The 104,509-nt window shown below is 32.0% G+C and overlaps 7 protein-coding genes and 1 non-coding gene across 13 annotated transcripts; 4 read left to right on the forward strand and 4 right to left on the reverse strand.

The window, feature by feature from the left end:
- Positions 1-818: 818 nt before the first annotated feature.
- Positions 819-11,368, forward strand: LOC123715825 (angiotensin-converting enzyme-like). Of its 3 annotated transcripts, none has more exons than XM_045671265.1 (13): positions 819-850; positions 3,869-4,090; positions 4,350-4,605; positions 5,072-5,215; positions 5,496-5,687; positions 6,445-6,542; positions 6,932-7,104; positions 7,721-7,845; positions 8,078-8,205; positions 8,882-9,096; positions 10,020-10,160; positions 10,499-10,674; positions 11,279-11,368. In XM_045671265.1, the coding sequence occupies exons 2-13, from the start codon at positions 3,869-3,871 to the stop codon at positions 11,302-11,304; spliced, it is 1,896 nt and encodes a 631-aa protein (XP_045527221.1). In that variant the 5' UTR covers positions 819-850; the 3' UTR covers positions 11,305-11,368. The 3 variants fall into 3 exon arrangements, with proteins under 3 accessions (XP_045527221.1, XP_045527148.1, XP_045527305.1); XM_045671192.1 differs by lacking the exon at positions 819-850 and adding an exon at positions 2,017-2,061; XM_045671349.1 differs by lacking the exon at positions 819-850 and adding an exon at positions 3,515-3,536.
- Positions 11,369-15,985: 4,617 nt separating this feature from the next.
- On the forward strand, positions 15,986-94,798 carry LOC123715982 (angiotensin-converting enzyme). The gene is made up of 12 exons (XM_045671395.1): positions 15,986-16,681; positions 24,803-24,961; positions 25,353-25,593; positions 25,924-26,006; positions 26,246-26,452; positions 26,684-26,853; positions 27,092-27,216; positions 33,012-33,255; positions 35,182-35,280; positions 85,802-85,942; positions 93,801-93,989; positions 94,529-94,798. The coding sequence occupies exons 1-12, from the start codon at positions 16,064-16,066 to the stop codon at positions 94,659-94,661; spliced, it is 2,409 nt and encodes an 802-aa protein (XP_045527351.1). The 5' UTR covers positions 15,986-16,063; the 3' UTR covers positions 94,662-94,798.
- On the reverse strand, positions 27,655-29,621 carry LOC123715998. Its single transcript, XM_045671451.1, has 3 exons — positions 29,496-29,621; positions 28,221-28,382; positions 27,655-27,991 (listed from the first exon to the last, which is right to left on the reverse strand). The coding sequence occupies exons 1-3, from the start codon at positions 29,554-29,556 to the stop codon at positions 27,774-27,776; spliced, it is 441 nt and encodes a 146-aa protein (XP_045527407.1). The 5' UTR covers positions 29,557-29,621; the 3' UTR covers positions 27,655-27,773.
- LOC123715984 (proline-rich protein 4-like) lies at positions 35,966-37,530 on the reverse strand. Its single transcript, XM_045671409.1, has 2 exons — positions 37,496-37,530; positions 35,966-37,344 (listed from the first exon to the last, which is right to left on the reverse strand). The coding sequence occupies exons 1-2, from the start codon at positions 37,505-37,507 to the stop codon at positions 36,046-36,048; spliced, it is 1,311 nt and encodes a 436-aa protein (XP_045527365.1). The 5' UTR covers positions 37,508-37,530; the 3' UTR covers positions 35,966-36,045.
- On the reverse strand, positions 49,143-50,748 carry LOC123715995 (skin secretory protein xP2-like). The gene is made up of 2 exons (XM_045671436.1): positions 50,706-50,748; positions 49,143-50,466 (listed from the first exon to the last, which is right to left on the reverse strand). Exons 1-2 carry the CDS (start codon positions 50,715-50,717, stop codon positions 49,414-49,416), a joined length of 1,065 nt encoding a protein of 354 aa, XP_045527392.1. The 5' UTR covers positions 50,718-50,748; the 3' UTR covers positions 49,143-49,413.
- LOC123715989 (proline-rich protein 4-like) lies at positions 61,391-64,893 on the reverse strand. Its single transcript, XM_045671424.1, has 2 exons — positions 64,819-64,893; positions 61,391-62,771 (listed from the first exon to the last, which is right to left on the reverse strand). The coding sequence occupies exons 1-2, from the start codon at positions 64,876-64,878 to the stop codon at positions 61,635-61,637; spliced, it is 1,197 nt and encodes a 398-aa protein (XP_045527380.1). The 5' UTR covers positions 64,879-64,893; the 3' UTR covers positions 61,391-61,634.
- A 1,745-nt stretch (positions 94,799-96,543) lies between the features above and the next one.
- On the forward strand, positions 96,544-103,463 carry LOC123715957 (uncharacterized protein PB18E9.04c). Of its 4 annotated transcripts, none has more exons than XM_045671367.1 (8): positions 96,544-96,655; positions 99,339-99,517; positions 99,956-100,082; positions 100,337-100,448; positions 100,526-100,643; positions 100,886-102,564; positions 102,817-102,939; positions 103,036-103,463. In XM_045671367.1, exons 2-8 carry the CDS (start codon positions 99,396-99,398, stop codon positions 103,308-103,310), a joined length of 2,556 nt encoding a protein of 851 aa, XP_045527323.1. In that variant the 5' UTR covers positions 96,544-96,655; positions 99,339-99,395; the 3' UTR covers positions 103,311-103,463. The 4 variants fall into 4 exon arrangements, with proteins under 4 accessions (XP_045527323.1, XP_045527314.1, XP_045527331.1 ...); XM_045671358.1 differs by lacking the exon at positions 96,544-96,655 and adding an exon at positions 99,132-99,205; XM_045671375.1 differs by lacking the exon at positions 96,544-96,655 and adding an exon at positions 99,133-99,195.
- Positions 102,722-102,795, forward strand: Trnai-aau. The gene has a single exon. It is a non-coding gene; the product is annotated as a tRNA-Ile (tRNA).
- Positions 103,464-104,509: the final 1,046 nt, after the last annotated feature.

Consider the following 104,509-nt stretch of genomic DNA (forward strand, 5'->3'; position numbering starts at 1 on the left):
GCAACAAGGCCAAGTGGTTTCAACGTGCGACTGTCATCCCTAATGTCGCAGGCTGTGCAACAATGTTCTTTCTATGTGCGCATATTTTAACACACGCTCGTGTGATAAAGGAAAACCATGATGAAGAATCTGACATGCCTTAGACACATAGAAGGCAACGCCGTGTGTCAATAAGGCTGCTCGCCTACTTGACTATTAAGAACTATAATAGGATGAGGGTAGGGAGAAAACGAGAGGCACGGGCGGTGATTGCCGTGTTTTCGACACTTTAAAGACATAAATTGTATCTTGTGTGATGTATAATTTTGAATTATTTTGGAAATATGTGTGTTGAGGGGTATGTTTTTTCGAACATATCTGAAATGTTTTCTTCCTTTTTAGCTTTGGGAAACGCCCTCAAATTAGATGTTCATTATTGAATGATAAATTAACAAATTTGTTTATGTGGTAAACGTTACCACATATTGTTTGGTAGGATAAACCAAATTCCTTTTGGCGCCCACATTTAAGTTAATGATAAGATTTAGTTTAATATATTTTAGTTTTGTATTTTTCTAGTTTAATTGTTTGAGGTTCCTTTTATAAATATCCTAATATGTGCTAATTTGTTTTATTTAATGTTAAAAACCCATAACAGAACAAAACAGAAACCTGAGGCTCAGACCTAAAAGTTATTGTTATATTTACTAAAACTATGACGAATTATGTTTATTCTTAATAATACTATAAGCACAACACTATTCCGTGCATTAACACAGGATAAAGTTAACAAGACATTATCTTTCGATAACAAGGATTTGTTTATTGATTCTTGGTCAGATAAACTTGAGATTCGGGCGTATCAACATCGGTAAGTGTACAAATAGAATTCAATAGATTAAAGACGTCAACTAAACTGGCACATGAATATTTTGTTCTATAAATTTTTTAAATGTTTCTATACACGTTAAATAAATTTAAAATTCGTTTTGTGATGGTAAAGAACTTGATGACTGACCTTTTTACTGGATCTGAATTAACTGAAGATTTATTAACCTATAGTGTACCAATGTGTATAATTTTATTAATTATTACATGTTTTTATTACACGCTATTTTCAAAGATTTTTATAAATAAAACAATTATAAAAATGTTATGTTTTAATCTGTACACTTACAACTGTTAACAGTAAGTAAATAATAATAAAGAAATACGTAATGTTTCATAGATTCGTACTTCGTTTGTTTGTTTTGAAAATGCATCTTTTGGTAATAATATTTACCAAAAAACTGTTACCGCTTAACGATTTCATGCAATACAACACAGTTGTGTTTGTAGTTACAGGGGCGAATAAAAATTAATCGATTCCAACTCGTTCTCAAATAAAATGTCCAGCATTTTGTAAATATATATTGGAAATAAATATATATGTAAATCATAACTCAGCGAAAAAATATAAAATCAGTCCAATGCTTTTTAAGTGAACTTGTTACAAACATAGAAGAATACAAACCTTTCCTCTTTATAATACATATTAGTATTGAATATGAAGTTTATATGAATCGTTTATTTAAGGAATCATTACAATATTTATATATGTAAGTATGTTTATATTCTTCAAATATATATGTATATGGTCCTACAATTTGAGTTTCGCATAATCGCGTGCAAATCGCCGTCATCCAAATCAAAGTTTAAATCGTATTAAAAATATTAATAGCAAATGATATTTAAACTATATAGCTCTTACCTTAAATGCAATTCGTTTCCTGATTTCTATAGATATAATTAAATCCCTCTCTCTCTACCAACAGTTTTCCTCTTAAAAAAAATCTTATTTGCCTTGGAAATTGATTTAAAGATGTGTCCGTTCGCAATATCGTCATTCTAATTAGTTTCGGCTCCGAAATACTAACAAAAGGTTTCAAAACTCAAACGAGCATGTCAAACAGGACAACACACTAATTCATTTGCATATATACAAATGCCTACAGTTATCAGTTTATGTCTTGAAATGGTTGTGGTTGTATTGCCAAAATGCCCTGTGGATATTGTTCGCAAACTGCAAGAAAGGTTCTACTTGTAAGTTATCAAAACCATAAATAAAAATAAATAAATAAAATAAAATAATGTAAAATATTTGAAAGTGGAATTTTAGTAAAGACAAAATGTCAGAATGCAAACTATAATCTATATACCGATAAATATATTCTTGATAAAAGATGATTTCTGTCAGTAAAGATATACTTTAACTCTTGTTAAATCTGTTAATTCGATAAAGGGAGTACTTACACGTCTAACAAATATTTAAAATATTTGTAATTATTTTGTGTTTCCCTACTTTAATTTTTTACTCAAAAAGATTACCAGCTCCAATTCAGCCAAACAGGTGTTTCCTGTGCTTTATTAGGTTTTTTTTAAATACGTTGTCTCTTCACTGAGCTTTCATGAATCATTATGATCTAGCCATAATAAGACTATTAATATCTAGCTTAAGTCTCACATAATTTTATATTAAAGATATTTAACATCTCCAATCCAATCTCTTACTCACAGTATCTATGAATGGGAAGACAGTTTGATCTTGTATTTTTTCACATACCACTGCGTAAGACTAAAACTAACATGCATTAGCTTGTTAAGTAATCTGGCATCAATTTCGTGCTAAGTTTCTTTAGATATGCAGCAGTGTTTGCCTAGTGGCTTCAGCGTACGACTCTGCATCTTCCCGACTTTCTTTATATGTGCGCACTTAACATTTGTAAGAACGGTGAAGGAAAACAGCTTGCCTAAAACCCAAAAAGTTGACGGCGTGCTTCAGGCACAGAAGGCTAAGAGTGACAAATGATCATAAAAGACCGAAATAGGTTGTAGTGGCACTGATTTTTTTCTTTTTTTTTCTTTAGATATATACTTATCTACCATTAGAGATACGGTGACGATTTGAAGGTAAAAAATACCAGTGGCATTAAAGTGTTTGTCTAGTTTTTATATCTGCGTATCAAATGAACATGGTGGTTTTTGGCATGCCGCGTTTCTTTGTACGAGAATGTTTTAAAAGCGCACAAAACAGTACATTATTATACAGCCGGGGTTCGAATGTACGATCTATCGAAAATCGACCTCAGGAATGGGAGTCGCATGGTCAAACCACTAGGCCAACTAATAAACTTCAGCTTAATCTGAAGATTCGGATTAAAATTATTACTTAGGTACGCTAGGTCTCAACTAGAATTTGAGTACAAATTATACCTGAAACAGCGATATCACGACTTTTCGTTACCAATGCTACGGTACTTTCGTTTATAATGCTTTCTGAAAACCTATAAAATGAAATGGATTTCTAGGTTTCAATTTAATATCATTACAAAAAGTATATGCAGATAGAGTTAGATCAGTAATCTTAAAGCTACCTTGACATAGATTAGAGTTTTTTACGGTTGAAGAAACACTTATAAAGTAAACAAAACAATAAATTCAATCAAATCAGTTTGAACGTTTGGTAAATTCAAATAATTTATGTCAAATTCACAATTTTTAAAACCATCATCACACAGGTAAGTGACTGGAATAATAAATGTCCATTTTTCCAACCTTCTGTGCGTGTGTTTGTAATCAAACTTCTCCTAAAGGGCTGGAGCTATTTGGATGTCAATGTTTGTGTGTGTTTAAGTGGTTTTTTCTTTCTTTTATAAATATAAACGAAATATAAAAATTAGGGCTATTAGGGGTCATATTTTTATATATAGCCTATCAACCACGACGTGTGTACAAAACAACGTTGTGTAACAATCTCGAAAGACCTTAATGTAAAAGGTGCACTACAATTACCGTGCTTCCATTTAATGAAGAATTATTTAGACTTTTATATTTACTACTTTATAAACAGATGATGTTCAAAATCATCGTGGAGCTAGCCCTCGTGGGGGCGATCGCCTCGGTGTTCGTCGTCGCAGCACAAGGCCGTGCTCAAGAAAGAGCCGCTGAGGAAGCATCAGGGCGGGAATATATGAGATCCCTCGATGAAATCATGGGAAAGGCAAAGAATCGCCTATCATTAGCCTCGTGGGCTTATGATTCCAATATCACGCAATATAATGAGGATAAATTGGTAAGTGGAAACTGTAGGTAATATTATTTAAGCAGTAGGAGTACCTTAGTTCAATTTACACCAAAACAATAATTGGTCTGATTTAGCAGAATATAAAAAATATTTATTAAGAAAGAAAATTATCAATTCAATAGATAACAACGTTTTTATTCTGAAGCACGAATTGTCTTTATATCCTCCAATTCTATGCATTAAATCTCGACTCTGAGCACTCGACTAGTCACACTATACATTTTATTATTTTTTTCCTTACTTCTAGTTACAAGTTTCGTTAGAAATTGCCGAAGAAGAAAAAGAATATTGGAAGGAAACTATGACATACGCGTGGCACGAGTTCTATGACGACGATTTGAAGCGTATGTTTAAAAAGTATTCTGTTTTGGGAACTTCTGCATTGCCAGAAGATCTAAACCAGAGACTAATTCAAGCCATTAGTAGTATGAAGTCGACCTACGCAAAAGCAACCATCTGTGATTTTAAAGACCAGTCCAAATGTGATTTGACTATCGAGCCAGGTATATTGTTGTTTATAAAAATAAAAAAGCAAAATTTTGCCAACGTTCAAGTAAAAACTATTCTGTATTTATCCATCCTAGAAACTTGTTTATTGTCTTGGTTAAAACTCGTGATTCGTTCTTTCAATTTCTCGTTTTAATCAATACACAATTTAAAATTGTAATTATAGTTTTTGAACATTATATATTTTGATTATTCATTTAGTAAGCCTAAATAAAAATAATACTTTATTTTTAGAAGGTATATATATTGTTGTAAGTAGGTTTTATAAAAACAAATTCAATTGATTATTTTGTATACCTGGTGCGTTCAATTGATTATTTTGTATATATGGTGCGAGAAATTTAAAATTTTGTCGACACGATCATTGTGTCACAAATATTTATACACTTGAAACCGGGCGTAAGTTCTGGATGTACTAACCAGCTGACAACAATATGTTAAATTAACTATTTTTAATTTCAGGTGTAACTGATATATTTAGTAGCAGCGAAAACGCAGAAGAACTAAAGCATGCTTGGTTGGAATGGCATAAAGCAGCTGGAGCTGCATCTAAATCAAACTTTACGGAATATGTCAACATGTACAATGAAGCAGCTAAATTAAATGGTATGTATCATATACTTTTACAATAACAATTTTGATACATTAATAGTGCAAATGTAGCTAGATTTATTATCTTTATACATTTTGTTTATTACCAAACATTCTAGGTTTATTTTTTGACCTTATAAAAATTTCTCAGCTCCAATGTGTAAGTGAACAGGGGCAGTAGAATTCTTAATCTAATTATGAGATTTCGTGAAGGCACTTATCAAAACGATCCAGCTTCGACAATATAATACAGCTCATTCAAAGATTAAAACTCGCTATTTCACTCACATTATAGGTTTTGACAACGTCGCTCAATGGTGGCTCAGCGAGTACGAAACTGATGACATCGAGGAACAGTTGGCAAATTTATGGACGCAGGTCAAACCGCTGTATCAGCAGATTCACGCATACGTTAGAAGACATTTGCGACTCAAATATGGGAATGATGTTGTGTCTGCTAAGGGTCCTATTCCAGCTCATCTTCTAGGTAAACATAAAACAATATTACTTTTGCTCCAGTCGAGGTCTGAAAAACAAAAGACGAATTGAAATCGCTTTCGGTTTGATTGTGTTTGGTTAACGATATATCTAGTCCAAGCACATATAAATGATAAAAAAAATATTTATAAGGGTACACCACATGATATATTTTCATTTTCTATAGTATAAGCAACAATATATCTATTCTAAAATACAAGACATTTACGGTAAACATAAAGTTTATAAATAAAATAAAACTAAACAAAAAAATAAAAATTGTCGCTACAACCCTTTTAGGTCTGGGCCTCAGATTTCTGTATCTGTTCCATGATCATTTGTCAATCTAATATACAAATAAGTGATCAGCCCACTTTGCCTGACACACACCGCGGCCGTCGATTGGGTTTAAGGCAAGCCGGTTCCCTCACGATATTTTCCTTCACTGTTCGAGTGAATGTAAAACGCGCATAAACATTGAGTCCATTAGTGAACAGTCGGGTATCGAACCTGCGACGTCAGGAATGATAGTCGCACGCTGAAGCCGCTGGCGTTTTCCTCATAAAAGTAACTAAACTAAAAAATCGCCTAGATTGATTTTATCCATTGAATATATGATTACATCCATGGAAAGCCCGTTATTCCAGTCACAGTCAAAAGAAGCGGGCCACAGTGTCAAATTTCGTTTTACCTACATTACAAAGCATACCATAGAGATATCTACCTCACATACGCGATAAAATTATAAGAGTGTTTTATATTTCTAGGAAACATCTGGGCTCAGACATGGGGCGGAGTCGAAAAATTCACAAAACCATTTCCAAACAAGCCCGATGTAGATGTAACTGACGCGTTGGTTAAGCAGGTATTTCTGAAGTACCTAACAAATAGATAATAGTTTTTTAATAATATTAGATAACCCGTAATATTTTGAAATAAGGTTTACACTAAATAGGGGTCTCAAGAGGTAAAGCCCGTAGGGTTATTTAAAGAGTTTTATTTAAAATATTTTAATATTTAACAAAAATAGGTAACTTAGTTATTCAAATTATCGATCTTTCTAAGAAAATAAACTTTATATGAACGCGTGTGATAATTTGTCAATTATGCTTGTTTTTACTAAGTAATTGTACGGGTTCAATCGAACTAAGTCAAACTAAAATACAGTTTTAAACACATGTAATTAATATGAAAATTTAAAGTAGTATATCTAATAAGTGGAAATGGAATAATAAATTAAAATGACCTTTTCAGAACTACACACCCTTAAAGTTCTTCGAAATGTCTGAAGATTTTTTCAAATCACTCAATTTAAGCGGAATGCCCGAGTTGTTTTGGGAGAGGTCTATCATTGAGAAACCAGAAGATGGGCGAGACCTTGTATGCCACGCCTCAGCGTGGGACTTCTTCGATGGAGAAGATTTCAGGCAAGTCCAACATTATGAATACCTACAACCTTTTAGATCTGAGCATCAGATTTATGTATCAGTTCCGCAATCTAATAGGCAAGTAGGTGATCAACCTTCCGTGTCTGACACACACCATGACTTTTTGACAAAGGCATTTTGATTTACTCTGTGTTCTTTATTATCCGTATAAGCAAGTGTTAAATGCGTTCTTAGATAAAGTTTATCACAGCAGGGGATCGAACCAACGACCTCCGGGATGAGAGTCGCTCGCTGGCTAGGCCAACACTGCTCTTACATTAAGATAAAGCGATTATCTAAGTAGTTTAAGATTTAATGAGTATATTTATAGATCTAATCGAAAGCTCTACTAAAGCTCTTTTCACAACTTTCACCTTCCAAAATGGTTAAATACTTTGTTATTATATGTTATAATATGTTAATCTAACATTACAGTTAACTTAAATTACGACATTTTGTGTCGTTTGTAACATTAATTAGGAAATAAATAAAAAATAACTAAATTACAGATTTATTTATCACTAGTTTACGTGTTGCAATAATTTATTACATTACAAAGTTTGTGTTACGGTTTTAGGGTTGTTCATAAATGTTTGTCTTTTAATGATAATTTTAGGATCAAGCAATGCACAACAATCACTAACGCTTTCTTTAAGACGACTCATCACGAAATGGGACACATACAGTATTACCTACAATATAAAGACCAGCCAATCATTTATCGAGCGGGAGCTAACCCAGGTTTGTTATTATTTATCAGAATGACTATACTTTTAACACGTGTATCATACATTGTTTTGAAGTAAGTTTTATTAGTATCTCTTTTTGTACAAGTTTCACCAATCTGTGCTTGACTTGATTAATTTCGTATATAAATAAAATTGTTTGGTGCTCAACCCGGTTTGAAACGACCTGTTGTGTGTCCGTGGGCTAACATTTACACAATATAATAAATAATTATCATCGTTTTAAGGTTTTCACGAGGCAGTTGGTGACGTCATTTCTTTATCAGTATCAACTCCAAAACATCTAAAATTAGTTGGTTTGCTCGAAGATGGACCAGATGACAACGAGTCTAACATCAATCAATTATATAAAATGGTACTTATAACAATTATATTAAATTCCATTAGTACAGGTTAAAATATTTTAAAGTTGTAAAAGAAGAAGTCATCAAACGTATTTATAGATTTTCATCATCACCAAATCTGAAAACTTCTATGCTCCTTAACGCAATAATATTAACCGTCCTACAAAACTTATCAGCGTGTTACCATGCAAAATAAGAATTAAATATGATTAATTATAATAAATTTTAAGACTACACAATTGTTAATACATCACAATTTTTTTATATAATGATGTGATGTTATCTTAATGGTTTATCCTAGTTAATGTCTTCAACAGCTCAAAAGCTTTCAAATATTTATTCCTATATTATAATATAGATATGTTCAAGATCATCTTCGTAGGCGTAGAAGGTGTAGATATAGATATAGATTAAACCTTGTTTTCGATTTTAATTTTCGTTAAACAAAGTATTCAGAAACTATTTTTAGGTAATATACAAAATAAATATATGTATCAAAGTAATTTATCAAACAAAACGAATCTTGCAATTTGATTAGATTTCTACTAAATCGGACAAAACTCTCAACCTCTTATCATCATTTTGTCAAGGTATTAAAGTGTTACCGACCTCCTGGATTTCATTTTTGTAATACTTTGTTACACTTACAACAGACTTATTTTCTTATTATAAAACATAAAATTCCAGGGTTTAGATAAAATTGTGTTCTTACCGTTCGCCTATCTCTTGGACCTGTACCGGTACGGAGTATTCCGCGGCACAACTTCACCACAGGAATATAATTGTCACTTCTGGCAACTGAGGGAGTCCATCCAGGGTATAGAACCTCCAGCACCGAGGAGTGAAAGTGACTTCGATCCTGCCGCGAAGTACCACGTATCCGCTGATGTTGAATATATGCGGTAACTTGTTAAACATTAAATAATCATGGAAATTAAATGCAAAAAATAGTCCCATTTATAAAGATAGATGCCTAATTATCTATAATAATAAAAATGAATAGGAAAATCTGCTGAAATAAAAATAAATCAATGCCGCTACAACCTTTTTAGGTCTGGATTCCTGGACCTCAGATTTCTGTATCTGTTTCACGATAATTTGTTAATATAATAAGCAAGTAGGTAGACATCCATCTGTGCCTGAAGCACGCCGTCGACTTTTTGGGTCTAAGGCAAGCTGGTTTCCGCGACATGTTTTGCTTCTCCGTTCGAGCGAATGTTAAATGCGCACATAGAAAGAAAGTACATTGGTGCACAGCTGGGGCTCGAACCTACGACCTTAGGGATGAGAGTCTGAGTAAAATATGTTAATAACTGCAAAACTCGGAGAAACGTAAAAACCAGTTTTTATTCCGGAAAAGCAAGCAGTCTCTTTGGTGTATCATAGAAAAATGTTCCATTTATTGGTATGAAGCTACTAAAACGGTAGGCTAAGTGAAAAAGCATATAAAGGCGAAACGAAGCTCGCGGGGGTAGCTAACGATAAATAAAATGGAAATTTCAAGGGTTGCGGAGTTGTGTCAGCGTTGTTTGAATGTGAATGAGATGTCTTATAAGGTAGATTCTGTAATAATGTATTATAATATTAATAGATTTTACGTTACCCAAGCATTAAACTTCTAGACATAATACTTTAATTATATAATTTTAATAGGTTAGCTAACTGCCTGCAATACCGCTGATAATGATCGAGGAATCGGGTTCATTGCCTAGTGAAACAAAATTGATTTCGTTCCTAATTTATATGCTTAAAAAATCTCGGCACAACTAATGATCTTACACATAAATGGTGAAATTATCATTTCTATTATTTCATTAATTTGCAGCTACTACATCTCGTACATAATACAGTTTCAATTCCATCGCTCTCTATGTCAGTTGGCTGGACAATACTCTCCAGGTGATTCCAGCAAGCTGCTCTTCAACTGTGATATATACAAGAGTCCTGCGGCTGGTAACGCTTTGAAGTATATCAAATTCTCTAAGCGTTTAGAATTAGTAGTAATACTTCCAACAAATACACAATTAAAATAATTTTACTCATAAGTTTCAAATGTTTTGATTAATATTATTACAGACTATTGAAAACTTTAGTAGCATGTCTTCCTTCGGAACATACGATCATGTTAAATGTGAAATTAGAAGAAAAATAAGAAATAAACATTTTATTAATTAACTGTAATTTTCTAAAACTCTTCGCATGTTTACACTTAATATACAAAAGGAATGTCTAAACAAGTGCTTAAATCGCCACAAATTTTCTCTGTGTATTCCTTTTAGTACTCTAAAGCCCATTTGTTGATAGAAACATGCTGAAACTCGGGTCCTCTCGACCATGGCCTGATGCAATGGAGGCTCTAACGGGTCAGCGAAACATGGACGCAAGCGGAGTCATGGAATACTTCCAGCCTCTTTATGACTGGCTGAAGGCGGAGAACGAAAGGACCGGGGAACACATTGGTTGGGAACCTAGTACTGTTCGTAAGTATTTCCTTATAATAATAATACGGCTGGAGTGAACTCAAGTCCGTACGGCACTCGTAACTATGGTTACCATTCATGGAAATAACACCGTTACCATGGTAACATATTTTGCGCCACTCGGTGTGCTGCTTGCAAAAAGTTAACACAGACACAAATTTAAATTCATAAACCGCCTTGTTAATTAAACTTTCGTGTTGATTTTACTGAATAACAAACATACTTCAGAATAATTGCCGAATCTTCATTATTTATTTTATCGATATTTTATTGTGAGGTTATGATGTGTAATGCCAAATCTCCGTTCTACGCCCTTGATTTGAGACGTGGCAGTACTTGTAAAATTAGAAGCAATTAATATATATTTCTCGTTTGATGTTTGTAAGTGTTTATTGTGTTACCTATATGAATAAACTATTTTGACTTGATTGATTGATTGATTAGAAATTCTTAACACATATTAACGGAACTCCAAATGCTCCGAAATTGAATAGAAATATGCGTGTAGACTTTTATTTCTTATTAAAATCAAGTTATCCAGCAAATAAGTATCGCATAATGTACATACATATTTTACTAAAATTAAGATTTTTTTAATTTTCAGAATATTGTGGTTCAGAACAAAGATAATACAGGAATCAGAAATAAGGAATGAAGGCTTGCTAAAGTAAACTATTTAAAAAGGACATATTGACGCGACGTTGGCAAAGCGAAATACAATAAATTTATGAGATTTATTCTACGTTTTCATTATCTCCATTCCTAAGTCCAAAAATTTTAGGAAAGTAGCCTAGTAGTATCACAATTGTCTATCTCTATTTCACTTATTCCTCTAGTTACTTACTGCACAAACATCCCTTTTTTATGTCCTAAAATTACAAAAAGTTTTTTTTTTAAAAGTTGTATTATATTCGTTCATTATATAATGTTCGTTATTGAATCGTAACGGTGACATAACAACGTTTTAAATCAATTCTAAATTCCGATTTCAATGGCGGGAAGTCGCACAATAAAGCGTTACGGATGCAGCCGTGACCTAGCAAATATAAAACTGGAAAACTTTACTTATTCTGTTGAACTAAAATATAGACTACAACAATTTAATCTACATCTAGCATAAGAGCCCAAAATTGCAAGTCAAGAGGTATTTTTTGGTCAATCTAGGAGGAATTGCTTTGCTTCATAATTTCAGATAGATATTACATGTATATATATATATATATATATATATATATATATATATATATATATATATATTTTTTGTATTCTCTGTTTGGTTTTGTATTAATTGGACTCTTTAGAATGTAAGGAATTTACATCAATTCGTACTGTTTTGTAGTTTATCAGGCACCAAGACAATTAGTGATTTTTTTGTCTTTCCACTCATAATTTATACGACAATTAAATAAAAGTAACTATCAATGAATAATGATACGAACGCATACACGCATATGGCAATTTCAATAAAATATATTTTTAGTTTCATCTCTAACAAAGAACTATCATTAGCGTAGTAAACGAGAAGTATAGCGCCATACTTTTTGTCGATAGCCAAAACCGCAATGCTTATAAGGAAGTAGATATAATAAAAAGATAATTATCTAATCTCCTTTTTTAGGTCTGTGTCTTATAGAAAATTTTTCGATTTAAAAATTCGATTTTAATTCGATTACAAATAACTGAAATATATATGTGTATATCGCATTCGATCTGGATGATCGAGGTGTGTTTGACTCCAAAAAAATACCCATACTGAATCTTCATACTTTTTATATTTTATATTTACATATAAATAAACTTATTAATATTTAATGCACATCTCATACAAGGGCAATAAAAATATTGTTATTAATCAGTGCATTTTGTAGATGTAAAATTTATAACCGTATAAGTCACCTAACAGTCTTTTAGTAACGATAAACTGTCCCGCAACATATTACATATTAAATTTAAAACAAAAAAATACTTATGATACACCTTTTAAAATACGTTAAACATAATGGAAATTAAAGGCCCGTATTCAATACTTCAATCAACCGTAACACAACTTAAATCTAGTTCCAAACTTCAAACCACGTCACGAGTATGAAGATTTACAGCGCTCAAGACGAGTTTGTGGTGGAGGTATGAATTATAATATGGATGTAACGTTACTTTTCTATATATTTAGTCTGGTAATAAAAACTCTACAATAATAACACAAATAAAAAAATGTAGTTAATACTGCGCTGCGTGTCAATAAAATCACCTCTATTCATTATGCGCACGAGTAGCCACGACTTGTAGCTGCAATGGTTATCTCAAGGTAAGAAATAATGAACACAGTGACGAATGATGATGTTTTGTGATCTTTTTTATTCTACGTTTTTAAAGATTTTCTCAAAATTATGATCAATCATGATTCCATCATGATTTACAGGTTAAGTGTTTAATTAATTAATTATTTAAAACTTTTAAGTATATACACATACAAAAGAAATACATGTAGAATCGTCAACCTCCTTCGGGTTCTTTAAAGACATAATTAAATTTGAATGAACACCAATTTTGATTTTTAATTCGACATTTCTTGAACATTTTTAATTAATTTGATTTATACTTACATAAAACTATTTTTTTAATTCAATGTCAAATATGTTATATGTATGTTGTTGTTGTTAGTAATCTATACCGACATGGAAACAGAAAACATATAACTGGCCACGTAAATAACATGGATTTTCAAGATTAATGCCACAAACAATTACTGACTGAAATTATTTTAAACGTATTTTATTAATAAATATAATAATTCCGATCGAAGCATTTGTTTTATACGATATTCATTTTTCTTCCATCCTCTTTGACGATTTTTGCAGCACGCATTCTGTCAATGTTATGTCAAACCCCATGAAAAAAGTTTGAATTTTAAAAGCGCTATGCATTGAAAGAAGAACTTTGCTATCGTACCAAAAGTCATGATTACTTAATATTGTGGTTAATTATTCTTAAATTTTCTTTACTTTTTCGCGCTATTTTCTTATTTTTTTTCTTTCATAAGAACTTTCTCCTTAAAAACTTAAAAACAAACAATGAATGTTGTATATCATAAAGCATTTTTAGTTAATTATACCAATTCGAAATCAATATTCATAGTTAGGACAGGACTGGATACATTTATGAAATAATAATAATTTAATATATACTTTGTCTTATAATGTTGAGGGCAATGCAAAAAAAATTACATGTCCGATTGCCTCGTATAAATACACTTTCACTCTCATGCTTTATTCTACCGCTTCATTAGACTTTCTTGTAGTTTCTATATGCAATTGATTTTATGAATTACGCTCAATTTATTATTGGGTTTTGTGCGTGCTGTGCTGAGATATTTTTATGTTTGCACTGTATATTCCTATGACTGGTTGACTTGAATTGTGTGCCTTTTTTCTATTTATTTAAATTAAGAATCGAGTTTTATCGAGGTTTGAAAATCAAAATTCATTTTTATTGTTAAATTGTTTATCAACAGCCTCCGTTGTTTGTGTAATTTTATCTAATACTTGCATTAGTATAGTAAATAATCACAAATAAAAGTTCAAAGAAAGTTAAAAATAAACATATATTATTTACGTTCTGAATCCAATTTCTAACAAACAATAGTGAGCACAACTCGAATAGTAAAAAAGGTTATTATAGTATTTTGTATGCGTCGTATAACTACGCCTTTAATGATATACTTCTATGTAGAATTATCATACAACATGGCTGTTCTCACGGTAACTAGGACAAAAGGAAAATTGCCTACCGATGTCAAGATGTTACGCACCTTATGGGGATTTTTTACGTTCTGTTTGACTTTGAAAATAATGTAAAAGATTTAACCAATAACATGAACTTACTTTCATAACAGACTACAAACATTACAAAGAATTTTAAAATATTTTGAAAAGAATAAGATAGAATTATATATGCTGTGGGATTATTAATAAATTTATATGTTGTCAAATTACTAATATCATACAAAAATCAATGGGGTTACAATATTTGATGTCTAAGCAAGTAGGTGATGACAGGCACAGAATGCCTAACGATTTTTGTGGGTCTAAGGCATTCGGGTTTCATCATGATGTATTACATCACAGACCTAGCGAGTGTTGAATGCGCACTTAGACAATCCTTTGATGAACAGCCGGCGCACGCTGAAGCTACTAGGCTAACACTGTTATTATACTAATTTAGTAGTACACAGATAGATATGTTAAACCGTGAAGGCTTCATATCGAAAAGGCTTGCTTGTATATATTCCCCCATCACTAAATTGTATAATTATAAAAACGACCTATATAAGTTCAACTAAGAAAATAAACTCGCGCTTCTTGCATGTGAATAATGGTAACCATGGCAACTATCAGGATTTCTTTAGTATACGTTGTAATAAGGTCAACGAAGTTTTGTTAGCAGTGTAAAGACACTCCAGTATAATCTCTTGAGATAAGAGAACTTTCATTTTCTTATCTACCTTGCGCTAAAAGCTATACTTATATCTTACAACTTATGCCTTATACCAAGTAAAATAATAAGTTATTTAATACGTACAAAAGTAGTCATATCTTTTGGACAAAAAAAAATGCTCCAAAAAATAATAATAAAGATGAGTTATGTAACTTACATAAAGGTATTAACGCAAATTCCAAAAGTATGTTACTAATTGTAAAACAATGTAGGGATATACATCTTACAAAATTCTCGTAAACTCATTACACTTTCATTTATTTTTAAAGTGTGCTCTTTGGAAAGCTCTATTAGTGGAAGGTGGGTCACTTATGTAATGTTCATTAGCTAATTGTCAGTTTTAGTATATACTTTAAAAATATATTGTTTTATTATGACAATAAGTAGACTTACACTTTTAAGTGTGTAACCTGTGAAGTGCATAACGTCACACTACTTCTGCATATGTAAAGAGTAGCTTATTGTTCCAACGTTCGACTTTCAACCCTTGGTCGAGCACTTGTGCCACTATGGATTTTTATAGTCAGCCAGATACGTAATTCCCTAAAGGACAAAGACACAACAATACGTGTGCTCTACTGTGGTATTACTTCATATAAACATAAGATTCGCTCGTTCTTTTATATGATTTATGTATAAATATTTTTATCTATATTTGTATTGACAATTACAATTTCGAATTAACAACCAACTTCCAAGAACTGCGAATTATTACCTACCTATACAAGGTCTAACTTCGTACTTGGTCAGACGTACAGAACAAAGCTAATTCACACGGCCTGAGTACCCGGCGTCAACCAACAGTTGTCGACGCGAACGCAACCAGCAACCACGCATCACTAACCAACGTGATAACAGGGAATATTTAGTCTGATAAGGTCGCAACTAGCTTGAAATGGCTTGTGTTCAAACAAGAAAGATTCTAAGCCTTTGGCTAAGATTTGCAATTTTTCCATTCGTTGCTTTTGCTGATCCACAATTGGACTTACCGCCTTTATCCAGTACCCAGAGGAATCCTTACGGTTTCGGAATATCCACCACGCAGTCTAACATAGGGAGTAACTTTGACAGAAATAGGAACTTTCAATTCAGCACTGCTCGGCCTCAAAGCGCAACGGGATATCCGTCCACCACTTTAAGCGGGATCACTCCAGTGATAAGTAATAATGGATATCCTAGCGTCAACTATGGTAGCGGTCCTAGCTCAACTCTTCGGCCATTTGACGAGAGAAATAGGGATGACCGGATAGATATCAACAGTGATCCCAACTTCCGTCGGAATGAACCTAATTTCGTGCGTAACGACCCTAATTTCGTTGGGACAAATCCATTCGACATTAACAGGAATCTCAACACAAATAGCATAGATAATAGGATAAGCCAAGTGAGTCTCCATCAAATCAAAGACTTCCTGAAACAGGCTGATGAACAAGCATCAAAGGAGTGCACGAACAATGTTGCAGCGCAGTGGAATTTCGAGACTGATGTCAATGATGCAACTCAACATGCTGCAGTAAGTACTAACTTTAGTTAATGTTTAAAGAACTTTATTTCTCTCTTACTTTATTTTATTTACATGAGAAACTTAATATTATGTTATAGCGAGATACACGTTCCAATTTTAGACCACTAGATTCACTCTGACATGCATTTTTAATGCCCCCTTGAATCTGTTAAACACGCTAATATTGCGAATTTTAGATGGCAACTGATTAAACAGTTGCACACCCTCGTACCCAATCGACCTCTTCAAATAATTTGTGCGCGGCTTCGGCGCAGCTAACAGCAGTTAAAAGACATCTACCTAATAGTTACGTGAAATATTATTATACTGTACATTGTAGAGGTTTGACCAGTCGGCTGAGTCCTCACAACCTACGAGGGGTAAAACACAATTATATTATAGGTATACTAATTTGTAATTTGTGCTCCGGCGGGGAATCGAACCCTATCCGGGTACGACTACGCGCCAAGGTCCCTTTGTCACACCGTATTATACGAAGCCTTCTAGATTTTAATTCTAAAGATTATTTCTTAAAGTTTTTTGTTTTAAATCAAGGATAAATTCACGAAGAGTAAACGCAAATTACAGTCGGTTATTCAGATAGCTATCAGATAAACAATGAATGTATGAATTATCGTAAAAATAACTGAACTCGTGAGAAATCATACATTTAAATATATTTAGTTTTTGCTTATGGATTTACTTGATAACAAATCTTCATTGAATGAAATATTGCTAATAAAGTAAACGAATAACAGTTCACCTTAACGTATTTTAAATAATTGTCAAAATGCCATAAATAACGTGTTTTCTCTGTTTAAATACGAACACTAAAGCAATATAACGTATTTTTTCAAAGTATAGGAAACGTTTAAGATGAAAAGATATGTAACGAAGACGTAACATTAATAAGTAACAATCACAATATGCTCTATTGTCTGATGTGAAAATAATTTTCCGCTAATGAATGCAAGTACCCGGAACAACGTGATTATCGATTTGAAAATCTATGAATTTCCCCACTATCTCCCTATTTAGCTTTCGTTCAAAATGTTTGTTGGATCAATAAACATTTGATTAGTTTTAAAACGGCTTTCTATAGATTATTGAGTAATATATTTTTATAGTACAATTATTAAACCGTTACATTAAAATTTTCTTCCAACGGGTTATTATTATTATTTAAAATAGTCACATATTTTAGATTTTTTAAATATATTGCACATTGCTACATTTTCTAGAAAAATAAATCAAAAAAAGATAACCTAAAAAAAATAAAAATATGTTGTATACAAAGAATTTTTAGGACAAAGTCGCTAACGAAGTGTAATTGTCTAACACCGGAAATAGGCTTGATAGATGAACATAAACACAATAATTAATTAAAATATACAATAAGAATCTTTTGCGTCTTCATACTTAAGTTTTCATAGGCTTTAGTAACTTTTGTTTGACTTGATATTATCATTTGTCTCGCAGCAAAATATTAATCAATCAAATAGGTACCTAATTCTGCGCATTGCTCATTCATTCTGCGCTCTGTTAGTTAAGTCAAAGCTAAGGTCAGATACATGAAACAATTATCATATATGACGATCCGATTTACTAGTTCCCATGGATTATCTAAATTATGATCAATAAATGCTATGATATATAATTATTTATGACTAATTAAATAATAAATAAGTATATCTTTAAATTCAATTCTTACAATCATAATACTAAAGATTTCTAGGAATCGCCACCACTTAGAATGATGATTCCAATCACTTTATGAAAATATATTCCGCTTTAAAAAAATGTAACAAAATTAAGACAAACACAAAGATGTTGTGATTTTAAAAAGTGAACATATCATTATTTTATAAATATGTTTTACATATATTAACACTTTGACATTTTAAATCTTATAGTTTAAATTATATAAAATAATAATTTTGGGTGGGTTATTCAACTTTTATAATAATTAAATAAATTGAAATTCTTTTAGCTCTTTAAAATGTTATATGATTTGCTGCTATTAATTAAATAAACAAAAACTGGATTAATGAAAGTCAATACATATAAAATCATTTTTGTAAGAAGTTGCATATTTATTTAATTAACAAAATTGAAGAAATCAGGCTTTGTAGTCTAAAAATATGAAGAAAATGTAATGTTTTTCTGTAAACGAAATTTTAACATTAGTTTTACCATTATTGTCTACGACAACAATAGATAATAATGACAGGATGTCCTGATACTAATCAATACGTCTCGTTACGTTACAAAGCCCGAAAAGTTCATAAAAGTTTGAAACCTACCAATTCTTAAAAGGCCGGCAACGCACTTACGAGCCCTCTGGCATTGACAGTGTCTATGGGCGGCGGTATCACTTAACATCAGGTGAGCCTTCTGCCCGTTGGCCCGTTGTTTTATAAAAAAATAGCAGTTTAAATTCTCATACCTCAAAAATATACATAGTCAGTCCGTGTCTGTAATTAAAGCATTTGTTATTTGCTATTTAGTGCAGATATAATATAGGTCTGTTCGCGCTAAATCGGTGTCAAACAAGGAAGGATTACAATTGTCGATTTGACTTTGACACACGAACCGGAGATGGTAGGTGGTGTCCCAGCGTAATGGCGCAAGGGAATTAAACTTTAACCGCTGTCTCGTGCTCACTAAATATACCGCATACCGTATAGCATTTACTTTTTTTTTGATTCATCATTGAAGGATTCAGTGTTTGGAGTGAGATACGCCACCGTTGATGGTAAGTGCTAGTTTTATTCTTATCGATTATTGGATTCCTTTTTTTATTATACTGACACGCGACAGCAGAACCAGCGCATATTAATTCACTGAGGGAAGGGAGCATCCTGGATATAGCTTCCGGATACCCAGGCCTACACAAGGTCTTTTATATGTGCTTCAAGCGCTCATCTTTTACTAAAGGAATTTGGAACTAAACGGAAGCACAAACATACGTTGTTCGATTCTTCAATAATCACTTCGTATTTTGTGAATCTTTGTGAGTAAATTTGTTAGGCTGAATCTAGTATATTAATTTATTGTAGTAAGTTACTAAGGAAATGTCATTTTTTGTCGCATAGAAACACAAAGGGTACAATGGACGATAAAATACATATTTTCGTGATTTTGCCTTGGTACGTTTCTCACGGTCATGACAGTGAGGTTAAAATTTTTTGCTTTACATAACTAGGTATTTGTTTTGTCTAGGAATTTGATGCTAAGTAAATATTTCAAAAGTTTATATCGATCTGAAAATCACATTTCTGCGTTTATGGAAGATGTTTAACGAAGCATGGCACACAGGCATAAAATTTTTGTGATTATATTTTTGATATTTTAATATTTTTTAAGTTAAAAAAAGGTTGCTAGTAGCGTGCGCCTCTTTAACCGGCTGTGTGTTCGAGTTACGGCTGTGAACTTATGCATAATTGACGCTCGCTAGCACTTGGAAGGAAAACATCGTAACGAAAGCGGCATGCTAGATAGACCCTAAACTCGACGGTGTGTGTTGGTTTATCATCTACTTACTTATTAAGAAAGATAATTACGAAACAGATACACCAATCTGAGGCCAAAGTAGTTGAAGCGCTACATTTATCTAAACGCTTAACTAAACGTGAATTTATTACATTATTTACTTCACTCGACGTTTTGAGTGCTTTTAGTAAAGTCTACATCAAGTTGACACATACTAATTTCATAAATAAAGCCCTGAAGATAATAAAACAATATGGCCATGAAATTATACTTAAAAGCAAAGAATTGTATAATACTTGGTTTTACAGGCATTTCACACTGCCTACTCTATTTATCTATACGCTAATTGATGAATGTTCACGTTCCTGACCTTACCTTGCCAGAATAGAAAAACCTTAAATCTATAGTGTTACGGTTTAGATTCACAATTAATCTTGTAAACGAGTTGCATAAAGAAAGAACTGTGCTGAAAGGTTTTGGTTAACATCTAAATTTTTACGCTACGTAAACTTGAACTCATTATGAATGAGCAAGTTGGTCGTGTACTTTAGTAACTTTGACCTCATTTTTTATTAATCTAAGATTTAACATATTTTACTAGTTATTTAGTCAACTGTTGATTATTTTGAAAATACACACAAGTATTTACATATTATCGATTTGAACATCCCTTAAAGTAATATATTAACATAATTCATGTCCATAATAAGCAAGTCATACGGATTTTGAACTTAGTGCTTGATTGAAATCCGCAAGTGAGTTTAAAAATTGACCTTTTTTACGTCATATTGTTTAATTTTATTAAATACCCAAACCTCCCCTATGGATAAACAGCTTGACAGTCGGCGTCCCAGCTATTACGTGACCCGATTTTTGCAGCAGCAAACACATTTTTTTATGGTAGCAACCATAAAAAATTAATACGTGTTCATTATACAATCTTCAACACCGTACCTAAGATAGAAAGATAGAACGTATCATACATTTAGGGTTACTAAATTCCTTAATTGTCAAAGACGTTGCTATTTCTCATTGATTTATCATGTTTCTTTAAAGTTAATACTAACTTTAGATACAGAACAGTTTAGAACAGTATTCTGTCTTGTTTTAAATCTAAAATTCGGTTTCTAGAATCACACGCTAGGCTGTTAACAGCTCGCGTGGGATAAGATAATATATTTTTTGTATCAATATAATCGCAGGAAATTCTTTTAAGCACTTAAGTCCACTGTGTGTATTTTTCCTAATTTGTCAGTTCGTCACGTTATGCTTGCGAAATCGACACTGTGCGAACGTCCTCCAACACAATAGAGCTACGATGCTGTGTGAAATAATAGTCTTTGTGGCATGTCATTGAAAAATCTCAATTACCTATGTTAGATAATTTATTGAGGAAGTCTTTTAACATGTCACGATACGTTGACAGAAGCTGTGGCCTGGGATACGTTTTTGATTATCACCAGCCTCAGTAGACAATAAATAGTGAGATAGACTTTATGTATCCTGCGTATTCAAAAAAGGATTCTTAGGGTTATGATGATGAACCTTCCTCGTTATGTGGACTATTCAACACAAAAACAAGTTTTCAACTCGGCCCAGAAGTTTGGACCAAGTTCTGCCAAACAAACCTACTTCAGTTGTTTATTAATAGTACTTAGAAATAAAATAGTATAAATATTTAAACGTTAATATAGTTTAGGTATATTATTAATACAAACATAAATGTATCTATAAATAAATAAATTAAAATTAACTCAATTGGTGTTGCATATACGTTACATAAATATTGCTTACTTGTAATCTGTAACTACTATTATTCAATGAAGTTAATTGAACATAAATATTCAAGAACTACGTATAAACCGTGGGAATTTAATAAAGCTTTGATAAAACATCTCTATTTTTAATTAGGGTATGATTTCCATGAGATATATCTTATTTTAACCGTTACTATATAAAGTATCATGGGTTTAATTAGTTCCTTTTTTAAATTAGTTATTTAAAATAAACTTTCCTTTGATTTAAATTTATTTTATGACAGTGTTTTCATTTTTAACGAATGTGGAATTAATCTGTAGCTCATGCGAGGAGGAAGACAAATGGCAGTCTTACATTATAAAAATATGAATACATTTGCCTTAAAAATATAACCGAGTTTATAATACAAAAAATATTAAGCCTTTGACTGAGACAATGAAGTGTATATATTGTTTATTTATATAAAAAGAGATAGGAATATACTATAAGGCTATTTTTGGAAGTCGCCCTGAAGTCCACGATGAGATGAACTTTGCCTGAACATAACTTTAAAAAAATCCTTTTTTTTAAGTCCGTAAATAGACGCTACTGAGCATGTTTCACGTCCTATTGCGCTTTTTATCTCATTTATTTTATTGCTTGCTCTCTAGAGTTGATATTGTAATATCACTGAGAACAAAATACCATCTACTTGTGAGACATCGTTATGTCACAAATAATTACAGCAGTAAATTAAAGTCATTGTAATTAGTTGGTTGTTTTGAACTTGGCCGTGTCGACTTGGAACAATTGAGATTTTCCGCGATTATCATCTCGGCAAAGCTTTAAGGTCACACCGTTAATAAATTAAGGATTAATTTGTCCAAATATACAGCCACATAAAAGGTAAACACACTTCAATAGAGAAAACTTTATCCTAGGATAGACTTTTTAATCCTTGTTCATATTTTTGTACGGATCGGAGTCCTGGTCAATTGACCGAAAAAGATAGAGCAATTTGAGATTTGATGTTCGACAAGAATGTTGCGAATACTATGGACTACAAGAAGAACCAATAAGTCCGTTCTCAACCAATTTAATATCACCACAAGATTGTCTACTATCATTGCTAACGGGCGCTTGGCTATTTTGGCCATATTTCCAGTAGAAAATAGAATAGTCTTGACAAACTGGTAATGGTAAGAAGGAGTGATGACGGGAGAAGTTAGGACCGAATAGAATTAAGACAATCATTGGTTTCAACGTCCTTAATGACTTGAGACAAGCTGAGGATAGAGCAGTGTGGAGGCAGCAACTCTACGTATCGGTTAGGGCTTTTCAAGACAGTCACGACCGTAATGAAGACTACGATGAAGAAGAAATGCATATTAATGTTATATGGGAGAAACAAAGAAATTATTATTATTATTATCTTAAAATAAAGTCCAGGATAGTGTCTAATTGTCTGCATATACGAGATTAACCCAAACCCTAGGTTTTCATTAATTGAAACCAATAGATGGCATTCCTGAAGTGGGACTGATATATAACTGTTGTTAATATAATCGTAAAAAATATTTTTTATTCTTTAGTAATATTTGTTTGTTCGATTATCATTGAAGTGATTTAACTTGTGTATTATATTTAAATTTTCACGCCTAATATCTTTGATATATAAAATATACATAGGATATAAATATTTTTTTTATAATATGCAATTTTCCATGTCATATCATTGTTTTTGTGATCATAAACCGTATCATGAATCATGTGACGTGACAAATCGCCATCATCAACTTTATCACGGTATCTGAGTCACATTTAATAGATATAATTATTATGAGAACAATCGCTGTTTTTACATACAAATGATTTATTCTGGACTTTTAAGATTCACCGTCTATGACTAAGATAGTGCAGTTGCTATCGACGTTAAATATAAACATGATTTTCCACATAAGCAAAAAATTCCGCGTCTTTTCGCTGTGGTTGTTTACACTTCAGTTCAGAATAAATGGAATGTAGTAACACACCTAAAATATATATAATATTTATATATACATATACACTAGAATATTTTTAATGTGTACTAACTCTGTATATTTTTTTTGAATCTCGCTGTTGTCCTTAAGGATGTTTACAGGTCAGCTCGGGCTGCCATGGTGAGGGTAGCTCGGCCTTAAAATGACTGTTTCCGCGACTATCGCAAGAACGTCTTATGTGAGACTTGAACCTCGGCTTGGGCTGTCAATCGCCTGAAGGGCTGGACGGAAGCGAAGTGAAGGTTACAGGACCTGTAAATTAAAACACAAATAATTAATATATTTACTTCGATGAAACCTGACGAAAGGGTAATAGGCACCAGCAGCATGCCGCAAGTTTAGAACAAAACTCTAACATATAATTTGCAAATATGTGATTTAAAATGATAGACGCCAAAGCGGCAACACTAGCAAAACGAACTCGACTAAAGTTCCTGCAACCTTAACTATTACGTGGTCTGAGCACTTTCAATTGTTTAACACCATCGTCACTTGAAACCTCTTTGATGTTATGCAAATCCGCAACCTCCAACGCCTTAAAAGGGTAGACTTAATGGTGCACAGCACGTACGTGTACAAATAAAATAGAACGGCCGTGATTTGATAGTGTATTATGATGACAAAAACAGCGGTACGAATTAAATCATTCCTATTAACCTTCGTTTTAATTACGGTTAACGCGTGTAATGGAGTTCATTATTGATTTTAGATTTTAAGTGTATTTTTAGACCCGGAATATCTTAAGATTAAATGTTGGGTAAATAGTCATTTTGAAAACGGATACCTTTTTTCTAGATATATACTAAACTGACCATACCTTTTTTTATAAATCCTTATGTATAAATTTATTGACTTTCAGCTTGACGCACAACAAAGGTACACGTTATTCCAACGTGGCCTATGGGAAGTTGCTCAACAGCTTCCCCGAGTTGGAATCAGAGACTTCTCCACCTTCAGGCAGCTCCGACTTCTCTCTATCATCGGCCCAGCTGCTCTACCACCAGACCAGCTAGACAGGGTGCGTTTTACGTTAAAGTTTAACCAAAATTAATTTTTATTTTGTAAGTTTAGAGTTAAATATCCTTACAGCAAACCGTTAAAAATAGAGGAAGCCGTTTTTATACTAATATTACTTTGTCTTGTGTCTTAACATATCGCCTGATACAAATTGCATAGCAAAATGTCACTAAAGGGCTTGTTCTCAAGGAGATTTAGATATTATAGTATGAAAACTGTCATACACATATCTAAACGGATGTGTGTGCTTTCATCAATGCCTGCCTACTTTAATGCCTTTTTTTAAATCTAACAGGCAATACAAACTAACAAAATAATGCGTCAAACAAGGATGCGTAAAATATTTGAACAAAGCAAGCAACAATACACACTAGCTGTATTTTATCTTACAGTACAACCGTATAATAAACGACATGTTGGCGGTTTACAACACAGCTGAGATCTGCGCTTACAATGAGCCCTTCAAGTGTGGACTTCACTTGAATCCCGACTTGCAGTTCATCATGTCGCACTCTAGAGATTGGGATGAGCTGCAACATGCCTGGACCGAGTGGAGAAGGAACACGGGAAGGCGGATTAGAGATTTGTATGAACAGCTTGTAGATTTGACCAATCAGGCTGCGAGATTAAATAGTAAGTTCAATTAGTACGTTGTTCATTAATTACAATTTTAGCTCACCACCACGTATTCACATGTATTTCTAGCAGAAAGTATTTTAATTTTATTTGAAAATCCTCTTTATATACAGATACAAATAATCTAATTTATTTCTATTAAAAATTTTTATTTCCTTACTACGTTCTTTATTTATTATTAACTTTATTCTTTATTATCTATATCTATGATGATACATGTATTATTTATATATCTTAATTCGCTTTTCATTAAATCTTGTTAGTACATATTTCTGATGATCTACCAGAGCTGTTCAATAGGAATATAATAATTCTGTATGTTTTCAGACTTCACTGATGCATCGGCTTACTGGATGTTCCCCTACGACTCATTTAATATGAGACAAGAAGTAGATGAAGTTTGGGAACAGGTTCGTTAGTTCACTTACCTTTGGTATTCTAAGGAGAAATACTTAAAAATATTGCTTAGAAAACCCATGTATCTCCAATCAAATCAAAGACTTTTAGACCTTCTTGTTACCTTGTTGTCTTGACTTGAAGCTTTAAGTGTCAACAATTTTTTTTTAAAGCTAAACTATATCCTACGTTTAAGAAACCTTATACGATGGTTTATATTAATTAATTAATATAAAGTCAATTTTCATTCCAGGTTAAGCCTCTATACGAGTTACTCCATGCCTACGTGCGCAGGCGCCTGCGTGAAGCATATGGCCCTGAAAGAATATCTCGTTCAGCTCCAATCCCCGCTCATGTGCTTGGAGACATGTGGGGACAAAGTTGGAGTGGAATTGCCCAATTAACTCTGCCCTATCCGGGAAAGAAACAGATTGACGTCACACCGGAAATGATTCGACAGGTAAAAAACATTTTTTTTGTATAAAAATTGTAGCGATTTTTTAATTACTTCTAATTAAGTTTTCTATTCGTATGAATGTATCGAGTATCGTTAGGATATTAATTTTGTAAATTAAGAAAAAAACCAGTTCAATCTATTTACTACTCAATAATTTTATTATTATGTTATAGCGAGTATACCATAAACATCTAGTTTTATCTCTTATATGCGTCACTTAATTATTATTCTTAGGGCTTCACACCGTTAACAACATTCCAACTAGCTGAGGAGTTCTTCGTTTCAATGAACATGTCAGCTCTACCTCCTGACTTCTGGGCTCTAAGTGTACTTGAACAACCAGCTGATAGACAAATACATTGCCAGCCTTCTGCCTGGGACTTTTGTAATCGACACGATTACCGGTATTTATTTATTTTAAATTTGCAATACTGAATAATAAATACCTAATTTAAGAACTTAATTGAATTGTTTGCTGATTCAATTATCACATAAGTAGTTTTAATAATAATAAACATAAGTCTTAATATACATTTGAACAGACATTTGTTGAACAGAGTATATTAATACTTTATTAAATTATTCTATATATAGTTCTCTCTTAACATTCATTTATTAATTATAATATATAATTTTCTTCAGAATCAAAATGTGCACACACCCAGATATGAAGGATCTCATCACCGCTCATCATGAAATGGCGCACATAGAATATTTCTTGTCCTACAGAAACCTTCCAAAAGTGTTCAGAGATGGCGCTAACCCGGGTAAGCTTATTAATCACATTTTTATATGCCAATTTATCCGAAATACACTACTATAATACCGAATAACAATATCTAACTACATTCCAAAATCGTACTCTTACACGATTCAGTAAGAGTAAAACTTAGTGAAACAACCATAAATTAATTAAAAACACTCCGTTGAGAAATTTGGAATTGGTCTCACACTATCTTTTATTTTCCACAGTACTGTGTTTATTTGTACTTGTACTCCTTCTGGTTTTAGACGAAAGGCCATGCAATGCAATTTAGTGTGAATTCTTATTTAATTTTCTAGTACAAACACAAAATACGAACAAGGTAAATAGTTTTCCATTAGAACCTAATTTACATATTTTTAATTACCTACTCTGCTTACGGAACACCAATAATTATTATTCTAAGTACATATTTTCTACTATTTCTATTATATACTATACTATAGCTATTTTATATATACTACAATATCTACTCAATTCGGCAGTTGTTCGAATTAATTATTTCTTATATTATCATTGAATTTACTAAGTAATTGAATAAATAATTTTTGCTAAACATATTTAAATACAGTTTCGAATAATATTTACAATACCGAATAAGGTAACTGCTGAAAACAACGCCATCTCTTGGCTTCGTGGCGCATTGTTACACAAATCTGTATTACAAGAGCAGTATGTTACAAACAATTCTCCAGTTCCCGTTTGTTTCTTGCAGCCATTCATTTTGAACTCGTCTTTCAAGTAACCACATTTGCGGACAACTCGAAGCTTTCCAAATACTGTAAAATAATATGGACATCCAAAAATCAATGAAAAAAATGCCACTTATTCAATTTCATTATTATTAAACAAATATTTTTTTAGTAAAGTACACACAAGGCAATCAGAGGCTATACACATATAGGTGTAAAAATCGTTGTCGTCTGTCATTCAATTTAGAAAGACTCTTAGTATATTCTACTACTATTAGACCGAGAAGAACCATTATGAAAAACAATTTAAACTTACTTTCCATTTTGATAATCCTGCAAAACGTGGACTCGACAGGCGCTATGTGATCCAACGGATCTTTCAGGGAACAATTCACAACGCCTAGGCTAAAATGATCGAAGCCCTCTCCACAGCGAGGATCGAAGGCACTATTGCAGTCATAACATAACACAGATGAGGCTGAAAAAATATGAGACAATGATTTATTTGTGTAACTTTTACTAACTATATTGCTATTAGTTTTTCATAAGGCGCATTTAAAATTTATTTGCCTTGTGATTTTTGTAAATAACTATTGCTACTGTTAACCTATGTTTAATGAGGACCAAAACCGCACCAAATAGCTTTAAATCCATTTGATTATTACAAATGATGGCGATCATACTTTAATTGTATACAAATTTACTAGTGACAAATAATTTTTTTTTAATAAAAGCAAATATACTCTATTGTAGTGGTCCCACAGAGAGGGAGATGTCCTCAGTGCACCATCATTGCCATTTGCTAGCATATTATATTTTAAAAAAATATTCTGACAATCTATGCTGAAATGAGTACATGTTTCACATAACCTTAAGATGCCTAGTAATAATTCAAGTCGGTTCTTGCCTTTGTTCAGTAGGTTTTTAAAATACAATCCATAAAATAAATATTACATGTAGGTAAAGATAGTTTCTCTCAAGTTCACCGCTAATCCAATTCGAAAGGATAGTAAGGTTTCTTTGGCTATGACCTACTTTATTGGGACAAGATCAAGCAATACTATTCACTGAAATGCGGATTTCGAGAGACATTTAAAGAAATTCATTGTACTCAAAAATATAAAAATAACATATGAAATAAATCAAAGCCTTGTTTACTTCAATTTGCACGTGCAAATAACAATGCCTATACATAGGTTGATCCAGCTACTACGATAGTTATACTCGCTTTTACGCTTTGTGTTTGTATGAAAAGTTTTAATTAGAATTAGAAACTCACTAAAGGCGTTTGAACTTATATAATATATAGGCATGGATTATGCAAAATTATTATAGAATGTATTGGACGTGTAGAACTAAGATTTGTAATTGTTTTAATTGGTATTGAAAATAACCGTGGATAAAATAAACTTTGTACAAATATTTGATGGAATGGAATTACTTTCAACTACTTAGTTAACGTGAAGTAGGTAAGCTTTTCTTTAATCTAGGAAAGATCATATCATAAGTCAAAGAATAAAAATGTGTATTGCAATTCGAAATTCAAACACCTTCTAACAAATTTAAAATGAGAACACAATAAAGAACTTACCACACTTGACACTCCATAAGAAAGATATGGAAAATGTAAAAAGGTTTGATATGAGTTTCATATTGACTATTAAAATAACACAAGTTATGAGAGCACACGTTAGAAAGCAGTTTTTTCACTATCTACATTACGTCAGTGCTAGGAAATTATAATTGAATTAAACTTGTTACTGTGTCCACTTAAGGCGATATAGCGAAACTGTATTTATAATAAACTGATAGCTCGGGTTATTATTTAACGATTATACAAGTCTGGAAAATAAAAAATGGTACAAAGAGGTTCTATTCCTACCCGATCTACTTCTACTAAGTAAACTTATATTTTTGATTTTCTAATTAAAATGGTTAACTTGGATTGGAATGGATTTTTTGGATTCATTATAGTTATTATAGGGATTAAAGTTCAAGATAATATCACTACTCTACGTCACAAAATATATCTTAACGTCAGCAAGCCAGTTGCCTTTTCCACTGGCCCTCAAATAACATTACTGTGAAATTTCCATTCATAATTCTTAACCCATCTTGGTGGCAGTTATGTCATGTATCAGAAACATTAAATGCCTACGTTCTTAAAATAGCTGTTCATAGCATAGCATGCAGTGTACTTAAACTGAAACTTGCCCTAGGCTGTTCATAACACTACAAAGCGCCCTCTACTAGTATACGTTGTACTGCCCAGGGGCGACTCATTGATGCCATATAACATCCCTTAGATATTAAAAAAAATATGTCATATTTTAATATACGATTTATTGATTATAGAATATGTAGTATTGTTTATAAATAGCAAATGTTAATTGAACCCGTTGTGGGTTCGAATCGAAAGGATTGAAAGACTTTTCTTACGTTAGGCATAGGCACTTTACGACAGATCTCTAAGAGGTATAATTATTTATTTTATGCATTTGTTATTAACAGGCTAAGCTAATTACGAAGTTATCCGTTTGGTATCCCGGCTTTTACCTCAAACACACTGACATGTATTATATATAAAGCACTTGTGTGTTTGTTCTCCTTTGTTATTTATATTTGTGCTTGTATTTTAATATTTATTGTCGATAGAACAAAGAATAGTGTACAACTGTGTTTTGTTATTTACGTATTGCTTTTTAACCAGTCTCCGGATGTCCGATAACACTGTCCTATTAGAACTTTTGTCTACTTACAATTGATATCTGTTCAATAATAATAAAATTGTTATTTTATTCTGAGTTACTTAGGATTTTCGCCTTTAATTTATTGTATTTGCTCTCCCATTTCATACGTTTTTGTGAATAGTCTGCTCGATCGTGAGTTTTGTAATTAATGCATTTTATTATTAAACCTAGTATTCATTGTAATGCATGAAGCTTTAAAACTTTGTTATTTTAGATCAGTAATTGTTAAATTTTATATTATCACTGGTATTTTTTCAATAACATTACGTAAGAAGCCGTTCTTAAGTGGCTTGATTTTATTTGTCCCACCTTGTTAATAAATAAAGCTCTATTTTTTAGTTCGTAATAAAATATGTATGTCAGTACTCTAACGTTTACTGTAACATTTCTAAACAATGGACATCGCCGATATTGTAAGATTTATATTTAGTTAGAATAACGTTTCCCATATTACGAAATTAAGAGCGAGCGTGTCTAGAAACTGTAAACTGTTCACGTCTACTCGTATTACAATCACACAATAATTGTGGTAGGTGATATAATATCCTAATAATTGTTTTTAGTACAAAAAGCACTTAATTAACTTAAAGTTATTTAAGAAGTATGGGTTTGAAAAACACTATGAAAAATAGTAGAGAGGTTATACCTTTGTACATGAAAACTTTTTCTTAACAAATTACTCCATGGCATCTGCAAATGTTGTTTCTTTTAATGGAATATTTCAACCATTCACCTATATCATTGGTGTAGATTTATGAGAAGAAATGCGGTCGATCACGTGACACGGGTCGGCATTTGTTTCTTAATAATAAATATAGACTATACTGTATTACAGTAATTCAAGGTGGCATTCTAATGGTGAATTGAAAATGGTATGGCCTTTTTGTGATTATTCGTTACGAAAGTACAATGTTTAGCTTGTATTAGTATACATTTCGTTACCTTTTTAACATTTTTGTCCTTGGTTTGTTAATTATAATGTTACACTCATTAATAATGTTGACAAACGTTATTACGAGTCACACGCGCCGATGCGAATTCACGGAAATTATACTGTTACGATATAATTTACGTAACGTACGCGCATCTTAACTGCGCTCATTTAAAAAGTGTGCACATTGATGTAAATTATATAGAAGTGCCTGTATAAAATGGTTTAAAAATAAATAAATATTCCGGTGTTAGGTCTAGAAATATTTTCGATTATATTATTTATTATAGTTTTTTTTCACACAAGAAAACAATTAACACGAACTCAGGTATTAAATTTAACATCCAGTGGCCTTTGATATGATCTCTTTCAGACCTCTTATCAATCCTATTACCTTTTACTGTCTATGATAAATCAAAAATTTTCAAGATCGATAAGAATATTTTGTATATAACGGAAGGTTAAAACAAGAATTAAAGGTTATAATTTAAATTAAGATATAATGCAACACTATTAAATACTACAAACGAAAAATTTGTCATATCTAGACAAATGTATGTCTTTAATACAATTTTTAATTTGAATTGCGACTCCATAGAACGAGGTCAAGTTCACTGGTTAGGCCAATTCGAAATCATCTTTCTACGCCGCATTATTTTTGCGTTCAGAAACCATCTGTTGAACAAAGCTTCTTTGTTTTTATTTTTCGCTTTCACAAAATTTTAAATTCAGATTATTTAGTAACAACGCCGTTTAATGTTACCATGCTTTTAAAAAACTATCAAAAACAGATTAAGTACTAATCCCGGTACAATATAATAGGCTTGTAAATTAAATTCTTCTTCATTTAATTCTGTTTATGGAAATTTCCTTTTACGAAAATGCTCTATTTTCCTAAAAGATATGGAGTGGTAAAAAAAAATAATCTAATTATTATGTATTACTCTAGAAGGAAGTTCGTACAAAACTACAGCGGGCAGTGGGTTGTTTCCGGCAAGTGCCGCGTCAGTTTATCAATCGGGTCCAATCCACTTCCGTACTTTCTCTCGATCGCTTCTTCTTGTACATACATAATTTAAACGAACTTGTATACAGATTTTTATAAAACACAGGGTAGACCCTATAATTAATCGAGTTAAACCGCGTTTGTAACTTATTTTATTTATGTATAATGGTATTTACCATAGTAGCTGTAAATCTCTTTATTGAGTTAAAGTAACCATTTAAAAATTATTTAATAAGCCCGAACATTTTTATTTTAGAACCGTTTTATAAAAGTCTATATTCATCTTAAATTATATTCTAACATTACACACTAATACAGTATTTTCTATTTTGAAGCGTCATATCTAGTTATGGTTAATAACGAACGGTAGAACGCTTCATACCAGAATTAAAACAGGGATTATAAAACTTATTATTTCAGGTTTCCACGAGGCCATTGGTGAAACAATAGCTCTATCGGTATCCTCACCTCGGCACCTTCAGACTTTGGGTCTGGTCCAGCGGTCTATTGATGACACAGCTCACGACACCAACTACTTATTTACCCAAGCTATGGATAAACTGGCTTTCCTTCCTTTCGCCCTTGTCATGGATCGTTGGAGATGGGACGTATTTACAGGAGACGTCAGAAAGGAGCAATACAATTGTCATTGGTGGAGATTGAGGTAATCAATCTTGTGATACAACCATTTTGATTGTCATGTACAGGTTTCTCATTTGTTAAATTTAGGATTATCGGACTGTGATGTCTTAAGTGAAGTTTATGATTTTTTTCATTGTTACATCGTCTATTAGATATGTTAAAAAGCCATGCGGTAGCTTTAACTATAACTTTAGCTTATATTAAACTATATATGCGTTTATATCAACTCAAAAATTAAATTAAATTTTATAAAAAACACTCAGAATAATTGTGTCTTTGTTTCGTCCAAACTTTTCATTAAAAAACATTTAAAGAAATAAATGAAGAATTTACTAATATATATATATATTCAATAGTAAAAGATCAGAAAAATCCCTACGAAATTTCCATAAATTTTCCGCAATTGTTGCGTTATCGAATAGTGTCCGAATCGTTAACTAAGTATAACGGAATAATTAATGGAATCAATCATACCAAACTTACGTGCATGGCTAATTACCCACAAGTAGTGCGCGTCTAGACTGTTGTATTAGATAACGTTAATTAACTATAACGTAACGTAATTGCTATCGTACGCACCGTGTATAAAGTTATTTTAAAAGTATGGGTAATTACGTACAGATCTGTAACACCTTACTTCATGATCATAATAATCAGAATATCCTATTAAAATTAATTTTGAAAATGCTAGTCAAAATTCAGACTTTACTATAGCAATAATAAAAAATTGCGTACTTCATCACCTTGATGGCTAAAAGTCCTCCGCAGTCCGCTTTACAAGACACATTATTCTGCAAACTAGCGAATGTGGAATCGACTCCAGATGGGAATCTTCCTTAGGGCCGACCTCGACCTTCGACCTCCAATTGTTAAAAGGGCATACTCATCCCTCAAGGGCTGGCAACACATTTACCAATATGGGTATATATTGGGTGTTCCTTAAGATTTTTTTGACCTCCTTTAAAAAAATACAGCATTATTGCATGCTGTGTGGCACACATCAGTAAAAGAAAATGAGACGGTAGGAGGAAATAAGGCCACCAAAATATTTTATTATAGATATAACAATATAGAGAACAACCAAATTAAGCCAAAGAAGGCACCTTCTGTGCCACATGCCTTGTGGTTTTAAAGTGACGGTCAGAAGCATTCATGTAGATTGTATGACATGAAAAAGAAAATTTAAATCATTGTCGACTTCAAATAAATCAGAGCAAGTTTACAATTGATGTTTGGTTATTCAGAATAAACCGATTTGTAAATTCAACAAGTAAACCTGAAAATTAATACAATAATAATAGGTTTTTGTTTGGAAAACTTGAGCGCTCCGTAGGAGCCTCGAAAATGCAGCTATCTTCTAGTTAATCATCTGGAATCATCTGGTTGATAATTACGAATGAATAGAATTAAAATAGAAAGTGTCTCGTCAAGTAACAAATGAAGTTATTGATTTTATAATTTTTATGTAATTACAGTGGTGATTTAATATTCACAAAAACTGAATTATTAATGTTACAGATCTGTTACTTATTATTCATTACTGGTGTGCAAGTGATGTTTTCTACGCTTTTACGCGTAAGATACATATATTTAAAGCACTGCACGGCACAAACATAGATATAACGTCGGTATGTATAAACAATGGGTTTTCATTTGGAAAATCGACTATGGTCTGAAAAAAAATAACTTTATCTCCGTAAGAACTTTTCACATAAAAAACACAATATACATTGAGTCATTAAAACATTGACACCCTTGATTGGGTTTTGATTGACACAATGAGGGTTGAAAACATTCCATTTTATTAAAACAATAGGAAACTTTTATCCTTGTGCCGTAATAATATGACATTCTTAGTATTTAAGATTTATTTGTAAATTTCTAGGTAGACTGCTTTAATCAAAATTTACATAAGCATCGTATGAAAAATATTATCCGCTTCTTCCAGGGAACAATATCAAGGTGTGAAACCACCTGTTCTTCGTTCAGAGCTTGACTTCGATCCCGGTTCCAAATACCACATTCCAGCCAACATTCCGTACATAAGGTAAGACATAATCCTTACGTACACGAGAAACATTACTTCCTTATGGCTGCTTTAGTGTGCCGTACACGTAATCTAAAACAGTGTAGACGAAATTTCTAAAGTGACAAGGCAAAAGCAAAATTCTGCATCAGGAAGTATTAAAAAATGTCAGCGTTCCTGTCGGATCAATTGAGCAACCGGTTTGTGCCGTCACGCAGATGTATTTTTTAAGCTACTCTTATGTGGATTAACCACAGTCTTATATATGTTACGTAAACTTTTACATAACTTTACCTATCTAGAGCGCTTGTTTCAAAATCACTTCGCAATGAATAATTGTCTATGAACAACATACTATTATTAATATTGAAATATCCGTCTTAAGATACAACGCAACTTTGCGGCTGTTAATTTGACGATGATTTTAAATTCCACACATATTTAAATGTTTGTACAAATTATTTATCGTCTGCTTTTATTACTACAACTGTCATATATTTTATTTAGATTAGTGAGTAATAGACAGTAATATTTGTCTGTAATTAATATCTTCAACAATTGCTAATAATTAAGTGAATATTATTAAATTTAAATAACCTTGGTTTCGAATAAAAGCAATTTTTTATTTGTCATTATTTAATTTATAATGTAACAGTTCTTTAATACTTTCGGTTTTATTTACAACACAGTCATGTCGATAACATAAACATAGGAAATAAAATACTTAGTCGACAACTAAACACAAATCAACATTTAAAGCTAAAAAACAAAGAAGAGATCAGACTATTAATGATGGTATTCGTGACCATTCTCGTAACCTCCTAAGCTGTGGCCTTCCAGCCCTTCAAGACCACCTTCATGGCCATCGTAACCTTCAAGACCACCTTCTTGGCCACCGTAACCTTCAATGCCGCCACTCAATCCTCCTTCATGAAAGCCACCACTTAAGCCTTCATGGCCTCCATAGCTACCGCCGATGCTGCCACCGCCGTAACCACCGCCATGGTGCTCTTCGTGGTGCACAATTGGTACCGGGATCTTAACTGGGTAGGGTACATGCTTTTCAACTGGGTACGGTACATGTTTCTCGATATGGACTGGCACTGGCCTGTCAACTGGCACCTTCACTGGAATAGGCACTTTCTTTTCAACCGGGTAGGGGATGACTTTTTCGACTGGGTAAGGAGCTGGTACGTGAACCTTGACTGGATAAGGCACTGGTTTCTCTACGTGCACTGGTACTGGGCGGTCTACATGTACTTTCACTGGGTAGGGTACAGGTTTCTCCACGGGGTAGGGAACAGGCTTTTCGACTGGTACTGGCACAGGCTTTTCAACTGGTACGGGCCTTGGGTGGTCAACGTGTACGTGTACAGGGTAATGGACTATCTTCTCTACTGGGTAGGGTACGTTCACTTTGACTGGAACCTTAACCGGGAATGGTACATGTTTCTCTACTGGGTAGGGTTGGGGTACGTGAACTTTGACAGGTACGGGGACATGTTTTTCCACTGGGTAAGGAACGTGCTCGTAAACTTTGACTGGCACTGGTCTGTCAACGTGGACCTTCACTGGAACAGCTACTTCCTTTTCCACGGGATATGGCTTTGAAATGTACTCGGGTACTTTGATAAACTCTTTTACCGGGTAGTGAACCGTTTTGTATACGGGGTATGGATGAGGCACAGGCACTTTGACTGGGTATGGGACGTGCTTTTCCACTGGTACAGGGATGTGTTTCTCAACAGGGTATGGTACTGCGACATTTTTCACAATTGTCACAGTCTTTTCATGTTCTTCATGACCATGCCCGATGCCTCCTTCGAAACCTCCTAGAGATCCTCCAAGGCCGCCATGGCTTCCATAACCACTACTGTAAGACCCGCCGTAACCATCGCCGTAACCACCGCCGTAACCGCCGCCGTAACCACCGCCGTAGCCATGGTCGCCATATAAGTCTGATAAACCTCTTTTGTCTTGTTTTTTGCTGTCTTCAACATTGCTGGATTCAGCCTTTGTGTCCTTCTCCGCCTTCTCCTCTGCCGTGGCCAGGCTAACAGCCACGGCCAAGATTAAGGAAGACCTCTGCAAATAACAATAACTATTACTTTCTTATACCTGAGCTATTTTAATCCAATAATTTTAAAAAGCAGAATTGATAAAAAAATAAAATGTTTTGGATTCATTTTATTAATTATAACAATTAAAAGTGTAACTTATTATCATTTAAACTAACCAGTAGCCACATATTCGCTTTGCTTGATTCAGCGAAGGCTGCGCAGGAGTGTAGTGTGTGAGTCTCGACTCTTGGTTTTATACCGAGTGCTAGTTATTTCGTAGATCAATGAAGTAAACACTTTCGCTTGTATCTAAACAACGCGGTGTATGTGTGCGTGTGAGGATTTATATGATGCTGAATATCGAGTTATAAAAAAAAACTATGAAACAAAACTCAAATTAAATATAATGAAACCTAAGATTTAAGCGACTGAATTTAAATTTATTATTGATAAAAAGTCCTTAAGCTCGTCTTAACAACATAGGTCGTAGCATAACAATTTGTATAAAAATAAAGTAATTCAACCACAACCGCCATATGATATCAATAACGCGTTTGTAATATTACAATCTTAATCCATATTAAAGATTCATCAATAACGAAATACAAGTATAAATAAGCTTGTTTGTTCGAGAAAAGCTAACTTTGTTGGGTCCAGAGATGTATGGTCAGGCCATACAATAGAGTTTGAACGAAACACATTAACTCGATTTTAAGTGTTCATATTAAATTAAAGGAAAAAAAGTTGACTTTACAGTCTAAAGTAACCACATAAACTGCTTCAATTCTATATGTTTAAATTACAATTTGTTGTTTTTGCTACAAATGTGTCATATATCAATGGGTATACAATTCTTAGTCGTCTCATAGTTAATCAGATTTGTGTAATCTGTGTAATCGAAAAAATATTGTTTTACCGAATTGACATAGGAACTCAAGGTTATTCTTTGGTTCGCCATTCGTTACCAACTGAATCCCCGAAAGGTATATGAATATTATTACAATATTAAGTGCTGTTTAAATATATATAAACTTAGTGATAACGTTACATATATATGATTATTTAAGTAATTTTTATTGTTCTATTATGTTAGTTTAAACGTTACAGTTCACATCAAACATTATATAATATCGATATATACACTAAAGTATCTTCGATTCAGTCGTAGATATATTGTTAGATAATCATAATTTACCAGATCCGATTTACACATCACCAATGCAATAATAAACCACATGTATTCAAACAAGATATTACACAGTAGAGCAGTCTGCTAGATCCTTAGTAAAATTATTATCTACCGTATTTATATAGAGAATGATTTTAAAAATAGCTTTTTTGATTAAGTTACTTAAGTAAAGGTTATTGTTATGATTATGATAAGTTAAGGTTATGATTTTAATCTTCAAGTTATATATTTCATATTGAATACCTTGAGATTAAATCAAATACTCAGTTAACAGGCATATTTTAGTATAACGAGAAGAAACAGTCCTTTTTCATAATATCGTGATTTAAAATTCATATAAAGATTTTGTAATGTAATTAAAACCGTTGATTATGTGATCAAGAAAACTACTCAAGGCGAGGAATTTGGTAATTCGCTAATTCATATTCATATTTTCGTCGATCTTGATAAAACCGTGGTGTTTTCTATAGCTTTTTATATGAAATGTGAAATTTCTATAGATTTGTTTAAAGATGAATAACTTTTTGTTTGAGGCTAAAGATTTGGCTATAAAACAATACAGTGTTGCGGATTAAAAAATGTGGTGTGCATATCTGTGATTAAATCAGAGATGCTTTTCGGTTCTGAATCAAACTGGAAAAACCACTTAATTGCACGTTTATGTCAATTATCCCATAAAGATTTTTCTATAAGAAAAGCTGAAGTATTCTTGTAAATTAAAAAAAAACCACACCACTGCCAAATTGCTACGACTGGTACATTATTTTAAAACCTTAGTGGGAAGTAGTAGAAAGACTGATATAATCGATTTGAATAAAATTACGAATCGGCAAAGCTTCGATTGTATTAAAGCTTAATTTCCCAGACATTAACGATTACATCACGATTGTAGAATTTCCTAACAAAGGCTCTATATTCTTGGTTATGGTCTAACGTGAATCACAATAGTTCCTATGCGTTTCTACTAGACATTAATAAAAATAATTAATGTATTGCTTAATTTGAAATACCTTGTTCACGCTTTCCTTATCCTTGCTTCTGATAAAAATGTTGTAAAAGAAAATTCACACTTATGTTATTTTATATTAAAAAACTGTAACAAAATCCTAAAGATTGGATAAATTTATATAAAAAAAAATTATACAGCTAAAGCTGCGTTTCATTAATTTTTATTTTCAACTTATAATACTGGCGACGTTTCGCGTTTATTTGAGAAAAAGGACTTATAAAGTTAATATCTCTGAAAGACATTACTTTTTGACAATTGTTTGTGGCTTTTAAGGGGTAAAATTATCAAACTTTGTTTAATTTAAAAACCGTTATATATTTTACTTGGAACTGTGATGGTGAAGTGGCGTTTGTCTCTGACCCTGAGTTCATGGTTTAAATTGCACCTGGACTTTTCTTTCTTAGCACAAACACTAGTTCGTATGGTAAAGGAAAATATTCTGGGGAAACGATCATAACCTTGGCTATTAAGAGAAAAAAATGATCTCGAAAAAGATACAAAAATCTTCGGCTACAATATTATATTATATTTATTGGTTTACGTCAACAAACATTTCTATGAGCTTTTTGATAAACATAATATCTACTAAATCTTAACTCATTGTATAGATTGCGGTCTTATCGCGATAATTTCAATTTGAGTTGCCCACACAATTGACAATGTTGCAAGCCTTTCTACGATTCTAACATTAAACGCGTAAAGTTTGTATGAAAATATTTTATATCATTTATATACAAATATTTCTCTCAGAAATTTTTGAAACTCTTTTGCTACTTAGTATTTACTACATAATAACTTTTTATTAAAAAAGTCGATATTAGTTCAATAGTAGTGTCAATATACATACAAATATCGTTGAAGCTTTATCGTAAATATACGTACAAACCATAAATCATAATACAGGCTGTTAAGTATTATTTATTGCGTGGAGTTCATTCAATATCTGATATCGAAACAAAATTCGTACGTCGTCTTCCAGTCCAGCTTTTTAAGGAACTTTCTGCCTCGCACTACCTCTTTGTGGAAGCAGCTATAAGTAAAAGCCTTCAAGGTATGATCATGCCCTATCATTAAACGTAACAGCCGTGTGACACCTATAAGTGACCCTATAAACCAAAAAAACAATAGAATATATGATTTTTTTTGCAGAATTTTTTCACTTGACACAGTGTTTAAGTTTAAATGAAAAACTTATCTTATGATCACGAATATTAATTTTCGTGCCAAACTGTATTAAATTATTAATTCGTGTTTAGAATGATTGTACAACTACGGAACTAGATTATAAAATTATGTCATGTTTGACAATTAACATCACCAGTCACCCGTGACCATGTATGTAATTAATCGAATCAATGATACACATCTATATTAAATGACTTCTGATGGATGCTTATATTACTTGGAGAGGTCTAGAAGTTCGATTCTGGTCTAAACATTAATTCTCGTATTAGCAGAATATTGTCTTACCTAGGTATTAGATTCAGAACTGAAGTGATTTAACCTAATTAAATAATAATTATATTTATTCGTTATTAACGATAAAAATAGAATTCTTAAATCTAAATAGTATATCTGTAAAATAAAAATTCAAAATGTATTTCTGTTTAAGACTTCGGAGCTTTATTCATGTACAAGTACGCATGCGCGTTTACGTTCCTTGGACGACTGTATGAACCATACCTACTTATCTTTTAGGCCTTAACACAGAGTTAATTAAACAGATTTTTTGTAAATAATAGATAGTTTCTGTAAGAATGTTGTAAAATACTTTATTTTAATTATCTTTGATTGCTACCAAATATCCTTTTAACGCCAGTATGATTTAGCAGCGCTCGCGTAATCCCGGAAACCGCGTCTCGCTACCGTCTAACTTACAAGTTTTATGTTACACTGTCAGATATATTATTGACTTGTTAAAAACTTTTTGCCAAAGAATCGTTATTTTAATTATATGGAAGCATAGAAATAAAATTTTCTTAGTGTTATTGCTTTATTTATTTGTATACGTTAAGATTAATATTTAACGCGTACCATTCATAATTAATTTACTTTCATGCTTGAATCGTTTTATATGAAATAAGATACACTTAAACACAAATAAAACGCGTTTAATTAATATCATAGTTACAGGTTCTGAGGAGTGAATTTTACTAAACGTATGTTTAAAAATAAATTAATATATTTTCTTCCAATTGTAGAACTCACTACAACATAAGAATTATCTTATAACGAGTTCTAAAAGATTTGTACAGTTAGATCAGATTTTGGAAAATACTTGTAAAATAATCAAAACTTTCAAATTCTGGTATGCAATAGTAATTTAAGCAGTGCCGCCAAAAAAATTCATACAAATATTGGAACTGGCAGTAAAATTTTGAGTTTTTTGTGGTGTATGAAATGTATATGAATAAATGATATTTTTCATCCCGGTGCTTAGAAATGAATTGCACCAATTTTCACTTGAAATTATATGTTTATGGTCTATATTGGATATTTACACGGTTAAGTGGTATGACACCTATAATATTTTTACGTTAATTAACTAAAATATTTTTTTATCGGTAGAAATTCTATATATATTCGAAGCTCTTGTAAGAATCTTTTACTTCAAAAAATACTAATGTAAAAGAAAAAAATCTTGCATCACAAAATATCTCATCAATCAAATTCATAACCAAGTTACTTAATGTAAATCAGGCAATAAAAAACTATCCTATTAATAACAAATTGAACAATTAAATCGAACATGAAAGGATTATGAAAGAGCCTCGTTTATTCTAATAACTGCATACATATTTTAACTACTGCATACGTATATAATAATTTATTCTATTATAATCTGTTAATGTCATAATTATGTTATGTTTACTATTACGGTATTCATAAAACAGTATAATGAGGGATAATTTAAATGGAGCTTGAACTATTGGCTTGGATTTTCATCACTTCTTAAAGGTATTGAATAATATAATACATATGCATTCAATACATGCGTCGCACTATGTATTTAAGTTTACGACGGTCACGTAAACCGGATAAATTTGAGCCATAAGCAAACGCCTTCGATGACGTTCTTAGAATAAAGAAAACTATATTTAACAAACATGTACATAGAAAATCCATTGGTGTATAGCCAGGTTTCGAACTTCCTGTCCTCATAGTTTAGCATAGGGTGCCTATGAATATATAATTTCGTATTGCACCAGAAAGCAAAAATGTACCTAGTTTTATAGCGGAATATGGAAATAATTTTGGGCGTGAACGATATTTTGAGCACTATATATTAAATATAAATATTTTTTACTATAAAACCATTACTAATTGTCACAGTTTTTCTAAAACAAAAAAAAAATTACAAGATCCCAGAACTCTTTCCTATTTTACTCACGTTTACACAATGTTTGTTTAATTTCCATTACCTTAAAATTAGGCTATTGTTTTCTCGGCCTTTTTGTCTTATATAATATACATATATAATATATAAACGCTAATATGAAGAAGGTTTGCGACTGAGCGGAATTTTTTACTGATTCTAACTATTGTATTGGGTTAAAACGCATATTTAATTTTTTTATTTCTATTTTCCAGGTAAGTTCTTGATAAACACCAATTTTCGGTAAGTTGTCCTATATAGTTTAAATCCTAAATCAACCATTAAAACCGGTTAGTGCGTCTGAATAGCACAGTGCTGCCATTCTTTAAGCGGATTATCTGGTAACTACAACCATATGATTACTTCACAATGCACATATGAAGCCTTTCGCTTAATAACATACGTCAACAAACTTACAATTCCAAATCCAACCACTAGATGGCAGTAATTCGTTAAAATGAAAGGTCATCATTTTTGCACATGCAGTTTCGATGAAGTCTAACTAGGACAAATTCATAAAAGAAATTAATATATATTTAAATAAATTATAATTACTGGAATTAAAACTATTTAAATACCTTTTAATTTAACTTAGCTCTTATAACTAACGCATTAATAAAGTATTAATAGAGCAGTTTGTTGGTGTTAGCTGAAACAATATCGATAATATGAATGTTTAAATTAGTGGGAACAAGCTTTTAATTTCTCCAGATTTAAAAAAAAAACTTGTTTTCTCCTCATATATTTTCGAATAAGTCCGACACTCAGTATCAGATGAGCCTCCTGCCAGTTTGCCCCTATTGTATAAAAAAAGTTTGATATACCAGAAACAATTCACTTGCCTTCTTAAAAAGTAGTTCTATGTGCATTAAAAAGTTTAATACAAGGGTCAGTCAAGGCTAATCTCAAAAAATGGTGAAACAGGAAATTATCGCCGGATATTGTAAAATTATATCAGCGCAAATATGAACCGGAACCATTAATACGGTGAGACTGTAAGATTTTCACGAGTAAGAATATATTTCGAAATGGTTAATTAAAACTTAATATTGATGTATCGAATATCCTGGCTTACCAGATCCGGACTAGCTATTAGTCTAAAAGACGAAGCGTCACGTTTTGCAGGGCCCTAAAAATTATATTACAGCTGTACGATATAAATGTTGTTCTATCGCAAACATTTGATTCTAAAAAAAATATGCGTTTTGATGCCACTCAAGTTCCAAATCTAGTGAGCATATTAATGTATTAATTAGCGTATTAATGTGGCAAAATTACTAAAAACATTGTTACAATTATTACATGTTGATAACCCTATTTTACTTGACTCACCTATGGTCTAATTTAGCCTAATCTAAAAAGTGAATGGTAAATAATTATATCATTATAATAATCAAACATGGAATACTTTGGACTTTGGAATTCAAGATCTCTCTGTGCATGTATCTTAGCCCTTACACTCAGGGTCCTTGAGCCTAAACGGGCCCTCCACTTATTAAATCCAGCGCTGACGGTGACCACAGTAATTATTGCCTAGCATGATTGGTTTTAAATCACCCAGGGTATTGATGTCTTTACCAAATGACAAACTCGGTACAATTATATTGTGCAACTTGTCCTAAATAAGCATGCCTTTTAAAAATAATAATACTTTATAAATTGCGTTTTATTAAAAGGCCAAGAAAATATATGAACAAAATGAACACGTTATAATACATTGTCAACTTTGGAGGACATTCGATAAATAGTAGTCTAAGATGAGATTTGATCGTAACTTTAAATATTATAAGCGGTATCAAAGCGAGCTGTGCCCGCAGATTCTTCTTTAATAAAACTCAGTAAATAAAAAGCAGAAATGTATTTATCCTTTGCAATTGTTAGCACAAGGATAATGATTTGCATTCAAATGAAAGATTTTATAAAAAAAGAAATCTTATAAATAAGTCAACCAAGGCTTACGATTAAATAGTTTCTTTATATATAACATATAAAATATTTCACGTAGGACATAGGAGGATACATATAACATTTTATATATATTTCTTGAATTTCCTTTCAGCATGATTTGCATTTGCATTTCAGCGATATAAATACTTTGATGATCAAGTGTGAAGTAAATATTGAGTTTATCCAATCGTAAAAATTATTCAACCACAAAGAATATCTTAATTACATAGGAACCCATTAAAAGTAATTTCCCGCGGTAACAAGGAACTGATGCAATTTCGCCACATTTACTTAGCAAAAAGTTATAAGCTTTTCTCGTAACAATGACACGTTACATACATCGATGTGCTAATATAACACTTTGTAACACTATATTAGTAATATATCGTTATCTGAACATTTAGTTATACACACCCTCACTTTCAGACCATCAAACAACACAGCCGAATTATGTATAAACTTAGTTAAATGACATTAATACTTTTTACTGATTTTTTCCTTTCATAAATGTTTAAACCTTTTTGTATATGTATTCCTTGGCTACACCTTTAGTGTAGTAAATAAATAATTATTGCGCGATATTTACCTTTTAACTATTTAAGTACGGAGACTCAGAGACAAGCCTTGGATTACTAATCAGAGTAGAGTCTTCACGCAACTTAACTTCAGTATATAAAAAAAAACTGAAATATGAATATTTAAAAATTATACAAAATGGGGTTGAACCTTTTTTTAGGATACGGATATGTGAAAATAAAACTATAAATATAGTCTGTCAAATTACGTTTAAAAGCTTTACAATTAAATCAAGATTGTTACTAATACAAATGGAACATTAGGAAATATTGTGCGTACGGCTATAACAATGGCTGAATCGTGACCTTCAACTATTGCAATCACGCAGGTCATTGACTTCAAGTAAAATATTTATGAACAACATATATAGGGTACAACTTTATGAAGATAAATATTATTGTTAGTTTCTATTGTTATAACACTAGAATATAATTTGTATTTACAATTTTCTTAACCTACAAAGTAATATTAAAAATAACTAAAATTCTTAAAAATAAAATTCATACAAATTTAAAAGTTTGTTCCCTGTGGCAGTGTTAACGCTGGCAGTATTTCCTCGCTGTATTGCGATACGTCATAGGTAATAATTATATTCGATGAGCGAGGAAAGCACCAGCTCTTAGGTCACCGGCGCCAACTGAAATCTTTAATAAGCGCACGTGCACTTATACCCCATGGCCCAAGAGTCTCTACTCCAAAGGGAACAAAATCGAAGTTGATGGAAATACTCTTAAATCTCTGCGGCAGACCCACCTTCTTTGTTTGTCCGAAGGAAGTGAGACGGGGCAAACGTGTCCACACAAGTAGCATCTCATTCTAAAGCCCGTCCCATTTTCCACGGATCAACGACATGTCATCCGGCTGCTTGCCATCGTCTCTTGCGCTGCCTGTTGGCTCCAAAATTGCTGGGACATTGACGGAGGCAAGAGAGCGGCGTATAATGTCGTTGAGCGTGGCGTGGCGAGAAAGACGACCTGCACTCTTTTGGCAATGTAGGCCATACTGTCAAAGGTTACTTACTTCAAAGCCACAGGGACACTTATGGGGACTACATATGGGCACTCCTAAGCGGAGGCTGATGGCAATGCGAAGTGATTCAGGGTCCAAAAGGATGCGAGTGTTTGACGAAGCATAAGTATTAGGCCAATGACTGGCTTCCCTAGACCCCACAGCCACCAACCTTGCGGGGCCTGTTATTGAAACGAGACCATATAACTTTTTGAATTCAAGATAAATTATAAATCGTCAATCTACTGCCTTAATGTCAAAATTGCTCTAGTATTCGTTACCACTTTATTTCACGCCTCAAGTATAATTACGCACATAACATGACCTAATGAACAAATTACTATATACGTTTATATATTTAAAGAACCGTTAAGCTCGTTTAACCATAATTAATTTAAAAATATACATAATTAAATGAAAATATAACATTTTATAGCCAATATTAAAGGTGATGCAATTTTTAAAATGGTAAGTATCGCAAATTACGTAAAACATTACCGCCGTACAGTTGCACAGTGTAGTTGACGTTTTGTAATAAGAAAGCTCTACTTTATGATAATTCCAGAGTTAGAGAGATAATCGTTTTATTGATTTATAGTTAGTCACGTTGTTACCTAAAATATCGCCTAGGGCCATATACTTAAATCCACACAGACTACTTCTCGGGAATACGAAGAATTGTAATTACATATATATTTCTAGACTAGGCCTATATACACGAATACATAACCTGATTAGTTTAAGCCCGATGACGTAATTTATATGCTATATTGTTATTTTTATACAGTATCATAATATTTTTAAGAGTTTTTTTTAAACTTCCTTAATGTATAAAGTTACTTAAAGTTCGTATTAATATGTGATATGAAATCATTTAACAAAGTATTCTAACGTCCAAACATCAAAACCGTTAGGCCACAACTATTAAGTTGTCACGTTCATTTGTTTGAAAATAATAAAACAAGCGCTATTTATGAAAAAGACTTTGGTATTCTAAATTTAAAGTTAAATTATAATTACATACATTCCAAATTATTTTCACCGAAAGTTTTGCAACATTGTGAGAGTATATTAAACATCTAAAGTAATAAAATGTTATTTAATACACCGAGCACGTTATATGTATTGTACCAGATTCTAAACACATTGTTACATGTTACATAACACTATTTGTACATATTACATTTTAAGAACATTATTATAATAAGATAAAGTAATTGCTCGGACAATGTACACTTTCTTATTAACTTACATTTTTGTTGCAAGGCTAACTTTCAAAATTCTAATGAAACTAATTATGAAAGGTGCTAATGAGTTATATGAATTATTTTAAATAAATTAATAAGCAGCTAAGTAGTGATAACTTATTATTGATTCATTTTTTCATCAACGTTCACATCAATAATTCTATAGTATATAATTATACTGTAAATTAAATCAAACCTTAAAGATGACATATTATAGTCAGATAAAGTATAGTAACAGGCAAAACACTTGACTATTAGATAAAAAACAAATGACCACGAAAGAAATACAGATATCTGAGAGCCAGTTATAAAATTATCTCAATTGAAAAAAGAAAAAAAATGTTTAGCAAATTATTTACGTTATCTATATAAATTATTCTTTTTAATTCATACAAAAAAATACACTTTCTTTAAATCTTTTAGATAATTATACTATACGTTCAATAATTAAACTAAATATTCCTATCTCCGACATAGATCAAGTGAAATTTTCACGTTTTAAATCATAGTCTCGAAATAGTTGAATATAATTTTAAACAATTAACATTCATAATTATTAATTAAAAGTTAAACTCTTTATGAAATTGAAAGTGTTTGGTAATAATTTTATATTTTTTACAGAATGTATTGTATATCAATAATACAATCAAAAAGTATCTTAGGTGCATATTTGTGTGTAAAAAATTTACGTCAAATCAGGGAGGGTAAAAGATAATGAACCGAGACACGTTAATAATATGTTGCTATAGGTTAAAGCCTCATCAATTCACCTTTCCGTATAATGTCATAACACTAATCAGTAATGTTTCGATTAGCCAGCTTCACTGACAACTTTCATTAAGGCGATCAAAGATAAAGCGAAATGTCATGTACCAACTGATGTTCGCCACATAAAGTTTTATGTTCGCGATTTAAAATAAATAGTTGCTCTTTATCTCATCTGAATTCATCAAATATAAAGACCAACGAAACCAAAAAGCTGAGATTTAGGTTGTTTTCCATTTTTAATAAGTGAAAATTATTAAATACCAGTATAAGAAATAATTTATTGTATGTTATTAGTGAATTGTGAAAACAGCGGGTTCTAACGAAATAATTGCGAACCATAGATGTATGTTATTAGAAAACCAACATCAAGGTTCTTCAAATGTTATTAATTTATTTTGAGAAATATATTTAAGTTATGACTTATGAAATTTGACTTATATAGATTTACTTCTGTCAGTTACGCAAAACAGTGTATGCGTTTATTGTCAAATGTTTCGACACCATTTAACTAGCGGCGATCCGAGTGGCTTGCGATGCGATACTAATCTAGGCCGTATTATGTCGTATTTCGCAAATACTTACGGTCTACGGATCGAATAATAACATACTGCACGTAATTATGCAAAATAACAGAGGAATCAATGAAAGCATTCGTTAATTTTTGGCATGGCCAAGTTTATTACTTATAAAATACAGATAACTTTTCTATAAATGGTAACATTTTTTCGTTTATAAAGTAACAGGTACATCAACTCAAAATTATACAACGCAACAACTGATCAGGTTTCATACAAAAAGTAAAATAACAAAAAAAACTATTAAGCAAGTCGTATCAGTGCAAAACAGTCTAGCTTCAGAGTAGTATGTGTAGAGATCGATTTGACATACTCTCTGACAGCTCACTGGCTTAACCATAATATTTGTGCTAGTCTTACATTTACATATCACAATAGAGCCTCCTCTTCCTGCAGCCATTAATAGCTTTCATGATGACCGTACTCGTGACCGTGGCCGACGAAAACAGGTACCTTAACGGGGTAGGGCACTGGCTTCTCAACATGAACGGGAACGTGTTTCTCAATGTGTACTGGGTAAGGCCTGTCTACCAAGACTTTGTAGGGCACTGGGACGTGTTTCTCAACTGGCACGGGAATGTGTTTCTCCACTGGGTATGGCGCTGGAACGTGGACTTTCACGGGGTAGGGTACTGGTTTTTCAACGTGAACTGGTACAGGGCGGTCGACTGGGACCTTGACGGGGTAAGGCACTGGTTTCTCAACGGGGTAGGGTACAGGTTTTTCTACTGGGTAAGGCACAGGTTTAGAGATGTGTACAGGGTAAGGCCTGTCAACGTGGACCTTGTATGGTACGTGGACCTCCTTGATAACGGGGTAGGGTGCGGGTACATGAACTGGTACCTTTACTGGGTAGGGGACCCTCTTTTCAACTGGGTAAGGAGCGGGTACATGAACCTTTACTGGGACTGGTACTTGCTTTTCCACTGGGTAGGGTTGAGGAACGTACACTTTGACTGGGACTGGTCTGTCAACAGGGACATGAACTGGGTACGGCACTTTTTTCTCTACTGGGTAAGGCTGAGGAACGTGCACAGGCACTTTGACTAGTTCCTTAACGGTGTATGGGACATGCTTAACAACGGGGTAAGGTTGGGGCACTGGCACCTTGACAGGCACAGGAACGTGTTTCTCGACTGGGTATGGGATGTGTTTTTCAACTGGGTAAGGAACAGGAACGTTCTTTACTACAGTAACGGTTTTGTGAACTTCCTCGTGTCCACCGTAACCACCGTAACCGCCGTAACCACCGTCAAAACCGCCTCCATAGCTTCCTCCAAAGCCACCATCGTATCCTCCGTGCCCGTATCCGAGACCTATGAGACCACGTTTTTCATGTTTTTTGTCGTCAGCTGCCACCTTGTTGTCGGTTACTGCCACTTCTTTTTCTGCTGTCTTGGCTTCTTCGGCGTGAGAGAGAGCCAGGACAGCCACCAGACTGGCGGCCACGAGCTGAAACCAAAGTTTTAAAATTAGAACATATTCAAAGTACTTTTTACTCTCAATAACAGTTTGTATCTTGCGTCTTTCATAAAACTAATTGTAGGATATATATCTATGATATTTATGTTCAATTGCTTTATGTAAATGTATCATTTCCTTATTGACCAACAAAATGGCAAATCCAGAAAATTTTATGAAAAACGATCACATGAGCACTAGCACAAGCACAATTCAAATTAGACACACACCATGAGCTTCATGATGCTACGTTTGTTGGTTGCACTGAAGTCAACGAAGTCCTGAATGCGAATGATGCGTGTTGGATCTCAGCTCTGATATATATATGAGCGGTATGAGTGGCGGAGCGAAGAAAAAAGGCATAGCACTGTAGTCCTACAGTACTTTCGCTTTCGAGGGGTATCGCAAGGCGCAAATTCAAAATGCTCTATATTCAACTTACAAAGTTTAACCGGTTTGAGATAATGCAGACAGTTCCTGAAGCTTTGGTAATATCAGATATGAAATCAATAACCAAGAGATTATTGATTTTGTAATACAATTACTGATTAAAAATACCTATAGCTCAAAGTTAAATATGGTCACATTTTAAGATCAACTCCTTCTCTTATTTTAATAAATTTATACGTTCTGACCTAATTTAATTTTCACCACAAATACTATCACATAGTATTCTAAACTTTAACAAAATAATCTACAAAATTAAGGTGTTTTTTGTAACTATTATAAATTCAACTTCAATTAATCTGCTCTGTTCCTATTTGGTTAATCACTAAATAAAATTAAGAATATAATAGTATGTTAATGACATTAAACTTAAAGATCCATAAGCCTAATTTTATTTTCGACATCCGTTCCCACATAAATAATTCTACTACTTACAAATCAGTAAGTAAAAATCTACACTATCCACTATCCACAGTAAAACCTCGGTCAATATATCAAAGTTCTAAAACACTTCGTAAAAGTGATAATAACCTTATATTCTAGTCCATTAAGAAATATAGTTCAATATAAATCTACTTAAATACGAATATAAAAAATCTTTATCCAGAAATAAAACAGTGATTTATAATTTTATTTGAGTTTTACTCTGATCGTCGACACTGCATAATCAAAATTTCTAAACTTAAATAACTACGTATTTACCATAAATAATAAGCATTTGTATTCAAATTGTCTTTTATTTAAAATCTGAAGACAATCTTAATCGTTTAAATGTTTATTTGTGTCTTTTGAAAGTAAGCCCTTCACTGAAATAGATAGTGCCGTGGACTAATTATCCAATAGTTGTGTATATTATACAGCGTTAAAGGAATTTCCGTCAGTCATAGTTAGGTGAGTGATTTCGTTTCACTGTTCCAAAAGTATATAAAATATCTGTTATCCTATATTACTATTACTTTCAGAAATAATAAAACAATATACTGATGAGGAAAAGGAAGGGTTTTGCAGCTCAAAGTATTACCTCCTAATTATAAACAAACAAGCTTTTCTTTTTAATATTGTTTCAGATAAAAAGTACAATTAACAAAAAAATAAAGTAATCACAAATGGCACGTTGTTTATCAATTACAAACTCAATCAAACAAGCCATCAATGATACAGAATTCGTATTTAGATAGATACAATATTTTCCCACAAATGCTTAAATATGTTAGTATGAATTAAAGTTCATATTTCGTGAATTTGTAAGTCCGGAGCGTAAAGATATACCTGTACTTAGAATTTCGTAAATGGTTCATTTTTGTCCGACTGTCATGTTTCTAACATTCCAAGGTCCCTTTTGTTCTTTGATATTGGTTCATTACTGCATTTGACATTATTACTTTCACGAGCCGTTTAGGCAGTGTTCAGGTTTATAAGGGATTTCTTGCATAAGCAAGCATTATATTGTCATATGTGTTCAAGTTTTTCAAGGGAAAAATTTGTGCCCACCAAATTTGTACGTTTACACACCACGTGAACAAACTTGAGCATAAAACTTAAAACATTGACCGAACCGAGTAACTAATTATATACATCTTATTTTCTTGTTCACATGATACAATCAGTTTCATCAACATATTGCTGCTTACATGATACACGAGATTAATAAAAATCCATTTATCAAATTGTAACAGAAAATGCTGTCAAATTATTTTATTGCTACTTCTTTGTCTTTGTAAAACCAGTGTTTATTGGTAGAATTAATTTCAAATAATTTTAAATCGCGAATTTCACGATTTTATAATGCAATTCATTTTTAATACATTTCTTTCGTCAAATGTGCAATAACGTTATGTAATTAATTGTATCGATAACTATTAATAACGTACATAAATGCCTTCGTACGCATCCGAAATCCAAACCCACACTACCAACACTTTACTAATAATTTTATATAATTATATTAATATTTTCTTATTTTCATAGGTAGAATAACCGAAATATCAACAGGATAATATTTTTTGCAGTAGTCAAAAGTAAAAAAAAAAACTTTTTTAAGTTATTTCATCTCGTTAAAATCAAGGTAATGAATAAGACAGAAGACTATCCACTATTGTGATAAGTCTATTGATTGAGGCAGATAACGGCAGTGAAACATAGCTGTTGTCTGAGTTGTCTAGAAGGACTTAGTATGAAGGAATACTTAGTATGACATCCAACATTTGGTTATTGCCCTTAGTTTGATATAATACTGTTATATATAATATCCATTAGTGAAAACATAAATTTTATTAAACTTCAAAAATATCTATGAATTTACATTTCTTACGATTGAGAGGAATGATTTTAGTAGATTGTTTTGTATTTGTATTGTAGATTGAACAGTTGTATGTATTCTGCGAATTTTCTCTTCTCCTCTCATATAGTAGAGCCTGGCCAAAGGCCAGCCAAATTGTCTTAGATTTGTGCACAACCCCAGTTTGGTTGATAATTACATTTACCTTCCCCTTTTTTACCAACGCCTTATTAGTTTGACTAATATATTTAAAGTACATACGTACAACAGACAGACACAAGACATAGATTAAATTTTCTACCAAAAACAAATCGCTGGATTTTAAATAAATGTGTTTTCGTATTAAAACTCTACGCTCTAAATGTTCTTGGTGTGTTATTATCATGACACAGAAACGTTGTGTAATAATAATTACTATTTACTTTCAATTAATATTTTTCTTTATTACGACAAAACGGCACTTTCCTAAATTAATAAGTGCAAAAAAACGCTTCGAAATCTCAACTCTATATAATTTATATTGAATTGTGTGACAGACCATTTGCTTTTTAAATAATTATCTTTCAAATGAACGTTAGGTAAAGTCTATTGAAAATGTCACTAGTCTAACATTGAAACACTCACTCAACACTCTGAAATAATTGTCATACATTTTATACCTTAAAAAAAAAGTTGTGACTATTAAATTCGTTATAGACGAAATATCCATCCGTGTAGAAACATTCTGAAACTTAAGATATACGAAAACGGATACGAAGATTACGAAATCTTACTTTGATATTAAATAGCTATGTATTTCATGTACCTAAAAATAGCCTTCACACATTAATAATTTGAATGTATAATTTACCAAAATGAAGAAACTAAAGACTAAAGAAATATGTTCTTTATTGTAATATAAACTTTTTATTTTTATTACTGGTGTGGTATTGAGAGGCGAAATAATAAATGGGACAAAGTCTATAACAGTTAGAATTCCCTAAAATAATTGTTAAAAATACCGTTGCGTTGTGAATTTTAGTTGTCATTGTTTGTTAACTTTGTTTTGTCCAGAATTAGATTCTTTTGTATTACCCCAAAAGTCGGAATAGACTATTCTAATATATTGAGATTTGTATGTTGTCATGACTAAATGTAAAACCTTCTGGACCCATGAAAAACATGCCTATATTTTGCCAGGATAAATGGTATCATTTCTTATAAATTGTCGTTCAAAAATCTTCAAGATTTAACCTTGACTTTCAAGGTAATTTTCGATTGAAAAATTCTAATTATTTTAGTCACAAAAGATATTTCTTAACAATAATTTTATTGCATTGAAAAAATGCGTGCAAATTATGCAATGTCGTCTGTGTAAGTAGACCGTATGTGGAGCAAAACGGCCTAACATCCCTCCGGTTGGGATAAGTCAAGAACGTCTAGCGAGAGATATTAATTTCTGAAATTAATACATGCGCACATACATTTTCATGCTTACCAATAATATTGCGTAAGAGAGGTTAATTATCTTTAAATAGCAGAAAGTAAAGGGTGGAAAAAAGACAATGAATTTTGTTACCGCTGATAGAATACGAGTACATGGTAATTCTAATCAGTTGGAGAAACTTATATAAATTGTTTTTATACGATTAAATACATTCATTCATTACAATAAAGTGTAAAATTTTTATATAATGGGTTTTGTTCTGACCCCGACAATGAAAGCGTTGTTTGTCAAATAAATAAAATACCTGAGTATGTAGAAATGTAATGTTACCACCGAGTGCTTTATTAATATGGTTTGTCTTTTTAGAAATATAATAAAACTACAAAATTCTCTAGTAGAAATATATATACTAATATAATCTATGATTAAAAAACTAAATTTAACCAATGTTTAAAAATCGCTTTAAACTTATAGAATGGCCCTCTAATTATTGCAACGAATACAATCTATCAGATCACTGTAATAAAATAAGATTACATTGTGAAAATGTATTCAACGCGTTTCGAGTTCATTATTTTTAGTTTATTGGTTTCTGATAATTGCTTTTATTTGTTTGAATTGTTTCATTTAAAATAGGAAACAGATCGAGAATAATGAGAAAGGGTGACCTTGGCTATATCCTAAATTCATCATGAAAGAAATCTGAAAGTTTGTTTATCCTGAGCAGCGTAATATATTTGCTAAAACCGTTTAATGTCTGATTTAAATAGGACAAAGCTGTTACATTTATTATTTTAAAAATATTTGTGCTTTCCAACGCAAAAGCACACGGTGACTAATAAAAGAGTATAGTATCTAATTATGTCAATAGTTATAACACCTCCGAGGCCTTCACACGTATCTATTTATTCAACGTTTGATAATTTATATTTGAGATTAACAAATTATTATGAATATCATGTATATCATATCAAGTTTTTCTGAAAACCTCTTTCTACCTCTAGCATCTTAATGTTATTTTCTGAATGCTTTCAACACAAGAAAATAATGTTATCGTCTTTAAACGTCACTTAAACATATATAAATGTTCAAGGACGTGACATGGTCTAAAAAGAACAAGCCAAGAAACTGTCTGGTTTCCTAATTTCCTTCCATTTGCACACATTAACTGTAACCAAAGCTAGTTCTATCCCAGAGCTTTCCATACTGGGTTCAAGTAATCTTTAACATTATATTATGCCTTAGCGGCAATGAAAAATGTGTAAATATTGTGGTACAATGTTATTGGTTTAATTTCAGTTGCTAAATACATAATGTAACAAAATATGTTCCACATTGACGAATTACCTCCTTTCTCATGTAAACACTGTGCGGCCTTGATACATAAAAATACTCACGGTAGTTTATGCAATAGTTACTTATATCATTCGTAAATTAATATGGCCTTAACTGTGTTGGTCTACTCCATATATGTAAGAAAAATAAAAATGTAGCTTTTAGTGAATGGAAAAAAAAACAAATAACACCAAAGCGTATTTATTTTATTTCATTATATTTTAAATTATGGTTTGTCTGAAAATGCAGACGAAGACAAACAAAGTAATCAAATTATAAACTCAACATAGTCTTAATAAGTCACAGATGTTTTTATTATACTTATAACTGCCTCTGTGCGCGTTACCGGCGTACCGGCAAATAACCCAGAGTACTTGCGTTTGATTTTTGTTTCAAAATGTTTCTGTATGCTAAAGGCTGACTGCCCACCCAAATGCAAACAAATATATAGATACGTCTGCTCCGTTACCTGATAATGTGAAAGGATTTTATATTGTTTTCAATACTTTTTGACTGACAACATGTTTATACATTACTACTGAAACATATAATTAAAGGCAATGCTCCTCCTCTAAACCTCTAAGGTTGTGCGATCAACACCCGCAATTAACACAAATTTAGGTTAAATTCAGTTGGGTTTATAACAATCAGAGTCGAGATATTGCTTAGTATGATTCCTAAAATAAAGTATGAATGTAACAGAGTTTGAGATAAATAAGTATGTACATCTACTTTAAAAGTGGCAGGCCATGACCCATACTATAGCGGTACTGAATTATTATTAAGTTTAAATATTATACATAGACATTAATATTAGAACGATTCTCAACGAAGATTACAAATTAAAAATTACAACATTATTTGGCAGCAATACGTGAGAAATACGTAATTTAGCGAATGCGTTCCACATGTTACGAGGTGTTTATTTCGGTAATAGCAAAAGATTACTACAAATGGACGTTTCGACGCATGGTGTGAATACAAATTAATTGGGGTATTAATTCCGCTTATTGTTAAATAAAACAAAAATCTTGGCGATTAACTAGAGTGGTGGAGAGTTTATTGCCAGTTCTTCTCTTCCGTTCTACGCCCTTGATTTAAGATGTAAATGTAAAATTAGAAGCATTTCAAATACATTTCTTTTTTAACGTTCATAAGTGTACAGCAACTCACACTCCTATATGAATAAATGATTTTGAATTTTACATCTAGCAAATTTTATATCAAGAAAAGTAAGCTATTATGTTAAGTTTGATGGCTAAGTTGATTTTGATACTTTCATGATATAAATACACCAATTGTATAGAATAGAAGGTATTTTATCATTATCCAACTTGGACATGGTCATTTTTTATTTCTAAAGACAATTAAAAAAAATATACCTTATACTTGTGTTATAAGGTTTTTAATTTTGACAGTGAAACATCCAATTTGAAATCGACATTTGCCACTTGGAGTTGCTGGGTTTGATTCCTGTTGAAATAGATTGTACGGTGGGCTAAACGACTTCTTAATTTAGAAATTAAAACAGAAGTATTTTGATGTAAAGCAAACAACATAACCGTTAATCACGATGAAACATAAAGTTAACGTTAACAACATTAACAATTCATTGACGGAAATTATTGAATGAAAAACATAACGATGTCCTAAAGGTCAAGCAATGTAATTTAATGTACTTCAAGGGTCATTCACCTGTGCTCACCTCTTTATAGGAGGACAAGCCGTACGTGGCTCAATGCAACTTCACCTATAGTATAGAAACTTAGAAAACTGTCGAGATTATATAGGGTGTCACGATCTTTAAATATCCAAGGGCTGGATAAAAAAAAACTGTTTCCGCATACGTGCCTTGTGGTGACCACTCGAATTGTTATGGAAATATTCACGTGATAAGCGTAAGATATAGTACCTACTTCCTTCAAAGTTTTACATTGCGACAGCAAGTGACAATTGTGTGATGTGTGGTTTGCTCAGAAGCAATCGCAAATACCTCAATATAGAAGTTATATTGTAATTATAGTACAGTTTTTATTGTAGTGCAGCCCAGTGGCTAGACGCGCATCTCTAAAACAGATCATGCGTTCGTATCCCAGTGGCGCACAAATGGTGAATGAAAACATCGTGAGGAAAACAGCTTAACAACAACCATTGAGCATGTGTCCGACTATTATAGTAGTTATCTTAGTTAGTTAGTTATAAACCAATATTGACTCACGAAGGCTGATGAAGGCACCTCATTGTCTAAACAAAAACATAATAAAATAGACAGGAATATCCAAGCTTGATCCAAGACCAGATTTAACAAATCATTTGTACCCTTTTTTGCGACACAGCGTAAAGTTTTGGAAGTATTCTCGTTAATAATCTAATAAACTTCGTCTAAAGAATTTCAGTGATGAAGTAAGATTTTTTACATCAAGGACATATTGCACATTTTTCATTAACGAAATTTGCATACATTATAAATATTTATATATTTTTCTATATCGTATCGTAATTAACATATCTGAATTTTAGAGAATTGGAATGGAATTTAATCATTAATATATTTATACTAACTAAAATATAACTGAGTAAAACAATATTTAACAACTGGAAAGAAGAATTAACACCATTTAAACGTTTACAATTAGATATGTTATTATTAACACTAACAGTCTGGAATTGTCAAGTAGTTATTGAATTTTATCTTGTAAATCTCTCTCTATCAGTAGCGGCAAAGCTCAGTTGTCAGTGTCATATTTAATGTATACATATTTAATTTCTTTTCAAGTGCGTAATGCAATGGTTATCGCAATATTGATTACAATGTAATTCATCATGTTCTCAGCAACGTATGATGATATTGTGAAAGGTTTATTGCACGAATTGAGTCGTTAATGATTTATTTATTTTTAATCGTTTTGCAAACATGACAGTTAATTGAAATTTTTGTAATGTAATTTTTCTTGTCTATATGACGCCCGTAAGCTAATTACAACACATATCGGTATATCCAATCCTAAACAATATTTTTTTACTAAGCAACATGTCATGGTTATTAACCATACCGGTTTTCCCATCAAATTTATTTCACTAAAAAGTTTATTAATTAATATTTTTATCGGTTTATCAATTGATAAATAATATTGGGTTATGAATTAATATATCAACCCTTTGGGTATATTTGATCAAATAATAATTTGATCGTACTTAATTACTTGAAAGTACTTAATTTTAAAAAAATAATAGTATGTGTCCAATTGGAAGCTAGAAAAGTTATTTTACCGCCAGTTTAAGTTTTCCATTATCTATAGTTCAATAATCAGACATTTCATGGCAACACCGTTCTTTACATATAAATGATTATTTATCTATCATTAGACATAAATTAATAGATGACTTTGAGTATGGCCATTACAACTAAATGTTTCCTTTCTATTGTTAAATTCAAATAAAGGCCCTCTACACTTCGTAACGAAAACTAATAGCACTAATAACAACTTTTATTACGTGATAACAATTCACACATAACAATGATACTCATGTTTCTATAGATGGCGTGGATCAAATATGCTTAGTTTTTGATAAATATATAATGCAAGTAAAAAGTTAGATTATGCTTTCAATATAAACGTTCTTCTGCTTACTTTTTGTATTTCCAATAGCAAAAAAATCTATTGTTAACATAGTTAAAATGATATATGTGTTTTAGTAAAAACAGTCACTTTATGATTTTATTATTCTATATTCAAACGACAACCTGTTTTGCTTATTATTAGTTTCAAAACCGAACCGTAATTACTACGGGCCGTAGTTTATCTAAAAGATAATCCAATAGACCATTCTTTATAAAAGTTCTACTAATTGTAGAATTATATATAAATATACAATGATTTATGTACATTGAAAACGAGTCAGTAGAGTATATTTAAAACACCTTTCATGGACCCTTCGCGTGTAAATATTAATTAAATTAAACGAAATATACATTTTAGTATCGAAATATGAAATAAACAAATAATTATATATCAGTCAATATCTGTGTCTATTTCAACCCGGGTATGATAAATCGATTAAGTGCGTTGATGTCTATTATATGAAAGTCTATGCGTAGCGCTTTTGAAAATAAAATATAACCGTACCGAAAATTCAAAGTTGCAGATTTGACTATTGAAAATATACTAAACAACTACACTCTCTATAAATAAGAGATAGTAAATGTATTATAATAACTGCTTAACGCGTTTTTTTGGAGTTAAAATAAGTTTTAAGGAAACATTTTTGGATAAATATGTTTCGATTATGACGTTTAGAAACTTTTAACAATTTAACATCTACAATCCGTATGAATGACTAAGTGTGGAATTTAAATTATAAACAATGTTTTGATAACGATTAATTTTAGTATCATAAAAATACTTTAAAGGAACTCATTAATATTAATTTTATAACCTTCATGCGGAAAATATTTCATCATACTAACTTGCTTTGTTATGAAATACCGATAATTTTATTAAATATGCCTTTTATGTTTTTCTAGAACGATTATATATCAATGTACTTAATCGTCAGGTTCGTAATAACTTTGCCAGTAATGTATTACAAAACGAATTTCTTTATGCAATCAAAAAAACAAGTTATATTATTATTAAACTTTTTTGGAACTAAATTTTACGATAGTAAAATCTTATTTTAGAATTATATCATATAATTATAAGACATTTACCTAATTAAAAGGTTTAAATGTACATAATTATTGAAAATAGAATGATATTTCTCACAAAACACATAACTTAAGTTCATTTGTTCATAATATATCTGTGTGAGAGTCCTTACCAACAATGAAACAATACTGCTTTGTTCGCAAAGTCTATGTGCCTTCATTACCAACACGCAGTCTGTCCATTTTTGTAGCATAATACTGGATTTTTTAAAATTACTCAATCCTATTCTTATATAATTAAATATAAAAAAACTGTGAAGGTAAAATTACGGGTTAAATGTTACATCTTTACGTTTTCTATTAATATTTAATTAGAATATTTACAATTCTAATAACTTCAACGATCAATTTGAAACAAATTATAGACATTACTTATAAAAATAATATGTTGCAATACAATTAAATAAACATTTAATGAACTACTAAGCTCATCGGTTACTTCATAAGCTAAAGTTTGACCTTAACCGACATCTTACGTAAACCATAATATTTGTAGTGACTCGACACTTAAGGCAAATACAGTGACTAGTCATTTCTGTTTACCTACTTTCGATTGACTTTAAATTAGAAACATAATAACTGTTTAACACTTATACCTTTGTATCGATTGTTATCTAACGTATATTGTAATATTTATCCATTCGTGAACCTCGAAGGTTCATTCAATATCAACATTATTTGACCTTCCAAACACTTCCTATAGGAAAATAAAACCATTTACTATTTTATATTTTTTTATTTATTTCGTATTTTACAGTCAACTTAACCTAGAAATGGTAACCTTTACATCACAACGTACGCGTACTCCTATGCAATCACGTAGTACACTTATTTTACATGACATCTCAGAGAATGACAGTATAAATATACAAGAGGATAGTTTGCTGGTGTCCCGGCCGTAATTTGGCGAGATATAAATAGCTCTGGTGAGATTATGAATTGTTTAAAAACTAAATAAAAATATTCTAGTGTTCATAGTATGAGCCTCCAAGACTGTGTCCGCCGTAGCTACCACCGTAGCTACCGCTGTAACCTCCTCCATAGCTACCTCCGTAACCGCTGCCATGACCGCTGTCGTGGCCAACGTAGACGGGGACCTTTACTGGGACTGGGACTGGCCTCTCAACCTCAACGGGCACTGGTCTGTCAACATGGACGGGGTAGGGCCTGTCAACGGGGACCTTCACGGGGTAGGGTACATGCTTTTCAACCTCAACTGGAACGTGCTTGTACACGGGGTAGGGCTCTGGTACTGGAACTTTGACTGGTACTGGGTAAGGTTTGTCCACTTGAACTGGGTAGGGCCTGTCAACTGGTACGTGAACGGGGTAAGGTACTGGTTTCTCAACGGGGTAGGCGACTGGAACTGGTTTTTCTACTGGGTATGGGGCAGGTACGTGAACAGGGTAGGGCCTGTCGACTGGGACCTTTACGGGTACGCCAACATGTTTGATTACTGGGTAAGGTTGAGGAACGTGTACTTTAACTTCGACGGGGTATGGCACGTGTTTCTCCACGGGGTAGGGTTGTGGCACTGGCACCTTAACGGGGTAAGGCACGTGCTTTTCAACTGGGTAGGGCTGGGGCACTAATACTTTGACGGGGTAGGGCCTGTCGACTGGAACGTGTACTGGGTAAGGTACTCTCTTCTCTACTGGGTAAGGAGCTGGTACATGCACTGGCACTTTAACGTATTCCTTAACGTGAACTGGAACGTGTTTGACGACTTCGTAAGGCTGGGGCACTGGCACCTTAACTGGGTAGGGCACGTGTTTTTCTACGGGGTATGGGACAGGGCGGTCGACGTGTACGGGATATGGGACTCCCTTGACCAGGGTAACTGTCCTGGTGATGTCAGTGTGACCACCAAGATCGATGTTTCCGTATCCGTGAGATAGACCTCCCTGGTCGATGAGGTTGTAGGCACCACCGATTCCGTGACCGCTGCCGATATAACCGACATCCAACCCGCTTATACCGTAACCGTAACCCAAGTTAAGGAGACCACGTTTGTCTAATTTCTTTTCTAATGGTTCAGCCTTCTGCTCCGTCGACTTCTCGCTGGCAGCAACTGCTGCTACCAGCAAGAGAGCTGTATAAATCTGCAAAAAAAAATTACGATGATAATACAATGTACACTAGCTCTTAAAATTAATGAGTATTATATAAATTAGTTAAGTTCCACGATGAAGTATCATAGTTACTCAGCGTAATATATTTTACGAGTGAAATTATAAAAAAGAACTATGTCGTATTAGGAAAAATTTGCTATTAATCGTAATTAATTGTTAAGCAAGAATTGCATTGTCCTATATAAAGTATGTAATGTGCATAATTACGCACTACGTGTGCATAACGGTTACGGTAAGACTTTGTAACTAACACATCGACTAGTGAAGTCTCCGTAAATAGCAAGCGTACGCAATACTCGTCCAATCAATCATCCAGTTATTATTTAACATAAAAAGTCTACTAAAAATTAAATAGAAAAACACTGTTCTCTTGAAATTTGAAATCAATTTTATAATTTAATTAATGAGTCTTTCGCTCAAATATTATAAACAAATATTATTCATCCACAAATATCATGACAAAATTTTACAATTTAATTTTTTTAGATTTGATAAACTTAATTTCATAACAAAGTGTATCGACTTATTCCATTTTATTCACATAATTCAAAAGTTATTGCAGTTTTTATGGGTCTTTCTGACATATACTTTGAAGAAATGAATTTTTATTATACGCTTTGTACCTCCGAAATCAAAAACCCAAATTGCCACAAATGACATATTCCAACATTTCCATATAAAGAGAGATGTAAAAATGTAAGCCAATAAAAATTACTTATCAGGCTTGATGGTTTTTATTACAACGATGCGACATGCAATTTAAAAACAGACTTTTATAAAAATGCTTTCGAATTTTCCTAGAACGTCTTTCAGGCTTGGTCACTCGTGTAGTTTTATTTTATATCAAGATGTTTTTTCTTTTGCAGGCATTTTTCATAAATTATTTAAAACATATGCGATATTTCTTATATATTTGAGGAAATGCCAAATTTGTATAATGGGTAGTTTGAATAGTTATTGTGAGTCGCTAATCACTGAGTACATCGAACGAGGCCATTGGGTTGCTCGTGGGATAGTGTTGGTTCTTTATGGCTATTTTGCAATGTCTACTACAAACCTATTTCTTGTTACAGAGTACAATAATTTAATCTGTATGTACTTTACACTAATTTGCGTATCTTTGTATGTCAATCGAATTGAAAAAAGGACGACTCGTAGCATTAGTAAACAAGTCGCTAAGTGACGTCTACATACGGGAAATTTAAATGATAGCTAAACATATAAATTGTAAAATATTCACAACGTTTTTATAAGTGAAGGATTACAAGATTATTACTTGGCCATACTAAAATATTATAGGGTTTGTTTTTATTAAGATAACTAAATCTGGTTATTAATTTCGTGTTGTTATTCTATGGATCAATCTTCTATGGATTCTATCGAAGCTGTCAACCTCAAAGTAATGCATGAATCAAAACTATTACGCATTATGAATTTCCTCTTATGTAATTAACTGGATTCTAGCTCAGATGTAATTTAACACTAGAGAACCTACTTTCTTCCTGGTTTAAAACCTGTATTGATAGATAATACTAATACATATTTATTATGATGTAGTCATCGAACGATATAATTGCTTTAGTTATGCCTATCAGAATTTTTTTTAACTTTAACAATTAAATCAAGATTTTTATAAATAGGTAAATCCAGTGGGTTAAAAGTCGTAATGATTTGATTACGACATATACATTTAAGAAACAGATTTAAGTTTTTAATGAAATTTATTTTATATTTCTAAACCGAAAAACTAACCGTACTGTTACTATATTATATTGCATTAATTTCAAAATTATTAAAACTTGTCATTTAGAAATATTTTTTCAACCTTTGGTTTAATATTTAGATATTGAAAACAAAATATGATTTAAAAAATAAAATATTTTAACCAAAACACCAATTAATTCGAAGCGGCGACTTCAAAAAAGTGTATCACATTAATCACTAGACACAACACTTCGCGAAATCTAACGCTTTTTTGAAGTCAACACTTCACTTCACTTGCACTTCACCAACTCACCGTTGTTTTCATAATGCCTCTTGCACGGTGGTTGAAGTCGGGATTCGGACTGGATACCATTCGGTTTGTGTCTTGAGTTTTTATAGTTGAATATTTGGAAGAACTTTCGCCATTGCCCCTCTAAAGACTGGGTTTGCTTTGGTCGGCGTGAGTCCTTCGTATACGATAAGCCGTCAGGCGGGACAAACGTTCTCGCATTGGAATTTTTACCTATACGGATAGTGCGATTCTTGAACGATTTTCATGAATCGAAATTAATACCTAATTAATTAGATAAAATATCTCGGGCTTAATTTTTGTGAAGTTTTCGAGTACCAAGTAGGTGTTAATAGCAATGGGAAAATTTTCCTTTGTCCCTTTTCTTAATATTAAAATAATTATATTTGGTATTAAAATAATTATATTTGGACAAATAGTTTAGTAAAACACTTATATTTAATTATGTATGTTAGTTCTATAGTTGTTGCGTTTATTCTTTCAAGGTTAGAGAATGTTATATATAATTTAAATACGTAATTTATATAATTATTTCTTGAACTGGATCTAATTTTATAATAATTTCATTTGTTCCATAATTTATAACTTACCTTGACATTATTACTTATAATATTATTTATTTCATAAAACTTAAATTACTGCTAATCTTATATTGGTTAAAAAAACTTTAAATCATTGTATGGTGTTCTATTAATATAATTTTATTTTTCATCACTTCCTTCTAGATATTTTTAGTTCATATCAGTTTAATGTAATAAAAAAGATAGTTATCTTTTTTATATAAAATGTAGCCAAAATGAAAACAAAGGAACGTAAAGGTTGATTTCAATTCTCAACAAGTGAGTCATTTCCGCATCTGAAAACTTCACCGCTTTGTTGAAAATATTAATACATACAGCTCAAAAACATTTTATTTGAGGTCACAATTTAATCTAAATATCTCGTGTAAATCGTATCAAAATCCCATTACCAAACCTGAAAATCATCGTATTATCTTTCGTATTAAGGTTCGCTTGTGTCTTTATTCAAGTCTTCCTGGTTCTCTATAAGGTGTGTAAATATTCCATTAATTGGCATTACAAAATCTCGTGTAATTGCAAAGAATTTCTCGATGGCCGAGTTCTATATTGGAAAGGCACTCTCGATGCGACAGGCTACCGGTTTCGCGGCCTTGAACCCATCACAAGCCCTATGGGTGTAGTGAACGCGGTAATTCATATGACATGTTAGTGATTTCCCATTTTTAATTTACGTGAGGCGGAAAATTCTCTGTGAAGAAGGCTATCAAGTTCAATTAGTTGTGGATAGTTTTTATAAAGCAATTATTATTTTTAAGAAAAATGAAATATTATCGATAAAGTCACACTTTATTATATTATTTTAAAAAATAGAAATTGTGTACAATATTATTATTCTTAATATTCGCTTTCCGGTCAGGCTAAAATCTCTACACACACCACACACACACACACCTATATATTTTTTCTCTAGAAAATTCCACGATGTCGCGGGTCAAAAAAATATTGCAGTATAGTAATTTTATTGTAAAGTTAATAAAATTAATATTGATAATATATTCTGACTGTTGACACCTTGTTAAATATAATTTGTGTGCAATAATAAAAATACGCGGAAAATCAGTAAATTGCCACAGAGCACATAAACACCACCCTTACTTATAAAATTTTACTTATGAACCTATTTTCTTCCCAACTTTACAGGAATTGGAGAAAAAGTACTTTAGTTAAAAGAATTCATCTTATTTAGTTTTTATGAATAAGGGTGAAAGGTTATATAAAATGAGATTTTTATATTAATTAAAAAACAACAGTTGATATTAATTAACTAAGAAAAAATATATCTGTAGTCAAGTAAAACACATTTTATTCTAAAGACACTTTAGTAACCGTATGACGAAAATAATAAAATCTTCTTAAAGTCTTCAATTCATCAAATTCGAATTGACAGTATACGGAAGATGACTTAAATAAATACATTTAGGCCATTAATAACACTTAGAAGTACATCTTTCATGAAAATAAGTTCACGAACTTTAGTACGACGCATAACAATAGTAGCCGTGAACTTTATGTCGACTTATGACCTAGTATCTATTTCACGTAATAGGTATAATTTTTTTTGCACTAATATTTAATAGAGCTGAGATTACATAAAGCCAATTTGTAGTTTTACGTAAACTTATAAAACTAAATGTTTTAATGATACTCGCGTCAAAAACACACGATGCGAATATTACTTAGCCAATTGACCCAAGGCGTACGTATGAAACCATTAAATAAATAAAGACATTGGTACTTATTTTACTTAGTATATGGTATTAACGCGCTCAAAGCTTAATACGCAAAAACACAGGAAATTATAACATAATACCTGTAAAGTGATACAGCAGTTTCGCATACATTTTGCAATCCGGCGTACTTACGATATTGTGTTACGAATGTTCAATTTGTTCAAAGTTCTTGTTATTATGTTTATCGTTCACTGAACAAAATATATAAAAAAAATCAGTTAACTCCTGTTTTTGGAGAGGTTATGTTTATGTCACCGGAATATAACAAAATCGTTTTCACAACAACAACAAATGTCTAACAAAAACTAATAGTCTAATAGTTTTCCGTCCATGTCGCAAAGTTTTGCCGGGGGTTGATCAGACGAGCTTTGGGTTGAAAATCGCGATTTTACTTATAACTCTGATCGTTTAGTAGGTTTAATATTAAGGAGATACGGGCTGACTTTTATTGTTGAATCGGTTTTAATACATAGTTTTAAAGTTAGCTAACAGTAAACTTATTAAATAAAAATTATTATTAATTAAACCAGAATTTTTATTATTACCTTATAAGTCCAACGTCAAGGTTTCAAATTACAGTAGTACTGTCACTATAAGTGATTTGAACTTGATCCGAATATGTGATAAAAAATTAGACTTTCTGATGTAAAAAACCGGTTCCGTTATCGCAGCCTTCTAATTCTCCGACAAGTTTTTCTGTACATTATTTAAATATACACGTTTATTTGCTCAATTCCTAGATTCATTTGAACTTGAAATTCGTTTATAATTGAATGTCTTAGCCAGATATTAGACACAGTCATTTGTTTCTTTTTTGTTCCTACTAATACATTAAAATTAGTATCTAACAGAACCAAGTATTTATGTATTTTTTTATTTATTCATAAGTAGTAATATTAAATAATGAAAAAATATTATACGGCAAAAGGTTATATTCTAACTAAATAAAAAAACGTTACTATTTTATAATACGATTTCATTACTACAGATGTTATGTTTGTAATTGCCTAACACGACAGTATATTTTCATAACACAATATACATCTTTTCGTAAAGTAATACTCAGACAAGATAAAAATAGGTTAATATGCCGTTAATATTTTTCATTCCAGTCTCTAGAAAAATGTATTGAAACTTAAAATGCTTCAGTTATGATTTCTTAATAAATATTATCTTTAAAGGTTGTGTCAGCTGGTATATTATACAGAGAAGGTGTAAAGAAACTTATACTTTATTGCACACAATATTAATTAATTTGGCAATTAAAATCACAGGCTGTAATTCTAAATAGCACATGAACGATCGCCATTGTGTAAGTTGAAAAAGATGAGATAGTAAATATTCTATAAAATATCATGTGTTGGGTTACACTAATAACGAAATCGAATTCAGAGATTGCGGCACGGAAAGATGTGTCTGATTTATGTGCAGTTACTGGTAGCTAGGTCAAGAACAAATATTGGACTGAGACAAGATTATCTAATACGCTTATGAAATTTTATTTGCTACTATATCACTTTTTATGATCTTACTAAACGGTTCGAATTGCTGCACTTTATATGTAGATTAAACGTTTTTTAATAGACGCTCAGTTATACATTTATTTTGATACTTATTATATATATCCTAATCATAGTATTACATTTCATGATATATATGTAAATAAATAATTATTTTAGTTTAGATTCTTTAGATTATTAACTATCTATTATGTGTTGATGCTTCATTTTTTTTTGTTTGTTAGTCTGTGGAAAAGACGCTAGTTTGGCTTGTCATTTAAATTTTTAATTTGAAGCGTTTTCTGTTATGTTATGAAATTAGGATAACAGTGATTGTTTTCAAATAAAATAGCAAACTCTAAATGTAGTTTCATACATATTTCTTATAACTTCATGCTACTGTGACTATGCTTTGAGAATCCAGAAGGACGAGAATTTAAAAAAAAATCCAAATATATAACTGTAGATGTGTATGAAAAACTATTACATTTGAAGTAACTTTGCAAACCTATTGTAAAAGTCATGATTGATGACATTATCAGGAACCAAAAACAATCAACTACGCTTCTGCTAATCTGCTTAAATTATTATAACGCCACTATAATCAAATACTGGTTTAGGCTTTAAAAAAATGTATACAATATGAGTTACAGCATGCTTACCACATATGTACTTCGCTGCATTTGTGTGTCAATGTTGTAATATCTTTTGTGTTTTTATTTAAAGTATTATGTTAAAATGTTGCTATTTAATTGCATAAAAAAATAACTTAGTGATATTTTTAAACATGTTTACGAAGTGGACACTTGTTGCAAGATCATTTTAAAAAAGCTTCCTTATTCCAAAGTGGGACACGTTATTGTTGCTTAATAGTGAAAACTTGTACATTGCTTTCAGACAGAGGCTAAAGTTGATACGCAATTAAGTAAAAATAGGTTGTAAATATAGTTTTCATTAGCCGGGTTCAGTGAAAAGTATCACTACTAAAAGTTGTAAGCTTTAGTAATTGTTATTTTCTTTTTTTTAATTTATTTGATTACTGACATCTGATATCATGACGGTATCACATATAAAAGGAATACACGTTAAATTAGGGTGTGTGCTAAAATTTTTACACAAATAATTACTGTTAAAACAGATGTTAAGAAAAACAGACTATTATACACTACTGATAACTTATACAGACTAAAGAGCAATCATATTTATTCTAATGTCGAAGGTAAGATTGTAATGAATGTTGAGCGAATTTTTAACTCGTTCACTCCAAAAATCGACCATACAGTAAGAAAAATCATGCAACAGGTGAGGTATGTAGTAAGAAATGAACAATTTTTTTTGGCTTAAAAAAGTGGGTTTATCTACTAGTTTGAACTCGCCGATACAGAAGATTTGCTCTAGCCTGTATTAAACACAAAGATACATAAACAAAGCTAAGGAATAAATATTAGCGTAAGATGCAGTCAAGATTTTAACTAATTATAACGGTAAGTATAACTCTCATTTGTGGAGCTGAGTTTCATTATCGAACGTCAAGACAGATTACAAAATACCATCCGTATCACCTCGAAGTCAATCCTTCCACAACTGAGCGTGTCTTAAGGCAGTTTTTGCTGCGCACCACCACTATGTGCAACCAGCTGCCGACTGATGTATTTCTGAACCAATTCGACTTAGGTTCCTTCAATGAAAGAGCGTACCAAATCTTGAAAGCCCAGCCTTCTAGCAATGTGAGTGTCCTTACGGTATCACTCAGGTAAGCCTCCTGCCCGATTGCACCTGTTACATTTAGAAAAAACAATACAGTTTTAACATACGGAAGTCATATCTACTCTACCCAAAAACTCTACTCTTTTAACCTTAAACTACTGTTCTACTGGGTTTGCGTCTATTTAAAAACTTGTTGTTTTAAAAAAATAAGATTTGTTGTGAAACATATCTCATTTAAAAATACGGATTATATAAAAGTAATGCAATGCTCTTTAGGTTACTTCATATAAAACATTGTGTTGCATTGAATTCTTTAAACTTTGTCCTCCACCTTTCTGCTCCATTATTAAAGTGCTATAATTTAAGAGAATATCAAATATATCATACGAAGGTCTTTAATAAAACAATATCAATACGCAACTTTTGGCTTGATTCACACGGCCGCAATACGAAAAGTATCTCATATTGTTACACAAACAATTCAATCTCATATCATCAAGTGACATAATTTCAGATTTTTATACGGCATAAAATAATAATGTGCAATGCTTTCGTCAAGATATCGTATTACGGTAATTGTCTGCTTACGTCGAATAAGTCGGTTTGTTATAAAATTTGTTTACTACTCATGAATTAAATATGAACGAGGCATTTTCGAGCTTTTAGTATTATCGGCGTTTCTAAAGCTTTTCACACCAACATCTATGGCTACAATTTTATGACGAAAACTCGATTCTTTGTATTGTGGCCAGCCAACTAGGTACTGTTTGCGATGGCTCATTCTAGTCCATTTTTCTGTTAGAGAAAATCGAACTTACATTAATAACTCAATCTAGCCATAATGTCAATATACAGTCAGTCCACCTAGTATATATTTGCGTATCCTAGAAGAAGAATAATAATCCCGTGTCGCTACAACCCTAGATGGGTCTTGGCCTCAGATTGCATGTGATCACTTTTCTGTATTACATGCCATATTTTTTTAGGTTTGAGACATGCTGATTTTCTCACGATGTTGGCCGTCACCGTAGAAGCAAGTACAAATTGCGCACATAGAATGAAAATTCCATTGGTGCACCGTGATTTGAACTTACAACCTCCAATGGGGGTCGCTCACTTAAGCTATTACGCCAACACCGCTCAACCTATATTCATTAGAGCTTTTTATACTTATATTCATTAAAGCTAATCTGTGGTTTTTATTGAATTGTATTAAGAATTATATTATAAGCATTAGTCATGGTTGCAATTACGCCAAGTGAAGGCAGCCGAGGTCGGCGGATATTACGCCTGAAAATCAATTAAATATATGCCTTTTTAAATTCATACAAAACTTACAGTGAGATATTAAATAATTAATATTTTTGGAAGGGTTCTGAACGATCGATTTTTGTTTGTAAAAACAATTCTGTTTCTACCTATGTTTGATGAAATTATTATTCGTGAGACACGATTGTAATCAAACAAAAACATATATATTTAAAATAGCCAACTAGAGTTTTGAAATAATAAAATCTGTCCGTTGGAAGCTTAACAGATACTTCGTTTATTTTTCAATCCTTAGAACATTATAGAATTAGTATAGTAAACTATGTTTAAAAGAACCTATTGTCAAAAGTCATTGTTTTTCTTAAGTTAATAAGCAACATACAGACAAATAAAGCATTGTCAAAGTAAAATGTTCGTATGCATGATTGTCTATAAACATCACAATAAGCTTTAAGCTTATTCATAATAAAAATACTTATTTAGTAATAAGCACTGTTTTTTCCATCTCAGAGACATCAATTTGACAGAAAGAGATGAAAGATAGGAATCAAACTGATTTAGTTTTTATAAAGCCTTTACTGTAAAACTCTACAAATACGGTTTAAGAAAAATAAACTAAGTCAAGTTTAGTTTTATCAGACCCGTTAAGTACATAGGAAATTATAAAAACATCATGAACAATTACTTATGCATCAATTACTCATACATTCATTATGGAAAACAAAATACATATTGATATATGTAATATGTTTGATAATAAGAAAAGTACATATAGGGCAGTTAAATAATTAGCGTAAAAGGGATATTTTCAAGGCGATATTTTATTTCCGCATACGTCAATGTACTTAATTTTAATTATTCATAATATGAACTACATTCTTACGAATGAACTATTCATATCATAGATATTTTAGATTTAAGCAATAAATAGACATTAAAATTATGATAGCTTAGCTATTAAAATGTGACTAATGGTTTTCAATTCGAAACTAACCTACATAGTAATAATAATCATTATTAGAAATTAAAAATATAAATTTTAAACAGATTTAAAAAGTTTGGTCCCTGTAGCAGTATACTGCTATTACATAATTAACATAATTATAATTGATTGACGATAATATAAATGAACCTGTAACCAAGCAGGATTTTTTAAAGAATTTCATAAACAAAGGCTGTAACAGTGTAAAATATGTGATACTCATAAAACACTGTTATTACACTTAATTTATTTAGAGCAGTGCCCTTACCATTAGCTTGAGTACCTACTTTCACTCTTCCACTATGGACTTTAGCTTTTTATTTTTATTTACTAAATATTGGTACAAATCCAATGTTTTGGTTGAACATTGGTTCAACCACACTGTAGAACACCAATGCTATTTTATACGATTTGCTCTTCAATAAAAGCCTCAATAGGCGAGCAGTGTTGGCCTAGTGGCTTCAGCGTGTGACTCTCATCCCTCAGATCGTAGGTTCGATCCCCGGCTGTGCACCAATGGATTTTCTTTCTATGTGCGCATTTAACATTAGCTTGAACGGTGAAGGAAAACATCGTGAGGAAACCAGCTGGCCTTAGACCCAAAAAGTCGACGGTGTGTGTCAGGCACAGAAGGCAGATCACCTACTTGCCTATTCAATTCCCAAATGATCATGAAACAGATACAGAAATCTGAAGCCCAGACCTAAAAAAGGTTGTAGCGCTATGGATTTTTTTTTAAAGCCTCAATAATCACATCTATTCAAATGTTTTCAAACATTATTTTGCAAGAAAGATTGATGATATTTTGTAACCAATCTGGGTCGATAGATTTGGACTAGGTCAACGGAAGGGTTATAATTATTATGGGAACTGTATGATGTGAATTTAATCTTAAGATTAATCTCAAGCAGGACAGTAAAAGTGAAGGACATCAGACCGGACGCTATTGCGAGACTGTGCACCGTGCGAATGACTAAACCATGCTAGTACATGTTTACTAGTTTTAATAACCTTTAATAATTGATTTCCTATTAAATAAACGCTGTTACTATTAGTTTAATTAAGTATTCATAATACTCAAATACATATAGTGATAACACGCAGTAAATAAGATGTTCAGAAAAATATTTGACGCAGGTTTATATACTGCAAAGATAAATTAAAATATGTATTACAATAATGTATGTTATGATACAAGAAATAAATATCACAACAATTACCTGTTGTCTTATGTCAATAATTATTTGTACGCCTTTTTACAGATGTATGTTATGTTACAGACATATGTTTTGATTTCTTAACCGGACACATTTAAGTAAAACACTTAATCGGATAAAAAAAAAAATTATACTAATTAAACAATTTATTTTGCGTTAAAATAATAAAAAATAACTTGTTTGTTATAACAAACCCTATTTAACACACTTTTGCATCCGACCTTATTCTATTCTTGATTCTGTGAGTACGCCGAAAATTCGCGCTTGCGATGTAATTAATAAAATTGTTACATGGCAAGGACAGTAATTCGGCAGTATAAAAGTTAAAGTCAAAAATCATTTATTAATATAGGTAACACAATGGACACTTATAAACGTCAAAAAAATAAATGCACATTAAATGCTTCTAATTTTAAATTTACTGCCAGTTCTCAAATCAGGGGCGTAGAACGGAAGAGAAGAACTGGCAATAAACTGTCCGCCACTCTTTTTAATCGCCAAGTTTTTTGTTTTACACAACGTTTGTAAGAAGCTGCAACCAATATACCATGTTCCACATGACATCTTAAATAATAAATAATAATAAAATAAATTAAAAACAAAGATCTTGTCTCAGATCGTCAAAGATCGTGTATCAGCAGGAGGCATGGTGATATAGGAGCACGTATTTACATTCTCGTGGAAACACCACGCAAATACATAGTCGAAATAACTACCATCACCGCGTACACGAATTCAAGTACGACCAGTCACCACAAGTAGAACACGTTCACGAGTATGCCGCATGGCCATCCATCGCCTCGCCATAATTTAGGGAGAGAGATAACCCGACGCATGGACGCCGCCACAAGCAATTTATTTAAGCGAGCATGACGATCCTTTAAATGTGAACTTGGTTACATAAGAAAATAATAATACTAATTACACTGAAATAATTTGATACCACATGAATCACGGTTTGTTTCCACTGTACATTAAAATAGTCGTGGATTTTGACGATCGCACCAGAGTCTGGAAATACAGCTGAGAGATTCAGTCGAGTTACCTTTTTTTTGAAGTGAAACTTCGTTATTGGCTTCTTTATCGGCATAGGAAAAAAATTACCGTCTCATTTTTCGGTTACGCGTCACATTTTTCCGTTACGCGCCATCTTTTTCTTGTCCCTACCACGGTTGATTCGAAGAGATTCGAAGCCATTAATAACAAAAATATATAATAACGATAACAATGATAGTAATAATTCTATTACAATTAATGAAATTCTGTAATAATCTCAGTAGTAATAAGGTTAATTGAAATAATTGTATTATTTGTATTCATGTATATGATAATAAAAGCTTTTTGTTAAACTTTATCTAATTTAACTTTATTTAACCAATTTCTGTAAAGTAGATCATTTTTCAACAAATAAGGTCATAAAGAAGTTTCACTTCTTACGTGCCTACACTAGTACACGCACACATTTGTTTGTTATCTCATTAGGGATTTTGTTTAAAAAAAGTATACAATTGACTTAGAAAGAATTACTCGTTTTATGCAGCCTGGTTGATGGTGCGCTAATTTTGTCTTCATTACGAGTACTATAATTATGAAAGCTACTATTATTTTTAAAGATATCTATAATTTTTCTGCACAGACAAAATATTCTCATGAATGTATTGACTTACCAAAGTCAAAATATGTAATTTATTAAACTTTCTTTAGACTGACCCCCGTGGGAACAACCCATAGATCGCTCTTATAGCCCGTTTTTGCACTACAAATATCGATTTAATGTCAGCTGCATTACCCCACAAAATAATACCATATGACATGATCCTATGAGAATAGCTGAAATAAAAGACCTTTGCTGTATCCGTAACATCGTTCATCTTTTTCACTGCGAACGCTGCAGAACTAAGCCTATTCAAATCCTTTCTGAAGGTTAGGTTAGGAATAGTGCCTTAGCATCAATGTCAGGCACACATGGGTACGTCAGATGGCGTCATTATCCGCCGTTACTTCATGTACCCACAGCTAGGACTTACATTCTGAAAAGGGCACGAGTGGATGTTTTACATTATTTAACGAACTATACAGGTTAACGGACCTTTTTTATTGTCCGATGAAAGACTGAAAAATGTTGTGCTATTTGTTCTAGGCTATATGTAATAGGTATATTTAATTTTTGTATTATTCTATATATTGTTTTTCCTCTTTGTTGTTTTTATTAGTTGTGTTTATTGGTTATGCATTCTTGCTGATTTAGGGTCACCTGTTAGGACATAATTGTGTTTTTAATAAATAATTCGATTGAAACACAGTCTTATTATACATGCTTATAAACGCACACCATATAAAATTATGAAAACAGAGGATGCGTTCCAGGATAGAGTGCTGGAGTTGACTTTAGCTTTTTCCAATATTCATAGAAATTACGTAACAAAATAAACTCATGTTTCTGTCTTTAAATGGATATTTACGTACATGAAACAAGAGTCCCATAATTATTGCAACAATACTTAGAGGCTTATCATTCTTTTGTATTGCAGTAAAGTACCAAATATGGCTTCATGGCATGACATAGTTTAATTTCGTTTGTGATTTAATAACGTTCCACCTCTCGTCCATCGTGCGTATAGCACAAACGACATACGAACGATACAACGGTAATGTTCTACCAGTTACTGTGATATTATTTATCTAGCTGCGTCGTATTAGAACTCTCCATAATTTTAAGAATATAAACTATTGGCTGTACTTCCTTAGGTGATAAATGATTTCAATACAATATATATATAAATTTTTGGTTGGTTAATATAGAAGGATCCTAGAACTCCTTCAACTAATAGTATACAATTAACTAATAACTTCATCGGTTATGTTTCATAATCCCGGTTATGATAACGCGTAAAAAATGTTGTCATATAAATAAAACAAACGAACACATGCAAAAATCAGCAGACTCATATAGAATAGGAGGATTCTGTTTTGACTAGATAACGATATTTTTTCTTTTATTTCAGACGATTTGTCAAGAATAGAAAAGATTATAAAACTTCAGATAGTCGAACTTTCTTACGTTATAACGAACACGATACGTTACAACGTAAACGATAAACCCCGCACTTAACACACAGTGAAGTAATGTCACTTGTCGCAATGATTCCAGTAGGTTCCGTTGTGACGTTGCAAAACATCTCTATTATACGCACGCACATAACCGCTCTACGATTAACGTCCCCTAATACTATAATTGCCACAAATATCTGACTCTTTAGATAAAGAAATAGCAACTTTTGAAATAATCTTCTTCTTAAAGTTCACCGCGTTAAAGGATGTGATCTCAATTTATAAAATTTTTGTAGGTGAAAATGATTATTTTACGTTTTAAATGTATAGACGGTAAAGGTAGCTTTTAATTTGCTACAGGGTTTGTGGGTACTCCATTGCCCCTCACTGGTCGGCAACCACACTCCCGTGTCTCGTGGTCGTGGTCTATAAATGGATTTCCAAACAATAAAAAAAGCTTCTAAATAGTTACAGTTTTTTAAATGAATTATTACTTTTGGAAATAAAATATTACCGTCGTTATAACAAGTAAAAATATTTAAAAATCGGTTTAGTTTATCGATTACATAGTATTAATTTGTGTTGATATATCTTTAAACACACATAACTCAAGAAATACCAGTCTTCATTTATTAAGAAGCAGCTATATTTATTTTATGTTATTCTATATATCTTGTCCGTACTCTTTAATATTAATTATGAACATTATTATATTGCAAGATGTTTCATATTTTGTTCACGATTTGTATCCGAGCGTAAGGAAACTAGTCTATAATTTTCATTTGAAATATTTAAAGCTCATTTATCGTAATTCTATATTATGGTTCATACGAAATTTGCTTTATGACAGATATTTAGTACAATTTTACGTTTTTAGTAATGTTCTACTTATGTAAGTGACGTGATTATAAGTTCCCACAGTTTAGTAGAAATAGTAGTCGCAGTACTTCATAGGTGTCTTGATCAAATAATAATTGGTCCTTATGGTTATTAATATGTTATTTTTATTATAATATGACGCAGTTGTTCAGGAAAATTTGAAAATGGAGTTCAAATAAACATTACGACGTCAAAGGCGAGAGGCAGCGCCCTTCGCTCGACTCCGGCTTGAGGTTCCGGTACGTTTCATGGAACTAGGAAACGTAGATATAATATTTAATCAAAGAATTCAATAACAAGCTAAATTACTTGCGTTATTTTTTACGCAACTTTTACAAAAACATTCCTGGTGCAGTCCTGGTTAAATATTATGTAAAGTAAATGATGTTTAGATATTTAAGTTATGGTGCTGTATTTGCAAATATATTAAGTAATATTTTGAATAAATAAATAAATATTGGTTAATAATTCAAACAAGGTTTCAGAAAAATCATTTGTAAGTTCTATAACGATTTTTTTATTTAATAAATAAATGCGCTGTGGTTAAAATCATGATGCATAAAAAATACAATTTCCATTGTTTTATTCAATTTAAATATTATAAAATACCGTCTCCATATTTCATTGTTAAATGAATAATTCAACAAAACATTAGATTGACACATTGCTATACAGCAATGGTCAGCGTAATTAAAACTTCATTCATGTAATATAGATACGTAGATTATAAACCGATATACCACGGTGTATTAGTCTGTGTAAAAAGTTTAATGTGTTGTTTATTACTATTTTGTTTGACCTCGCAGCTGCACAAAAAGGTTGCGTTCCAATTCTTTGTACTTGTGTTAATATTGTATTCCGGTGTTTTGATATATTATTTTAAATTAAAGTCACTTTAGTAAAATATATATTTAGGTAAATAAAAATAGTGAAATTGTTGCAGTGCCTAATGGGATAAAAATCAAAGCGAAATCATTTTATTAGACTTACCGACGTAATTTTTACATACAAAAATATATGAGAGCCTACCTACTATGAGAATATATTAAATAATACTAATCTAAGGTAATATTACAAATATAGCTTAATATAGAATGTAAATGAACTCTCAACCTAAAAGTATTTTACTATCAAAAGTATTGCAAGGTGCGGCAACGGACATTGTTGATATGTCAAGGATCTTGATAGTGTGCATGAAATGTTATTCTATGCCATTAAACTGTCCGATAATGGGAAACCATTGTTTAGACTTATGAGGTTCGTGCGGATTAAAATTGGCGTTGACTTATGGTTCCGTATTATTTCCTATACTTAGGTCCTAATAAAGACATAATATAACTCGAGTGATGCATTAATGGGCTTGGTAAGCTATCGTTCTAACAAATCCACGGAACACTAAATAAATAAGCAGAAATAGAAAAGAAAAACAAAAGACGACGCGTTGCGTTTGATTGTTGTATCGTCTTTTGTTTTCACATGCTTAGCCTCCTTGGCCAGAGCTCCACTATGAACTACGTTCTTGCCATAGTTATTGTGCGAATTTTCGTTCATCATTTACTTAATATTAGTTTCTGTTTCTCCCTGTCTTTTCTTTACATTTACATTTCTTTACACGTAACTATAACCGTAACTAAATAGTCACCCGTAGGAGTTAAAACATTTAAAAGGAAAAATTTCATTTAAGTAGAATTTTCTAAGTTGGAAAATTAATATCTAGAATAACATTTGCGCTAATTCCGCAAATTGATATTACGCTTGACCTCTACAAAACGTTCTACTTATTTAATATATAAAGGTTATCTTTGCTTAGGAAAGGTCAATTAGGGCATTAATGTGAAAATTCAATTAAATGTATAAATATTATATCATCTTCGCTTAGTGGTGTACCTAGGCCACGTAAAAAATCAGGCGCAGCAATTTGTCTTCTACACGCCCCAGGACGATTATGGACTTATATTTTACTCTACTTGCTTCGTTAGTGACTCAACATAAATAAAATCAATAACAATTGTCTTTGATCGACATTACTAGTTTTGCAAAGGGTCTGATAGTAAATATTTAAATCTATACAAATTTAAAAAACTTATTTTATGACACAGTAAGGAATAATTGTCAATCATGATTCGGATGTATTATATGAAATACAACGCGTTATATATCGTAGTCATCTGCGCAGACATCTGCGCATGTAACCAATTACTAAAATTCATAACATAACATAAGGTGTTTGTATATAAAAGATTATTATCCGCACGAACGGTGCCATAACTAGCTGCAATTAATGTTATAATGGAGCTCATTGACTTACATTACGATTGTATGGTACACACTTCCAATTGTGGCGATTATGTAAGTCGATGACACCACTTGGCTTATCTTTTATTACCCATTTAGGGTTTATTCAAATTTGGAACACATTGAATTTACATAACAAAATTTGTAACAGACGCAAAGTGGACCATAGACTATGAGCGTAATCTGTTGTTTTACAAAGATCATTTTTGTGTAGAATTTTTTCATAGAGCAGAGAGTTCAGTTGCCCCAGACTAGGATATGGATGAAATTTTCTTTTGTATAAAAAACACAACGTTCTTATTTAGATAATGACAAAGAACGACCTAATAATGATGCCGAATAGAATGTTATATTTTGAATGATGGTTTAGATTTAATCCTTAAAAACCTTGATTTACTTATCCTGATCGAAAGTCAAGACAGGTTTCTAAGGTAATTACAGCAATTTATTGAGTTATTAACATGCAAAAGTATCAATACCTTGTAGAAAAACAAAAAGGTCAGCATGAATATGGAAACTTGCGGATATCTGTGGCTAATATTTATCTATTATGTCAAAGTAGACCATAGTCAAAACTTCGCGCCAAATTTTCGACAATTTCAAATATGGAAAAAAAGGTAGATTTGGTAATTTTTTGGAGGAGATCGCTTATTAGCGATTATGCCGCCCGTTGCATCCCTTATAATTTTTAAGTATTGTATTATTCTTTTTGTATAAATATAACGAAGTGAAATTAAATAATATTATGTATAGTCTAAATATGAAGTTAGTATTAAGTTTAAATAAGAAACTTGTTCTCGAATGAAATATTATTTTTACTACATTTTAAGGTTTAAGGCAAGGCCGCACATTACATTTTATGTTGTAATTTGAAAATACGATGAATTTCGATGACCTTAAAACTATTTCATCTCATTGCTTCAATTTATCATATTAACAAATTCTGGTTAAGAAATAATTGGCCGACGCGGCGGGCGCCAGGGCCAATGTTCATGCGGGTTCATAAATTAATTTTATATGCCACGACATCAATTTTTGGTACGACAAACAGTTGATTTGCTTAGTTTTTGTAGAAATAACATAGAGGTATAAATACATTGAGCAGTGTTGGCCTAGTGGCTTCAGCATACGACTCTTATCCCTGAGGTCGTAGGTTCGATCCCCGGCTGGGCACCAATGGATTTTCTTTCTATGTGCGCATAACATTAGCTCGAACGGTGAAGGAAAACATCGTGAGGAAACCGGCTTGCCTTAGACCCAAAAAGTCGACGGCGTGAGTCAGACACAGAAGGCTGATCACCTCCTTGCTTATTCGATTGACAAATGATCATGAAACAGATACAGAATCTGAGGCCCAGACCTAAAAAGGTTGTAGCGCCATTGATTATTTTGTTTTATAAATACATAGAGGTGTCTGTTTAGCATAAAAAATCATTAATCCTTTCTATGTTATTGCTAAATTAGTATTTAAGTAATCCTTACGTACTTAAGCTTAGTATTTAGGTTATCCTGCGTATAAATTAAATACTAAATTAAATGCATACGTTATATTTAAATGACACATTCAAAAATAAATAAAAATTGTAATTCTGTGATACATATTTTTATTTTTAATCAATCTAATAGAGTTATAGTCTACTTTATACACAGGTAATTGCTTCTTAATGAAAGGTTTGTAAGACAAAATAATCGTGTTAATCAGATAGTGTCGTGAGATGTTAAAGAGTTTTAGTAAAGTAATAAAATTATATAACATGTTAAGTGTTTAAACAATGAAGAACTTTATGGACATATTATTACAACTCATTCACACATATCGGCACGAAGTCAGCTGAACAATATTATTCAATAAATGTATTATTATGAACGATCCATATTACAAAGAAAAGTCATTTTTGTAAGACAGAAGATTTAGCTACTTTAATATCGTACAACTTGCTTGTTTTTACACATCGACTATTTGGGTCTAAGCCACAAAGGTTTCGTCATGATTTTTTCCATCACCGTAAGAGCGAGGGTAAAATGCGCACTTAGAAATCCCATTGGTGCATAGCCGGGGTTCGAACCTACAAACTCGGGGATAAGAATCGCACGCTGAAGCCACTCTAAGCCTAACATAATAGAATACAAATGTTTTGTCCTTATCACTCTTTTCATACATAAGCGTGACAAACGTTAATTAGGACATTATGTTATAATATACACCGTTGCACCCAATACAAATGTTTGAATTGCATCTGAACTGCGGTGTTGACATGTGGCTAAGTCGCAAGTTCATCACACTTGTCATGGTCACTTGGGTGAAAAGGTGATAAATAAATATTTATAAGTCAATTAGCAAATATTGCCAAGAGAACATTGACATAAATTAGAAACTTTTGCTTTAATTAGTAAAATTATACTATTTAAAAAAATACCCGCTGAGTTAATCGTAATCGAATATTGAATTGAATTATAAAACTGCGGAGACCTATAATCGGCTATTTGTTTTCCTTTTATCTATATACTTTACACTATGATCAAATAATCTATCGAAAACGGCATGTCTTAGCCCTAAATCGACGATGTCTGTCTAAATACAGGTACACATATGTACTACTTTATTTTATTTAAAATATCGAATAATCGTTATTAAAATAAAACGTACATATATTGTACATCACATATATATGTTAAAAAAATAATATTAAGTAATCCTACAGCTAACATTAATGAATATAACAAAAATAATAACTAACCTTAAAATATAAACTAAAAAATATTATTAAAAGGAGTTCCTTTAGGCAAGGTTCCGAAGATACTGGCAGAGTTCCCTCTTTTAATAGCTAGACTAATTTTTTGTGCGACGTAGCTGACAACTCTTCGGTATTCTGTGAGATCGAGTAACTTTTTTGCTATTTCCCTAAAACACCGAATGGGAAAAAAACATATTCGTAGCCATTTATTTACAGATCGTTATTTGTCTTCACTTTATAATTACTAATTCAGAAAAATAATCCCTTTAAAATTTATTTTTTTCAACGAATAAGTATCGCAATACAGCTAGGAAATGCTGCCAGCATTACCACATGAAACTATTTAAAATTGTTGTAATTTTCTATTTTTAAATTGTATTTTTAATGTAACCTACAAAATATTGTAAACAAATATATTCGTGTGTTGGACATTTATTGTATGTTATCCCGTTAAAATTAAATAGCTATGTATGTATTAATTAGTTTAATTTTATCCCGTGATTGATGTAACAATAAACAGTTGATATAAGCTCAATTGATCAATGTATAATACGGTATCAATCACAATGATTGATTTGCTTCCGATCTATCCTTATAAAGTGTTACATTTCTCGGTAAAATTATTTTACCTTGAACTAAATAGGGAAAAATATATGACTTAAATGAACACGTATTTTAGTAGGAGAGCCCAATTAGGGATTCCGAGATTTAGTACAGCGTGTCAGATTAGGTAATATACAGGAAGATGTACCCGGTTAAGTACCTCTACAAAATGTGAGCCCCATATATATAGCCGCCCGTCAAGGATAAAGGATCAGATTAGTAAAAAAATCGTCAGACTTTCTTGAGCGCGTTAGATTAAGGTAGGTTGAGTTAATTACATGCTAAGAACTGTATATGTCACTAATATGACTATTTGCAAGTAATGTAAAGAAACGATAAAGTTGTAAAAAAACGTCATCTCGATTATCGAACGTGGCTGATTTTTTTATTATTTTAAAGGAAATAATTCAAGGATGAAATGCAAATTGGTATGCATGATGCCAAAAGTCAAGTTTATTGCGGGCTAGGGTAATTAAGCGAAAAAATAACTTGACTTGACCTGTTTAGTTTTGCTCTCATGTAAAATTAGGAAGTAAACAAAATTAATATAGATATTTTTTATGAATAACTGACAGAGATAGATATATTTTTGAGCACTCGATTCGTATTACTTAACATAGTCTTTACGATAAAAATAATTGAGGTATGTAATTTCGTAATCAAATAACGTTCAGTAACCGTGATAGATGGACAGGAGCGGCGATTAATTAGGCGAAGAACCAGTTCGTTATGTCTGCATTCAAGATATGCAGGAAACATAGAATAAATATGACATAGATATGCAGTTACATAGTAAATCATTCAATATACAGTTTGATTGACAAATAATTGTTGCGTTAAGCACACAGAAGGCTCAGGTCGCACATAAATTTGGTAAATAGACATATGAAGTATCAAATTTTTATTTAACACTAAAACTTAATAGAAACTTAAACCTCATTAAGAGCGTAATACAGAAAATTACGGTATGTAGGAAGATTGTTGTACAATATATCTATAACGTCATTAATGTTACTAATTAAATTGTAGGAGAGTTTGTTTTGCATTTACGGCAAATCATAGTGAAATTTGTCATCTCTAGTAGTTTGAGAAACTCGACTAAAGCTCAATCCTATACAGTGAAATTTTCTTAAGACCAAAGATGGTAGTTGCATCTCAGTACTTTCCTTGACGGTCGTATGCCTAACCCTAATTCCTAGAACGACCTGACGGCACTAAATTAGCACTCTATTAAAAGACTTGAGACCCTTTTCATAGTCTAATAAAATTAATATAACACATTGCAATCATTTATTTTGTAAGTAGCCAAGACAAATGATGTGCAAGATAACAATCTATTTGTACGAAAACAACTGTTACGTTACCACGGTTAACGACGCGAAAATAAACGCACGCTTTTCACGTTTGTGGTCTGTGTGGCCGCAGTTTTAGCAGTTCTAGTTATTGTTACACGCTAAACGCTTATGACTTTTATCTTCGAATTCTTGTGCTTCATTTTTCTTTATAGACAAGTAAGTGAGTCTCCAGCGATAACAATAACACTGTTAGCTACAGACAGATATGACAAACAGGATATAAGACCGTGAATGTAGGCTAGCCTTGGTCCAAAGTATTCTTGTCCCATTCTCTAGACACCGTACGACGCTGACCCGTTTGATCTATAACAATCACATACGTTCCTTATTAAATATTTAATTTTAACTCAATGATAATAAAAATATTGTAATAAACTACGATTGTCATTAAATAATTAATGTATTGTACAATAATATACACAACAGGAAAGGAAAGAAAACGTATAATTATTAATAGAAGTAATGAGATTATATCATCCGCTCGCAATCGCGCCGTATCCTTACTATAACGATGAATTTACTGACAGTATCTACAAATAATTACTTTTTGCCCTGATTAACAGGTTAGGTAATTTTTTATTGATTGATAGAATAACTAGTGTAAGAACATTCCATCATTGTATGACTCAATGCTATTAATTACATTTATTTAACGCAATTAATAAGTATGAAATCAGGTCACCGGAGCGATTATGATAACTATATTAATATATCGTTTTATTGTTGCTTAAGAAAATTTTTATTTGGAAAATAACAACTTTAAAGTTATTTTATTTACTAATATATTCATAGGAAAACGTGATATATGTGAATCTTGTTGGCAATACTTAGAAAAGATTATTTTGTTCTGTTATTTTTCACGGTTCTCGTAAACTTCGATATACAATAATAATTTTAATAAAAAGTAGTAATGTTATGTTTATGCTACTAATTAAGTTACATAAACATCTATGAATAATAAAAATTATAGTAATACTACTTGTACAAATGCATAATCGGATTAAAATGAAGTATTCCAAATAAATTACTTAAGAATTAAAAGAGCGTTGAATCTAGGTAACTTAAGAAATCTGTTGTTTACAGGTATTTCGTCAGTACAATCCTGCAATTCCAAATCCACCGAGCACTTTGTGAGAGGACTGGACAGTACATCCCTGGAGACCCCACTAGGCCTCTACACAAATGCGACATCTACAGGAACCCGGAGGCTGGGAGGATTTTAACGTGAGTAATGAATGAATTAGTTATCCACCATGTGGCACCAGCTACCCGCTGAAGTGTTCGAACCAACCCGACTTAAGGTCCTTCAAGGGCCTGCCGGCCTTTTCATAAATGTTCTATTTACGCATGCACCCTCTCGCCTTGAGATTGTCCATCACTCAACATCAGGTAAGTGCCAATTTTCCCCCGCTAAGAAACAAGAAATGGCACAATGTGACACGTTCCTATGATGGAGATGTTTTACTGATCGAGCTTTATGGCTTTGTGCTTTACTTTCACGGTACTCAAACACTCCGGATATTAAGTATTAATCAGGCGTGACTTTTTGAGCCAACATCTAACCCATGGAGAAAAAAGGTGATCCATGCAAATAAAATCCTACTGATATATATGCCATTTTAATTCATCACCGATGTCATTTAAATCGGTCTAATCATGTTTACGCTATGATATGCTATGACTCCTAAACGGCTGGATCAATTTTGATGAAATTGTGTGTCTTCAAGGGGATTCGAGAATGGTTTAAATTTACATATGCCCTGTGCATATGTAAATTTAACGTCAACGTCACCCAGGTCCGCTAAAGTTAAAGTTAAAGTTCTTCGACCTGCCCTAAAAATAATAAAAAAATCCTATGGACAGGTTCAGGATTTCCTAGTTAAGAGTGAAGTATGTGAATGGCTTCATAATTATTTCATAATCGTGTCATTCCCGTGACCTTGTGTTGCAATAAAATGAATTTAAAATACCGTTTGGGAACTTGATATAAATGTAACGTGAGAATTAATAAATATGCGTATTTTCTAAAATATTCTTGCTTATTAATTAAGGAAGTTGCAAGTGGTAATAACGCAATGCAACAGGCATTATCTGTGGTGCTGTCTTGGCCCCTTTAGACGATTTCCTCGTGCCACGTGCAACTTGATCAATTAGTGCGTAATTAAATAGAATCGAAGTTAAGAAAATTGTTATAAACTCTTTTTCTTATATTATTAATTTAAATTTTCATACTATATACAATTATGCTGGTTGACACAATATGAGATATTAAAAGAATTTTGTATTTCGCTTTCCTATTTAGTATATAGAATATTGTCGTATTAGTATAAATAAATATAAACAAGTATAAAATTGTATTGTATTTTGTTAAAATAGCTTTTACACATTAAGAAAAACACTTTTTGAACGGATTAAAGCTATGTATTATTATTAAAAACTTATAATTATTTACATAATTCTAAATTTTAATTTTTTTCCGACGTTTAGGATGTCACCGTGACCACGCACGCTGAAAAGTATGCGAAACGTCGGAAAATTTTAAAATTTAGAATTATGTTAATAATAATACATAGCTTTAATCCGTTCAAAAAGTGTTTTTTCTTAAAGTATAAAATTGTGAATAGATCGCCCTTATCAATAACCAAATAAAATCTTTTACGACATTAGATTTCTAACGTTAAATATTAATAAGTTTGCGAAATGTTGAGTTCTTTCGAAAGTTTGATTTAAATAAATCCTTACTTGCAATAGTTAACAATAAATTTAAGCCCGCATGATGCCCTTAAGCCAAGTGGTCATTTCCTCCGTTACAGACGGGTCAATTGTTCGTTTTATTTTCTCCTTTTTATTCACGCAACAGCAAATTGCGATGTCCTATCTAGTCACGTGACAATAAAGAGTCTCCCGGATCATAATTAAAAATATCCGAAATTGGCAAAGAATGTTGCCCCGTGCTTCAACCTAAATGAAATGAATTACTATTATCTCATTAGCTAATTAAGTTGTTAATGTTGATTCGATTTATGGTTAATTTAACAAAGTTTTTAACTTTCAGATATTTCTGGTAATTAAAAAAATGTAGTGGTTACATTAGAATTATTGGTTCATACGTTTCATAATGACATTTTTTTAACTGGTATCTTAAGTGATACTGCCGTCCATAGAACCTCAAATTGCCAGAGGGCTCGCAAGTGCGTTGACGGCCTTTTTTTGCTTATGCTTTTTTTTAAAAACCCTTCGAGTCAAAGTTTGATAGCATACGATTATTTAATTTTTAATATCAATTTATAGTTCCATATTACATTTATTATATAAATAATAAAAGTTCGCCATTATTTTTAACACAAAACATGCCAATGTACACTTTATTGTCTTTACAATATGAAGTATTTTAGGTATGATTATGAGTATAACTTACAAACGTAATTACCCGCTTACAGCATTATGTTAATCTAGTTGTTGTTATAACATTCAATGACTTTTTACTAATTTCAAAGAAGAAATTTTACAAATGCTTGACCTATTACTCCTGAGTAACATAGTCGTAGAGTACAGATATAGTATTGTCTTTTGTTAAAAAAAATTGAATTAAAATTTATGTAAAATTATAATAATACATAGCTTCAATCCGGATAAAAGGTGTTTTCTTTCAATGAGTACAGATATTTAAATAAAACCCGGTTAGGCAGTTAGCCAGAGAAAAAACTATGTGACAGCTCCTTCGTAAAGAACCTTTAACCGTAATTCTTGAGATTTTCTTCAATATGTTTCTCATAATTAGTGGTCAATTAACCATACATCTCATATTTATTCCTTCCATATTCATACATATCCAATTTGCGAATACATTTAGAATAAGAACATGCTTCCGGAAAATCCAAATATTCTTAGTCAAGAGTTTTCAAGCAAATTTCATAAATCAAACAATAATAGCCGGTTATGTATATATTATATGTTTTAAATGGCGCCTACTGTAAACGTAATAGCAAACTAAACATTATGTATCGCGTAGTCGCATTCAATAAACATCCAATTCCTTGATCTGGTAATCAAGAGTTACATAATAAGGCTTTTGTAAGCTCAGATATTATGATTACAACAGTTGGTAAACACAAATGTAATGCGATGCACAATTTTAAATGTTGTTTTCGTAACTTTTAACAAAAAATAACAACTTTCGAAGCAAACACCTAAATTTTTTTTTTTTTTTTTTTTGAAAATTGAATGCCACAATCAGATACATGGTTTCGTTATGTGTTATCATTCCAACAAATAAATAATAATCGAAATCGGATCATAAGCGAAGTTATCCAGGAAGACACATAAAATAAATATATAGGGACGAATTGAGAAAACTCCTAATTTTTTTTAGGTAAAAAAAGGTTTACACCTTGCACCTTGAGCGTGTTACGCTCTACCGATAAATTTATCAAGGATATAACTTAAATTGTTTTTGCTTAACTAATTTGATAGACAAATAACCGGTCAGTAGTTATAGACAAACTATAATATGGCGGACTCACATATAGAAGACATTATTGTATTAAGTAGTCATAAAAACACAGCGAACCAACCAACTTTCTGCCGTGCATGGTGCACTTTGTGTCTGCCAGTAGAGGCATTTCCAATACGACTTAGTGGCCTATAATAAAAGAGCGTACCATTCCCTCAAAAGTCGTCAACACAGCCCCACGGCGCTGCAGGAGATGGGTAGTGTTCGGTACTAGCGGTTTACATTTTATTCAAATTAATCCGCCTATAATATTTTTTTTAATATTTATGAAATAATATGACCATTGAATATTTCATAGAAAAAATTGCAAAACCGCATTTGCAAGCACTTAACGCTAACTAACAGTTCCTTTAGTATAGGTTATCACGAGAAATCTGCCTTTTCACACGCGTGCAATAAAAATTAGTTCAAAACACTTCTCATGATTTATGAACGTTGAGACGATCTTGTTTACCTCAATAGGTATTAAATTGTACCAATATTGACGTAGATGTAGGAAGTGTGGCCTGTTGTTGCGAAAACAACAGATTGCAATGCGAAAATGTATCAAGCTTTGAAGGGCTAAAATGTTGCGCTTCAAACAGAGCACCGCACGGATTTTGTGATAAATCAAGAATGTACCTCTACATGTTAATGAATGACTAACCCCCTAAAAATAAAACGCTATTTTCAGAAATCTATTATTTTATCTATTTCTGTCCAATTATGTTTCTGCTGTAAGAAAAAGACAGTTTTTTATATAAAGGGAGGGCAAACGGTCAGGAGGCACACCTTATGTTAAGTAAAACATTACTATGGACTATCACATAGTCAGAAGGCTTGCAAATGCGGTGCCGTCCTTTTTCTATGCTCTTTTCCTGAAGGACCCCGATTCGGATTACTTTGGATTAGTGGGCAGCTGGTTCCACATAATACGCGTCAAAAACTGCCTTAAAAACGCTGAGTTAAGCTTAAAAACGACAGACGTCGCGGTCTGGTATTACGGGTGATACATCATATTCTGCCTTGACGTCCGACGATTAAACACAACTGATTACTATGATTGGTTGAGATTTTTCTTACTATAAAAATATCAACAGTAGCTGTGTTAGTTATCAGTATTTTATCCCGTGCAACGAATGAACGTTTAATTCCCGTCATGTCAGACACATCGGCCTCTTGACCCTGTTCACTACTTTGACCTCAGCCCTCTGGAACTTCCAATTGCGATACCGTGAGGGATCCCAATCTAAATAATTAGATATTGTACCGCGCAAAACAACTACATTGAACTTGCATACAAAAACATTACAATCGATATTGTCGCTTTTAGAAGACACAGAGTACGGGTACAGATGTTGCATATATGTTAAACATAAATGTTACTCCATTAGACTTATTATTTTGATAACTTTATAAACTGGATACGAAGTCGGGTTCCTGGTGAATGTTTTATTTGTTTTTAAAAATTGTTAAGTGACGCCCCTGAGTATTTACTTTCGAAACATATTGATTTGGGTTTTAAGTTGTTTTTATCGTGGACAACACGGTCGGTCGTAGTAAAAAGCAACATTTTATCGCTTGAACATGTATTTCTGCCTTTATCTTAGTCGAGCTGGACATAACTTATGTAATAGAATGTTCATGCAAATCTGTTTCATTGCAATATTTAAATGATACCTGTGAGCATTTCTCCATAAACAATAATTATAGAGTAACTATGGTTTTTGTTGCGTATATTTGTGATGTAAAAATATAATAGGGTAACTTTAGGTAATATGAGTTTATATCTGCAAATTCCACGTTATCAGTACAAAATAAATTACTGATCTACAAACAAGTCCTGACTCCTGAAAAGGACTTTTCTATTTGAACTAGTGAATTAGTGTTAGTGTACTTTAATATTAAGTGCTAAACAGTGAATGAACAGAGTATCTTCCCCTTTAGTAGAGACTGCAATTGTGTTATTGGACACTTACTTATGATAACAATGATTTTTAGCAAATTAGGTTAGATTTAAATCACTTATAAGTCTTAAGTTAGGCTAGATCGTAATGTTCCATGATGTCGTAGAGAAGACACATTAATTATAAAGAAATACCTGCTAATCCTGCCAATCGAAATATACTATTAGGTGTTTATCTATTAAATTTTTACGAATTAAAACCTGTATTACTCGTAAGTAACTCCAATCTTTATATTTTATAACCTTAATAAAATTAAAGTGTTAATTATATATTAAAATAATAGAGAGAGAGTGAGAGTTCATTTCTAAGTTCAATACTCCTTTTTTATTTTAAATAATTGTGCTCTAATTACTTATAATATATTTGTTACTCAACCGCGAAACGTAATACGTTACCATTTCAATAAATCCGGACGAGGCAAGTTTCTAATAATTATAACAATTCATATGATTTATATACTTAATAATGCACTATAACGTTATTTCGAAATACTAAAGGAACAGTTTAACTGCATTTTAACATTTTTGTATAAATATGTGTTTAATGGGGCATACACATTTCTGCGTGTAGTTTATTTTATTTTTCTTCATAAGCCTTCATTGTCCTGTTATACGTTCCAATCCAAATCAGTTCAGTTTATCTATTTCGAAATCAAACCACATGTTTATGCCAACTAAGCCATGGCGTAGCTTATCTTCTTTTTATATTTATTTATAAATAAATACTTCACAACTTTCTGGTCTAGAAGTAACTAAACGTATATGTTAAAAAAACTGCAATACCATTTGCGAATGTATAGAAAAAATGCGATTTGCAAAGTATTTCCGCAATACTTGTAGTATCTTAATAAAACTGTGCCTATAATATTGTAGCGAGTAACATACCATAGATACTGCGTAAATATTTCTCATAGTACTAAAATTACAGCTCCGGATATAGTGAACTTAATACGCATTGCACACAAAACTAAATTTGTTACACTAATTTCGTAACTTTAACCACAGCTTCACACGTAACGAAATTCTTATTACTAATAATAATATGCCGTCATTTGTGATTAAAAATATTTTAAAGAACCAAACTAATTAATCCTGATAAGCACTGACATTTGACATCATAATATGATGTTATATTTTATCTTTCTTTAAATGTCACATTGGAACATTTTTATTTTGATTAATTCATTGAATTTCACAGCCATTTAGAGCTTATTAAATATCTACTTACTATCCAAAATGTACTACGTTAACATCTATTAATATAATAAATAAGTTTGTATTTATATTTTGTTGGGATACGTTACCAGCCTCTGTCTTAGTACGTAATGGCTTTTCTTTGTTGTAATAACAAGGCATAGAACCGCGTTATTGTGTTTTTTTTTTAATATTGAGGCATTATGAATTAGTCCTTGTCAGTGTAAACGTTAAATTTAGTATCTATGTACACAGTACACATACAACACACAATAAAGCACAGCACACAATAAATTTCATAATATACCTAGATTAAATAATATTTGGAAAGTAAAAAATAAAATACAATCAAAATTTTACACAGAACTAAATTAATTAAAATAATATATTTTGCAAAAAATATAGGATACTAGCGCATTATAAACACGTTAGGAGACAGAATAGAAAAGACTAATAAGTGATAGTTATTATATTACTCAGTAGATTTTCTCTTGCTAACGATTCGTGCTAACTACCTATAAAGCATAAATGTATTAAAAAAATAATAAGACATATTTGTTATGGAATTTAAGATACAGGTATCACTTATTCCATGTCATTAAATATGTATCGGTAGACATCCCAACTCATCAGCAAAGAAGACAGAGGGTAAAGGCCGAGAGAAAAAGCCGGCGGAAAAAAACTCTTAGTACTTTTTTAAAATATTAAATTATGGTTTACTATATTCTAATGAAATAACGACTTGTTTCACTACTGTCTTCGTTCACATAAAGTTGACCCTTAGATCTAAGTTCATAATTAATTAATGTGAGCTCAGCGTGTCCAAACATATTTTTATTATGCAGTAACATTAAGCCTAGTTTGTATTTAGGATGTTTAATAGAGCGAAATAATTGTAACACATAATTACTAAAACCTTCATCTTAAACAATCGTTGCTAAAACTCACGGTACATAAATAATAGAGTATCGTTAAGCGCATTGTAAATTTATTTCTAAACTTGTTTGAATTCGCCGCAGGGAGTATCACATACTGAGATATTAAGAAAAGATGTCTTTATATGCTCGAATAAAATGTTAAAATGATACACCTATAATATTCATAACATATAAAGTATTATATCGGAGTAATGACATTACTTTCAGCTGCCATTGTCATTATATAATGATTGACCTCATAAATTAACGTCAAAGTCTAATCAGTTTAAAACCGTTAATACTTGAGGTATTTTCGATTTGCCACTATTAATAGATTTACAAATTACGTTAATAGTAATAGTGGTTACATAGTCATTATTAATATTAAAAATAAATTATTTTGTCGAAGAGATGGCGTCACTGAGCTACCAATGCTCCGACATATATGAAAAACTAAAGTTACACACATTATTATTCATATACACATTATTCAGTAAATTATTTTTATTTCAGTCGTTTAATGGAACGCGGTGCTTCAGCACCCTGGAGTCAGGTACTGCAAGAGTCGATGGGGGAAGCAAGATTGAATGGAGATGCGCTACGAGACTACTTCAGACCCTTGGAAGACTGGCTGAGGAGTGAAAACCTTCGGACTGGAGAGTATTTGGGATGGAGCTACGATGGGGACTACTGCAAGTTTAGGTAATATTGTTATTGATAGTTAAGTGGAAATACGCGTCCTCACAACTAGTATGTGTGACTCAGTTCCAGGCTTTTAGAGATGTGATACGATCGCAGCTCCAAGTATCAGACTTGTCCGAGGTTACGCACTTCATATAACTGATATTAAATTAAATTTTTATTGAATAAAATCAATGTGTACTTTGTGAAAATAGATATATAGGTATGTGATGTTTTTGCTGAACAAAAACTTTAGTTACTTTATAATTGAACTTTAAAATATAATCTTAACCTAAGCTCTACACACTAATCAAAAATAATAATAGAACACTAACTTAAATTTAAATAGTCCATGTGGCAGTGTACCATTAATGCTGGCAGAATTTCTTAGCTGTACTGCGATACTTATCCGTTGTACTTAAACACCTGCTCTGGAATCTCCGGTACTGTCTATCAGACGCCAATATAAATCATTAAACATAACAACGTATGACGTGACGTATCATTAATATAGAAATGTTACATTACTTAGAATTAACAATTAAAACATTTGTTTTCAGCATCGAAACTGCTGGTTTGCAAGTATACGGTGGATTCTACAATGCAGCGAGCAGACACTTCGACATAAACAGTTTCCTTACCATTCTCTTAACTTCTATGTTAGCAACAATCATTGGCTTAAGAATTAGATGAATATTGACCGAAATCCCCCTTGTATAAATAATATTTTAATTCAATTAAATAAAAATCTATATTATTACACGTGACATAAAAAAAATATATATTTAACTTTGTATATACATATATAGATTCTTTTATAAGAGCTAATTTTACAAGGAATTAATAAAAATTTAATGATAAATCGGTAGTTTTACTATATCTAGAAAATATTTCCATTTGTAGAATCACTCTATCAGAATATTTCGTGCTCATTTTGTAGAAAGAAAATCATTATTTCTTTTGAAAGTAGAACACTGCATACCTGTAGGTATAATTTCAGGGGTTCTGTAATCTTTATGTAAAACAAAGGATGGTGACAAAGACTTTTCCCTAGAGCCTTAGCGGAAACGTGCTCAAGTGTTATATGAAAACTCCATAACAATAGCTATCACGAGTCTCTAAAGACTATGTATTTATATAGACCAGGTTAAATATGAGTTAAGTTTTATTACTTTTACTATCAAGCAGAATCTATTCTGTGTACGTTTCGGTGCCTTGAAGCTTTTTACTGCAAAGAATATCTATGACACAGTTACTAACTTTGTTTAACATTAAGATAATGTCTATAGCGTATATATATATATATAAATTAAAACAAAAATCAGTGGCGACACAATCGGCATCTGCGATTTCTCTTACTGTTTTGTGATATTTTTTTTAATTTTAGGTGATTAGTATTCGATGTATGCCGGTTTCCTTATTATGTTTTCTTCGCGGATCGAAGGAAAATTCAATTTTGCGCACAAAGAAGTCCATAGGAACCAAGTGTCTAACGGTCGGCTCAAACCATTTGACTAATAATTTAAATCTTTCCGGAATTTATTAATAAGGTTAAATAACAAATAATAATATTAGCGTCTATCCTTACATTATAAAATGAAGAACTTAAAAACTACGGAACATATTTTTACAGCTATTATCAATTCAGTGTAAGAGTTTTTGGCAAAATACACGATTTCCAATTGCGGGCGGAAGCTAGTAATTCACAAAGATAGTGAAATAAGATGAGAACTTTCAACTATCGCTCAAGTATTGAAGTGCAAATTGGTCTTGATTTATTAATAACACTATTACTTCAAGTGGTATATAACCAACACAAGTACTGCCAACAGTGTACAATATCCCCTCAACGGATGCAGTTTGAACAAGCACTCAACAAGGAGTATAACTTATATAGCACTCATATTAGATTCAGACACCCCGACTTCACGTCGCCTCTTTTATTGAATTGCTGTCCCCAGCGTTAAACCAGTAGATATTGTTATACACTTTCCAGGGGAATTTGTTTCCTCGCTAATAAGAAATAAAGGCTAGAGTTGCGTTTAACGCAGCACCATCTCCTTCCTATTTCTGATAGCCTAGTACAAAATGCTCCTGTTACGTTTTCTAAATTTGCTTATTTTCTATATTTTGAAGGCAGGTAATATAAAATAGTAATAGAAACAATGTTATATTTATTTTATTTAAGCTGTTTATTATTGGGGAAAATTATTATAAATATTATAAACCTATATTCCGTTTCACCTAAGTATTTAAGGTGAAACGGAATTTTTCAAGTATGTAAAATAAGACATTCAACTAAAATACCGTTCAAACGAAATTTGTTTGTCTCTATTACAAAATTATGTTATTACAGGAAATTGTGTTGATTGATGACATCTTTTATATAAACAGCTACTAATTCTCAAATAAAATTCGCGTTACCATAAAGTATTCGCCTCACGTACATTGGAAATTTAACTAAATCTGTTTGAATGATAGTTCTTAGAAAGCTGTAAAGGATGCGGTGCCCCTATTTTTCTACGACCCGCATTGCTATCGGCTGTACCATCCTGTCGCATCCCAGTCGAGTCCCGATGCTATCGTCGAAAACACGCGACAACCACTTAAGTGCTTATCTCCTGGTATTTTATGCAGTTTCTTAGTGACAAATACTGAAGTGACTGGATAGTGAATAAAAAATACCTGTAAGTTTGTTTATAAATTAACCCTAAGTTAATAAAATGTAGTTAGATAGATATATTTTAAAAATATACCATCTTGCGGCAACTTATCAGGTACGTGGTTACCTTATTAGGTAGACCCTTTTTTTGCTTTATAAGATTAACTAAGAACCCACACAGGTATGAATTCCGCATAACACAGAACTTCAAAGGATTTTTTAAATTTTATACGCAGCGGCGTATTGGCGGAAGCAATGTTGTATGTAATACATCAAAGCACGAAATCTATCTATATGAATCTATCTATAATTATCTATCCTATGTATTGCAGTCAAATCTATACTAATAAACTTTTGGTTATGTCGATCACCAACCTTCTGGCGCTGTTTACAATCTCTATAAGTTTATCGCTTTGGTGCAGTATTTGGTTCACACAGAAGTAATAGTTGAGGTTTTGGTACGTAATACCTCACCTTGTAATGACAAAGGCGTTTTCCCCCCAAATTTAGGGGAAAATTATATAAGCGGGGGGTTTTAAGGGGCTTAGAGCAGTGTTGGCCTAGTGGCTTCAGCGTGCTACTCTCATCCCTGAGGTCGTAGGTTCGATCCCCGGGTGTGCACCAATGGACTTTCTTTCTATGTGCGCATTAAACAATAGCTCGAACGGTGAAGGAAAACATCGTGAGGAAACCGGCTTGCCTGAGACCCAAAAAGTCGACGTCGTGCGTCAGGCACAGAAGGCTGATCACCTACTTGCATATTCGATTAACAAATGATCATGAAACAGATAAAGAAATCTGAGGCCCAGACCTAAAAAGGTTGTAGAGCCATTTTTTTTAAGGGGCTACTTAAAAAAATGTCGTTTCTTTACAAATTATTTTAAGCCTCGAACCCAATCAACAAAATAAATCAAATATAGACTACAAGCGGGGCTGTATTATATATGTACTGATATATCAAAAAGCTATAATGCTCCAAGATCGAAATAACAGCAATTTTATACTACGTGAATGTATTTTTAACGCTTATTTAAAATGACCAAACCAAGTGTACAACAGAAACTTTAGTCGTTTTAATCGATTAATCGGCTAAAGCCCCATCTCTTTATAACACTTGCCAACTTACTAACTAACAACTTGCAATTTAAAAAAATACGTAGCATAAAAGCATAATACTTATCGAGTATAATAGATAATATAGAGTCATATATAGAAACATACAAGACTCGTGTTAGCGTGTGAAGAGTAAAAATAATTAAATCTACTTACAAAATATGCAAGTAATTAAGCCAATTTATCATGAGGCAGCCATATTGGCAGCTGGCTTATACATTAAACTAATTCTCTGTTTCAAAATTAATTTTAACTAGGGCAAATCCATCTCAATTTTAGTAGCGTTGATTAACCGGAAAATGAATTAGTGAACAAGTGTTTAAACAAAACTGACGTATTTTTATCAAAATATAATTTATATATGAACATCAATAAAAATCATACAAAATATATCATCAATAAATACTACAAATTAAAGTCTTACAAACAAAGGGCTTAGAAAGGACGAGAAGACATGGCATCAAACTCTCCACCAATATTTTCAATATTCAATTTTTTTATAAGAATATTAGGAACTGCAAAGTAAGTTCTTAAAGTAGAGAGTATGGCGACATCTACAACACAAACATAAAAAATACTAAATACTTATTAAGTCTTGGAAAATAACATCTTATCCTCAGCAGGACGTCTCCACTTGACAATGATGAAATGATTTACGATTTCCCCTTGCTACTTTTTCTATTGATTTTCATTTTTAATTATTTATTTCATTTTTTTAAGAGTATCGTTACCGTATCGAGTAAGTAGTTTTCATATTTTTAGTATGATAATAAATCTATACGTTCAAACCAAACCTTCGAGTTGAATGCTCTCCATAATATTATTTAAAGTCAATTTGTACAGCCCATCCCAATACAACAACGGAAACAGACAGTTTTCCCCCTTCCATTAGAACTAGTTACTGTAACTGGTCTATGACAAAACATAGGCGTTACAGTTGACAAACTGATTGATAACAGCAACGAATTTTAAAGGTGAATATTATTTCATTTACATAAACTTAAATTCACCAACGATTAAGCAAAATTCTCAGAATTTATCTCATTAAGCTATCAGTATCCGCTCATTCTTTAAAATTTGATAAAATTATTATCTGAAGATTCAATTATTGTATTTCAAATTATTTCACTCAAATTTTATGATCGCGCCGTCATATTACGTCCTGCTTTTAACTTCTTAGTCCATGGTATCCGAGAGATGTGCTTATATATAGGTAAATAATAACTAAACTAAGGTCAACTAACTGTACAGGATGGGGAGCGTAAAGAGGACATATGAATTAATTGTCACTAACTGTCGTGTGATAGGGGACGCGATGTGTCGTAATACTAAGATTGCGTTATTGTAACCGAAATTATTAAGTACATTAGTGTCGGATTCCCAACGTCCCCCTAAAAGCGACGGTACTAGAGTGTGTCAAGTATCAATTTGTATCAACATTTAGAATATATGGTATGAATAGGTTAGCTATTGAATTTAACATGATAGTATAAAAAAACAAAGTACTAATTCGTAAACGTCTACCAATTGTTGGACGCTTAGCAGATGGTATAATGATGCTAATCAAACAAATAAAAACCTTGAATATTTTACAGATCGAATGAGATATAGAAGAATGTAGTTATTATGGATTGGAAGAATTAGTAACAACAATGACAGTTCTAAAGTCATGGGTCCGGACCAAAACAGTGATTTGTGTGTTATCCATGCTGATGGCCATTGTTTTGCAAGTCACAAGTTTGAGTGGACCCAATGTGTGCACAGTGAAACAGAAGTAAGTAATATTCAATGTAAGATAATCTCCTATCAAAACAATTAACTATATAGGATCACTATCCTTAAGGCGCTCATGTGCCGCTGGAAAAGAACAAATCAAGTTCACGCTCGCGAAGATTTTTATTTAATATCTGTTAATAACTTGAGTACTTCTTCATTTAAAATACACATTGTAATACAAAATGTATAATAATAAATGCCTTCGTAACACAATTGATAAATTTAGGTTGATGGTCTTAGATATAAATTAAAAAAACAAAAGGCACAAGTTTGCAGACATGTGTATACCTATTGAAGCCTGGGTGCATTGCTGTTCCCCTAGTTTGTCTATTGGGACTATAGTTTTCCAGTTCAATTTCAGTAAAACTATTTTTATTATTGGTAGGTATTGTTATACCTATGCTTTATGCGTTATGCTTTTTAATAAACGTTTCAGGTACAACATAACGAAACGTGTGAAGTATCGCGCTCCAATGTCAGTGAGGACCTACGAGTGGTGCTTCTCAATGCCGCCGAGATGTTCCCGCTGGAAGACCGAGATGAGAGACCTGACGAGACTTGAAGTACAATAATTATACTGGCTTGCAATAATATACACCAATACACTGCTATACAATACATTAACAATGAATGAAGATCATTTAATAAGAACGAATAAAATCTCAGAAGATTTTTTTATAAATAAAAATATGTTATATACAATAATCAGACATCTGATGTGTAAAAGTATTTGTTATGGATGTCTAAACATATTATATAAAGTATAACATGAAAAATACGGAAATGTATATTAAAATATATGATATACCTTTTTCAGACACAGGAACGTACTGCAGACGTAGCCGTGTGCTGTCCAGGATATAAAATGAAAGAAGTTTCGTGTGTTCCTATTTGTCCAAACGGAAAGACTGGCAATAAATGCTCAGAAGGCAAGTCAAGCATTTAATTTAATACTATCGATCTAAACGGTACAAGTCCTTGGTTTAATGTTGGTTTTTATTTTTAGAATGTCCACCAAACAAATGGGGACCAAACTGTGTAAACAATTGTAAAAAATGTTTGAAAGGAACGTGCTCACCAATCACTGGAGATTGTGAATGCCTAGAAGGATGGCAAGGTGAGAGGTGGGTTACCACTTACATTATAAAACTGCTTGTCGCGTAACTTATTTAAAACATACACGAGTCAAATATCTGTTTAAATATGTTAGAAACATTTATGTATGTTCCCCATATCTCCTCAATCCTCTGTTTTATTATTACTTTGCCTAGGTTCAAAGCACTTCAACCAATATATTTAATAACGTAAGTTAAGTTAAGTTTTTATTGTGGATCCTTTAAGTATATAAGGTTTTTTGTTTTTTCAGTTGCAATATCCGCATGACTACACAACCCCCGCCTGCACTAATGGAAGAAATACTAACAACTACAAAGTCTACTCTTCAAACTTTACCTCCCTTTACTAAAACAGTTGCCACTGCCAAAACGGTTTCTTTAGAATCAACAACACCAGTGACTTATAACAGTCCAATATTTACTAAATATGCCACAAGTCTTAAAATTGAAGAATCGACGACCTCAACAAAAACAACTAAGATAGTAGCCAATGAAGCATATAGTAATGTTGCTTTACCCTCCACAACTGCTGGTATACCAATGTCTATAGTTACAACTCAGAAAGTGCCCACTACCTTTGTTTACAATAGAACCGAAACCCCCACAGAAGGTACGTCGACAAACTTAACTTCTGCGCATGTAACTTCAGTTTCTAAGCCTCCATTGTCTACTAAAACCATCCGAAACATCTTTATAACCACACCAATATCTTCTACGATTTACTCTACGTCTACTCCAGCTTTCAAAGAAATTTCAACCACAACCGAGGCCATAAAAATGATTGAAACTACCACAAAGTTTTTAAATGTCTCAAAATTTAAGCCCAAGGAAATTTGGATCAAGCCGTCTCAGAAAGGAAAATCAACAGAATTCAAATTGAAAATTAGTCCAAACCACGAACTAATACCCATAAGAAATGGAAGTAAGAATGATTCATCGTCAGAAATAACTACTCCGAGGACAATTATAGTTTCTATTATACCAACTTCAGTGTCACATGCTTCATTTAAAAGAATTGCTTTGACGACCGCCACTCACTTAGCTAGGAATACGAAAACGCAGAAAACGTACAACCAAAGTGTGGAAACTGGCTTTACAAGATCCATGGCAGCAACCCCTACCCAAGCACCCTTTACGATAAAAATATTAACTACACGCCAAAGAAATTTATCCACCACGACACCATTTATAAAAAATGTTACAAAAACAATGATACCAAAGACGTCGTCTATAAAAGCATTAACAAAAATTTCACCTGCCGCAAAACCTTCTAATATTACAAAGGTGGCTTTCACTACATCAACACTGAAAAATAAATCAACTAACAGCATGACGAATCTTGCAATTACAAATCAAAAATCTTTTTACAGCACTAACGCCATAGCTTTCCAAACTTCCACTAGTAAAGTTTCTGAAATAACAACTAGAGCGACCATAAATTTAAAAGATGAAAGAAAATACTTAAAAGACGAAATATTCAGAACTCTAGAGACCGCCCATGAAACGATTACTAAAAGTTCTAAAACAACTAACATTACCGAACAAGTTAAAACTACTATTCTCGTTAAAATTCCACCAAAGAAGACTAATCTGAGAAATACAACTAAAACGATTCCTAATACAATAACAACTGAGAGTCCGTCTGAAGATGAAACATTTCATATTTTAACAGAGCCGGAGCACATCACAGCAGTCATGACCGATAAGGAGAGAGAAAAAAATTCGCTTGATCTTATTTCTGTTGTAAGTGTCGTTGGAGGTATAATGATGGCAGTTATAACAGTGGCTGTAATAATAGTTATGTTTGAAAGGTGTAGGAGACCTAGATATGATGATATAAGGAAAATACACGATATACAGATGCGGGCTATGATGGGTAACGACGATCCGCCTCCGTATGTGAGGAGCATCTTTCATACACCATTACCAGGTTAGTAACTTAATAAATTTTTCATGATTTTCTGATAGTTTTATTATTTTGTTATTGTTACGATACATAACAATGTTTATCTCTGGGTAATAACTACTAGTTATTTTTAAATCAAACATTGTTCAATTTGATACAAAATTTCAACATTGGTGTATAAGGCCCATTAGCTCAGTTGGTTAGAGCGTCGTGCTAATAACGCGAAGGTCGCGGGTTCGATCCCCTCATGGGCCATTAATTTTTATATTTTTTCAGAGCCACCACGTTCAGAAAAGTGCCACTATCAACCAATATCCACTTTGGATAGAAACTTAAAACAATTTATGAGGCCAGTAGTCGTACAAAACATTTCACCGATAATGCTGGAAAACTTTCGAGGTATAATTATAATTCACATAATTGAGCATATTTATTACAAAATTAATATTTATATTATTATTTTTACTTTTAACTATTTTAATCCTTATGTTGTAGGCATTCTTGAATGTCATTATGATCACCTACCACAAAGAAGTCTAGAAGTATCTTCTCGGTCATCAATGGCGCCATCTATTAGCCATGAGGAACAACACGGCCATCGAACTTTAGCGGAGTATACCATTGACGCACTAAAATGTGAAGCGAAATTAGACATTATCGACAGTACCAATGCTGAGCCATTATACGCCGAAATCCCGTGTTGGAGACCACCATCTGAACACGCTATTGAAGTTATGAATTTAAACGGAGAAGCGGTCACGGAATTATGACCGTAGTGTTAGTTTAACCTTTGATCCACAGATGGCGCTAAATTAATTGCGCAGTAATAGTTCATAACAGAACTACGAACCCATTAAAATTACATTAATATTATTTAAATTCTTACGGTACATAACAGTTAATTAATAAAAGTATGTTTTAAAATATCACATAAATTGTTTACTTTATCTTTCATATTATTGTCGCTGCATGTGTCCTCGGCCTTTGGGCATTTCATATCGACACTACAATATTTAATGAAAACAAAATCAACAGATAATACGTTTAAAACATATGTATAGAGTATAATACTCCAAGTATAAATATTTTTTAGAAATTTTCTATAGGTTTTTTTTAAACGTGAGTCGTTATACTTTTGTTTTATATTTATAATTATTGGTTAATCATAAGTATGGGCGTACATAGAACAGGAATCAGGTGGGCCGTGCCCACCAAAGGGACAACAGAGGCCCACGCAACCTTCTAAAATAACACTACATTCGTTAATACTCTTTAGCCGTAGGTAGGTTTTATTTATTTTAATTATTTGTTCATGGAATTTCATAATTCGTAGAATTAATACATATTTATTTAGCGTTGGATTGATAAGTGATGAACGTCAGGGTCAACGCGTGGGCTTATATTATCTTACGTTTCCTTTAATAACACAACTAATTATCAGTAGGTATATATGAAAGTTGAAATAATAACGCTCTACACAGTTATATGCTGCATGAATAACATTGTTATTAAATTATTTGCTAAAACAATATCTCCATCAACACCATTCACAAACATTAAAAAGTTACAGTTTAAAAGATTTTCAATTTTTCAAAGAAATGTTTAATCAAATTTTAATTGTCAAAGAATAATCCCCGTGCAAACTAAATCAAAATCTAGACGTTATACTACCTTTATGAGTTGCACTTACTTATTTTATTGTGATGATTATAAAAAATGGAGGGTCCACCCCGGGAGCTAGACTATTTAAAACTTGAGGACCGAAGTTTGAGTAGTTTATCAATGTACTATTTGAATTGTGACTGAGCAAGCTCTAATTATTATTATCCTTAATATTCCTGTCTCTAAAACAATTAAACATATATGTTTAAAAATTAAAAATTAGTCTAACCTAACCTAACGATTGAGCCGAAACCTAGTTTAGCAACACAATATACAAATATATTATCTAATACGTATAATAATAATG

Source organism: Pieris brassicae, chromosome 1 (assembly GCF_905147105.1).
Source record: "Pieris brassicae chromosome 1, ilPieBrab1.1, whole genome shotgun sequence".
NCBI classification, from domain to species: Eukaryota; Metazoa; Arthropoda; class Insecta; order Lepidoptera; family Pieridae; genus Pieris; species Pieris brassicae.

Coding starts and splice junctions, on each gene's coding strand:
- LOC123715825 (XM_045671192.1), top strand. CDS start 2,017: ATGCCCTGTGGATATTGTTCGCAAACTGCAAGAAAGGTTCTACTT. Junction 6,543..6,931: donor CTGACGCGTTGGTTAAGCAG/GTATTTCTGAAG, acceptor TGACCTTTTCAG/AACTACACACCCTTAAAGTT. Junction 10,675..11,278: donor TTGGGAACCTAGTACTGTTC/GTAAGTATTTCC, acceptor TTTAATTTTCAG/AATATTGTGGTTCAGAACAA.
- LOC123715982 (XM_045671395.1), top strand. CDS start 16,064: ATGGCTTGTGTTCAAACAAGAAAGATTCTAAGCCTTTGGCTAAGATTT. Junction 26,854..27,091: donor TGTAATCGACACGATTACCG/GTATTTATTTAT, acceptor AATTTTCTTCAG/AATCAAAATGTGCACACACC. Junction 35,281..85,801: donor GCCAACATTCCGTACATAAG/GTAAGACATAAT, acceptor TGTTGTTTACAG/GTATTTCGTCAGTACAATCC.
- LOC123715998 (XM_045671451.1), bottom strand. CDS start 29,556: ATGAAACTCATATCAAACCTTTTTACATTTTCCATATCTTTCTTATGG. Junction 28,383..29,495: donor CTTATGGAGTGTCAAGTGTG/GTAAGTTCTTTA, acceptor ATATTTTTTCAG/CCTCATCTGTGTTATGTTAT. Junction 27,992..28,220: donor CAGGATTATCAAAATGGAAA/GTAAGTTTAAAT, acceptor ATTATTTTACAG/TATTTGGAAAGCTTCGAGTT.
- LOC123715989 (XM_045671424.1), bottom strand. CDS start 64,878: ATGGTATCCAGTCCGAATCCCGACTTCAACCACCGTGCAAGAGGCATT. Junction 62,772..64,818: donor GAGGCATTATGAAAACAACG/GTGAGTTGGTGA, acceptor TTTTTTTTGCAG/ATTTATACAGCTCTCTTGCT.
- LOC123715957 (XM_045671367.1), top strand. CDS start 99,396: ATGACAGTTCTAAAGTCATGGGTCCGGACCAAAACAGTGATTTGTGTG. Junction 99,518..99,955: donor GTGTGCACAGTGAAACAGAA/GTAAGTAATATT, acceptor TAAACGTTTCAG/GTACAACATAACGAAACGTG. Junction 100,449..100,525: donor TGGCAATAAATGCTCAGAAG/GCAAGTCAAGCA, acceptor TTTTATTTTTAG/AATGTCCACCAAACAAATGG.